Raw genomic sequence first — 130714 nt, 5'->3', positions numbered from 1 at the left:
AGGAAATGGAGCGGAGGGACCCGTGAATGCTGCTGCTGGGGACAAGGAGCTTCCAGGCTGGTCTGGCCATGGGAGGGTGAGACTAAAGCTGCTGAGTGTGCAAAGGGCGGTGGCTCCAGGGGTGACACTGAAACCCTCAGCTGCCTTCCGAAATACCGCACCTGATTCCAGTCATCGCAATCAGGACGACTCTGATTGCTGTAAGTGGCTGCTGAGGCGCGTGTAAGGTCAGTGTGTAACTGTAATGCATAGGTGGGGTTTTCATAGAAAAATCACAGCTGTATTTGGCAGGAAGGGCCATGGAGACACACCTTAATCCGTCCTGCTGTACCAACCCAAGATCAATATGTCTAGACCATCCCTGACGGATGCTTAAGCACCTTTTTCTTGGAAGTCTTAAGCATGTCTCCCCTCTCCAGCCTCCCAAGGTTTTACTGTACTTCTGCTTCAAAAGTTTTCCCCAACAGGCATCTGAATTCTCACATCCTATTATTTTTTGTCTGATTCTCAGCAGATATGGAAAGCAAATCATTGCTTTCTTCTACAGGAACCTTTTTGCAAACGGAAAACTCTTACCCCATCTCCGCTCTGCCTTCCGTTTTCATGAGTTAATGGACCCATTTCCCTCCATGTCTCCTTAGAGGCTGTTTTCTGCATCTCTGGTCACTCCTATTGCTGTCCTCTGGGCCTTTGCCAGCTGGGGCCTCTCCTTGGTGAGCAGTGACCAAACTTGGCTGCAGGACTCCAGCTGAGGCTTTAGTAGTGGGGAAGGGACAGTTTACTTCACATGTTTCACATACAGCTTTTCTGTTTCTGAATTCCAGCACAATAGCTGCAAAACAAAGCAAACAATGTCCTGGTGGCCCTTGAGATTTGGCTGCAGTGGAGATGAGGACCATATAAGTACACAGATGGATGGATGCATGGATGGCATGCAGACTCCCAGCAGCTGGAAGGAGCAGCGGTGGGTGTGCAAGGAGGGGCTCGTTCCCACCCCACCGGGATGCACCTTGTGAACACCTGGCCACATCAGGAGCCATGTGGTTGTCCCCCTGGGGACACACCAGGTGGGTTTTGTCATGCTGGTGGGCTCCATGAGCTGAGAGGGTCTGAGCCTTTTCACCCTGAGTCGGCTTTCAGTGCTTGTGTCCGTAGGCATATATATTTAAGCTGTTCTTCTCATTTGATTTTCACTTTATGGGAACATGAAAAGACGAGCTGCGTTTTTCCCCTGCCCTTCGTCCCAAGCGTTGGGCGGGAGGCTGGTGGGAGCTCAGGGGACGCGGGGAGGCATTTGGAGGAGCCCGCGCTGGTGGCTGGAGTTCCTGTTGCCATAACAACCCGATGCAGGCCTTAAATATAGAACCAGTGTTATCCTATAGCCCCTCTCTGTCCTTCCTCCTGTAACACAAAAGCGATGGGGCTTTGCTTCCTCCTCACTGCAGCCTGTTGGAGTTCAATGGGTCAGAAACGGGTCCAGCTCTACGGCAACGTGAACCCTGGTATGTGCAGTGGTGAGGTCAGGAGACCCACTACTGACAGTTTGCTGCTCCTGCTCCATTCAGAGCTTTGGTGTGTGGGCTCCACATACTTGTGTAGCTCAGTGAAAATCCTTGGACAGGCCGGACTGAAAGAAAAAATCCCCTGTCGAGAGTGGGAAACATTTAACTGCTGCAGCTTGGGCCATGGTGGGTAGGAGCTATCGCAGCTTGGGGCTGGGCAAGGGGCAGCGCTGGGACAGCGGCGGGACAAACCTGGCAGAGCATCACGTCAGGCTCACTGCACAGGGACTGCTGCTTGTTTTCCGAAGGAAAACTTCACTATTTGTGTGATCTACCCTGTTGTTTTTTTCCTTCCAGTGGACCGTCCCCTGCGGGGTGACCCCCGCTGCCCTCCCATTGCAATGAGCATCAGGAGGCAGCAGCGGCTCGGTGGCCATGCGCTGTGTGCCAGGCAGGAACCTGCCGCACCAGGGACAGACCAAATAGCAGTGATGGGGCATTGGTATCACCCAGCAACTTAAATACAGCAGATTCCTCAATGCAGACACCTCCAAGAAAGGTTTCTAGAAGGGAGGAGGACGCCGAGCGCTGCAGGGGAGCGGGACCGTGCTGGGCAGCCGCGCAGGGTGGGTACGGGGCGCAGGGTGGGTACGGGGCGCAGGGTGGGTACGGGGCGCAGGGTGGGTACGGGGCGCAGGGTGGGTACGGGGCGCAGCGGGGCTGCGGTTCTCGCTCCCGCACGCTCCAGTGCTGGGGTGCTACCTGATCCAGAGTCCCTCCCCTTGGGGGAGAGATCATCACGCACACATTCACTGAATGCCTTCGTATCTCCAGTGTATGGTTACACAGCAAAACCATCTGTTAAATATATGGTTATTCCTCAGCAAACTGCATAGATGCTTTCAGAAGTTCATGCTCATCTTTTTAATTAAATATTGGGTTTTATACCATAGATAAGGAAGAGTCCCAAGCTGTGGAAATTATTTACTGGTGCAATATAGTGGGAGAGCTCCCAGGTTCCTGACTCCACTGTGGAGTTGGTTTCGTTCTGTTAGTGTAGTTAGTGTAATTTCACTCTTTGTTATATTGGATACTTGGATTGCGAAATCAAGCAACTAACATTAAGGTTTTCTCATGAAAAATTTCTCTCCCTTGTTAATCTTCAGCGAGGTGCAACCTGCAAATGTCAGATGAAGCCCTTTTTTGTTCCCCAGTAACAAACTCATTGCTGTTATGTTGTGTGCTTTCCCCCTGATCTGGTTATTGAAAACAGCTGATTTTCCTGAAGGGGTCCTTGATTCCTACTAGAGACCAATAAATGATGTGGAAAATTCCAACCTGAGCAGTTTTAATTTTGGCCAAGTTACAAGTGCCGGCATGTGGAATAACTCGGGTGGGTCGAGCAGGTGTGTTGCAAATGCAGCAATAGGAGGCAGCTCTTCTGAACTGACTGCTTCATCATTTGAGATTTACTTTCCTCCTGTTGACCTCTTCTGAATTAGAGTTGAAAGACTCACAAATCCCAGGGTTTAACAAGGGAAGATACTGCCCTGGGATGTCACAGCCAGAAAGGAATGTCAGGGTTCAATATAAACTGAAAATTGAATAAAACAGCAAGGGCTCACCTTCCATCAGCTGGCGATCTTCTCCCACTTCTCTGAATGTTTGCTGAGAATGGTTACTGTGCTGCTTTTTAACCCAGCTAATGTATGGCCCAGACTCTTGGGATGAGGATCTGCTAGGAAGAATTGCATCAGAAACACAATTGCTGTACGTCACCTTTTAGCTGTGAGACTGCGGCTCCGATGCTGAGCGTCCGAGGGCGCCTGGGGGGGCTCCAGCGTGCTCTGATGTCCTTTCGAGTAACTAAACACCAGATACACTTGAAGAGATCTGCATCCTGGAGGCATATTTCAAGGGAAAACATAACTGTCAGAATCTATAGGATGTAACTTGCAATTAAGTTTGCACATTCATCCATTTTCTTGCGAATCCTTGGGTAGATGGGAACTAAATATAGCTAATGGACTCATGAGCTCGAGCACACGCAACGCTGTGCTTCTATTTCTGCAGAACGAACCTCAGGGCCTGGGCAGAGGGTTGATGTTTCTTGACGGCAACATAACGAGTGAGAACCGAAGGGAAGATGCTCTGAGTGACTCAGCATCATGGCTGTGACTATAAAGTGCATTGGTGCAATATTTAGCTACTGGGAAAAAAAAAGTCCTGTTGGAGTTTAGGGTCCCAACCCAAACAGTGGTGGCCCAGTGGGCCTGCACACTGCCCAGCCGGGCGGGAGGCGCTCGGGTGGGCTCTGTCTGAGAGCCAAGCAGGACTTCCCGGTGCCTTTGGTAAGCCTGGTGGTACCTGGCAGGGAGGAACTGAATGCCTAGGGCTTGCTTTGCCTGTAATTGCTGACATGTATATGTGCCCTCCTGCAGGGCACTGGCTGGAAGGTGCATCTCCCCCAGGCAGCAGCTTTGCAGCTGCTCAGTGCAGAGACAACCCCCTGCTCTTTTTTGGGGGGGCTCCTTCGGGGTCTGGAAAGACTGCATGCAAACCTGAACGCTGTGAGCAGGCCAGTGGATTTGCTTGTATCTACAAAGTCATTCCCCCCAAAAATGCGCTTTGGTCCATATTAGGGCTGGAGCATCACATTTCTCCTGATCAAGCAAATGGTGGGGAGATTGGGTCTCAGATTGCACTGCAAAGGCTTGTAAAGCAAACCACTGAAGTTCCTGGGATGGTTCCCCAGACATCGCTGCTTGCTTGTGCTTGTTTCTATCCTAATTAATCCTTTTCCACAGGGAAACCCTTGTTTTAGTCTATTTCTTGCAGAATTGAATTGGTCTTTCTCGGTTTACTAAATTAAAATCTGTAAGGATGGATGTTTTAAGAATAGATGCTTTGAGACCTGCAATTTACATTGTTGATTCTGACTTCACAGCGAGAAGACAGGGGCACGTCCTCTCCACAACGTCGGTACAAGGCAAACGCCGGCTCTTGGGCAGGCAGGAAAGGGACACCGAGGGACAGTGTCTCCGATGTCACACGCTCAGTGGCCTGGAACCCCCAGGGTGAGTTGTACCGTGCAACATGAGCTCAGCGCTTCGCATGGCTGCAGCAGGACACGCTCCGGAACTGAGAGGACGCGCTGAGTTCTTCCAGAGGGACCCGCTGGGGGCCAATGTCATCTCAGCAGACACAGGGAAGAGGTGAAAAGCTGCCAGGACACAGCGCTGGGGAAGCGGAACAGCTGAGCCATCCTCAAGTTATCGTTACAGAAGCTTCAAGCAAGTCTAGTTTTTATTACAGAATTACTTACAATTATTACTTACATTTTTTACTCAGAAGGAACTATGCAAGCTCAAAAATTGTGCTTTTCACAATGCATCCTCATTGAATTCCCCCGTCTGCAGTGTTCCTGGGGGCTATTAGCTGCTTTAACTGGAAAAGCAGCTGCTGGGAGCCTGGGTATTTGCTCTCAGAGGTGTCGTGTTCCCTGCAGCCCCGGGGGTTCCTCAGCCCACAGCGGAACGGCTGCTCCCATCTCCTGCCCTGTGCCCTGTGCCAGCGGGCTCAGCAGAGCTGACACCAGGGCAGGAGGGGATCGTGCGGCCACACGGGGCACCCCAGAAGTCAAATCACGTTTTGCCAGGGCGTTTTCTGATGAGAGGAGAGAAAACACCCGTGCAGGACAAATAGCTTTGGGCTAGGAACAAATTGTAGCTGCTTTATGGAGCTTAAGATCTATTGAAATGATGCTTGTGTAGCCCTTGGTAATCAGGAGAGCTGAATTGCTGCTGGGTGTCCCTGAGCCCCTCTGTGGATCAAAGGGGCTGGTCTGGGCAAGGCAGCAGAGATCACTCGCACACACTGAGCTCGAGGAGGAGGTTTTGATGAGCTGCTGAGCAGAGGTATTTAATTAACCTCCTCTATTGATTTTGATGGAGAATCACCTTCACTTTTTATGTGCAAGAGAAAAAGAGCCTGTCTGAAGAGCAGCCATCTGTAAGACGGCCAAATGAGTGCTGGGATGGGCTCGGTTCACTCACCTCTGGTTTTCCAGTGCAAGGCTGTGGCCGACCCTTGCGAACGTGCCAGAAAATAGACAGGGCGAGGGAGCTGAGTAACACTGGAGAGAGCGTCTCCGTGTGCCGTATGTCCCCCGGCATACAGGGTGGTACGGGGGTGTGGGGCACTCCCCTCTCCTTCCAACACGGGAGCAGCGACGTCCAGGCAGAGGCAGCCCCGGGAGGACCCGCTCTGCACCGGGTAGAAGGGGAGGGAGAAGGTGGACACCCCTGAGCATCGGCGGCCATGGCGGGGGATGCCGGCGCTTCCCGTTGTGGTATATGGGTTATTGGGAACTCGAAAGGCCGTCAAAGACTTTTAGAGAACAATTGTGAAATATTGAAATGGCTGCTTGCTCTTCAAACATGGCAGTGGGTGAGAAATCTGGGAGTTTGCTGGGATTTCCTGATTTACTGGGACATAACCGCTTGAATTGAGGGCATTTTAAATTTTGCATTACGTTGGCTGGGTAGTTAATATTTAATGTATGGAAAAATACAAAGGTAGGTAGCTGACAACACTCTTAAAAGTCTCTATTATAATCCTGAGGAATCTTTGCTGGATTTTCTACTTCAGTTACTGGAAGGGCAGAACACAAATGCTAGGAGCAGGGGGGAAACCTCGTCGTATCAGGGACCGTGTGAAAGGGGGGTCAGCAGCCTGCAATCTGAAAGATAGGGAGGACATGAGGACAGGAGCTGGTCCCCAGTTAGTGAAGCCTGTGACTATGTCAAGTCCTTGTGTCTCATCACTGCACTTAGACCAGCCCTATGTGATGAGACTGGCTGGGCTGAGCACTGGGAGCCCTGGGCTGGGTGGTCCTGCCCATGGGTGTGACATCCCTGCAGGGCACGTGTGACACCCCTGCAGGGCACATGTGACACCCCTGCAGGGCACGTGTGACATCCCTGCAGGGCACGTGTGACATCCCCACCTCTGCACAGGGCAGGAGACCTTCCCCAGCCTGGGCTCCGCTGCTGCTTTTCAACCCGGGTTCTTTTCTCCCCGGTCAGATTCCCTGCCCTTTCCGCAGAAGCAGCCTGATGTGCTTCACAGAAAAGCTGCATTGCAACTGCTTTTGCAGAAAACAAAGCATTCACCAGAACTCTTCATTCTGTGTCCTCATGAAGAGTTTGGACAGCAAGATGCCTCTTAGGGCACTCCAGTGCTAGGAGTTCGGTGATGATAGTAAATCTACATTTCTAAGCCGTTGACCTTTTTAGATGTTTAGTCACTCTGGAGACTGAGTCTCAAGGGGGTAGGGGGGGTTGGGTCAGACATTGAGATACAGGGTTTGCTGCAAGGCTGTTGGGAATTTTGGTGCCTAAACCTAAAGTGATTGGGGACGGGGTGGGTTTGAGCCTCTTTGTGCTGAAGGACTCGAGCAAGGGTTTCTGCCCTCTGGACAAGTGCTTGGTGCTGGGGTATCAAAACAAAACAAAACAAATCTGCTTTTCTTCTGCCTTTTCCAGCTGCACCTTTGACAAAGTGACCAGTGAGCAACGCGCCGGAAGACACAGCACACGGAGTTGTTTTTAGGAGGGTTGTCAGCCTGAAAATTCCCAGGGGAAGGAGAAATGTCCGTGGCATTCTCAGAGAGGGGCCACCCACCATCCAAAAATGGGATCTGAAGATGGCTTCATCCTCAGCTTTTCCTGCTGGTGAGCTCCAGATAACTCTTTGCTCCATTGCTGGCTCTTCCCAGCCCTGCTCTGCTGCCCCGTGTTCCCCAGGGCGCTGTGCGGGAACCTGGCGTTAAACTGGACCTGCGGCACCGCCTGAGCCGGGTTCTGCGGCAATCAGCACCCTCCGCTCCTGCTGGGTGCAGGAAGCAGAGCTGCGCTTTCGGTAGCTTATTGCAGCGTTTTCATTTTGCACTGTTACATCCGATTTGTTCTTTTTGGTATTACACCCCTGCAGAACTCGTATGTACAGCAAAAAGGGCATGTTTAGAAGAGCTTATTAAAATTCATGGGGAGTGGTGCTGTCCCATGTGAAGAAGTTTAATCCGAGGCAGCCTTATTGCAGCCTTCTGCATCATTCACAAACACTTTGGGGAAAAACAGGGAAGGAGAACAGAGTGTTAGAAAAGCTGCTTTAAAATGATCTTCATAATCCTGCAAATTTAAATGTATTTTATTAAAGGCAAGTTACACATGGAAAATAACCCAAGAAAGGCTGGAAGTGACCCTTCTGAGAGGTAAGTGACGCTGTTGCTGCAGCTGTGACTGATGTCACTGGAACCAGAGCTCTCCCCTCCCAAGGAGCCAGCCCCACTGGTGGTGCAAGGGCTCTTCCCGCAGGACCTGCCCCAGGGGAGCCAGACACCTGGATACTAGAAATAACATTAAATAGTTGCTTGACATTACATTTTATTCCTCCTCGTGTCACTTTGCAGCCATTGGCATGGGGCCTTCTGACCCCAAAGCAGTTCCAGCTGTTGTTGAATGGCACAAAGGAGGAGAGAAGGAAGAATGTATTTACTCAAGGCTCAGGGCGACTGAGATCAGGGAATGGCCCAGAAGGGCTGGATTCATGCCAGGTTTTCAAATCCTGCCTATTTTCTGCCTATTCCTCATAAGAGATGAGCAACAAAAAGCTTCAGCTGCTGGGTACCACTGTCAGCCTTGTTGTCACTGAGACATGCAGCTCCTGTAAAGGCTTCTGCCAGGGAAGCGCGTCCGCCACCGACTGCAATAGCGGGGACAGGGCAAACAACCTTGGTTGGAATCACTAAAGGATATCTCTTAAGATTTAAAGTACATTTAGCTGCTCATTCATCCCTCACCACACGCAGCTTTTGGCAGGTTGCTTGAATCCTTCTCAGCCTCCATTTCCTCCATCTGAAAGGGGATGTTGTGGTACTTTCCTCCCAGGAACCACCTGAAATTGCTCTCTGACTGCAGAATCCTTTTAGGACCCACATATGCGAGAACAGAGCAATTCTTACTCTTATTATTCTGAGAAAACTTGCCAAGCTTCAGGCCATTCAAGTGATGGCATTTCTCCAGGATCAGACCTCGAAGTAGATTTTATCTGTTGGCTGAGATGTGTGTTTGCTTTGCCTCTCAGGCTGAGCTCTCAGCCTGTGTTTATTAAAGAGGAGCTGGGCAAGAGAAACCAGGGATGGAAATCGAATGGCTGTGGGGCAGAAGCGAACCCGAGCAGGAGGGCGGTTCAGCTCAGCTGCCTGTTGTCACCTCCCCACATTAGGGAGCCACGTCTCCAGGCTCAAGTGGTAGCTGTTTAGGGAGGGAGCCTGATTTTGTCTCCTGCTCCACGGGTGCTGTGAGGAGCCGCATCCTGGAGTGCCCTGCGGAGACCCAGCTCCTTTGCCAGATCACAAGGAATTACTGGAGAGAGTCCAGTGGAGGGACACAAAGATATGATGGGTCTGCAGCATCTTTCTTATGAGGAATGGCTGAGAGAGCTGGGGCTGTTTAGCCTGGAGAAGAAAAGCTGAGGGGGGATGTTATTTATGCTGGTAAATATCTCAAGGGTGAGTGTCAGGAGGACAGGACCAGACTCTTCATTGGTGCCCAATGACAGGATGATGAGTGGCAACAGGCACAGACTGAAGCACAGGAGGTTCCATCTGAATACGAGGAGAAACTTCCTTGAGGGTGCCAGAGCCTGGACCAGGCTGCCCAGGGAGGTTGTGGAGCCTCCTCTGGAGACATTCAACCCCACCTGGACACCTTCCTGTGCAACCTGCTCTGGTGACCCTGCGTTAGCTGGTGGGTTGGACTGGATGCTCTCCACTCTGACTCAGTGACCCGGCTCTCCCAGCGGTCTGGATGCTCTCCACTCTGACTCAGTGACCCGGCTCTCCCAGCGGTCTGGATGCTCTCCACTCTGACTCAGTGACCCGTCTCTCCCAGCAGTCTGGATGCTCTCCACTCTGACCCAGTGACCCGGCTGTCCCAGCGGTCTGGATGCTCTCCACTCTGACCCAGTGACCCGGCTGTCCCAGCAGTCTGGATGCTCTCCACTCTGACCCAGTGACCCGGCTGTCCCAGCGGTCTGGATGCTCTCCACTCTGACCCAGTGACCCGGCTGTCCCAGCAGTCTGGATGCTCTCCACTCTGACTCAGTGACCCGGCTGTCCCAGCGGTCTGGATGCTCTCCACTCTGACCCAGTGACCCGGCTGTCCCAGCGGTCTGGATGCTCTCCACTCTGACCCAGTGACCCGGCTGTCCCAGCAGTCTGGATGCTCTCCACTCTGACTCAGTGACCCGGCTCTCCCAGCGGTCTGCCCAGCCTGCCCGCGGTCGGCGTGGGGCGGGGGTGCCGCACACCCCGAAGGCTGTGAGCGGCCGTTGCAGTCCCCAGCAGCTGGTGGAGAGCAGCCTGCATGGCTGGGCGCTTGGTCAGCCCTGCAGAGAGAGGGCACAGCTCCAGCGCCGCGGAGACCGGCCCCCGCGGCTCTGCTGCCCGACTGGCTGAGGCCGAGGTGACCAACACCAGCCCCAGCCCTTCCGCGGCTGATGAACCTGCAGCTGCTGGATAACACAGCAAGTCCCATTGCTTTACAGACCTCCGTGCTTAGAGCTGAATGTTAGATAACGTATTATAGGTGGATGTTTTCACAGGTGCCAGCCCTGTGAAGTGGCACAAGCTGAGAGGATGGAATGTCCCCCTGGACCCTTCATAGCGTGCAGGGCTGGTGGGATCCTGCTGCCACCGGTCCCCCCTGGGTGGGACAGGGACCTGGGGCCACAAGGATTTGCCCTATGGTGTTGATAGGTAGGAGAAAATTAGTTTGTCGGGTCATTTTGCAAATTTCCTAGCAGGTGGGTGACAGGGACAAATTGACCCATTGGGGCTTTTTATTCCTCAACCATCAGAAAATTTTGTTTTTCCTTGCTGAAGTAATTGGTCTCAAACTGGATGTGAATAGGACAGATGGCCAGGAGGTGATGTCTGACACACTTGGCCACCTTAGGGAACAGGCTGGAGCTTCTGCAGCTTTCAGTCGGTGCCCCAGACTCACCCGCATCAAGACGAGGGGGAACTGATGGAGCCGGCCGTGGGAGGAGAAGCCGTGGAGCGTGGGCTTGTGGTCAGCGAGTGCAGAGAGGAAACTTAACAGACGCGAGGGAGGAAACGCACATCCCGGGAAAGACAGAAAGCTGGAGCCAAGGGTGATGGCTCCGAGTGCGCTTTGTGGGAACCTGAACCAGAAGCTTCTCTGATAACCAATTTGCACCGGCGTGTTTCCTGCCCTCTTCCCGAAGGTCAAAGGAGCCCAAGGGCTGACTGAGCTCCAGGAGCTTGCAGAGCGGTGCCAGGCCAGTGGGACGCAGCGCTGGTCTGTCCCTCCTCGGGAAGCAGGAGGAAGGGAAACCTCCTGCAACGGGGGCACTTCGGGCACTCCTGGCACTTCAAAATGCATCTTAAAAGTTTAGTTAAGATGAAAAATTCAGCTTTTTACAGCAAAGGTACCCATGTAGCTACTGTCCTCCCAAACACGAGAGAGGGCTGCCCTCACCTGTCTTTTCCATAGCTGAGAGAGTGTTCAGAGACCTTGCTGCTGGCCATGGGGCTCTCTGGTCCCCGCTGAGACCGCTCTGCTCTTCCTCCCTCCACCTCCTGCTTTTGCAGATGTCCAGTTCAGCTCAGCCCTCCCAGATGCTTTGGTGCTTCTCTGAGGCCCCAGGGAGCAGGGCAGGGGTCAGGGGCAGCTTTCTGGACCAAGGAGCTGCTGTGCAGTTATAAATGCACACGAACGGTCTGGGGAAGGCTGGCTTTGCCATGGCGAGAGGAGGAGCTGGTGGAGGGCAGGAGTGAATGGAGGAGCACGCTGGGGGGACAGGCGGGGGCAGGAAATTCGTGGCCACCAAGGCTTCCCCCGCACATGGAACCTGCTCCCGTGGCGCCGCGGGTGGCGGCTGCGGCTGAACTCCTCCTCAAGGGGCTTTCACTGGGGAGAATGTGGCGATGGAGCCCAGCTGCTGCTGGCGCTGCCGTCCAAGATCTGCCTGGGTTTTCAAGGAAAGCCTTGTCTCTTTAAGGTTCATTTTTGGACTGTATTTCACTGTCTGTGTCCAGCATTTTTCCCTGGTGTTCCAGCATTTCCGTGCTCCTGGGCTCTTGGTAGCTGAAACCACTCCACGCTACAGATCTCAGTCCTTTTTGCACTTTTCGACACTTGTTACAGACCTCTGCCAAGAAAGCTGGGGTTTTTTTCCCATTTAAGGGAAAGAATTTTGGAGTATAAAAGAAAATCTCCATTGTACCTAAAGTGTTTCTAGGCTGGAAAGAAAATCCCTGGAAACTGAGGGAATCCTTAAAGGGACATAATACGAAACACTCCGTAACAGAGACAGTTTATTGTGTGTGACCAGATTTCCTACTCACAAGTACAAGGCCCTTGGGCTGCAAGAACAATAGAAGTTATTGTTACATCTATAGCTCATTTTAGAATGTGAAACCCAGCACCCCCTCGGCATCAAGAACCAGCCAAAACTCCCTGGGCCACCAAAGCCGCTGTGTCCATCGCTGCTGGAAACCCATTGTTCCACATACCATTGCTGTGATGGGCTGAGCGCCTGTTTAGGGATGAAGAGCCTTCCTTTTCTCACAGTCCTTCGTTTTTCTGTGACCAATAAAATGATAGAGATGAGCCTCCCTTCTTACTTCGCAGGATGGACAGGAAGATGCCAGACTGTTGTGTCAGTGTGGGTGTTTGTGAAGATGTGATACTTTTCCATATGCAGGCAGAGGAGTCACTGCAGATCAGCAGAGGGATATTTCCACGTTTAGGTTCAGCCTATTTCCCTGTCACGTTGTTGCACAGCAAACATGGTCTTCCAGACCTTTTCTGCCTGGCAGGTGAGATCCAACGTATATACCACTGACTGTAAGCTCAGGAGAACACATATTTGCCCTACTCTGCACATTTCCTTTACAGTACTTGTGGTTTAAGGTGTTTCCTTGTCAACAACTACTGTAACACCTGGAAAAGAACACGGTTTGCCACGGACTGCATTCAAGCACTCGCCTGGTTCCATAGGCTGTGGAAATAACAAACCATATATTAAGTTTGCAGAAGCTCAGGGTACAAAAATATCAATTGAAAGGAATATCCAAACCAAGAATGGGTTAGATAACCTTGGAGAAGAGCAAGCAGGCTGCACATTTCTGCATCCCCAGGGCTGCCCTGCCCCTTGCTGACAAGCTCTCCATGACGGGACAGGCAATGCTGCAGGCAGCAGGCACCCTGGCGCTGGAAACGTCCTCTGCTCTGCGCAGCCCCCGGCAGAGCTGCAGGGTCTGCCCTGGGCAGGGCTCCCTCTCGCAGCTGCGCCCGAGAGTCCAGCACGGTTCCTCAGCATGGGCAGGAGGCGCGTGGCGGGGTGAGCGCACGGCAGCGCAGGAGCCTGAGCTTCCACGCTGCTTCCCCTCCACAGCTGGTTCTCTGGCCTCTCGGCAGAGCACGTGAATTGCATTGGCAGGGTAGGAAGAGTGATGCAGGAAGATACAGATAAACCTGAGCTGCCTTTCTCCCAGTAGCTTAGCTGCACGGAATCTGATGCATCTCCCTGCATTAGGCTGCTTGTCATTCTCCCTCCCAGCATCCTGCTCCCGCGGCAGAGCAACCTGCATTTGTCACAGGGGAGGTAATGTGCCCTGGATGCCAGTGCTAACAAATAACTTGCTCTCCTACAGCACCTGCCAGCTGGAAGTTTCAAAGCACTTTGTGATCATTAACAGATTTAGCTTCCTAGCCCTGGTCAGGGGTTCTCATCTCTGCTGTAAGAGGAGTGAAATGGGATCTGGAGGTGAAATGATAAGAGAGTATGAAGAGAACTGAAATGCTCTGGATGCTGTTTGTATGTTTTCACAAGGTAAGGGGAGCTACTTCGGTGGGGGGGCACTGCACTGGGACTAAGCTGGTCAGCAGGTTTTATTCCTAATCCTTCCCTCCACCTCCCCCTGGGTGATCTTCCTTTTCTGTATCTTAATTTCCTCATCTACAAAAGGAAGGCAGTGACCCACTTCTCCTTCTAAGAAATTTTGAAATATACAAATGATAAATAATTATAGGAGGAACTGGAGAAAAAAATACAACCAACCAACCACTTTTTAGGATTCCAGAATGTTGTTTCTAACGAAGATGTGGACATTCAAACACCAAATATAATAGCATAACATTGACATTGTGCACACTGGGCAATGGGAGCCAGGTGGGGGCTGGAAGAGAAGCATAGGAAATGGGGAAAAGCAAGACTAAGAGTATTTTTCTGTAGTTAATCACATAAAATCAGACACTGGGCTCATATTTTAGAAACCTAGTAGTAGGAGCTGTCACTATAGTCCAAGAGCCATGGCCAATCAATGCACGAGGAGAAAAGGCTAACGAGCACGGCTGTGTGCCTCTGGTACATCAGCCTAAGCAGGTGAACTGCATTAAGTGATGATAATGTAGCCATTAAGTGGTGCTAATGGAGCTCCAGGTTTCTGGTGAGGTCCATTTCCCCTGCTGGGGGTGAAGGAGGAAGGCAGGAAGGAAGGACAGAATGGCAGAAGAATAGTTGGAATGCTGTGCTATTGCCTGGAAAGTCACCCTTTTCTTCATTTTTGCTGTGTTTCCAGGTTAGTAAGTGTTCTCTTAATTGTATTTGTAGTCCTAACTAGCAGTGGAAACCCACTACTACTCTTCCTGTTTCTGTAAATACTCACAACCATCCTGAGAACAGGCTCTTTTATTCAATAAGGGGCTGCTGGAGTGAGGACCAGGGTCCTGTTTGCTCCTTGCAGACAGGGGGACGTGCGGCCTTACCGAGTCAGCGGGTTCTGGCTCAGCAAGCAGGCCCTGGAAAGCAATAGGGCCCTGCTGGGCTTATCAGTGCTCTCTGCTCATTGTTTTTCTTTCGGCACCAATTCTTGCTCCTGTTTTTATGAGTGAAGCTACCGGGAGCTGGAGGACGGTGGAAATGGACCCGTCCTCCTGAGGAGGGGTGCGGCGGCTCCCCGCTCAGTGCCATGGCTGTTCCACGCGTCGCCCCCCCCTGTAAAGCAGCCCTGGGGCGGTGGGACCGGCCAGGAAAGCGTTAACCTTCCCTGCAATGCTGAATCCCAGCTCACGGTGGAGCTGCCTTCCTCTCTTCCACCCCCAACTTCCAATTCACTCCAAACAACTCCGGGACAGAATTGCAGGGAAAAGCTGGAGGTTCAGACTAGACTTGTTGATCTCCGTTCCCAGGCAGCAGAAGGAAGTACCGGAGCTTTCCTTTGTGTCTGCACGGAGACAGAGCTGGGGAGGGGGCGGGGGCAGACGCGGCTCCGGCGTTGACAGTGGGCAGGAGTGAAGAGGCGCAGCCGAGGGAAGGCCTTGGGAAGCTTCCTGCCGAGGGATCCGATTTACCTCGTTTCCCTTCCCCCTCCCCCGAGCTCCGTGGACAGCCGGGAGCGCGGCCGCCATCCCTCCGCCCTGAGGCTGCCCGCGGGGGGATGCGAGCGGGGCCGCCGCTGCTGCCCGCCCCGCCGCAGGATGTAGCTGCCCTCGGCCCCGCACAGCCCCGCACCCCCTCGCTGGGAGCCCGCAGGAGGAGGTAGGTGCGGGTCGGGTTCGGGCCGAGGGAGGGGAGCCGTTCCCCGTCCGTGGCGGCGGCGGCCGGGGAGCAGCCCGGCGGCGGTCTGGAGGCAGCGGTGCATTTCGTTCTGGGGACTGGGAGGACCTGGATCGGCGGGGAGAGGGGCCGAGACCCCGGAGCAGTGCCGGCTGGTCATGGAGGAGCGGTTTCTTTCTGCGGCGGGGTTTCTCTTCGTGCCATCTTGTGTAAGCAACAGTGCTCAGGGCTGTCAGAGCCACTCGGTTTGCAAGGAAGCTCAGGGTTTTACCTTATTCCGATTTTCCCTGATTTCCCTGTGGTGCAGAGGTCGGCGTGGGGTGTGTGGGGAGGCGTCCCTGGGCAGCCTGGAGAGGTGGCGTGCGTCGTTAGAGTGGCTGGAAATACCCCGTTTCCCGGCCCCAGCTCTTTCCTCGGGGAAATTTGCAAGGCTGGAGTTATAAAAAACCTCCGCGTCTCCTTTCCGTCTCTATGGCTGGGCAGGGCGGGGGGCCCCGCCGGGTCCGAGGAGAGGGGTTGCCCTGGGTGAGTCGTGGGGGGTACCCGGGATTTGGAGTCCGCGGTCCGGCAGGGCCCTTGTGCGGGCGGGAGCGGCGGCGGGGCCGGGCGGCAGCAGCGGGGCCCGAGTGCTCGGGAGACGGCGGTGGCGGGGCCGGTCCGCTCCGGGTCGGCCAGTGCGGGATGGGGGACAACGTGCCAGCGCACCCCTGGCTAGCAGCCCGGCGGCTTTGGGGGCGCATCGCTGAGCGGTGCTCGGGGGAGCTCTGGGCCCTCCCCTATCAGTCGGTAGCTCCCAGCGTTTTGCTAGCGGAGGCTCCCGGGGCCGTACTCAGCCTCCACAGCTTCCCCGGACGGGGTGTGCGGGCGACCCTCCCGGGCAGAGGCGGGGGGGGGGGTACAGGCGGCCGCCGCCCGGGGGAGCTCGGCGGCAGCGCCCGGGCCGGCACGTGGGAGCGGGCGGCCTTCAGCACCGCGGACAGCGCCCGCGCGGCGCGGCTCGGCACCGCGGGGCGGACAGCGCCGCCGCCCCCTGAGCGGATTAGCGGCTCAGGCCGCGCCGAGCCGGCGGGCGCGACCCATGGTTGTTGTGTCTTGCAGCTCTGGGGCATGGAGGGGAAGGAGAGGTGAGGAGAGCCGGCCCCCAGCGCCCTGCCCCACGCCGCACCTTGGAGCGTCCAGCCTGAGGGGGACCAGCGATGCCTCTGGGGATGAATAAGCATGGATCTCGCTCTACTACCTCTTTGCCTCCGGACCCCACAGAGATCGTCAGGAGCAAGGCCTGCTCCCGAAGGGTCAAGCTTAACGTGGGGGGGCTGGCCCACGAGGTTCTTTGGCGGACCTTGGACAGGTTGCCACGGACCAGGCTGGGTAAGCTCAGAGACTGCAACACACACGACTCCCTCATGGAGATCTGTGATGACTACAACCTGGAAGAGAACGAGTACTTCTTTGACAGGCATCCCGGGGCATTCACCTCAATCTTGAACTTCTACCGTACTGGCAAACTGCACATGATGGAGGAAATGTGCGCCTTGTCCTTCAGTCAGGAGCTGGACTACTGGGGGGTTGATGAGATCTACCTGGAGTCCTGCTGCCAGGCCCGCTACCACCAGAAGAAGGAGCAGATGAATGAGGAGCTGAAGAGAGAAGCTGAGACACTGAGGGAAAGGGAAGGGGAGGAATTTGATAACACTTGCTGTGCTGAGAAAAGGAAAAAGCTCTGGGATCTCCTGGAGAAGCCCAACTCCTCTGTAGCGGCCAAGGTAAGATCTCCACATTTCTTAAATCCTGTGTGTATTGACTCATGACTATGCTTGCTCTAGCATCTGGGCACTTGTGGATGGGCGGATTCTGTGAGTGAAGGGGAGAAAGGCCTCCCAGATGCAAACAAGATTTGATGTTTCCTTTTTGGGTAGTTTGGAAGGGATCTGGTTCGAGCTTCCCTGGGGCAGTCGTGGCTGCTCAGTGTGGGAGAAGCTCCACTGACCCCTGGGTCAGCATACGCTGATTGTGGTTGAAGGTTAGTAGACTTGTTATACAGTGGCCTGTCTTGGTGCATTTTGTAATAAGTGGTTTTTTGGGCCTCAAACTTATGGGTCTCCTACTGCTTGACTAAACTGGCTTTTAAGAAGTGGAAATCTACTTGAACTCTTAGACCTGGGTCCAGTCAGGATATAATGCCTTCCTTTCTAGGCCTTAATTTAAAATTCTCTGGTGAAATAAATCTTCTAGTTACCTGTATCATGCACTCCCAGACTGACTCTACTAAACCCAGCATTTGAATTTCATCCCGTACCTGCCTCCAACCTATTTTATGTCTCCTGTGCAATATTGCTGCAGCTCTGTCTCTGTCAATAATTGAAGTGCTGCTCACTATGAAGTTGGTGCCAGTGCAACGGTCTATTTGAAGGTGTTTAGAAGATAAGATCCATGCTAGGAGAAACCAATATCAGAGTTGGCTCTGATAACTTAGCTATCTCATGTTAGTCACATTCTTCAGTGAGGAAAATATCTGCGAACACAATGATTCAGTAACCATGGGGACAAAAGTGAAGGGGGAGAGGTTGAAAACTGTGGGATGAATAATTGAAAAGCATGAGAGACTGAGCAGTAGGGACCCAAACCTGAATTTTCTGTGTGTCAGTGTTCTCACAGTATGGCAGAGAAGAGGCCTGAGCTACCTCTTTAATGTCACCTCCCTGTTGTATGTACATTTGTGAGTGAAAACCTTGGCTCCATCCCATGGGAAGTCTGGCTTTGGGCTGCTTATGAAAACAGATGACTTATTTACCTCTTCTCTCTTATCAAAATGTTGCACGTTATGAACCAAGGGCATGTACAAAAGCTTGGGGAAGAGATTTTACTAAGTGTGGAACTAAATGGCTCATCCTGGCCGGGGAATGGAGAGGCACGATCAGTTGCTGAACTGATTATCACTTTTTTAAAAAACAAACAGAGCCCCAGAATGTCTTTCTCTCCAATGGCATAGATGACACTGTGCTGAATGCATTAATCATTTATAAGGTTCTTTTGGCACAGTCCTGGAATCTGAAACACAGGCCCTGGGCTTTGCTGTCCGTGGCACTGACTCAAGATCCATTAGAGACTGTTGATGTTAATGATTTATTGTATATGAGCAGGGGTCATTCTTGCCAAATAAGTGTCTTTTGTGATTTATAAATGAAATACACTCTAGCTTCATTTTCTGAGAAAATTCTCAGAGTAAGTACATTCGGCATTGCAGGCACTGCATTAATTGAGAGTGAATGGTAATGCATTATTATCCTTCCCATTTAAAGCTACTGTTCTTTAACTTCGGTGCTGTAATGAAAATGGTGCTGCATGTTCTCAGAACTCGGATATTCCAGCAGTTCCCAAATGCAGATTTCTACTCCTTTGGAGTGCAGCAAGGAAAACGGGCACGATGAACAATTAGCTTACCAGGCAGGGACAGAAGAGCTGCTAAGCCTCTTCTTTATCCGATTTGCTCCCTGCTGCTGGATAGCTTTTCTCTCATGCCAGAGTATGCCCTTTGCTTTGATCACCTTCATGAGAATTCATCCCACATATTGAATAGGCTGGACCCGGTCTTCAGCTCCTGATGGAAGGATGTGGGGAGAGAGCCTGGGCAGCCTGACCCGTTGTCTGACCCGCCCAGCTGTGCCCAGGCTCTGCTTTGGGCCGCAGTTTGTAAACGGGAGGCTCCGCTAGCCCCTGGCCAGCTCTCCTCAGCTGTCCGTGGGCAAAGCGCTTGTGCCGAGGCCACCGGCCTCCAGGACTTCGGTCACCTTTCCTAGAGCCAGGCTCCAGCTGCTTTGCCAGGTCTGAGAGCTCAAACTCTTCCTGTAGAGAGGGAGCAAAGTAAATGACACTGCGGCTTAATGACCATCACTGAAGGACCTAAAGTCACTGTTGGGAGTATCTGTACTTCTCTTTTTCTTTAGACTTGTGACACTCAATGCAAAGCTTTGTTTCCACTTAAATAGAACAAATACAGGTTCTGCTTGTGTTCTCTAAGTCTAGAAAATGACTACAAATGCAGTACTGGGGCCAGTTAAATACTGAGATGGAGTTGTTTTCTATTTGTGTGTGTTTTGCTTTTTTAAAGAATTGTATGTGATGCATTTCAGGGTGGCAGACACTCAAATAGGAGAAGCATCCCCCCAGACCTTAACTGGTGTTGCTCTTTTATCCACTGGGGGTTCACCCGTATCTTTTGGCTAATCTGTCTGGCTTTTAAGACATTGCTTGCCATGAGGTGGTTAGTTTATTTACATGCAATGCCTCACCCTGTCTGTGGCTGGAAAGAACACTCTTTTAGATATTTAACTCTTTGAGAGCCTCCAGATTTCTGTGCTGAGGCATCAGACAGCTGTTGAAGCCCCAGGCTCGCTGCCTTGTTACCCTCCAGTGCTGGCAGGGGGGGTTTGCTCCTTTCCTATGATGCTGCAGTAACCGAAGCAACTCTGTCCTGTGTAAGGTGTTGTGGGGCAGAACTCCAGCCCTTTCCCATGGTCAGACTGTGCAACAGGCCCTGGAGCATTTCACCCACCAGTCCCTTTACTGGGAGGCACTTGCTGTGCTGAGCTCCCCTGTGCTCACCTTCCCAACGGGAAAACTCCCGTGCACAGAAATTGAGCACTGAGGGACTCTGCTACCTAATAAAATATTGTCAGCAGGCAGTTACTTAATGAAACTCTTCATTTCTATCTAGTCTTACAAGATGGTTTAAATGAGCAGTTTCTCCTACTTCCTGTGGCTCTATTTGCCTCTATATCCCTGCGAAATACTCACTGCAGTCTTTGTGGATGCTTTGTCTTCTTCCTGCAATCACTGTCTTTGCATGTTCCTACTTATTTTTATCATTCTCCTAGTCTCCCATAATAGTTTGGTGCATTTTTGTTGTGTTCTAAATAGCATTCTTCCTGTACTTTGATATACTCATGGCATGTATTTTTAACTATAGAGGACTTTCTGGTGCTTGCTTCTGTCTGGATTTGCCATAGATGAAGATGAGGTGCAGCTATTTTTCTGAAGTAGCTATTACAGCTTGTTGTGGGTAGTTTTCCTTTCCTCAGGAAAGAAAGGCAGCTCTCCGGAAGCCAAACTGAACTGCTGCTTTTCATTGGGACTCAGTGTCCGTGGCAGGGCGGTAGTGGCTACTGGTTCTCCAGCACTCTGCTTTGGGCTTTCAACCATAAGTGCTCTTTCCCAGGCCAAGGCCAAGCCTGGGCAGCTGGTTTCTGTCACCGCAACCCAGGCAGCAGCCCCAGGTTCCCAAAGCAGAAGTCCCTCCTGTAGCCGTTGGGGGTTTCGTACTAACCAAGCTGGTTGGGGTCTGTGGGTCTGTCTGCCTGGTGGGACGTTTGTCCCTCGGCAGAGCCAGCGCTGCTGTAGTTCTGAGCAGGCTTCACGGCATCCTGGAAAATCAGACTGCAGTTGACCTGCGATTTCTGTTATAAGCAAATAGCACATGAGATGAACTCAACATCTTAATTAGCTAACTTATGTGGTCTTGGAAATTCTCATCACCTGGATCTTTGCAACAACTCTACAAGAACGTTGCCCTTTTTGACTCTTAGGAGGAAAAGAAATACTTCCTTTTAGTCCTTACAAATTATTTCCCCAATCAATATTTGAGCAATTAGTGTCGCACAAAGCGGGAGAGGGGGTGCGGGCAAAAGGCTGCTTGTCTTACAGACTCCTCTGCATGTGCTGGCTTCATCTATTTTTCCCTTGCTGTCCTGGAGGCTGAGAAAAACAGGATGACATCATCCGTTTTGCAAGAAGCTGCTCTGCATATCTGCATGTCAAGTAGGATGTGCACTTCCTCTCCTCGCTGCCGTCGCTTCCCACCGCTCCCTGTCCTGTTGGGAGCTCAGCTGTGGCGATGCCGCTGTTCTGGCAGGTTATTTCGTACCCTTGCCTCTGTTCCTGCCATGTCTTTGCCAATGCAGGAATATCACGTTTATCCTTGAAAACATGCAACTCCAATTCTGTAATCTTATTACACGTCCCTCTACATTTGTTGAACAGCTCTTTCTCGAGCTGCCCACTGCTCTCTGCTGCTAATCTCTGGATGTGTTGCTCAGGGATTGGGGAGGTTGCTCTGTAAGCTCTTTTCTTATTATTGTTAATAGTAGTGACAAAATAAGAATGATGAAGCCTCTTGGAGATACATTCGCTACATTTAAGGCATTCTTCCCCCACATGGGCTTTCTATTCCTGGCCCTCCCTTATGGCGTGCAGTTTTCATTCATCTCGAAACCTGCCTGAGTTTGGCATTCAGCAGAGGAACCCCCTCTGTCTAATTGCAGGGTCACATCTTACCCGTGCCCTGTGTCTGAGCCGCCACCACAAGGCAGATGTTGACTTTGTTGAAGCCAGGTCGCCCATATTTCGCTTGTATCTGTGACTTTCATTTTTCTGATACAGCTACTAGCTTGCCTCTTCTGCTAAAAATAGGAGAGTTTCCCTTCATCCAGAGCAAACTCTTCAGAGATTCTCAAAGCAGAGCCTCATTCCAAAGCCTTTCCCCTGGGCTCAGGGATTTGCCCCTTTGATCTACAGCTTATCGCTGGGTTTCTAACACAGCGCTGTCCTGTGGAAACACACAAGTGACTGCTGTTCTGTTCCAATCTCTTTTCATCCTGCAGCTCCTTTCTGGGTCCTCGTCCTTCCACTGAGCTTCTTACATCTTTTGTCTGGGGAGCCCTAATTCTCCCGTTCGGTTCCCCGCACCGTGTCCTCTGCAGTCTCACCGGTGACCTCCCCACGATGTGCCGCTGTGCTGCCGCTTCCCAGAACTCCTCTGCATTCCAGCCTCCTTAACTCGCAGTTTAGGGAAAAGCAAAACACAAACCAAACCAAACCACCAAACCCCACCCCTACAACTAGTATTATTGCCAGCCTGGTGATTATGTTCTGCAATTCTTTCCTGGTTCCAAATAATCCTGCTGGGAGTCCTTGTAACATAGGAGATGCACTGACCGTTGGCTTGTTGGTCTCCCACATCCCTAATGCAACATCCTGTGTTGTTTCCTGCATGGGATGCATCTGCCAACAAGAAGCTTGTTCTAAACTCCCCAAGGGGGATCCTCACCCTTCAAGGTGATCTGTGCTCCAGAACGGTCACTGCAGCCCTCGGCTCCAGGCAGGCAGCTGCCTGGAAATGGTTTGGGTTCCATAGTTTACAATACAAACGTGCAGATCTGCAGACTCTGGAGAATTTTATAAAAGGAAAGCTTAAAATTATTATGCCCAGTAGCTCTTTTGATGTACTTGCCATACAGTCCATGAAGTATAGTGTGCATAAACATATGTAGGCATACTCCTGGAGTTTTAACTGATCTGTAACTTTCTGCTAGGGGAGGCTGGAGCAGGTTTGTGGTCATGGCTGAGCACAAGCATCCACATGTGTGTGAGAGCGCCTGCCCCAGGAGGGAAGCGACAAGCCCACTGCTCAGGCTGAATTCCTTGGGGGACGTGTGCTGAGGAAGTATAGTCGATGCTATTTTTAAAGCACAAGCTCTCACTTGTACCTATGAAAAATCTCTAAGAAATTAAATCCCCTTGCTGCTCATCGTTCTCTCATCCTGCTCAGCCTGTGAGCAGATGTGGTTTAAGATGCCAACATCACCTGTCAAATCTTGCAGGAATGGGAAGCCCCTGTTTTGTCCAGCTGTGACTGCAGACACTTGGTAATAATGGGACTCAGAAGAGAAGTGCTGATCCCCTCAGCACACCAGCGCCCTGTGGAAAAATCCATTCACTTTTTAAAACAATTTATTCACTTAACTCTTATTACAGAGTGGAATAAATATCCTTTCCTTTATGTCCTTCCTTTTACCTGTTCCTCTTGATCCTGGAGATTGGAGTTTCCTTCTGATTTCTCTTGATGTGAGTGTCCCCACGGAGAGGAATAATCCAATGTTGCTTTTACAACATGAGTGTTGCTATTTGTCATTGCTAATGGCAAAATATTTATGTCAAAGAAAGTTCACAGCTGATCACTTAGTTCTTGTAATAAACACAGTCAATATGATTTACTCCATGGAGATCTCTGGCAGCAACAGAAGAGGCACAATGGGGCCCATGAACCTGAGCAAAACACGAATATTAACCTTCTCTGAAGAAGCTATACATAAAGCTATATGTTGTCACTGCTTCTAGTACACTAAGGCAGACGAATCAGACTCTTCCTGTTATGAGAGCTGCCCAGTTTGTTTCCTAGGTCTGGAGGCTCAGCTCCATCATGGGCTAAGACTGGGAGCGCTGGCACTGCGGTGACAGCCAAGCTCAGCTTGGAGGTCACTGTCCTTATGGCACCAAACTGCTCCAAGGGCTGAGTGGGTGAGCGGGTTCTGTGCTGCAGGCCCAGGAGCCGGCGGCAGCTCAGGGCTCCTGCCCCGCACCCGGCTGCTTAGCTCCCCTGCCTGAGCTGCTTTAGCTTGGCGCTCTTTATCCTCAGGACGACCTTGCCCTAAGTTGGGTCCCAGGGATAACAGCCACACGTTCACCTCCTGGCTTTCGCAGTTACTCAGTACAGCAAAAGTAAACCTTGCAGTGAGCTTTGTCCCCTGAGTTCAGCTGGTCTCTAGCTTATCTCCAATGTCCTGCCTTTCCCCTGTCTGTTTTACAGTCTGACACTGGCTGCACGTGTTCACCAGCAGGGTTTAGGGAGGTCTCTTTTTCTGGTTTTTAATGAAAAAACTTTACTATCTATTCTAGAGCAAGTCTGAAAGAGTGCTGAACACCCCTACACAAGCACTGTGTTTGTGTACTTGCTATAGCCCCTCCCCAAATGCTAGCATTTGAATATCCCAAACACATTTATTTTCTAGGTCGCTCAATAACACCAGCAGCTGCAGCCCTGCTTCTGTGGATGGTAAAACTCCCATTGAATGTAATAGGAGCAGATGAGTATTATAATGTCTGTACTCATCAAGCAAAGCTCTCAAAGTGCTTTGAAAAGGTGGATTACTTAAGGCCAGGACAAACCTGTGATATACGTATTATCCCCATCTTAAAGTGGAGAGGTGATCGTTGCCCAAGGTCAGTGAGGAAAGCCAGGGAAGAGCTGGGGGGACCTTGGCGTCCCCTGTCCCACCTCACCCGTCCCTCCCACGGTACAGGCGAGCTTGCGGTGTCCTTCACCCGCTCCCTTTGCTCTTCCTCGTTTTTAAACAAAATGGACCCGTAAATCTCATTTACAGTGCATAAACAACATAACCACCAGGAATGTTCTCATTGGTACTGATGAACAAAACGTTTCTAAAACATGATTATACTTAGCAAATTTCATTTTAGACTTAGGATTCCTTTTTTGATATCTCTTAAAAATACTCATTTTGCTAAAAGAGTAAGTTGAAGATGCGACCAAAGGGGTCTGTCTCAGTTTTCTACTTAAAATCTTTTGTAGAGTCGGGAACTCTAGTACACGCAATTCCACGACATGAAAAATCTCTGTGTGCCAGGTATGATGTTCTTGGCTGCTTCCAATGGCATCTGACGGTGGCGTAAAATGGGAATAGAAACGTGTTGTGGCACAAAGCACCAGGAGCAGCTCCTTGGCTCCCTGAGGAGCCTTTTACGTGGCTGTGTCCAGCCTTGTCCCGCTCTGCGGTGATTCAGCGTCTGCCAGTCCCTGGGTTTCTCCACCCTGGCATCCGAGGGCATTGCAAAGTGTTTGTTCTGCAGTTCTCTTGGGAAGGGGCAGCGCGGTTATCCTGCTGTGTTTGGGGAGGGGGCAGAGGGACTAACTGGCTGCTTGGGGTCTGTGACGGACCAAAGAACGGAATCGTATTCCACCCCTAATCCCTGGACCGCTCTGTTCTCCGGTGCAGCTGGATTGCGGCCATAAGCACTTGAGAGGCAGCCATAATACCAAAGTGTTTAAAACTTCCATGAAACTGCCTCAGAATGAATCGCAGAGTAAAGTTTTTCATATTTCTGGGGATCTCGTTTGTATCTGGCACATCCTCAGATCTGAAAAACTTCATTCACAGGGCTGTGATTTTTCTGCTGGCTTCAAGATGTCCATCTGTTGCTCTGTACACTTAATCTTTTTGCATCACCTGCTTTTAGTAAACTGTAGTGATCACATATTAAACAAACTCTTTACTTCTCGTAAGTGGTGCATTTGACACTTTGACTATTGGGAATCACTGTAACATCCTTCTACTTGTCCATATCTGGCCATTCTCACAAACTATGTGCTCAACAAGTGTCTGGATAGAGGAGTGTAACTCACTTTGAGGCGATGTTTGCTGTACCAGAAGAACCAGCCGGTGTGGTGGAACAGGGACCTTCTGCTCCTTGTTTACCAATTTGTGAATTTTTGGTAAATCGGTACTTCATAGCATAAAAGATAAACCTTTTTAGAAAAGTGAAAGAAGAATGTGTTGTCTGATTTCTTGTCAATGTGCCAGAAGTTTATTAATAATACATAATAATTATGCATTGCATTTCATAGTTCCTTTCATCTGAGGATCTTCAAGTGCTTCACAAACATTAATTAATCCTCGTGACTGCCTGGTGCAGTGACTGTTATCAGTCTACACTTCAATATGACAATGCAGAAGAAATAGTAAATAGAAAAATGTCCCAGATACAGGCAAGAGGAAAAGCTGGTCTGTGCAGGCAGAGCAAACCGGAGCAGACATCAGCCCGTTGTAGCTGCGTTTTGGGTGAGCGAATCCACCGCCCTGCCTGTCAGTGTGTGGGAGCCGCTACAGCTGCAGCTGACTGGTGCAGGACAGAGGCTGAGGCAGCGGTTCGGAGCCTTTTCTGGACGTACACACATTATCCTGGCAGGTCGGGCTGCAGAGCTCGCTCTGGTGCTTCCCCTCGGCCCTTGGACCGAGAGCTGCGTGAGCATCTGTGTCTGGTTACCCTGGCTGCTGTCGCTCAGGAATGGGCCACTCTGGGAAAGAATAGCTTCTGCGGGGATAGAGATGGAAAACGAACAAATACCAGCATTCTGGCAGCAGGTGCCCCCTCACTTCACAGCTGCACTGCACGCCTGTTGCCAGTGAGCTGAAATAAGCTCGGGTTAGTGTTGTGGTTGAGACGGACAAACGACATAGACCAAGTTCTTCCAGGATAAAAGTAGTAGATGCCATTTATTGCCACAAGTGCATTTTTATACAGTTTTACCAATTCATGTGTCTCTTCACTATTGGTTATAAGTTACAGCAGTAACATATCATTGGCTATTTTTGCTATCATCAATGTTACTCTTCTACTCCCTTCTCTCTCACGGGTACATCCTGAACATCTCTGGATACTCCTTTACTCCCATCCTTCTCACGGGTAGGCCTTCATATCTTCAAGGCTAATTTCTGTTCCCATGCCCTCCATCAGGGAATCCATGGACCCACCGTAGTCCCCCACAGGTTAGTCAACACACAATTATTCTTAGCTTCAAATCATCCCCAGGTAAGAGTCTGATCTGAGCAGGTTTTGCAGCGTTTAGCTGGGAAAAGCCATGTCTTTTAAGCGTGATACCTTTTTACTACATGGAAGGCGGGCTCGCACAGCAGCGCCTCTGGCTTTCAGTGCCATGTACCCGCCAGTTTTTGCAGCATATTGAGACTGGGAGGAACTATGCGGGGGTTGTGTGGATCCAGTGTCCCAGGAGAGCTGAAGACCTTCTGGTACTAGAGAGTTCTCAGATACATCAACCCTAGTTTGTCTTCTGGAGGAGATGCCAAATGGCATGACTGGCGTTTACTTCTTTTTTGGCAATGTCGTGGGCTTTGTAGCTGACTCTGGGTATATTGGGTCCTACTTCTTGTTATTTTGATCCTTCAAGGTAAATTTGAAGCAGATGAGATGTAGTGTGTGAGTGCTGATTTGAGAACTACTGGCCCTGCCTTGGCTGCAGCAGATGTTATCAAAGGGAGCTTTTCACGCCACCCCGGGTACCGACAGACCCAACACCGCTGTGTGTGTCCAACCCCCTCCTGTCCGTGGCTCAGCATGATGGGACACGCTGTCCTGTAAGGAGATACTTCCATCAAACATGAGATGTACTTCATTCTAGATCACATCGGGTATCGGGGCTTGTTTTGCTAATTGACGTGTTCGTGTTCTCTGTCTGTGTTTACACATGATGTTATTCTATAGGAGTCACTTTAGACTTGCAGCAATCCCGGGGACGGTCTCATTTATCACCGGCAGCCTTGGCCAAAGCCAGCTGTAGCATGTGCAATCTACCTGCTGAAATACGAGACCTCATGTTAGGTAGATTCACCAGGTTCCACTAGGGTGATGTATGGCCTCTCTCTTTTCTCTACTGAATACCAGTGTGGGTATAATTCCATTATTTTTGCATGTCCATTAAGCTAAAGAACAAATTTGATAAAGTGTCAATGGCCATGAATGAAACCCACTTGACTTAGCAGTTATTTTAAAAGATGCTGTTAAGAGCTTCTTGTAAAGTGGCTGTAAAATACTTCTTAGTTTGCACTGTTTTCTGCAAAACTTGCTTCATGATCCAGGAACCCCAGGCATGGCGATGCCATTTCCAGGAGTAATAGATGTAACTTATTTAATTTATAAACTCTTTGTACGAAATTCTATCTTTTTGTTATGTGCTTATATAGCACTAAGTGCAACATTTTCCTGACTCACAGCTTGTGTACGCCATCCCCAAACAGGTCATAAACGTGTTTTAGAGCAAACAAAAACTGCTGTAGAGAGGTAGGGGGTTTAGTTTCCATAACTGTTAACCCCATAACCAAACTGTCCTCACACAGAGGCAGCGATGTCCAAAACCACATGTGGGGCAGAGGTGGAGAGAAAGTGATTGCGTTGGCTGGGCCTGCTTAATTCACTGAAGCTGGTTTCATCACAGGTTTTGCTGGTATAAACTAATCCTGAAGCAACTGGGAAGCATTGCACCACACACTCCATGCTGACCTTGGCACACGAGTGCGTTACTGATACTTTCCACATGGACGTAATCTGTGGCCTTGATTTGAGCAGACCTAAGCAGGCCTGTGTGCAGAGGAGGGGTGAAGAGCCGGTTGTACACACCGCTGCTGTGATTTGGCATGCAAATCAAGTAGTCGGAATATGCAAGTGTATCTTGCAGTTTATACAAGCAATTATTTAATCTGTGTGTGGAAAAACAGGGTAATTGTGTGCAAAATAAGTTATCATTGCATACGGTGCAGTTGTATGTTTAAACGGTCAGCAAGTGAGATCCTTTCTATCAGTAATTAAGCACTTTATATCCTAAGGGAAACTAACTACCAAGTCTCTTCCTAATTCTTTTTTCCCTTTCTACCAAGTCCTTAACCAGTTCAAATCTCAGCTGTCATTTCATCCCTGTTCCCTCCATTATCACCTACCTGCTGGAGTATTTATTTTACTTAGCATTTTGGGGGGAGAATCAGCCATAGCAGTGGTAACGGGCTCCTGTTTCCAGCCCACAGAATGATCTTTTGTGTCAAAATGGCACTGCAGCTCCCTCTTTCAGTAGGAGTTCTTCACCATTGGCCTTGCTGTGGTCTTTCCCAAAGTGTTTCTGGTGAGTTGAAGTTCAGCTCGATGTTTGTGAGTTCAGCCCCTGGCGTTGTGCTGCTCTGATATGTCCTGATGTGTCCATGGAGGAGGGACGAGACCCCCAACGGAGAGGTCAATGGTCTGTTGGGCAGAGACGTGGCTGGTATTGACAGATCAGGGGTCATGGCTTTACTGTGAGTTTTCTGCACAAACGTCTGCAAAAGACAGAAAGTCTTTCTTTGCTTTCCCCAAGCTTGTTTTGGTAGAATGTAAATCCTTTGGGTACTACTGCTTTGCGCGGTACTCGCACATCTGAGCCCTGATTCAAGGGGAAAAGCACACACAGTCTGCCTTTTCACTGCCCTGCTGGTCAGCATCAGCTCTGCTTGTATCTTCAGGAGCAATACAGATAAAGCTCAGTTTGGCCAGCTGTCACCTTTTTGATTTGGTGTCTTAGGTGGTCAATACCTAATGATTAATCTTAAATGTCACCTCTTTTCCTTTCGGACTGACTCCTTAAACTGCTGGGATGTTTCAATACACTTTGCTTAAAGTAATGACACCCTGTGCCAAAGAACAGAGAGCAGAATACGGCAAAGCTTCAGCCTTTGCACCTGTTCTGGTTTGCTGTTTGTGTGAAGTGCTTTATAATTGTCGTCTTCATTAGCAGCCTGCTGAATTCTGGTGTGTGAGGGATTAAGAACTCTAATGAATATGGATTATTTCATATATTTTCCTCTGGGACCCAGCAGAGTAGAGATTTTTTGGAGCTGTATGTTCATACAATAACAAGGAATGGGAGATGCCTCCCCCTGCCCTTTTCCAAAGTTATCTCTTAAGAGTGAGTATCAAAGCAGCCGGCTGACCCTCCCGCTCTGCCCGGGGTGTAAGTGATGCTCAGATCCAGCTGATCCTCTGCCTGATCTTCCTAGAGGTGCAATGAAAGCCTTGCTAAGAACAGCAAACTTCAGTACATGCGTAACTTTCAGCATGTGAGTAGCCTCCTTGAAGTCAACAAGTCTTGAGCATCTTTAACATGAAGCATATAGGAAATAGGGAGCAAATTATGGTGCAGTTAAAGGGCCCGTTTCACCGAGGAAGCCAGGAGTGTGTGCTGGTTAAGTTTCTATGAAAACAAGCACATTTCTCTTCTTGAATTAAAATTCTACAGTGCATACGGTTAATGTGTCATCTGCAGCATCCAAGAGGCCTGGAGAGATTGTTTCTGCCGAACAGATGTTCAACAATCTGCATTTTTTTTTTGGTCGGTTTGGGTACTTTCTTGCTCCTACTTGAGAAGGCACATTGTCCAGCTGGAGGGGAAGGCTGCGCTCTGCTGGGGCTCCGCAGCGCTGCTCCTGGGGGTCACAGCGCCCTGCGGGGCTCTGCCCGAGCCCATGTGCAGGCAGGCAAACAGGCACACTGGAGCGCTAGAGCTCCCACCTCCCGGCTCAGGCCGGAGCCACAGACGGGTGTTTCCCACACCAGGTCAGGGGTGCAGGCGCTGCCAAACCACCCCGCTGAGCTGGTGCCTTGTGTCCTGTTGCCCAGGGCTCACTGCAAGCACACCGGTTACCCCTGCGGCTGGAACGCTGCGCTGCTCAACCGCAGTGAAGCACCTCCTGGAGCTGAGCCCTTGCATCTGTGAGGCCGCTAAGGCCTCATCTTCTTTTTGTGGCTATAATTGACCCAGGAGATGTGAAGTATGGCTGAAACATGGCAGGGAATCCAACTTTTTCCCTAATTCAGCCACCTGTCTCCCATTGCATGGAAGGGTTAAACATTTCCGTTATTCTGAAGCTTTTTGCTGGGGAAAACCAAGGGATGGCATTTTTATAGACACTTAACTCCTGAGCAGGGGTTCTCCCCAGCCCCAGGACCACGGCAGCAGGACAGGCAGATGCTCTCTGGACTGCGGAGAATACCGAGGTCTTTTTTGCCAGATAATACATCTTGGTCCTTAACTGGCTGCACGGGGATATTGTTCCTCCCCAGGTGAAGGATCACATGGCCATAAAATCCTGTAATATAAACAAGGCAGATGTGGTCAGAATCCTATTTGAACAGATTTATAGCTCAGCCATGGAACAGCAAACTTGCCTGGGCTTTGTGCCACAGGTAATTAATATGCATCCCAGGCTCTGTTTTCCTTCTGGACAGTGTACTCTTGCACGCTCGTGTTTCAGACCGTAAGCATGGAAGTGTGCTGTGTTCTGAGGAGGAGCCGCTCCTGGGGAGGCTGTGCTGGAAGGCTGGCGCCCTGCAGACCGCGTGGAAGTGAAAGACCTGGAGAGCAGCACTTCCACAGCACAATTAAGGCCTCCAGGTAGCTGGCAATGAGTCTTAGTGCAGTGATTATCGTAGGGAGATCTGATGTTCGTTATAGTTTCTGTCTACACTGAGATGAAGAGGTTGCTGGATAGTGATGTTTTCTCTGTTGGTATTGGAAAGTGGCTCCAGCTCCCTGCCCTGTCTGTGGGATATTTACGGGAAACAAGAGTAGCGTCTAGGTGCAAGTGCCTACATCCAATATTGAATGCAATTTCTCTGCCGTTAATTTATTCCAGTTTAATTCAGCACAGCATGTACACGCAGGTTTCTCTTCCACGTGTGCTCTCATAACGCGGTGTGTCCCGCTGGAGCGGACCAAGGCCGGAGTGGCTCAGTGCCATGAGGAGCAGGTGTCCATTCAGGCAGCCTGCGTGCTGTGCTCACACAGAGGGACAAGGATGCCAGGGAGACATTTATCACCAGCAAAGCCTCTTGGCAGCAGGGGCGGCAGCAGGGTCCCTGTTGGCGCCCAAGGAGGCAGAGGACCAGATGAGGATAGAGCGTGTTGCCTCAGTATTTACCTCCTGTCCTCAAATGCGGGATGAAGCCACCTTTTTATTTTCTCCACTTGATGGTTTCCTTGGAGTGACGACAGTGTCCTTTGCCGCCTCTCCCAGGTGTACACACGAGCGGTGGCTGCAGGAGTTATCGCCCCTTCAGGCTCCTCAGACTCGTCCCCTTTCATCATTCACACTTAGGTCACCTCTTGGGCATTCCCTTGCAACTCCGCACTTCAAAAACTATTGGTGATTAATAATGAAGGAATTAAATAAAAAGGCAGAGAGGGGAGAACAACTTATCCCATGTTACTCCAGGGGTCACAAACCCACCACTGGATTTGGGCATAGATTTTAAACTTGGACAGTCCCCCACATACTAAATCCCTGCTCAGCATCATCCAGCTCTGTAGCCAGAAACTGCTCACAATAGCGCAATTTCTCTTGGTCAGGGTACAGTATAAAATACATATCTAATTAATGACCAGTGACTTAGTGCCATTTGAAACTGTCCATCATCAAGTAGGAGGAAAGATGCCAAGCACGTTAAAATCTGTCACCTTTAGGATTTTAATAGGAAACCAGCACTGTTGCTTTGCTGGGTTATTTGTTCTATTGTTAATGGGATTTCTCTGCACTTCCCTGTCTCTGTATGGTCTGGAAAACACATCTTGGTAGGCCAGCGATCCTAGAAACATAGGCCTTGACAACAAAATCGATATGGTTTCATTAGACTTAGTGCTTGATGTGCAATTATGTTATTTTCTCAACAGCAAGTTGCTGTGTGAGCTTGGGCAGGGAGAAGGGCAGAGCTGGGAGCCTGCTGAGCGTGCTGGGCTGCGGGCAGCCAGGCTCGGCTTTGCCATACGCCGGCTCGGCTTTGCCATACGCCGGCTCGGCTTTGCCATACGCCGGCTCGGCACTAACTCCCCAGGGGCAGGTTTTTGTGTATACTACATGCAAGACAGTTTACTCCTGGATTGTGTATTTGAAGCCATGGAGACCGTGGACAGCCAAGGCTACCTTGTGTTTGTGATGGAGTTACACTGCATTGCATTCTGCAACAAATTATTCCATCTCGGGTGCTCTGTGACCCTACCACAAGTTATCCCAAAATAACGCGGTCATGTGGCAGTTTTACAGCATATGTATGGGGAAAAAGACCTTTTTTTTTTTTTTTTCTTAAAAAAAGTAGATTAGGTAAAAAGACCTGTTTTTCTGATTAATGACTTCTGTATTGATCAACTGACAATGTCTGGAAGGCTGGTTGCCGTGGGATTGTCTGATACCGCTAAAATAAAGAGTTTCTTTGGGTTCAGAAGTTGAGGGTATACCAGCGCTAAGGCTCGGGCGTGTGTGATTTGGTCTCATTTATATTTCCCCTGCCATCTACAGAGATCTCTGGTGGTTTATGAGATTTCATATGAGACAGTGAGAGCCGAGTGTGCGTTGGGGTTCTCCGGAGCGCTGGGCTGATGAATCGCGTTTTATGTGCTGGCAAAGGCCTGAGGAAGCTCTGGGCTGATGGCTCTTTCATATCATCATCCCCATGAGCCCCTTCCCAGCGCTGACAGTGTTTCTGGCACATTTGATCAAAGTCTCTTAATCTGAGCTCTGTTAAAGGAGAAGCAACGAGAGCGGCCTCCATCCTTCACCTCCGGCAGGAGGCCCGAGCTGAGCCCACGTGTCCACACCAGGGTCTGCAAGCGGTGGAGATTCATTGTGTGGTACCGCAGAGGCAACCAGACTGTGTGTGTGGTTTTAAGTCCTTGGGAAGGTGCACAAAGTGTGGGCGGAATGGCAGGTTATTTGTTATTTGAGGTGAACAACGGACACTACGTTCAAAATGACCTAACTGGTCTAATTATAGAGCTGACAGCTGTGTTTTAATTGAGATTTCCAAGCGAATGCTTCCCCCACTGCTGGGGGAAAGGTGTGGAAGTGCATAAAGCATCAAATTTGCTCCTTTTAGATTTGTTTAATGATACAAGAAGATTTGTATAGAGTGAGGGGTCTGCACTAAGAAGGGTGAAGGTCACAGGTGACCTGGAGGTGTCACCTACGGGATCCATCTTTAATGTAGACCAGCAAATTTCAAAGTCTCTTCCAGCTGTCCTTGTGTCCATTTCTCATTATTAACGTTCAGGGAAGCTCCAGGGAAAGGAGTGTTCTTAAAATTTCCTGCTCTTATATAGGTGCAAATCATTGCTGGGGCTCAGACCATTAAAGAGATATTTGCAGTCATCAAGATGACGGATGGTAAAGGCTCCAGAGCTTTTCTGAGAAGAGCTGCTCATTGACTGCAGAGTGAGAGGGAGTTCAGAAGGATTAGCACTTGATAAATCCATCACAGCAGTACCAAGATATTATCATTTGGATTCGAAATATCCCAAAATAGCTCAACACCCTGGTCATTTTGCATCATTTATATACTCCCAGCTGGGTAATATGACTTTCTAGAAATGAATTGGATAAACCAAGCTGTTTTTAAGAGAGCCTGTCTCTATTATTCATATATTTCTTAGCTTTCCATTTCAGCATAATAATAATTTTCTCCAGGGGGATCATTCATTCATATGTTCAAAACACAGCCCCAAATGTAAACACCAGTAAAACTCAACGTTTTCTTAATTAACGATCTCAGAAAGCACCACATCAGGCAGGTAGACACTATCACCACTTAGAACAAAGTACATTTAGAGCCAGGTGCAGCTGTTTACCAAAAGCTTCCAGAAACCCAGCTGTAAAAGTGTTTGTTTTTCCAGCATATGTCGCACACTCACTGGTATTTCTCTAGGTGGAGGGAGCAATTTATGAGACGGGAAAAATATACACCTTAGGCCAACAGAGCTTTCCAATGATGCCAAATAAACAGCAACCCAAGGAAATGCCCCTGGTTTGCAGCTGTGTCTCGTGTGAGGCGGTACAGGGCAGGATCTCGCTCGGGGTGCGATGTCGCACAGACACGGGATGCTGCGAGCAGGGGGGACGCTGGTTTGCGGGCTGGGTGGGAAGACACCGAGCTCCTCGTGGGAGCTCTTAGCAGGGCGGGAGCAATGACGTCTGTCCTTTGAGATGAACCCAGCGTTCACAGGCACCAGTGAGGAAATCCAGTCTGTGTTTTCCCTCCTCCGGTGATGTGCAGTGCAGAACAGAGAGCTTGAAATAAAGTGGGAGAGATGTTTGAGCCCAGCAAAAAGCTCTTTACCTCGGGATGGTGCTGGTGGCCAATGCCATCAAAAGGCAGAGGACGCACCGGGCTGAAAGCGAGTGACTGGTGAGGAAATCAGGTGCAATTAGTCGTGTTCAGGGCAGGCTGCAAGGAGGATGGGAGTCACAAACCGCGTTGATTGTGGCCCTAGGGAGCTGGATGGGTGTCAAGGTTTAAGGCAAGGGACAATAAACCGTGGCAGATGCTTCCTGTTATCCCCTTTATCTCCCGCCATCCTTTCCGTTAACCAGGACCATGGGGAAGGTCTCGTGGGTTGTCACCTGCAGAACCGAGGTGCAAGAGTGACGTGGTCTGTCATGATGTACAAAACTGCAACTACAAAGTGGACTTGAGGTGGTATTTGCTGGTTCAGACCCAGGGACAACGGAAAAAAGCCACTTTTCCTAAAATAATGGGCATGTCAAAACTTAGGATTTTATTTATTGACTTTCCCAAAACTCCATGAAAAGCCTTTTCCAGAAGTCCCTGCTGCCCCGTGCGTGGCTGCGGAGGCCGGGAAGGGCGCGGACCCGGCGCAGCCGCTGCGGGTGGCGCTGGAGCCAGACGCGGGGTCGGGGCCTCGAGCGTGAGCTCGTTCGTAATTCCTTGTTGTGCTTTGGAAGCGACGTTTGCTCTGTCTTATGTCAACCGCATGCTTCGGACTGCCGAGCTGCTTGTTCTTTTGCTTAAGCTCCGCCTGTGTCCTGACAAAGTGTTTCTAGTAGTTTACTTTTGATTACTCTCAGCCTGGTAGAAAGTTGTGGGCGCAGATGTTATTCTCCTGGTGATGCTCAATTCCACTGCGGTGGGTTATTTTTTCAGCCCGTCCATCAGGCAGATAAAACCAGCTCCTTTTTTCTCCGCTGGCAGGTTTCTCAAGGGCTCTTTCAAAGCAGGTGCATAAATTATAGCAAAACTGAAGTCGGAGGAAAACTCTTAAGCCTGCACCCTACGGAGAGGGATTATGGGCAGTGGAAAGTATGAGTCACGGCTCGGGCGCCGCTCTGGAACGGGTTAACGTGGCTCCGGGCAGGGCAGGGACAGTCCTCTGGAGGGGCGGCCTGTTCTTGTCTCTGTAAAACACATTTCACCTCCTGCAAATCTGATTAGGGTTTAAAAACAACAACAAAAAAAGGTCAGTGAGAATTGCTTATCCCTTGATCTTTCCCTAAAGTCTAATTTCTCGGCTTGATTTCCAAGAATGTCAGTACCAGGAACGCGGGGGTGTTTAACTCTGTTTTGGCAGTTCAGCCGGTGTGCCCACAAATTTACCCCGGCTGCCCTTTATCTCTGCAGACACACTCGCACCTGGAACCCGAATTAAATGGCAGGGTCAGAACTTCTCCTCTGATTCTTGTGGCTTCTGTGTTCCATCGGGTGCCCAATTGCAGCTGGGGAGCTGGCTGGTGCCCGGCTGGGAGTAAGATCTGCTCCTGTGCACCCCATTCTGCACTTTTGATTAATATTTCTCTCCTTGCACAAGGTATCAAGCTTTATAAGTATTAACTACAGGAGCTGTGAGGCTGGAAGTTGCTCCCATAGAGCTGGGGCTGCGTTTGTCTCCCTTAGCCGAGGGAAGTGCAAGGGAAGCCTGGCACACTGTGCACACACACACTGAACAGTGCAAATCTGAAGCATTCGCTGTGCAATTGGCCTCTTTGTGTTCTGCTCCCCTGCATCCCTGCTCTTCAGCCTGTTGTGAGTCAATGGGCTGTTTTCCCGCCGGGAACCTGTGGGATAGCAGCATGTAAAGCCTTGGATTTCATAGCTCCTTGTCCATGGGAAAGAGACAAAGCTGGAAGGAGTAGCTCAACTCTCCATCCTTCAGCAGGAGTATTAGAGTTGGGGCCAACCTCGCATTATCCTCATTAAGAAGTTCAGGATCTGCAGCCCCAGTGCACCGGTGGCTGCATGGTGAGTGAAGCTCAGATGAGGGGCCCTCGTGGCCCTGCCAGCTTGCGGGCACCCATCCGGACCCTTCATCCCTCCCAAAAGAGCTCTTGTGGTTCTTTGAAGAGGGAGAGAATAAAAAAAACAAATACACAGACAGTCTCTACCTCTGAAAATTTCTAAGGGAGCAAGGTTAACAAGGGCTGTCTTTAGTCTCAACTTTCACAAAGGCAGATTACATGGAAATAAGAAAACAAGGCTTGTAAGGATTGTATTTTTCCCCAGGCAAACACAGGGGATGGTTCTAACTGAGAAATGCCTTGTTCTTCAGCTTAGTCTCAAAATGTAACACATAACCAGAGGGATATAATTTTTCTGTGAAGTTTATGACACTATCTTTGTTAGATTCGTTCCTGGTGATTCACTTGTCACAATAAGAACCTCAGCCGAGAAGCAAAGTGCCGCGGCTCCTCGGCCGCTCCTGGCTCTGCCGGTGCAGGAGTCGGTGCCGGCGGCTGCAGCCTCCAGCGTAACCCGGGCACACGCTGCGGGACACGTGCTGGGCGGTGACCGCGCCACCCGTGACCCCGGACGGGCAATCCGCTGTGGGTCGCGGTGTGAGCACACCGGGGCTCCGGCTCCGCACTGAGGAGCGGGACCGTCCAGCCCGACGCTGCTTTCCGTCCCCTCCAGCGCCCGACGCGCTGGCGGCAGCGAGGGGGGGTGACCTGGAGCAGGAGGGCTCTGTGTGCAGGAACAGCTGCTCTGGCCTGACACAAGTAGAGGACTGAAGTGTCAGTTACCCAGAACCCAGGGGGTTTAAGGCATTAAATGATGCGATAGCGTGCGATGACAGTTACGGTGTTTCTCTTGTGTTTGCACTGACAGCTCCTCTGTCTGTGCGCTCTCGTGTTTATTTTTCCTTTTGTCTCCATCCTCCCACACCTGCATCTCCTCACTTGAGCCTGGCCGAGCCCGGGTGGCTCTCCCGCCCCGCAGGGGGGGTCTGTGCTGAGCAGGGCTGCTCGCTCCCGCTCACACCTTGGACCCTCTCCCTTGACCACGTTAACCCCTGCTTGGTCCCATCTGCTTTCAGCACTGCCCTCATGGGGCTCTTCAAAAGGGTGTCGCTACCATTGTGCTGTGTTTCCCCTATACATACTCCTAGAACCCCATCTTCCTTTCCTATTTATATGTAAATTTTCTGTTATTATATGTCTTTCCTTTCTTTGTTGCTATGTAAAATGTAAGTAATGCAAATGTTCACAGAGGTTCCCTCCCCTTCTCCAGTTGTGAATCCTGGTAAGGGGGAGTCCTGCTGCCTTGTGCTGACCTGCTCAGGGGTTTTGGGGATATTCTTTTCAGGACATAAATATAGCTGGATTGTGTTCAAGGTTGAGGTGAATCAATGTAAGGTGAGAGATGTCTGAACAAAATCCTTTGTCCTGCTTAGGCTGCAAAGCACGAGTTGTTTCTGTTTCTTGCTGTAAGCTGAGCTTTTTGTCCTGGTTTTAGTTTCCCCCCGTAGTTGCTCGTCTCTCCTCAAGGCTGAGATGCCCCATCAGCAGCGGTGCTGACCCCCGACACCGCCCATCCGCGGGGACCCTGGGCTGAAGCAGCCTCCAGGAATAACAACCTGAAGGCCCCTCATGCGTGTGATGTTCACCCAGGCTGTCACCCCCCCGGGGTGCTCCAGCCCCCAGCACACCTCGGGCTGTCACAGCATCTTCTCTCTGCACGGCACCCACGGCCCAGGGACCATCAGCGCAGCCACCCCCGGGCTGCCCCGGGTCGGGAGGACGGGCTCACAGCAGCACAGCGGCTCTCGCTAGGTTTAACTTTCCCTTTCTGTAGGTTCTTGCCTTACAAATATTTTATGGTTTTCAACAGCCTCTCTAATGGGCCTTGCTGACAAATTCACAAAGATTGGCATGGTACACTTGTAATTAATATTTCCATTGCCTTAGGGACAGGCTTTGAGAGAGGGGCTGCAGGCGGGGCTGCAGCAGCTCGTTAGGCAGCTGTAACGTGCTATCCACAACTTCAATCCAAACGATAGGCTAATGCAAAGGAAGATTACTGCTTTATCGTTTATTCTGATTCTGGTCTGTGAGGTGCTAGAGATGTTAACATTTAAACGCACTTTTCGTTATTTACCTGTTGTGCGGCTTCTCAGCCTGTGTAAGTGGTTCCAGCCCTGCTGCGGGCGGTGGGTTCGTGCTGATCGATGCCGGCTCAGGACCTGGCGCTGCTGCCGACACTTAGGTAGCTGGGAAAAAAAGCGTTCTATGGTATTGCTTTCAATGAGAAGGTCAAACAGCTCAAGATTATGATGAAAATAATTTTTCTGCCAACACTTAGATCAGCTGTGCTGAATTCACACATCAGAGCGACTGCGGTGATTTCCTTCATGCTGACTAATGCAATCGTGAAGACTGTGGCTGGTTCCACCTCTTCGGGGCTTTGTTCAGAGGATCAGTTGCCAAATTCATCGTCAGATTTATGAATCATGTTTATTTCCGTCGCAGTAGCGTTCGGGAGGGTGGTCCCTGTGCCCCGGGCACCCTGGCCAAGGGACGCACTCGATTCTAAGAGAAAAGAGACGGGAAGGCAGGGGCCACCCGTGGAGACTGGAGAACACTGTTCATCTCCTTGCCAGGTCTTCATAGGAGATGCTCGGAATGAGAGAAAGATCTTAGTTTCCTAGATGGAGGAGGAAACTGCACCACTCTGCTGCAGAGAGAAACAATATTTTTTAGGCCAGTGCAAAAACCATTTATTACTATAGCATGGGCACAGGGGTTTGTGTTTTATCGGCTTAGAGTGAAGTTTTCATCGCAAAACTTCTTTTTGAAGAAAAGATAAATGCTCCCAGCACTGGCAAATTAATGCATTATCCCTTAGGTTAATTACTGTAAAGCGAAATAAGGTGCTCATTATTTATTCAAAGCTTCCCTAGAAGTCCTTGGTGGATACTGAGCTCAGGGGCCTGGCTTGGTCACTGTCACCCCGCTGCATGGAGGCGGCGTGCGATGCTCACGCTTGCTCCAGGTTGGTGGGAACTGCAGGGAGAGGAGCCTCGCGGGTCATTCTCGCAGGGAATCTCCGTGCTTTCCCCACTGACATGTTTCTTACACACGGCATTTCACTGGCATCTCCACAGAGCTCCCTCTGCTTGCAGGCAGGGCCTTTTTTCCCCTTAGTAGTAGCAAAGATTTACTTTTAAACCCGGTAGCTGGCCGGATCACCAGGGACCCGCAGCTGTGTCGCACCAATACACTCCAGGCTGTCCAGTGGTGCTGCATAACCGAGCTTTTTACACCAAAAACCAGGCAGAGAAGCCCAAACTCATGACATGTGCAAAGCTGCTGCGTTCCGCAGCGCCGCGGCAGGGGCGAGCGTGGCCTCGGCAGCTACTTCTGCAGCTTCTCCCCGGTTTTGTGCAAAAAACCCAGCTGGATAATTGGCAGGTTTGGGTGTCTGCCGCTGCCTTGTTTGTTTTTGCCTTCTGTGCGGGATCGTGGCTTTGAAATGCTAATTGCAAACTTTCTGTGGTCTGTCAAAGGGAGTTTTGAGTTATTTTGATGTATTTTTGATGCGTTCTGGAGCTTCACCATCAAGCTTTGAGGTTTATTTAGGAAGGTAAGAGCCGCTCCCGTCAAAGCTGACAGCCGGCGGCCGAGCGGGAGGGGGCTGGGAGCGTTGGCTCTAGGGGCTGAAAGCTGAAGCGCCTGCACGTGGAGCTTCGGGTCTTGCGGGGGGTTCAGGCGTTGGAGTGTGGAGGCTGGGAGGGGTCACACCAGCGCCCCTCCACTGCGGGTGTTTGCGTGGGGGGAGCTGGAGCTGGGGTCCCCCGGGGGCACCAGGGTTTCATTCCTTCCCCCGCTGCACTGTGGTGTCGCTCCTTTTGCCTCCATCCTCCCTGCTGGTCTGTTTAAACCCGGGGCTGCTGCAGCAGCGCTGGCCCCGCGTGCGGTGGGAGCCCAGAGCCACCCCCGGGCTCCGGGGAGTATTTTGGGCACTGGTGTAAGATAAATGAGAAGTGCCGTTCCTTCAGGGGGCTCCAGAAACTGGGTTGTATTGAAAAGAAATGTTATATAAGGGGCTAAAATTAGCAGGATGGAAAAAGAAGTCTCCTAAATATTCCCGTCTCTCTGTTGACACAAGCAGACTTCCACCAGAAGGGGAGGGCTCCTTAATTATACTTTTCTGACGTATTCCGGAAATTAGGGATTGAGAGTCCGTGAGCTGCGGTTGCCACCCCAGTGGGTCGCTGGCGGGGGCTGATCTGAGCAGCCCTGGCCTGTTGTTCCCTCTCCCATAGGGTCTGACGTCCCATGCCGCAATGTGACGGGGTAGGAATGGATCCTGCCCCTCTGCCATGGGGAGGAAACGCTGACGCTGGTACAGCGGCATTGAACAGACATGGAGCCGGCGTCAGCGGAGGTTGGGCTCACGGAGGGAGCGGGTTGGAGCTATTAACTGCCCTCCCCAGACAGGTCAATAGGGATGAGCATCCCTGCAGCAGGAATGGTGGCCTGTGTCCCCCAGCCAGGCACCTCACCAAACTGATTTATTGGTTTTAGGAACCTCCTGTTGAATTTGAGCCTATTTTGCAGTACGGCTGAGGTTTGTCCTCCCTGCTTTTGGCTCTGCCCGCTCTACCAACAGACTGGCTTATTTGCTTTTCAAGATTTATCCCTTAAGCTGCAACCTTAGGGACCTTTCTTGCTCTGTAAATACCAGTTGTCTTTTGCTCTTTATCCAGAGAAATGGTACAGGGATATGGGCTGGGCCCAGGTGGGTGCTGGTGAGTTATTGCTATTGACAGCCGGGGCCGGGGAGCTGGGGCTGTGTACACAGCTATTGCGATGCCCCTGTCAAACAGCCTTGCAGGGAACAGCGTGAATTCGGGCATTTCACTGAGCTGTGAACACAGCTTTGGCATCTCCGGGGAAGGAGGGATTAGAGCAGCGAGAGGACAGTGGAAATCCCCCCCCCCCAGAGACGCTCCTGTCCGCACCGGCGGCCGCACCGTGGGCTCGTGCCTTGCCGGCGCCGCCACGCCGCGGGGAGCAGGCGCTCACCCGGTACTGTCATCCCCGACTGAAAACAGCCATTTCTCTGGCGCCCACACACTCGGCATCACAGGAAACCGGAGGCTTTATATAGAGGTGGGAACCACACTCCCGAGCCCCCCCGGCGCGGAGGGGTTGCCTCGCATGTGCTCGCTGCACCTCCCGAGGAGGAGGAGGAGGAGGAACGCCGGCTCCTTGCTCTGCTCTGTGTGTGCCCCTTGGCAGGGCTGCTTCCCTGAGCCCAGAGGGAGCGGGACCCGCGCACGGAGCCCTCGCCGTGCCAAAGGGCCCCTTGCCCGCGGGTCCGTCCCGCTGGCCGCGGACCAGCTCACCCTCCCTCCCGCGCTGGCCTTTCCCAGGGCCCTGTTACAGCTGCAGCTGCTGCAGAAAAATTACAGCAAAGCCACTTCCTAACTGAAAACTGTATTTCAGCAAGATGTAGGGTTTTTTTTTGCTGGGGGTGGGTTGGTTTGGGTGTTTATCCCCTATACGCTATTTGGATTTTTTTCATCAAAAAACTGAAATGATTTGGAAATGCTTTTGCAGGGATTCATAGGAGTCACAGTCCAGTGCCTCACATCCCTGTTCTTCCCTCTGCTCTGGGCTCTGAGGACAGAATACGCTTTCCATGATGCACCACATAGGTTTATGAAGGGAGGGAAACATGCAGTAAGTGAAGTTTGTTCTGCGGTCCAGAAATGGAGGTTAAATTAAGAGGTATTTGCGCCCACCTCAGCAGGAGCTGGGGTTAGATGCCGCCGCAGCCCGAGAGAACAACAATCCAAGAGATAAGCTGTGAGTTATTGTAACTTGAACAAAAATCATTGGTGTTTGTTGAGGTGGTCTGTGGCAGAGCCTTGTTTGGTGCACGGGAGGTCCCTGTCAGGGCAGAGCTGGGTGTAATGTCAGGGCTCCTGAGCATTTGCAAGTGTTTCCCAGTAGCCATTGACTTTGATTCCTCTTTCATCCATCGCTTTGCTGGGAGGCTGCTAGGAGCGAAATGGGAGATTCACTGATGAGAATAGGCTGAGCTATTTTTAGGAGAGTCTCATAAATCACCTAATATCTAAAGTTTTTGTTTTGAACTTTAAATTCAGACAATGGAAAATAGGCCTCCCAGATCAAATAAACATTCTCTTTCTATTGATGGAAAAATAAACATGTGCTTCTTAAATGTCTGCAGAGCATAATTTATTAATCACGTGAGGATGGAAAACACAAGCCCAGCGTGATCTCAAGAGAAGTATGAGCCTGGGGAGCGCACCAGGGCTGGGAGAGGTCAGCGCTGCCAGAGCTGGAAAATGGAGCAGTTGTGGTTTCCAGGCTTGGATGCGGCATGTACAAGTTTCTAATGCCTCTAGGCAGCACTGGATAGGACAGGGCGGGGATGCAAACGCATCCGTGCCCTCTGCAAGGTTTCCAAATCCCCATTCATGCAGCAAAGCGGGCGGTTGTAGCTGAGGCTCGGGTTTTGTGTCACGGAGCTGTGCAGGGTGCTGGGCTGGGCTCCTCCGCAGCTGGAGGAGGTGGCGGTGGAGTCCCCTGGCTGTGCCCGGCTCTGGGAGGGAGCGCTGACCTTCCCGCTGTGCCCGGCTCTGGGAGGGAGCGCTGACCTTCCCGCTGTGCCCGGCTCTGGGAGGGAGCGCTGCCCTTCCCGCTGTGCCCGGCTCTGGGAGGGAGCGCTGACCTTCCCGCTGTGCCCGGCTCTGGGAGGGAGCGCTGACCTTCCCGCGCTCTGTGCTCTGTCTTTTGAGCAACTTCAGACGCGCAGTTTTGAGGGGGAAAAAAATGAGTTTGCTCAAGCTGGACATCTCTGTGACCTCGAGTTAGTTTAAATAAACAATGGTCTTTTAAGGTCTTACCAACAGTGAAGACTTATCTTTCTGTCTGCCAAGGCAATTCTTCTTACTGCTGGTTTCACTTCCAAAGGCCGACAAGCAGGAAAACAAGCCCCCTTCTCCCCCCTTGACGTTCTCCTGAATCCCCTGCTGAATCCCCTGCAGCCGCTTCCAGCGTGAGGGGAGCAGAGCCAACATGGAATATTACTGGAAATACTGATTTTAGAGACACCAAGATGCTCAGAGCGAGGAACAATCCGTGTGTGCGCAAAGCAACGCGTGCTGCCCGCCCGGACCGTCCCTGCTCCGGTGTGAAAATGGGTCATTTCTTTACAAAGTCTGTGATTTCCATCTGAAACGAAGCAAAATTTTCTGGAAGGCTTTGTCATGCCCTCGTTTTCAAAACGGGAGAACGCGATTCAAAGGGAAGAAGTGACGCAGCCCAGGCTGCGCTCGTGGAGCTGTGGGGTCAGCAGGAGCCGACCCGTTCCTCCTCTGCCTCCAAAATGTGCTCCTTCTGTCCGGTGCGCGTCTGCTCGCTGTGCCCGGCATGGCCTGGGAACGGCCCTCCATGTGCCGTTTGATGAGCTTTTGTCAATTTGGGCAAAAAGAGAATAAAAACTGGAGAAGCAGAGTGAGGAAGGGGAAGAAATCAAGAGGAGGATCCTAGGGGGGTTATCCCAGAAAAGTTAGGGGGTTTAAATCTTAGCTGAGCTATAAGGATGGAAACCTCAGTGCTGTTTCTTTTCAGGGAACCAGAGCTGTTCATGCTGCATAAATAAGTAGGGTTTCAGCAGCAAAATGCCTAAGTCCTTCGTCACTTTTTCCTGTTAATTGGGTCATCTAATGGGGCCCCAAACTTTGATCCCGATTAGACAGGGTAAGTCTGGCTGTCAGCAGGAGCCAGTTCCAAAAGAACAAGTGTGAGCTGGTATCAGTGCTGAATCTGGTGGAGCAAATAACCCAGCCACGCACAGAACCCTGGATCTTAGGACAAAAGGCTATAAATTAAGGCTTAAAACAAGAGGTGGAGGTCTTGCAAAAGGAATTAGTTGATCTAAAGCAGCTAAAGAGTTTGCAAAAGGAATTGAGTTTGCAAAAGGAATTAAAATGAGATTAGAGCAAATTCTAATAAAGCGCCATAGGCTTCAAAAATGGAGTTAAAGGAGCATGTGGAAGTTTCGCAGAGGGGCTGAAGGATGTTGTGCTGGCGGAGATGGAGGTTGCGCTGGGGGGGGAGCGCAGGTGCGATCCTGCCCCCCTCGCCGGGGAGCGGGGACGTCCCCTGTGCCAGGGAGCCAGGACACCGCTGGCCATTGTGGAGCTTCCTGACCAAGGGGAGACACAGTAAGAAGTGAAGGAGCTGAAAAGCACCTGAAAAAGAGAAAGAAAACAGGCGAACAGAAATGAATCCCTGGCTGAAACTGAGCCCAGAAGAGGTCTGACTCCAGGCCAGGGATTTGTTGCAATTTTCTTTACTGCCAGTCCACAGACGCCTTGAGGAGAGGTCGAACTGTCTCCATTCGAGTGGTGACTTAGGTTAGTTATGATGGCGGAGCGCACGGCTGGCGGGGGGTGAGCACCGAGGCTGCCTCCAGCCGCCAGCCGCGGCGACCTGGTTCTGCTGGGCAAACTGGGCACTCAGCCTTGCTTCTTCTGTACACCAAATATATTAGAACGTATTTTGATAGAGTTATTAGCTATTTATCTTTTTCTGGAGATTAGGTGCCAATCTTATACAAGAAGGTCTTTCTGTATAGTGAAATTTCATGTTGTTGTCTTGCAACGAGGGACCATCTCTGATTGACAGCACAGGAGGTTTGCAGCAACAAAAACTGGTGGGAGTTTGGCAATTGAAGCCCATAAATGGCATCTCCCTTGAATGCTGGGTGATTTGAAGTGATTAAAGACAGATTAGCCAAGAACAACAAGTGAACCAAGCAATGGATGACAAGGGTGTGCCCGGAGCCGCTGCGCTGGTGCTGCAGGACTCCTTCGTGTGGTGGTCAGGGCTGCGCTGGTGTTTGAACACCAGGCTGGAGCCCTCCTGGCGTGGTGAGGGGAAGGTAAATGGAGAAGACTGAGTGTGTGGCCACAGTTCAGTAATAAAATCTAGATTGATCATCTCTCCTCAAGCAAATGAAATCTGTCCCTCCTCTCCCAGCCCTCTCAGCTTTGCCTGCAAAATGCTTTGGCAACACGTGTGGTGTTTGGTCAAAATAATTTCTAGCTGGCTTGTGAAATGCTCCCTCCCCTCATCAAGAAGCAGGCAAGTCAAATGGCCCAAATACCGAGCAGAAGAAACCTAAAGCTACGCCATGCGGTGAACGACTTACACAGTGGTTTTGTAGCCATTATCAAAAGATATGCACTTAATGGTGGTTTTGCTTAGGACCTCAGGTGGGTCAAATACCTGTTAATTTTTCTTAAATAACATCTATGAGCCAGAGGATTTCAAGCTGCATCATTAAGACCTAAAATTTCAGCAAGTCTGGGTAAGCGTGTGGGGTTTCTGTTGCATTCGTGTTTCAGGACGCTCACCAAACTCTGTCAAGCCCACGCTGCCGCAGCACCAAAGCAGCTGCAGGCTCTGTGGGCTCCTGCTGCCGCTGCACCAAAGCAGCTGCAGGCTCTGCGGGCTCCCGCCTCGCGCTGCCGCTGCACCAAAGCAGCTGCAGGCTCTGCGGGCTCCCGCCTCCCGCTGCCGCAGCACCAAAGCAGCTGCAGGCTCTGCGGGATACCGCCTCCCGCTGCCGCAGCACCAAAGCAGCTGCAGGCTCTGCGGGCTCCCGCCTCGCGCTGCCGGTGCAGCTCCACGCGCTCTCGGTGCATCTCATGCCTCTGTGTGCCCGTCGGCCTCGTTTAGCTGAACAACCTGTGGCTTGTTGACAGTGCTCGTGATGCCCTAATGAGAGAGATGTGGGCGGGAGGTGATTTGAATCAGGGTCTACCTGTAGGAGATGGGAGTATTTCTTTCTTCCTTGCAGGTCTGATAGCGCCAGGGAATACCTTTGTGGCAGCAAATGTCATTGAAAGAAACTCGTTAGCCGAGGACAAGACTGAAATATAGTGGCGTATATCTGGATTTCTTCAGATTTCTGGCTTATGATCCTTTTGTGCCCAACCTCATTTGCAGTAAGTTTCCTTCACAGCAGTTTTCCAAACCGTTTATCTCAACGTTGCAGGTGCCCAGAGGCTCCAGCGAGGGACAGCAGGGGTAATTTCGGAGCCGAGTGTCGTGGGGAGGGAATGCTCCTCCGCTGTGCGCTAGGCAGCCGCTGCTAGAAAAGGGCACTTGCAAGGTTTCCATGGCAGCTGATTCCCACTGCTGGAGCTGTGACTGGGGAGACTTTCAAAGCACGAGAGGAAAATCCAGGCACCCTGCTCATTTGGAGCCTGCAGGGCGGCCCCTGGACCCTATTTTACCCATGGCTGTCTGCCAGTTCATCTTCCGGAGCTGCTGGCTGGGGACACAGGTGTGACACCAGCGATGCGGGGCCATCGCTCCCCTTGCACAGAGGGTGGGCTGGACCCCGTGGCTGGGGGACCCCGGTTTGCAGGGAGGTGGAAGGGAGCTGCGCGCATCCCTTCCCTCCAGTGTCACTGAATCACCCGCTGTTTATTGCCCGGGCAGCGCACATCATGTGCGCTTTGCTGGAAGGCGAAGCAGTTTGGTACTGCCCCTGGCACCCAGCGTGAGCAGAGATTGCGGTGAGAAAAGGAAGCGCCGAGCATGAAACAGATTTACTGGGGTTGCTGGAGCCTTTTTATCCCCTCGTTATTCATTGAACCGGGCCCCGCAGCAAATATTTTTCCACCCACAGTGAGTAAACTTCAGATTTGTCCCTGTTTGCAGTGTGCCGGGCCCTCGGCTCAGGGAAGCGGGCAGGGCGAGCGCGGCTGTCCCTGGCGCCCCGCGGTGCGCAGCGCCCGTGCCTGGGCTGGCTCGTATTTACAAGCTGGTGTGAGCAGCAGCAAGGGAATGTATTTAGTAGCATTGCATAAGCATGGTATTTGCAGACGCAGGCGAGTTCTTGCACTGATGTCAAAGAGCAAAGCTCAGCTGGAGTCAATGCAAATCTCCGCCCACTAAGGATCAGCCTGTGATGCCAAAACTCTGGAGTGTTTTGTTTTCAGGGCACCAGGAGAATATTTCAGCTTTTTTTTATGTTGTTTTTTCTTGCAGTCGGAGAGCTGAAGTGAATTCTGGCACAAAGCAGGTCTCTCGGGGCTAAGGAGTCTGCTGGACAAGGTTTTGTCAGCTAATGAAATCCCGGGGTGTTTCAGAGGGCCAGGTTATTTCTCAATATGCGCTACAGCTGCAGACCAGTTTAAAGCCCTTTTCCACATATTCAGATTAAGACCTTTCTGATGCAAGAGCAGGCCTGATGCCACTGCAGGCTCCGGTAGGGCCCCTAGCAGTGGGCACAGCCCCAGGACTGCGGAACCCCGCAGTGGGGAGGGGGTTCCTGCCAAAACCGCCTCCGCCAAGGCTGCCGGGCCCCCCATCCCGCCGCCGGGGCACAGAGTGCCTTCCCCGTTGTGAATACCTCCCTGAACCCTGCTCGTGCATCAGCAGCTTTGCCCAGCCTGCAGTTTTCCTCCCTGTTAATGGATTGCCCCGTGCATGGTTTCACTTTACAGGCATAGAGAGGTACATGTGGGCAATGAATCTACAGGATCTGTCTAATTGGGGAGGTTTCTTCCACCCTTCTCTACCATAGGAGATGTGTATCTGGGCTGGGTGGCTGGGCACAGCCGGGACGTGCAGCTCTTCCCAGTGGATTTGCAGTGGGGTGGGGAGAAAGTGCAGGGGGCTGTCAGACCTGGGGAGGTGATTGTTTGCAAGAGCCGAGAGGAGTGAGTGAGCAGAGAGGGAGGACCTGAACCAACCGAAGTGTGGCCCTTGACTGAGCAAGGACCAGCGCTGGCCCTTTTCCTTATCCGGTGATGACTGCTCCTGTCACCAAGTGGGGCTGTGTCCGCCGATGATGAGAACAGGCATGTCCACCTGAAAGCGCCTCCTGCTTGCTTTTCTAACTGTTCTTGTGATTCCCCTCTTCAGCCTGGATGTGACAGGTCCTGGGTTAAGAATCAGTGCTATGTCAGATGCTGTTGCGTTCTGTCTCTGCGAGCAGCTGCTCTCATATCGAGTCAGTCTAGCTGGCAAGAGCAGAGATGTCATTGTGGATTTTGATACCGGCCACGCATTGGGAATTTTTCAGAGCATGAATTGGTTTGGGGCTCCCACTGTTGGTCCTGTAGGTCGTGGTCAGAGCACAGTCAGCCCCACTGCGAGGCGCTGAAGGCAGGCAGAGCGGACGTATCGCAACAAGCTGTCACCCAACGCTGTTACAAGTGATGAAATGCGGTGCCAGCGCCTCGGTACCATCTTGTGCTGCTGCTGTGTGGTCAGGATGCTCTGGACTGACAGCCCTGGGACATGGGGTCTTCCCCATCTGTTGGCGTTTTCTGATGGGCACTGGGAGGCGTAAGGGGCCCAGGAGGGCCAGACTTAGAGGTTTTGAGGCTGTTCTGGGGAGGCTGTCAGAAACTCTGGAAGGGGACAATACATGTTGCGTAAGCTCAGAGCCTGACAGCGCTTTCGAATGCCGCTCTGAGACTCGTCCCTGTAGTAGCACACATGAGAGATGGCTGTTTCCCTAGTAAGTGGGTCTCTGCCTGTGATCTTCAGCCTCTTGGCAGGCAGCAGCAGCGGAGACGCCAAAGACCAAATGGATGGCAGCATCCAGGTACATAACACATGCTGAGTGGGGCAAGGGGAGCTCGCTCTCTAAGGGCACCTCCCCAGCACAAAACCCGTCTGAGCAGCCGCGGTGAGATGCGGGAGCCTGGGCAGAGCGCAGGGGACGGTGAGCCGGGCCCCGGTCCTGCCCCGGGGATGCTGCGCTGCTCCGGACCCCCCCTCCCTGTCGTCACCTGGGGCTCTGTGAGGAGCTCCTCGCAATAACCGCTATTAGAAACACGCCCTTTCTCAGGGCTGCCACCAGATCGCTGGTCTCGTCTCCTTTGCTTCGCACTAGGAAGGGTGAATAGGTGACAGCTCAGGGAAACCCTGCGCCGGGGGGCGAGGGCGGGGGGTGCTGTGTGCGCCCCAGCCCGGGCTGCCCGTTGTGCCCGCGGCGCCGCTGCCAGCAGCCAGCGCTCTGTCCTCTGGACCCAATTCGAAAAAGGAATTATTTATGTCTCCTGCATATTTCTGGGCTCGACTGCCAAAAATGGCAAGCGGCACTGGGACACACTGATAGTGCGGAGGAGCAGCCCCGACTGGGGACAGACAGACAGACACCCACCAGCCCTTCCCCCATCGGGTCCCCGCTGATGGTGGGAGGTGAGGGGAAGGGGCTGGGGGGTGTTTGAGCAGCTCAGAAACTACCGAAGGATTCAGTGCAGAGTCTTTTATTCCCTGAAGTACTTCTTAAAAAACAAAAAGGCTTTTTTTAGCTTTCTGTAATGGATAAAAATAGCTGATATGTTACAGGAGAGCCAGGCGTGCCTGCGGAGCATCGCTGTCCTGCTTTGTGTCCCGCGTGTTTGGCTGCAGCAGCTCTGCCAGATGTCTGCCGAGGGGAGGAAGGGTTGGGGGGTTCAAAACACTGGAGCCATTAGCAACGACGGTCCCTTGAGAAGAGAGCAGAAAACATTCTGGAGAGAAATTTGATTATGTTTACTTAAAGATGGTGGTTTGCTACGTGTTCTCAAGCAAGCAGGAGGCTGCAGGGCAGCAAACAGGAGCAGGGGCCGCGCTCCCCCCAGCCGGGAGCAGCCCAGAGGCGCCCAAGCCTGGTCCGGGTTTTGTTAGGGGGAGGCTCTGCCCCAGGAAAGTTGGTTTTACTGTTGAAGCCACGTAATGTAGCTAAAAACTCTGGTTTTGCTCAAGAATCTGCTAGCAGAACCACAGTATTTCAGTTATGTTCAAATTAAGATGCTTTGTGGGCATTTTGTCGAAATTCCCCACTGGAACAGCCTAAAGGAACTGATGGTCTTGTCTTGTTTAATTTTGTTATGTTGAATACAGATATTATATTTAACTATAATTTCCTTATTACAGTTCATATTCATATAATGCGTATCAATCCTGTTAAAGAGCAGCATTTCAGTGAGTCAACTTTTTCTTGCATTTCATTCTGTAGGAAATGTCAAGATTCAGGGCTTTTTTTTCCGCTCCAAGGCAGAAGGATTTTATTATCTAAACCTATAATAATCAGGGTTTCCTGCAGCTGGCAATTCTGGCCCACGTGGCTCCACGGGTCCCCAGCTGTGTCCCTGTCGCTGTGCTGGTGCTGTGCTGGTGCTGATCGGGGGCAGGACTAGTCCCGCCGTGCTGGGGAGCGCAGGCTGCGCTGCGCAGGGACACAGACGGACACACGGCCCTGGGAGCGGCAGAGGTTCCGTCGCTTGTGGTTCGGGGGGTTGTGTCTAACCACACCGAGCTGTGTGCCAGCGTGCTGCACAAAGGCTGTTTATTGCCAGATATAGCTACATGCATGGTTCAGTCCATCACCTCTGCACGTCCATCCCCGAATTAGGGACATACTTGTCGATAAAATCTCGTCATCAGATGCCCGTGAAGCTTCGGTTCAAGGAACACGTGAAAAATGCATGGAAGAATGTTTCCCTGCCCAAACCACAGGTTACGTTTCTGATTGTGAACTTTCCCTTTTCCTGTAAATGGGAGCAGAAATGCCACCCCCTGACATGCTGCTGAGCGTCAGGATGCAGCGCAAGGTACAGACCGACCAGCGGAATTACTAATAACCTCCTAATGAGGGAAAATGACATTAGGCAGCCTCTGGCTGGTGCTTCCTTAGATAATATAATCCAAGCGTGCAGGCGCTCAGCCTGCAGCCTGACCCTGCTGCCACGAGCACAGACATTCATCGACTATATTGGCATTTATCTCATAATCAAATTTATCAACATCCAGCGACTGCAAGGGCTCATGCTGCAGGGTGTCCGTGCTGAAACCTCCGCTGCAGAAATGCCCTTATTCCACGTGGGCCCTCCCCTGTGCTTCCTCAGGGATGGTAGAGGAGTCAATTTTAAATGCAGATCAAAAATGCTTCTAGGATAGTTTTCCATCTGACAGAATGGCCTGTTGGATTTGTTTTAGTGAGACATCAGTTAAACATGTTTTTTTTCACTTCTCTTTCTCCTTCTCGTAAGGATGAGCTCCTTTTGCTGTATTTTCAGAGGCGAGCGGTGTGAAGGTGTAGGGTGCTTATCCCCCTGACAGTGACACAAACTAATTTGGCGTTGCTCTGACAAAACCTCTGTGTTTCTGTTCCGCGGTAAACTCCAAAAATGTTGTTTCCTACTTTCAATTTGCATCAGAAGTTCTATTTTTCCCAATTGGCTTTGTTGCTCTAACGGCTGATTACATATCTAATTCTGGGGAGCCCATCAGTGTGGCATCTGGGCCTGAGACAGGGGCTTGTCTTAGATAACAGAGCACAGCTGTGATTATTCTTGGCTGACGTGAATGACCGAATGTACTTGCAGTGCTTTGGCACTACTACACGGTCAAACTCCGGTATCGATAAACCCGTTCCCGTGGGAAGGCGGGCGGGAGATGAGCAGGATGCGGCCGCTCTGCTGGGGCTCAGCCGTCCGAGCGCGAGATCCGAGCGGCCGTCCAGCCTCAGACCGGCCATCTGCCTTCGCTCCGCTTTTGGGATGCGCAACGGGGACACTTGAACCTCCAGACGCAAAGGGAACCTCAGCTGAGCAGCCTCGGGGCAAGGAAAGATCCGTCTGCTGTGGGTGGAGGGAAGCAGAGCGATTCCCACGGCATCCCCGCTGTCCTCCCTGGGAGGCGCTGTCCCGAGCCTGGGGACACGAGTGTCGCCTTCCCTTGGGTGGCGGGCTGGCCCGCGGGCTCCCTGGAGGCTCTTGCTGCAGATCCTCAGCGATACGGTTACTCTGCAGAAAGCAAAAGATCTCTAGTCCATAAAAACACGTATGTAAACCCGTGCTCATGTGGACGTGTCTGCACACAGGCGTTTCTATGCGTGTTGACTGTACGTATACATGCCAACATATACAAACCCCATCTTTCACTTAGCAACTCTTTTGCAAGGCAATTTCTGTGTTTATTTTTGATATCCTATTTTGATGGTAGCAATTGATCTGATCAATTTTAGCTTGCAGTCTGTTACTTTGTGCTGTGGATTTCTGCCACTTTCGTTTATTGGGATTATGTCTTCTGTTAACGTGTTATTGCAAACCATCTTTCACTGCCAGGCTCAATGCTGCAGCTATTACCTTTAGAACAAAACTTTGCAGATTTATCCTTCCTTGCCAGAGTGACTGAAATCAACCAACCCCATCTCCGTAAGTGACAGGGGAGGGACAGAATTTATTTGGAAAGGGGGTTTGTTTGTTTAACTCTGGAGAGCGCATATTTAAACATGACTTGAACTGTTCAATCTGGAACCTCTCCATCTGTGGCTCCTTTTGCTGTTCCCAGCGATGCATGCAGTTACATGGCCAGCATGCAGCAAAGCCTGCTTGAATTCTTTCTTTCTCCTGTAAGCTCTTCAGAACGCTTTTAATTGAAAAATGAGATATGAATACATCAGTATTTGCTGCTCTCTGGTGAGGAGGAAGGTGCAGAATGGCTTTGATGTGGTCCTGCTCCTGCAGCCAGGTCAGGAGCAAGGGCCACGTGCTCAGGACGGGGCCTTTTGCTTTTTGGTGGGGACTTGTGCTCAGAACCAGGGCTGGCACTGCGAGTCACGGCGTGGCCACAGTCCCCGCGTGTCCCCAGCACCCCATCGGTGGCTGGAGCCGCTCACCAGCCTTTGCTGGGACGCCAGGGAGACAGGACGGGCTGAGCTGGGGCTGTGAGGAGAGGGCTGAGGGGTTCCTTGGTGTCAGCAAGTGACTTCCTCGGTCAGTCATTGCTTAGACATGTCTGTCCATGTCTTCTGCCTCTGTGGTGCCCAGGTGTCCACAGACACCCGGGTAAACAAACCGAGGGCTTTAGCATCCTTCTAGGAGGTTCCCAAACTTGGCTGTGTCCTGGAGCACTAACTTTCCTGTGCAGTCCCCTTCTCATTCCCCACCACACCGGTGAAGACCAAGGTGGGGAAATGCTGAGCACCACCATGCCCTTGGTACTGCTCATGGCCGATGGAAGCGGTCGCAGGTCTCTGCTCGGGTGGCTCCACACGTGCCTCGTGGTGCCGTACCCGAGGAGGCTCCATCCAGCAGCTCCTGAGCCCTTCCCGACACGTGCGCTCGGGGTCTCAGCAAACCAGAACCAGGTGTGACCTGGAACAGCAGACAGAATTCCCACCAAGACACACCGGTGACAGACAAGCCAGGAGCAGCAATGAGGCTTTATTTACATGCTAATCAAATCAAGCCAGCTTTGTCAGCCACGTTATCTGGATTGAAGAGGCTATAAATACACAGGAGCAGAAAGAAGCTCCAGAGAAGAACATGTCTAATTCTGGTGCGTTATTGCCATTAATAGAAGGATACACGCTCTACACAACACCTGATGCAGAGGTTTTGCCCCTGTGATGCACAGACGGCTGTGCCTCCAAACCTCGGTCCAGACATCTGTAAAGTGTCTCTTGTTATTTTCTTTCCCCAGCTGCTTGATGTAGCGCTCTGGTGACAACCTGTGTCATCTATGGCAGACACAACAGCTCTCGTTGTGTTGCTGCCGCTTGTTGTGTGAGCTCATCCCTTGCTGTGACCGGGCCCGACGTGGGGCGCAGCCCCGGTGCAGGGAGCACGGGGCTCTGTGGGATGGAAACGCATTTCTCTGCTCTCCCTCCTTCCCCCTTGATGCGTTTGCGTTGTCACTCAGAAAAAAAATGCAAAACTCCACTGCTTTAGTGGGAAAAGGGTTTCCCAGAAGGCTTGTATTATGAAAAAAAAGCAAATAAAATTGGGGGCATGGGAGATAACCAGGTGCAACCATACAACAGAGAGATGTTGGGTTTGTTTTCAATGGGCAATGCTTTGATAAAATTTTAACTTCTTGGAGAATTTCAGTATTTGCAAATGGGTATTTCCCATCAGGGTGTGTTTCTCGGCAGAAATGTTTCCTCTCCTATTTTATCTGCTTCAGTTACACTGGTAGAGTACAAAGGATATAACACCAGACTTTGACTTTAATGGGATTAAGACCGCAACTTGGATTTTGAGGAAAGCCAAGCTAACAGGCAGCACGGGATGCTGATGCGTAACAGGGCAATTTTAAGATATTTGACAGAAGTTAATTTAGATTCTATATCAGTTTGAGTAACAGGAGAAAGGCAGAAGATTACTGCTTGCTTTGAGAACATATACTGTGAATCACTGCGTAGATGTCCTTTAGGGACAGAACAGTATGTAGTTGTTTAAGATCATAAAACTTAGAAACACGCATGGATGTCCCTGGCAGATAACTCCAGAACCTATTTCAGCTCGCCTCTCTCTGCACAATTTCAGCACAAGTAGGTGGGTACTTTGCAGCTAAGGAATAATCTAACTATAGCAAACCAAACACGTTACACGGTAGTGGCTGTGTACAACTGGACTAAGGACTCCGGTGCGAGTTGTCTGGTCTTTGGCTCATGGTCTCTTTACAACCTCCTGCTCCAAAACTGGAGTATGTAGTGCTCTCGGCTTCATTTAAAAGAAAAAAGGGCAGTCTCAGGTCTTCGTGGATGCAGAAAGAAGCCTAAAGATACAAGATCTGAATGTTAAAAAAGCAGGAGACAGATAAAAAGCCTGAAACAACTGTATTTGTGCCAGTCTCATGGCGTGGCTGTTTAATGTTAGTGTGTCCCTCCGGCTGTGATTCACCCGCATCCTGGTGTGTGTGCAGCTCTCTGCGCCACACACCGTCCTCTCACCCACCGACTCCACCAGGTGTTCGGATGATACCGAATGGCTCGTGGTTGTTAAATCAGATCCTCAGGTGCCCACCTTCTTTGTCCTGGCTGGCTCCATCCTGAGACGGGCTGACCGTCCTCCTCCCGCCTCTTCCTCCGCACGCTCGGCTTCCCCAGCCCTAGTGGACGTCCTCCCAACCCCTCCTCCAGCTCATCTGCAGAGGGTTTTTCTGCATGCACTACATAAAAATAGGTCAGTTGTAAGTAATTTATTATGTGATGATTTTGCTATATTTTGCCAGACATAAAAATCATACAGTTGTAACGAATTCTAGTTTTGGACAAGTAATGGTTCTACTCCAGCTGTTACAGCTCTTCGTATAAGATGGTCTTGAGCATTTTTCAGAGATCTCAAATATTGTTCTTCCTGCGATGAATGAGCCAGTCAAGGAAGTATCTCTTTTTCTTTAGAAGAAATGAAAAGATTGAGTATGACAAAAATATAAAGTGGCGGTAGAGATTTGCAACCTAAAACCGTCTTCCAACTGAAAACAAATCAAAACTCAAACTTTCATTTGAGTTAGGTGAACGTTAGGGCTACCTTGAATCTCGTGTTTTAAGAGCAGCAGGTTTGAGATGGATGGATGGATGGATGGATGGATGGATGGATGGATGGATGGATGGATGGATGGATGGATGGAGGACGTGGAGCCTCCTGCCCTCCCCGTGTCTGCACATCACAGCCTCTGCTGGCCAGGACCCAGCGGCCTGAGCCAGACCTAATGTAAAGGGTTGTGCTTACCCAGACTGCAAGAAGTCTGACTAAGCCTGGTTTTTGAGTGTGTGGCAAACCTAAGCAGCGCTCTTCTCCACCTTTATCACCTGGACAGAGCACAAGGGCAAACAAAATGGATTGCTGTCAGGTTTTTTCCTATTTCTCCCTATTAGCCTCTGAATTAAAACAACAACAACAAACCCACAAAAAACCCCAAACAAACAAGCAACAACAACAACAAACACGAAACAAAAAGCAACAACCAACAGTCAGTGCAACTTGGAAAATCCCACAGGCCTCATTAGAAATAAGGATGTGAGGGAAAGTGCTTGTTCTCTTATCCGCTGGCGTGGCACGTGGGGCGCTGCGGAAGCTGGAGCGCTGTGGAAGCTGGAGCGCTGTGTGAAGCTGGAGCGCTGCGGAAGCTGGAGCGCTGCGGAAGCTGGAGCGCTGTGTGAAGCTGGAGCGCTGTGTGAAGCTGGAGCGCTGTGTGAAGCTGGAGCGCTGTGTGAAGCTGGAGCGCTGTGGAAGCTGGAGCGCTGTGTGAAGCTGGAGCGCTGTGTGAAGCTGGAGCGCTGTGTGAAGCTGGAGCGCTGTGTGAAGCTGGAGCGCTGCGGAAGCTGGAGCGCTGTGTGAAGCTGGAGCACTGTGGAAGCTGGAGCGCTGAGGAAGCTGGAGCGCTGAGGAAGCTGGAGCGCTGCGGAAGCTGGAGCGCTGTGTGAAGCTGGAGCGCTGTGTGAAGCTGGAGCGCTGTGTGAAGCTGGAGCGCTGTGTGAAGCTGGAGCGCTGTGGAAGCTGGAGCGCTGTGTGAAGCTGGAGCGCTGCGGAAGCTGGAGCGCTGTGTGAAGCTGGAGCGCTGCGGAAGCTGGAGCGCTGTGTGAAGCTGGAGCGCTGTGTGAAGCTGGAGCGCTGTGTGAAGCTGGAGCGCTGTGTGAAGCTGGAGCGCTGCGGAAGCTGGAGCGCTGCGGAAGCTGGAGCGCTGTGTGAAGCTGGAGCGCTGTGGAAGCTGGAGCGCTGTGTGAAGCTGGAGCGCTGCGGAAGCTGGAGCGCTGTGTGAAGCTGGAGCGCTGTGTGAAGCTGGAGCGCTGTGGAAGCTGGAGCGCTGTGTGAAGCTGGAGCGCTGTGTGAAGCTGGAGCGCTGCGGAAGCTGGAGCGCTGTGTGAAGCTGGAGCGCTGTGTGAAGCTGGAGCGCTGTGGAAGCTGGAGCGCTGCGGAAGCTGGAGCGCTGCGGAAGCTGCCGCTCCCAGGCTCCCTGCTCTGTTCTGAGCACAAGCCGTGCACTCTGTGGACAGGATCAGAGTTTCCTTCCTGGACTGGTTAATGAGCATAAGCAGATGAGAGAGACTCAGATCCAGCCCCGGAAACCAAAACGTGTCCATCTTTTCTCTCCTTGTCTTTGCTTCACTTGTATGAACCTCCTCCGCACCCAGAAGCGTATTTGCAAAATCTATTTTCGGCCTCACAAGGCAATGTGATACATATTCACTCACTTTTGTCAACCGAAAAGATCTGGATTGGTTAAAAATTACAGACCAAACCTTACCAGCAGTAAACCGTGAGAGCTTTATAGCCATTCATTTATACCATCCACAGAGCTGATACTATTTTTACCACTAAATATTGAGATCTTCTTTAATGCACAGACTATGCTAATGTTCATGTGCAATTACCGGGAATGCACAGGCCAAGGCTGTTTTGTTCTGCAACTGCAGTAATTAAATGCACATAAATTAGGTACGTTTTTGTGAAACAGGAGTGTTTGAAATGAAAGGCTTTCACCTCTTTATTAGTGAAAGCTCAGATGCCTTACCAGGGTTGGACAACTGATGTGAGACAAATGCATTTTTACTGGAGGTTCTGGGGGGGAGAAATGGTTTGGTTTGGTTCTGGAAAATTCTGTTATCTGTCAGTGCTGCTGGTCAGCGTTAGAATTCAGATGGCGGGGGTCCCCGAACGGCTGTCTGTCACCATTGCGCACGTGGGACGGGAGGGTGTCCCCGTGCAGGACGCGCAGCGCTCCTTCCCGCGGGGGAGGACGGAGCCGCTGTCCCAGCGCTGCTGTCCCGCCCGGAGCAGCGCGGAGCTGCTGCTTTGCAGAGAACACGTTTCTTTTTATATGGAAAGTGAGTTTTCCCTCCCCTCAGGTGCTATATGTTCAATCAGCAGATTGCTGATTGTTATGTCTCATCGTCGGGCTGGAATCTCCCATTTGCGTTGTTCAGCAAAGGTCACTGGCAAAAGGGGTTACAGTCGGTGTTGGTCCAGCAGTCAATTCTTTATCCTGCCTTCAACATTTTGTTGCCTGCTCCTGTCTCTGGAGGAGCCGGGTGCCTTCTGGATAGCTGTTTGCTGCTGGAAAACAAAATCGCTCTTTTCATACGCAGGCAATAATGCTTTGGGGTGTAAATTATGGTCAATAAAAGCGTGGCCGTGAAATACACATCATGCTCATCCGGAGTCTGAGGAGTACTGGTGTGTACTTTATTGTTATGGACAATATTGCTGAAATTACAGCTGCCTTTTTATCTCATGCTCTTATCTTGTAACATACACTCTTGTAATATCATCTGATTTTAATGTAACGTTTTATGGGCAGTTGTAGACAGTCCCACCAAGTTAAAATCTCTGGAGCACTAAAAATCAGCTTTGTTTTACTTGCTGTTTTGAATGTTATTTATTACTTGTTCTTAACGTAACAAGTGGGGTCCTGGAGACAATATAGCAAATACATCTGCTGTCATTGAACAGGTCCCGCAGTACAAACCAATAGTCCATCTGCTCGCTCACGTAAGACAGGCGGCCCAGCTGTTTGGGGACGCAGGCTGCCCATTGCTAGCGGAGAGATGGACCAGACACCATTTGGGTTTAATGGGAGGGTAATGGAGCAGGAGAAATTAAGGCTGCGGCGTCGAAGAGCCCTTACTTTGGTGTGCTTCATGCCTGTTGGTCGGTGCGTGGTGGTCTGTCCCATCCAGCACTGGCAGATGGAAAGTCGGAGGGTGCTGTGTCCCCCCCAGCCCCCGCTGCTCTTGGCTGCCTGCAGCTCTTGCTTCCCTTGTGCTCTTCTGCCTGTTGGCAGCAATGGGAACGACTCCTGTCTGCCCCTGTTGTTAGATTACCTGTGTGAATATATAGAGGCTTCCTGACGTATTTTGCTTGGTTTAATTGGTTTTTCGCCTCTCTCCAAGTCGGGTAAGCAATACTGGTGGAGATACTGTGCACGCAGCAGAGAAGTCGGGGAAGGAGATGTTGTCAGCCAGGGTATTGATCTAAGAGTCTTGAGATCAAGGCTTGATTCAACAAACCTCTTACGTAATTCAACACAAGAATTTAATTGGCCTGTATGTCAGTTTGCCTTTGTAAAACTCAGCTACTGGCGCTGGTTTTGCCTAACTTGAAAGATTTCCACCCGGTCGGAGATTGGAACGCATCCATAGATGATGCACAGCGAAGGGATGAGCAGAGGACTGGCCTGTTCCTCACGTTTCCCTTTCATTCCCCCAGACCAGACCAAGGTATTTAAAGAAAAACAACCTTAAATGCGCATGTTTTAAAAAGGCAAAATCGAGCAGTGAAGCTGCTCAGACAGAGCCAAGAGTGCTCGGTACACGCTGTATTTTGGGAAGGACAGCCGAGCTGTGCTCGGGGAGGCTGCTGAGCTGCAAGTCAAGTTCAGGAAACTTTCCTGCTATGGAACGCTTTAGCTCTTCCCACGTGAAAACCCGACAGGTGTGAATAGGCTGTTTCTCCCCGTCGTGTAGCACCGAAGAACAGCGGCACGCTTCCCATGGGCCCGTGCGACGGTGCCGCTCTCAGGAGGAGCTGCCGCAGAAACCCCTGGGTTTGCGTCCTGTGACACGGCAAATGACGGGGTGATTGTTTTGGGAAGTCTCTTGGGCAGCAGTTGCTGTTAGAGGACTCTGAAAAAGAGACAGTTCTGGAGGAACGTAAACGTGACGTTCACCTCCAAGAGATTTTGGGCTGCTAGGCAGGTTCTCTCTGCCAGTCTCTGAATCATTAGGATAATAACATAGTAATAATAGTAATAAACTGTGACCATCTGCAAGGGAACATTAACCATTTGTCCACCATCTTTATTAGTTCTACAAATTCATCATCACGGCAAGAAAAATAAAAGAGATCCTCAGGTCATTAATTTAGCGTTGAGATCATGATTCACCACTTTATTGTCTTTAAGGCCAGCAATTTCTGCCCAAAGTAGTCTCGTGTGTGTGTTTTCCCATGATTTTCAAAGCCGTTGATGCCCAGGGGATAAGGCAGTGATGTGGAAACCGGCCAGCCCCCATGTGATTTTACTCCCGTGATGATGCCGTGGGCTTTCTGGTTCGTTAAGGACAAAACAACACTTAAGTCCAGTTTAAAAAAGCTCTGAGGCTTCTAACTCCTCTGCAAATGCCTAGCAACCTGTATCTGTTAGTCCAACTAGGAATTAAATATCTAAACGTTTTGTTGTTTCTTGTCATACACATTTGACGGTGGGTCAGAGCAGAAGATGGTGAGGGGGCACCGGGGTGCCTTAATTCCGGGCAGAGACAGAAGATCACAAGGAACCTTTTCTTTCTGTGGAAAACTCCATAATCCTCAGAAAGACTAAAACACGTCAGGCAGGATCTGACTGTCTGACCGGCTCTTTCAGGGGCTGCCGCTGAGCATTAACCCCTGTATTTCACTGTGCCGACGCTGCTGTGGGAAGCGGGAGCCTGCTGGAGTCAGGACCCGTGCAGAAAGAGGACGGTGCTGCTGAAACAAGGCAGCTCAGCACCCCTGTGTCTCCGTGGCTTCCACCTCCTCTCCCCAGCCTTTTTTCTTCTGCGAGGACGGAATGAGGTCAGCAGGACCCTGGATATTTTCATTTTGTAGCAGGCCGAGGGTTCATTGCCCTTTCCATGCGAAGAAGGTTATGGGAGCTGCTGGCACAGAGTTATTTTGTGAAGCTTTTGACTAGAAATAGAAAACTCGGGTAGACCTGTTCTGACCCTGATCTTAACTTACACACAGAACCGCTCAGGTTGCCTTTTGTGGCCCAGAAGAAGACGATGGGCTTTTTCCTTTCTTTGTGAAAATGCCTCTAAATCAGACTTGAGAAACTCTGCAAAACAAAGTCGCTTTCCAGAGGTCAGGAAATTTGGGTTCGAGTTCAGCTGGGGGATAGATTGAGGAACTGTGTGTGTCTTCCGAGCAGATGCTTCTGAGTGCAAGATGAGGGACGTGTAACTCCTTGGGATTAATGATGTTTTCCCTTTGAGTGTCGTCTCGTAGTCTTATTTCCAGTGTCATTGCTTAAAGGGGATGCGATGGCTCAGAGAAGACATTATAGCCAGGAAGACTTTGGAGAAAAGTTTTAGGGATGAAGTCCCACTCCTGTTGTTCTTAGTGCTTATGGGGCCCAGTGACGTCATGATTACGTCACGCGGGCTGCGGTGCGGCTGCGGGCGGAGGGATGCAGCCTCCCCGGTGCAGCCTGGAGACCTGAATCTTCCAGAACAAATGGGAGGAAAAAAGGCTTTGTTTAACGCAAGACAGAGAGGAAACTCCCAGTCCATAATTGCTGCTCTGCTTGTGTTGTTTGCTTTAGACGTTTAAAGCTTGTTAAAATCCCTGGAGAGGAGTGTGATCGGTGGCTTTGCCATCTTGTAACGTTCTGGCTGTCCCAAGAGCCACAAAAGAACTGAACTGCAAGCTGACGATGAGATCCCACTGAGCGATGCGACGTCCCCTCTGCTGCCACAGCAGAGAGCACAGAGCCTGGGGAGCAGCAAACCGGCGTCTGTGTTCCTGTGCCCAGGCCTGGGGCAGCAGGAGAGCTTCCCTGGCCCAGGGCGCCCAGGGCGCGGAGCCATCTATGGTATAGATCCGCACTAACTGTATGTTTCTGCGGCAGCTTGCGTGTATGGTTCATGGCATCTCAGGAGCAAACGGATGGTAGCTAGTCATGGGTATTGGTAGGGCTGCAAGTCCCCATGGAAATGTCAGTCTCGTTTTTCCTTTAAGAAAAAAGGACCTTATGACCAAGACTTTGGGGTTGTTAACCCCAAGACTCCGATTTTGAGGTCTGGGAACAACCTGATGCTGTAGAAATGCTGTTTGGGAACTTTCTGGTGAAATGTATTTGTAGAAGATGACTATTGGAGCTGTAACTGCCCACAAGAAAGTGTCAGGTTTCAGGGCTCTCTTCTTTGAACCAGGTTTAACACAAGAGTTTAAGACAAGCTTTGAAATTGAATTTCCTGACGTTTAATTCAAAACAGCTTTTATAATGAAACTTCAAGTAATTTATGCTAAACTTAGTATTTAAAAATGAACACATTTTTAAATACAAAAAGTATATTGAAATGGTAGACATAGATAATTCAGATTATTCCGCTTACATGACATTTTTTAAAAGTGTTCTAATTTGGACATAAATGTTCATTTTCCACCAGTCTCCAGTGCAAATTCAGTCTAGGATCTGGGCGGGGGGGATATGGGGGTGGCTCCACTTCCTACCAGCAGTGCTCTGCAATTCACTGGTGCCTTTCGTCTGCTCCAAACGAAAAGGATCTGAGTTTTCTAAAGCCTCGCTGTGCCTCTGGTAGTCCCACATGTGCCCCAGAACTCTGGATGTGCAGACAGTTTGGCCCTGAGATTTGTGTTTTGTGCTGGGAGTTTCAGTGACTGCAGCTCAGGGTGGGGGTGCAGCCACCTCGCGTGTCTGCGTGTCTGATGGGGGCACTTCAGAGACACCAAAAGACTGTCAGGGCCGAAGCAGAACATTTTCTTCTCCTGAACACATCGCAGCAAGTCTGAGGGTGTCCTCAGGGAAATGATTCACTCGTGCTTGCAAACACTTTGTCATCCCAAATGCCAGCCCTGGAAATGCCACCACTGGCCTCCAAGTGCCGAGACCAAGGAGACACAGCGTGACTTCATGTCTCTAAGCGATGTCCTTGTGGCACGCGGTGGGGTAAGCGGGGCAGGGACTTGCTGAACACTCAGGCAGGTTTCCTCCTTTCCATCCTTGTGGGAAAAGGGTGTAAAACCCCATGCCAGCCCCAGGCTGCACCCTCCCGGGTCCACGTCCTGCTGCACGTCCTCTGCTCCTGGGGCTCCCAACAGGACTCATTTCCTCAGCACCTTTGGAGGAGAAAGGGTGTTCATATACCTTGATTAATAATCAACCAAAGCTCTTTGGACCCGTTTCCATGGGGACCGCAGCACGGTTTAGGCTTATCTTCAGTGTAGCGAGTGTAGATAATAACGGCGATGAAGACGCTGCAGAGCAGCCCCCCGGGCTGCGGGGGCGGGGGCGCCTCGGGGGCTGTTTCCCTCCCCGCTGCTGCGGTGAATGCGAAGGGCGAGTCTGGAGCTGGGGAGGATCCCGGCAGCGCGTCCTGAGGCTGCATTTCCACACCACGGCAGGGCCAGCGCGGTCACAAACCGTGGAAGGGTCCTCATCTGAAGGATGTGATGAGTAGGCAGTAATGACAAAAGGTCACCGGGGAGTGAGGTTTTTCAGCTGCTGATGCAGTGCTGTCATAGTTTTCACAGCTAATCTGAGCCAAGAGGCTCCAGGCTCTGTCTTAGCACTCCAGCGGTGGAGGCACTCCGGGGCTTCCCCAGCTTTCCTCCAGACTTGTTTCTGTCTCCAGCTCCAGCCTGTTGTCCCCTGAGCTCAGAGGCTGTTTTCATGCAGCAAAGCTGAAGCTCAGCTCATGGCTTCCAGCTTCTAATCCTGTTATCCAGGACCCTGTTGGTTGGTGAACAGTTGCCATGCATGAAGAGCAGGCAAAGCTTAGCAAATGAAAAAAAAATTGTGGAAAGGAGTTTGCATTGTAGAAGTAGAAGTCATCTTATTTCCACCTCACTTTTGCAAGGTGCACGAAATATTTAGCTGTTGTAGACAATGTATATTGCACTGAAGAACTTTGGATACAACCCAAGTCTTCTAAAGAGGTAAATCTCATTGTCTCACCTTCTGTCTTGAGTGTGAGTTGATCGTGCCAACAGCTAACAAGATAATAAAAAGCATCCTATTTCAGACAGCCTGGCTCTTCTTCATCTTTTCCAAGATCAGCTCATTCCTCAAGGTCTGAGTAGCACCATGCAATGTGTTCGTGCCCCTGGCTACACAGGAGCTCCCACATAGCAGAATAAACCAGATAGAAAACAAACCCCCTGTTCTGAGTAAGGGTGCTGCAAGGATTACGTGCTGTACAGCTCCCAGCACAACGGGAGCACAAACCTGGCGGAGGGGCTGGGGGAGTTATGGGAGCACAGACAGCATGACAGCAATAAATCCTTTGTCATGTCCCCAAGCTTACATCTCCAGAGCTCCACCAGCTCCACAGAGCTGTGCCTGCTTCCACCAACACACGGGAGGCGACACAAAGCTGGAAGAAACAACGTGCTTCCTCTGAAAAGGGTGCTGAACAGCAAGAGCAGCTGGCTTTGGCACTCTAAATAATAATAAGTTTGAGTGGTAGATTATTTACAGCATTTTGGCTCTGAAACGGTGATGAATACAACACGAACACTTAGGCTGGGCTCTGCGAAGCACTGGCAGCGACTGCTGCTCGTTGGGAGAGGGGCATACGTGCAACAAGTGACCGAGGAAAAGCACCGGGCCGCACAGGATAAAACGTTCCCATCCCACCCCGGGGATCCAAGCAGAATAAGTGTCTTTTTTTCCGCTTAGGATTAATGGTGTTATTTGGGCTAATTATTCTGGATATTTCCCTTTTCTTTTTTTAGCTTTCTCAAAGAAAGGAAAAGAATCTTTATCTGTGTAAAGTGTTTTCATTTGAATCTTGGCTTTTTCAGGCATTAATTTTCGACACCCACACCTCCATAGTTCATGTGTCTTTAGATGAGATAATGAAGCCAGCAAGGCTGGTTCCCTAATGATGGTTCAGGGCCTGAGTGACCTCGCCCCCACAGCCCCTTTGCTCTGCCTTGTTCTGTTCACTGTTCTGTTCGGTTGGTCCCGATCTGTCTCCACTTCGGACCTTATTCCAACCTGGGCAATGGATTTGCTGTCAGCTGCCTCGGTGGCTGGGACCGCAGCCCTCACTGGCTCCAGCATGAACAGCTGCTTTAGAACGCTGTCTAATAGACCGCCACATTTTTGGGTGAACGTGCCCAAAACAATCTCTTCAGATGGGGAACGTGATTTTCCCCACAAGGTTTCCAGTGTTCCATGTTTCTCAAAGATGGTTCTGAAAAGCTCTGAGCACAAATGTATTAAGTGTGGTGATTCAGCTCAGATCCAGCAGTTCTCAGGACAAAGAGATTTAGAAAATCATATTTGTCATTGTTGTCCCGCTCCCTCCCCCTTGAACTTTTTCCAAACATCAGCAAGCTTTTGATTTAGTTAGAAAGGACCAATTTATTGCCAAATAACTTGATCCATAGACAAGTAATATGAGGCACTGCCAAAGGCCCTGGGATCCAAGTTGTGAAATTTGGGTTTTTTTCCTCTCTGTCCCTATTACTGTGTAATTCCTGTGCTGTACGAGGATAAAACTTCCTTTCTGTCGAACTGGGATTTTGCCAGTCCTCTTTCTTTCTTCAGTGGCTTGGGATTAGAAATGAAATCTGCTAAATAAGTCATTAGTCGCTGTCTAACTAGGTGCACTGCTGCGGCGTGTGCTTCTGATTCCAACGGGTTCCTTTGAGGAGGAGACCGAGCACCCCAAGCTGCACCAGTCGGTGCCGTTGTTTCTGCACGTGTGGCCGCGGGGAATCCCCTCAGGTGTCAGGGAGGATGGCTGTGGATGCTCTATGGACATACAGTATGGACATGCAGGGAATCCCCTCAGGTGTCAGGGAGGATGGCTATGGATGCTGTATGGACATATCCACGCGCTGTATGGACATGCAGGGAATCCCATCGGGCTCTCAGGGGGGATGGCTATGGATGCTGTATGGACATACAGTATGGACATGCAGGGAATCCCATCGGGCTCTCAGGGAGGATGGCTATGGATGCTGTATGGACATGAAGAAATGAATTCTCCTCTCCTGTGAGTGAACTGGCTTGAAGGGATGTGGCAAATTACTTTTGGTTCGGCTGTTTCTTTAGCAGCCAGGTAGAGAAAGAGCCCTGGGGCAAGAGGGGGATGGTCTTGGCTTGCAAAGGTAGAGAAACAGCTTAATTGAGTCCCAGATGATGCCTCTGGTTTGATATTTCAGTGGTTGGCTGGTGCAGACACTGCCCTGTGAACAGGTGGTAAACACACACTCTTTGAAGTCAAAACACAAAAATCAGGGTTTAAGATTTCTCCTCCATAGGATACAAAAGGGCAGACCTAGAAATATCAAGTGTTTTGGAATAAAATCACATACTAATTGACTTTTACAAGTAATTCCTCTTTTTATACCATCTGTACTGGAAAAGCCATGTGCTGAAAGTCTTCTAGTATCTTCCACTTTGGGCTACGTTATCTTGTTTTCTAATTTTATTAGGACCTTTCTTGGGTAATAAATGAATCAGAATATGAAGTTCTTAAGTCTCATAAAAACTCCTGCAGGATTTTACAAAGGGTAGTGTTCTTTCTTACACCAGAGTATAAGATGATATAGGTGAAGTATAATTCTCCATTGAATCATATAACTCACTGCATAAATTGCTCCATAAACTTCTCATTAACGCCTGCAGGTTCTTCAGGCAACGCCTGCATCAGTGCAACTCTTTGGTCCCTATGAGTTTCTAAGAGACTTTTGTAGAGGGGGAGATGGGGCAGAGCACCAAAGGAGCTGGTTCAGGTGAATGGGACAGCCCTGGGGCTCGTCCAAAGGAGCTGGTTCAGGTGAATGGGACAGCACGGGGGCTCGTCCAAAGGATCTGGTTCAGGTGAATGGGACAGCCCCGGGGCTCGTCCAAAGGAGCTGGTTCAGGTGAATGGGACAGCCCTGGGGCTCGTCCAAAGGAGCTGGTTCAGGTGAATGGGACAGAACAGGGGCTCGTCCAAAGGAGCTGGTTCAGGTGAATGGGACAGCACGGGGGCTCGTCCAAAGGAGCTGGTTCAGGTGAATGGGACGGCCCCGGGGCTCGTCCAAAGGAGCTGGTTCAGGTGAATGGGACAGCACGGGGGCTCGTCCAAAGGAGCTGGTTCAGGTGAATGGGACAGCACGGGGGCTCGTCCAGAGGAGCTGGTTCGGGTGAATGGGACAGCACGGGGGCTCGTCCAAAGGAGCTGGTTCAGGTGAATGGGACAGAACAGGGGCTCGTCCAAAGGAGCTGGTTCAGGTGAATGGGACAGAACAGGGGCTCGTCCAAAGGAGCTGGTTCAGGTGAATGGGACAGCACGGGGGCTCGTCCAAAGGAGCTGGTTCAGGTGAATGGGACAGCACGGGGGCTCGTCCAAAGGAGCTGGTTCGGGTGAATGGGACAGCACGGGGGCTCGTCCAAAGGAGCTGGTTCAGGTGAATGGGACAGCCCCGGGGCTCGTCCAAAGGAGCTGGTTCAGGTGAATGGGACAGCACGGGGGCTCGTCCAAAGGAGCTGGTTCGGGTGAATGGGACAGCACGGGGGCTCGTCCAAAGGAGCTGGTTCAGGTGAATGGGACAGCCCCGGGGCTCGTCCAAAGGAGCTGGTTCAGGTGAATGGGACAGCACGGGGGCTCGTCCAAAGGAGCTGGTTCGGGTGAATGGGACAGCACGGGGGCTCGTCCAAAGGAGCTGGTTCAGGTGAATGGGACAGCACGGGGGCTCGTCCAAAGGAGCTGGTTCGGGTGAATGGGACAGCCCCGGGGCTCGTCCAAAGGAGCTGGTTCGGGTGAATGGGACAGCCCCGGGGCTCGTCCAAAGGAGCTGGTTCAGGTGAATGGGACAGCACGGGGGCTCGTCCAAAGGAGCTGGTTCGGGTGAATGGGACAGCACGGGGGCTCGTCCAAAGGAGCTGGTTCGGGTGAATGGGACAGCCCCGGGGCTCGTCCTCCTGGGCGATGGTTTGCAGTGCAGAGGTGGCCCCTGGCGGGGAGCGGGAGGCTCCCACGCCCTCCTCCAGTCAGAAATGTGGCGCAGAGGGTGTCAGGATCAACCGCGTTCCTTGGGAAACGTCAAAGCATTTTGACTTTCTCGTTTAGTTTCAGTAACATCAAAGGTGTTTCATTTTGCTAAGGTAAAAACGTTTCCCTTTGATCTTATCGTTTCAATGTGTGTCATTTCGGCTTCTGAGTTAGGTGAAAATACAAGCTTTAAAATGTGAACGTGGAAGAGTATAAGGTACATATGCTGTTTAGTCTCTTATTGTGGATTATGACTTTGCAGTTTTAGCACAAAACATCATAACTCACCTAACAATTCAACATTATCAAAGCACCTTATCTCATAAAGAGGACGGCTCTCCAAACCATCACAAGTTTCCACAAAACAGATTTTTCTGACTAGCTTTGCTGGAGTAAAGATAAACACGGTATTGTACCCATTGAGTTTGGAGAGCTGAAATCTCTTTGTTGTGCACAAAACCAAGGAATGCCAGAGTGGGACAGGTACAGGATTTCTCCGCTGCTGTTGGTCTCAGCGTGCCTTTGGGAGGAATATGGTAGGGCTTGTCAGCATGTACCTGCTGGTGGTGTTGTTTTCCCTTTTACTGTGCTTAGAAAACCTGAGTGATCTCGGAAATGTGCTTTAAGTTCTGCCGCGGGCTGGCTCTCGGCTCAGGCTGTACCGCTGTGTGCTGTTATTCCATCCCGCACCCCCCTCGGTTCTCTCCGGTACCTTCCCCGGGTTCGGCTGGGGGCGAAGGGCTGACCCACCGCGGCTGCGCCACCCGCCTTCATACCTGCAGGGAAAAGAGCGCACAGCGAACCCTGCGCTGCTTCAGAGCCGTTCAGCAAACACATTGAGAGGATGAGTGTGCAGTGACCTTGTAACCGTGTTGGCTGTTGGAGACAGAAACAAGATGGAGAGCGCTGCAGCTGGGGAAGAAAAGGGAGCGTTTGTCCCCGTGTCTGTGCTATCTCGCTGGGGTGGCGCAGCACCCGCCGGCCGGGATGACGTTGCTCTCACGGCTTTCTCCACCATGTGCCCTTCTCGCGGGGTCTGTCGCACGTGTCATGGGAGGAAACAGGGTTCTCTCAGCCGCGCTGTGGGAGCTTTCAAAGGGGAATCACCATCAGTAAGAAAACCAGCGGCCAATTTCTGTCTCGCGCTACCGGGGTGGGACTGCGGCTTCGGTGAGTTTTCACCAGTTTGTGCCTCTCCGTGAGAGACCAGAGACTCCAGGGCTTCACCCCGAAAACGGGGGTTCCTGGAGCCTCCCGGCACATCCAAACTCGAAGCTGGACCGGGGGGACACTCAAGGCTGAGTGTAAATTGTGCTGTGGGGCTGCAGATCCTCATCTCTCAAACATGCGGAGCATTGTTAATGAAGGCAGAGTAAATTTACTTGTTCATATGATTACCAATTAATAATTAACTATCCCTCCCAGTTGCAGCTGTAATGTAATCATGATGTGTGTTTACTACTCGGTTTCATCTCAGTGCTAACTGACAATTCTCAGGTTAATTCTCCGATGTGCCAACCTTATCTTCTCTCTGAAGGAAATTATTAATAATTCTTGTCTATCTTGGGGAAGCCATTCTGGAGCTGCATTCTTTTTAGAGTGTGTGCATTCTTTCTTTCTCCTCTCAAGGCCTTTCAGCCTTATCTAAACAAAACATCCCTGTTGTCATATCAACCACATCAATTTGTGTTTGTGTATCTTCCTGATTTTCTACTTACTTTGTAACTCAATTCGTATCGCTTCAGATCATAAATTCCTGCAGAATGGGACAATGTTATCCTACCACCTATCGAAATGCTTCATTTCATAGGTTTGTTGTTGAGGAAACGGATCGTTCTCTAGCTGCCAGGACTCAGGTGGTAGAAGAGTTTAGACAAGTTGTGAGAGGTTTTAGTTTGGGAGACAGGGAGGACCAGGTTGTATTTCTCCAGAGCATCCTCAGGCTCTGGTCGGTCATTCCCACCTGGTCCACAGGAGAAACTGTTTGCAAAGAGTGATTGCAAAAAGCATCTTAAACCCCACGTACTCCTGCATACACAGCCCAGGAAACAAATAAAATCACGGGGATTAAAAAAACCCAACCAACCAAACTAGTGAGTATTTGGGATTTAGCCGTGAGTGTCTTCTGCAGCCATCAGTGCAAAGCACTGAGGCAGCACCGTGCAAGGACGTTGTTGAGCTGTTCTGCTGGATTACGTTACACACGCTCTCGTGGGAGGGCAGGGGAGGACTCTGCTCTTAGCCAGGGTGGAAATACAGATTGCAGGGTGCCCAGGGGGAAGCAGGCCATCGGGGGTAATGGCTTCTTTATTAATAGGGCATTGATAAAGTCATTTATCCTCTGGAAGATGCAGTGTCATCAATAGAACTGGGGCAATGATCAATGTATCCCTGCACTGTATTCCCTTTGATGATGCAAAGTGCAAGTGATGAAAGGCAAGACCTGCACACGGGGTATTAATAGGGTGGCAGCTTCCAGAGGAAAACTCACCTCTTGGAAAGCGTTATCAGAATGGCATATTCAGTGTGCTTATCAGCCTCCCCTCTTCAGGGCTATGTATTTAGAAAAAGTACTTTTAATCTCCCCCCGTGGCCTGCCTGCTTACACGCCGTTCAGTTCACCAGTGGCGTGAATACGAAAAGAACACAGCACTGAAAATAGCATTGCAGGTCCCAGTCCTGCACTGCGATGGGCTTTGCTGCATCTCCTTAAAGTCAGTCAGATCTCATTTTACTATTGATACCAACGGTACCAGCCAATCTCGTGGCAAACTGAGGCCTCAGAAAATATAGATTTGTCTTTGTCTCAAGAAGTTGACTTTGTTCATTCTCCTGTATGTGGTAGAGATCCATTGATCTTATTCCTGTTATGGACGTGTTGCCAGCAGCAGGATGGGACCTCTGCAAAACAGGACTGGGGGGAGGACAGGCAAGTTCTACTGCTCCGTATCAGTTTATGTGTCCAGTCTTGCTTTATCCAGCAAGATTTATTTCTGCTTCAAATAAGTCTGTGAAATGGTTGCTGGCAGATGTGGGTAAAGAAAACGTGTCCTTTTGGACACGACGGGCACTGCGCATTTGCAGGGTGCTAACGACAGGCAGTGCTTTGCAGAGCCTGTTAATTAGAGTGATTTCAGTGTATCTGTTGGTCGTTAGCGCAGCCAAGCCCAGCTGGCAGGCAGAGCGCAGCTTAGGCTGCAATCAATAGACAGTTTGGACCAGGACGGTCTTGTCTGAAGGCAGGATGTTGAGAGTCAGCCTGTCAGGGCCCTGACCACATCACATTGCCACATCACTTGAACCACATCTACACTATGTCATACGTAGCAGGGCTGCACTGCTGAAAAGCCAGAAATCCTGGCTCTGCCATTATCCAAGCTGAGAGCATGGATATAGCACCCGTAGTTCCCTTATGGCCTAAGGGGCTGAGTTTCCATTCTTCTGAAACCAAAATACACCAGTGTTCGTGTATATAAATGGCTTCCAGCCCTCCTCAAACGTGAGCTTTTGCAGCTGCTCGTGTGACACAGTGACATGAACCACGGCGGTCAGCTGGCAGAGCCCGGCCCCAGGTTCTACACATTAACAACCAAGCGGGCGTCACCCGGGTCAGCCCGAGTATTTACATCCTCTCCCTTCTCTAGACAGACGCTGCTAGTCCAGGCGCTGCTGAAAACCCACCAGGAGCCACTGGGGGCACGGGCTGCCATGGGCAGGCAGGCATGGGATGGACGGGTCTGCGCCTCCCGGTAACCTCAGAGTACCGGTTTCTGTCATTTCACATACTTTGGTTACAACCAGCCCCTCCGTGGTACCGTGAGGTAGTCGTCTCCGTACTCGTGGTGCAGCAGGAGAGTTAGTGGCTGCTCATCCAAAGAGTCTCACAATTTGGGGTACTTGTACCCAGTCAGCCTTCCCCACCCAGCAGGTTCTGCCTCAGCACCAGGACTTGTACATAACTTGCATCCTGGTCAGTGCCAAAGCAGGCTGCAAAACAATAAAAACCTATTGATTTACAATTAAGGTTGATCCAGCAGAAAATGAGGTTTCACTCCCATTTGTCCCCCGAGGCTGTGCTGTCTGGCCCTGGCCAAGGACCAGGATGGGCTCGTGAGCGTTGGGGCTGCCTCAAGACACCGTCCCTTTGGCTGGAAGTTAGGAGGAGGATTAATATGATAATGGATACATCCTTACATTTACTTCCCCAAGCTGGGTTTGGTGGTTTGTTTGGGATATATCCCAGCACCTTGGGAAGTCTCCAAGTGGCAGAAGGACTGGTTCTCCTGAGCACTGCTGTAGCCAACTGGCTTGTCCACGGCCTTGGAGAGGAGGTGGCACCCAGGACAGGGCTGGCACGGCAGCATGTGGGACGGTGCCGTTTAGAGAGGCGGAACATGGAGAAATGGATAAACACTTGGTTCTCATTTTTTACAAGACTCAAAAATCTTAGCTCGGCAGAAGTGAAACTGTTTCTCTTCCTACCCCTTCCTTAGTCAATTTTCTCCCTCTCTTTTCTTCTCTTTTCATGCTTTCCCCTTTGTTTTTGCCTTAGTTTTTGTGAAGAAATAGAAGGGATTTGTTCAGTGAAATTAGAAAATGTATTGGGAGCTGCATATGCTTTATGGATGTTATCATAAAGACATCGTTGTTGTGACAGTGCTGGAGAGATGAAAACAAGAGTGTCATTTCAGCATCTTCCATAGCGTGAGTCAGGGAGATTGATAGTTATCCTCTTGCAATTAGAATTGTTATTAGCACTGCTGGTGGCCCTTGGAGTGCTGTTAATGGATGCCATTTGCTTGGAGTGTTGTCTTTCATAATGCTTTAGAGAAAATAAAGATGGGCTGGAGTCACTCACCACATAATACTGAGGGGAAAATCATGTTTTAAGCTGCCTCAGGCTGGGTTTTCAAGCTCCAAACACCAGGAATCAAACCCATTATGTCTCCACATGGAGCAAAGCTCAGCAGAGCTCGCGTGTCCCCGGGGCTCCGGGACCGGCAGCGGCTCGGGAGCGGGGCCGAGCGCTCGGGACGGACGGTCTGGCTCTGCTGCTCCCGCGTTCCTGAGCCTTCCTGAGCTGAATCCAGAGCGGCGCCTCCAGCTCAGCCTGTGATCTGACTGGAAACAGCCATTTTTTTCCCTAAGGGAACCTGTCCTTTAGTTTCTCTCTCCTCGAGGCAGACCCAGACCCCAGACTGACCCGATGAGTGTCAAACTCACGGCACTCCATGGCAGGATGCTCTTTTAGGTAGCTTCATGAAAACCCTGCTATCTTATAGAGCAATTACATTGTTTCCCCTTTCTATAGCATTCATATTACTAAACCAGGGAGAGTCTAACACCTGCGCTAGAGCCGAAGAGCAAACTGGAATATATTTTCCCTTTGAGACTTTCTGCAATGCTTTATGGTCTTCAAAACTCAACTCCTGAGGCTGCTGGTACAACTTCACGTTGCACAGGGAATTTCTGTCTTGCCCTGACGTTTCGGGGCAGCAAGGGCAGCCGGAGCTCACACCAGCCTGGGGACGTGACAGGACGTTCCCCAAGCCTGCCAAAAATACATCCTGGGGATCCAACTGATGCAAGTTCTCTTCCCAAATGCTGCAGGCTCTGGAGCACCCCTGGAAACAGGGCTCTGAGCACATCGCAAGCATTTCGGCTGCTTTAAAATTAATGACAGGCAGAAATTCTGCCCCTGTGGTAGGATCTACATAGCCTTCATTAGTCGCCTTGGGGTGCGTTTAGGATCTGTTTGCCTGCTCGGCTGCCTATAGCCTTGCGATGATCTGCCCGCAGTGCTTACGCCTCTTTTGAGAGTAGGAGGCAGCTGCTAAATCAAGCGCTCAGTTCTGAGCGTCGCACGGTGTTTCACAGCCTGTGCCCCCACAGCCGGGGCGGCTGCGGGTCCCCGGTCCGGCCGCGCTGCTCGGGCTGTGCGTGACAGGACGGGCAGCGCGGAGAACGGAGCCCTGGGGCGCCTGCTCCCGCCCGCGGGGCCGGATGCTGCACGGGATGATGAATTACCTCCCTGGGTAGGGACACCCGCTGAAGGTCTCGCCACAAGCCAACAAAACAAGCCTAAGCTGAGCATACAGACGAGCCACTTGTAATTCAAAACAGGCCTGATTTTTCCTTTAAAAACCCATAATATGCAGGTTTATTTTCTGCAACTCTTCCAGGCCGGTTACCCCAACTGTTGGCAAACTGTGAGGATGGGGTTGCCATGGATACGCTCCACACTGATTCACATGAAATACATCACTGCATTATCCCCAGAGTGGTGAAAGCCTTTCACAGCTGATAATTTTTAAGAGAATGATTCATCGTTAAATATATCATGACAGCTCTGCATTGTTTGCTCTTCCTTGGAAGCAGAATCTGGAAATAGGCAGCTCTTGGGATGCTCCTGGAGCGGAGAGCGAGATCGTGAGCGAGATGTCTGCGGCAGAGCGCGGCGGCGCTTGGGCTCATCCAGCCCGTGCTGAGCGCAGGAGAGGCTCTGGTGCGGCACGGCTGTCCGCTCGCTCGGGGACACGTTTAGAGGAAACAACACCCACCCTGTGCCGTGTCCCACCAACACCCACGGGAATCACCCGGATGCGGGATGGGATGGGATGATCACAGTACCGTCACGTGCCTGCGAGGACCCTGCTCCATAACAACTGTTACGATTTTTCGCATTCACCTCTTGAATGTTCTGTAGAGTTCGGGGAAAAGCAGAATGTGCCGTGGACGGAGGCGTCTGCGAGGGGCCATGTGTCCCCGCTGGGTGCTGTGCTGCAGTCAGCCCCCCTTTCCGCTTTCCACCCGTCAGAACCAGAGCACGATGAGCCTTTTCCAGGCTACTTAGCCCACTGTTTAACAACCACTTATGTGCCCAGGAGCGTTGGAGGATTCACAGTCGGGTTTTCAGGTGTACAGGGGTGCAACACAGCCCAGAATGGGGTTACATGTCCTCTGGAGCCATCGAGACCTGCGAGGCAGCAGCCTTGGAGCTGGGGAAACAGGCGTTACGCTGCCTGCTCCGGTTCTGAAATGGTGCGTTGAGAAAATTTGCCGAGAACACAATAACTTTATTTTGTGTAGGAAATGGGCCCTCGTCAAACAGCTGCCTGCACTTAGAAAGTAACTCAAAACCAGCTCAAATGAACAAAAACTGGGCTGTGTGTTCTTGACTTCAGGCCAAAATAATTCTCTGTTATTCCCAAGACAAAACTGTTTTCTCTGTCCCTAAAAGCCAAAGCCGTACTTTTCATGCATAATTAAAATGAGATTTTAGCATACATCAGAGCCTAGGGTTGTGTGAGGCACAAATGGGGCTTTCCACACAAGGCTTTTGATTACCAGTCATTTTAAGTGCAGGAAATAATGGCACTTCTGAGTTCCCCAAGCCCTCAGAGAGGAATTTCTGCCACAACTGATAGTTCCCAGTATATTAGGGATCCAGCCCATACAGCAGCTTCCCCTGGATGGATGGAAACCCTGGGGGGACCGAAGTTGCCGTTAAGGCCGGGACACGCGGTGCTGCCGCGGCCGCTGGCTCTGCCATTGCCCTGCGCCGACCGCTCTCACCTCGCCCGCGGCAACCCAGCACACACCACGAGTATTTTTGTAGCTCTAATACCCAGTGAGTTTTCAATCCTTTAATCCCCATTTCTATGCTGCTTTGGGAGCATCCACTCATGGGTGAGGAACGAGGATAACGGTTCTGCCCCACTAGCACTGCTTCTAAACCTCCCTTCTTTGGGTCAGACGTGGCGTGGCTCTTCCTGGGAGACTTTGAAAGGCCCAGCTCTGCTCTTAGCAAGATTAAGAATAATTGCGTGTATGTGGTGGTAGGCAGAAAACTGACTCGGTTGTGCTGGGCACAGACCTCATCCCGGTGTCTTCTCCCGACACCCTGGTAGGATGCATCCAGGGCTCAGGGATGTGTTTGGTCTGTGTGGCTGGTACCCAGGGGGGCCTCCCCCAAATGTCCTATGTCCCTGCTCCCATCCATGCAGTTCGTAAAGGAAACCCTTTGCAAGTGGAGGTGTCTTCCAGGACTCCTGTATTTCATGGGCTCTCCAGCAAAGTAGAGTACACCACGGTGGCTTCTGGCTGTGCTTCCTTTGGAGAATAGACAGAGATACTGGAGACAGGACTTTATTTGTGCCTTTTCCCCAAAAGCTGTAGAGAAGCACAAGAACTCAAATATAGGAGGGCCAGCACTGGGGGGAGCTGAGAGTCCTAGTGAGGAGAGAAGGAACGTGTCAGACAAGTGCTTCTACCTCATGTCCTTGTCTTTGGGGTTTGGGTTCATTTGAACCCCCGACCCCATTTGCCCATGGTAATATTTGTCATTATTAGCCAAGTAAATTATCCAACCTTTTCTCCACGGTGAAGAGATAGCGATTAGTGCTGTCTGCCCAGATGGATGCCCGCTGGCAGCAGCAGCGTGTGCGTGGTCCTCTGAACCAGAGGGCAATGGCCCCTGTGTCAGCACTGCTGGGGGCAGCTGAGCCCCCCACTCCATGCCCACCGCCTGCCACCGGCTTTTCGCCGTGTCACAGGTAACCCTCCCATCTAACCGGGCTCATCCCAATCCTGATTAAGGGTTTGTTTCGGATAAGAGCATTGAGAAAACATGATCTCCTTTCCCCTTTCTTGCTTCCTCTCAATGACACCGTCCCCTTCCTGGCCAGAATGGGCTGCCTGTAAATCCAAATCTCTGTCCCCAACCCCAGGTATGGTACTGACCCCTTGCCTCCCCTCCTTCCTCCTGCCTAATCCCCTCTGCCCTCCAGCTGTGGCACAGAGCGCTCACCCAGACCTCCATCGCCCCGGGTGCCGTGAGGTGGGCAGACAGCTCACGGACCAGGCGCAGCGGGGCTCTCCCTGGGGCACTGCTCCATAAATACATCGTTTTTTTCCAGGCCAGATGAAGCCAGATACCCCTGAGTTCACACAGGGCTGGGGCTCAAACGGGTACCCAGGAGCCAGCCTGGGAGAGGAGAGGGGGGCAGCTGGTGGTGCTCGCTCGCTGCTATGGGGCGAAGGCTGGGGGAGCTGCGGCTCCTGTCAGAGCTGCTCATACAGAGGGAGCTTGGCTCCTGTTTCTTAGCTCATGGATGTCCTGCCAAGGAAGAAATGGGTCAGAAGAATTTGAGGCAAATGATGGCGTTGTAAGAGGGAAACATGCAGGCTGGAGATGGACAGTAAGGGAGAGCTGCGGCACCTTCACCTCCCTCAGCGTCTTCTCACTAAGAACCAAAGCCATGTGATGTTAGATGGATCTCCACTTGACATATATCCATATTATTAACGCTCCCACCTCTAATCCCACCTCAACTCAGTGAGGTTGCAAAGGGCCAGCGTGCGTTAGGCCTAATCAGCCATGTGTTAACAGTCGTTTTATGGAAGGCGATGTTGACATACACTGTGTTTAGAATGCAGTCATCCTTGGGGCGGGGTGGAACAAGATAGAACCAAAACAGGGTTTCCTCCTCCTGTGCGGTGCCATTTAGCATCCTGGCTTTCAAAGGCCTTTCAAAAACGCCTTTCAGTCCGTGTTGGCTGTCAACATCTGCTCTCTGCAAAAACCACAGGCTAACGGGAACCAGTTAGAGCATTCAGTAATAAGGGTTTGTGTGAAACAGATTGCAAAGAGATTACATGGAGACCTCCCCTTCGTCCTGCAGAAAATCCCACGGCATTTTCTTGGAGGCAAAAATTCCTGTAGGCCATCACCATTGTGGAGAATCACCTAATCCATGTCCTGGATGCAGAACATGCTGGTGGACCGAGCTAAGGAGGGCTTTTCTCCATAGGGAGCTCAGCGGGCAAAGTCAATAGCAAATCGACATTTTAATGGCCAAATACGACCTGGACTTGACCTAAAGTCCTCTCTTAGGACCATAGTAGATCTTTGGTCATCTGCAGCTCATGTCTCAAGGAGTGTTTTGTCTCCTGTTTGCCAGGAAAATGAAACACCTTTGGAAGGGCAGCCTGTATCAGACTGTGCTTCTGGGAGTCAAGAGAGCCGTCCCTCCCATAACACACAGCAGGACAACGCTGAGCATCCCGCCAGCTTGCCCAGAAACCTTTTCCCTGGCTGGGACTTTCTGTGCCTTGCAAGCTCATCTACCCGGGGGACGGAGTGGATTCCAGAGCCAACAGCTCTGCAGGGTCGCACAAGTTCTCCCCGGGGGCAGGTCAAGCCCTTTGCCAAAGGCAGCAGGTTAGCACGGGCAGGGGGAAAGCTGCTTACAGTAATAGTGCTGAAGTGGCCGCCTCTGACATCGCTTTGTCTCTTAATATGTTCCTGCATCCCTTTTCCTCTCCTCCTGTGCACAGACAGCTTGTTCACTGCCTGCTCAGAGCGTGGCAGCTGAGAAGCACAAACACAGGGCTGTGATTTGCTCCATCATGCTCCACTCTGTAAAGGAGGGATTTCCAGATGGGAGACATGTCAGGTTCCTGAACAGGAGGTGCAGCTTTGCCCACAGGCACCTGTTTATACACAATCTAGGGTGCATTTTTAACTGGTTATATATGGAGAAGGCATCACCTGGCTTGTATATTAGGCTGTTCACTGAGTGGCTGTATTGCTCTTCACACCTGCGCTGGTCTGGATGTGGGTGAGCAGCAGATCTCGGGGGTCAGAGCAGGTGTGTGGTAAACATTCATTATAACCAAAACGGAATCTGTGCTTCTTCTACCTCCGTAAACGGACCTGGGGGAATTCCTCAATTAGGACAATTGCTGATACACTTATAATACCCCATGTTCTCCTTTTGCAATCAGCAACTTGACATTTGCAAGTGTTTACAAAACTAGACCATGGGTTAGTTAACTTTGCTTGAGCCTGAGCTGGTCTATGTATTGATTTCCTCAACGTTGTACTGTTTTTCCTCGGTGAATTCAGTAAACGGCATTTTGACCTGTTTGCTAATGCGTTTTACTGCAGACTGGAGATGTCACTGGGTGGTATGGGCCTGAGCTTTGCAGTGCTCTTAAACTGCAGCGTAACAGCCGCTGGAGGAGCCGAGGTGAAAAGCAGCAGGTAGTGGCTGCACCTGTTTGAGTGAAGGAGTTAAACAACTTCGGAAACCAGAGAGGAGGAGAGTTGCTCCTGGCTGGAGAGCCAACGTCAGCCTCCGCCAGCCCCGCAGCGCTCGTGTTAATAGCAGGGTTTGCTCTGTTCTCCTGATATCCTGAGGTCTGGGGATCATTCTGGGCTGACGGAGCTCACAAGGAAACAGGTCTCAGGTCTGTGCGTGGATGGAGCCGAGCGTGAGTCCACGGGGATGGCTCTGCACCCAGTGTGTCTCCATGCACCACAGCCAGCACAGCAGCTCCGGAGCCCCTCGCGTGAGATTACTGGGGGCAAGGCAGGTTTGGTCACACTGACTCCGACCCACCAGGGAATCCACCCTTCTCTGTCGATATTTAACATCTCAGAGCCGCCCAGGTGGTTTCCAGTGAAGCGCTTTGCCTCCGGAAGCCTGTGCTTTGTTGAAATTCCCAATTTCCATGGCATCGTGGCTCCGCGGTCGCAGAGTGCCGGCTGTGGGCTGGCTCAACAGAGTCTGGCGAGCTCTGCTGGGAAATATCTCACCCGCTGCCTCCACGGTGAGAGGTTCAACCGCCTTTCCTGGAGCGGGGACTCCAGCAGAGACGTGTGCTGTGGGACAGGAACGCAAACACTGCCGTGAGGTTGGGATGGTACAACTTTGATTCAGTTTTGGAATTACTTTTCTTTCCAAGATGGGTTGTATTTTCTGTCAGGTAGGATAACACAGTGTTTCTTAAGATCATGGTTGGAAGAAAATTTTTCAGTATTCTCAAAATGTTTCTCTGAAGCATATTACATTTTCAGAAATGTTGTTGTGCAGTAAATGTCAAAATGTCCTTATTTCCCATGGGAAACCAAAACATCTGCCTCTTACGAAGCTCTAGTCTTAGCGTGGATTTGCTCAGTTAATGGCAAAGCTCTGAAGCCACATACTGGAAACCTTCAGCTCACTTCATTGCACACCAGAAAATTATATATAATTACATAGAACTATTGTATGGAATGACCCTTAGTCATATTGTCTAAGCTGCTTATCGCAACAGAAATAAGATGTATATAGTAATCTTCTTATACTTACTGAGAAACCTAAACAAGGCCAGTGCTGTGGTGGGGTCACTTATCTGTGGCTATAATAAGGTTACTATACAAGGAGATATTAATGTTGGAAAAAGCATGCTGGAGATTTCACCTTTAAGTCAGTGTCATTATTTCTGTCTTAAATAGGTGAACATAGAAGGTTTCCTTAGTAGTATTTCATGAGTGAGCATCCACCCCCCAGAAAGGAAAAGGAAGGAGTAGGACATCCCCACGGGAGATGGAGGTTGGAGCTTCTTGTACAGTTCACTCTGTCTTCCCTAAACAAGTCTTGTAGAACCCACAAAGAAGTGCGTGTGGAGCAGCCTCAGTGGTGCCGAAGTAATAGCAAACGCTGATTTTCAGTAAAATCAAACACAAAGGTACAGGCCGGGAATCACAGACAATACATCTGGATCCTCCTGCCATGCCACAAATGGCCCAAAAGCCCATCAGAGGTCTCCTCTGTCCAGCCCCCTCTGGCCCCTCAGCTGCGGGGAGGCGGGAGGCGCCTGAAACAAGGCTTAAAGGATGGGGGGGAGCCTCTGCTGTGCTTTTGTCCTTGTTTGCTGGCATGTTATGTGTGAGAGATCTTTCCCAGGTTTTGGCTGCTCCCAGACCTGTTGTTGCTGGGGTGGAATAGCAGATCAGCTCTCCTGAAGTAATCACCTGGGACATTAAGCTTATTAGACATGTGTCTGGAGACAGGGGCTGTGCAGAGGAGGCGAGGGAAACCTGACCCCAGAGGGGTTCGGCTGCTGAATCGTCACCTGAGACTGCAGAGGTGGGAACCTCTGCCTGCTGGAAACACCTCATCCTGAATTGTTGCTCATTAGACTCTAAAAACACAGGACCACCGAGGCAAAGCAAGCATCCAGAGCTCAGGTTTCAGCAAGGCTGGGGACCAGGCAGAGCAATATCTCTGAGCCCTCCTGGTCTGGTTTGCTTTCTGAAGGTGTGGGGTTTGATAAAGACACACACGTGCACACAAAACCTCGCCACAGCGTCCACCTTGAAATCCTTGTATCTCTTAAAGGAGAATACGATGAGAAAGACCAGTTCTCCCACCACAAAACGCTGGTGAGCTCCTGTCCTCTGACAGACTCCCCTTCCCTCTTTACGTGGGGTCTTGAAAAGCAAAATGCAGCCAACTGCAAACACAAGGGAGAAATGTAGAGGCCTCATGTGTTCCCATCTTCTCTTGATTGCTCTAAGAGATAATGGTGAATGAGGCCGCTGGGATGATCCATTGCGCAGCCCGTTTCTGTTGGCATGTGCCAAAGCTGATCCTCCCCATGTTCGTGCTCACAGTTTGGCTCTGCCCGCCGTGGGTGAGTCACTGTTCATTCATGAGAGGCAAAAGTGGCACTTGGGAAATGTGCCAGATATTTTAGGAATATTAGCTCCTCGATGACTGACCAGTTTCCCAGCAGACCTGGGGGCAGACGGGCGCACGGCACACGCTGCGGTGAGCTGCGGCCGCGGGAGCCGTGACGGATGGGCTGCTGCCGCATCTGCTCCGTGGCGGGTGCGTTCGTGCTCCGCAGCCGAGCCCGCGCCTCCCACCGTGGGCTCCTTCCAATAGATGAAATATCTATTGTGTTCAGAAACCTCTTTAAGAGTGAGAACACATCTGTCCAGCCCTTGGCTCTGTGGCAGGTGACTTGAGCTCTTCTTCACCTGGTTAACCTGGGGTATTTCTTTTGTGAGCAGGGTATCAGTTCTCATTTACCTAAAAGCTCCCGATAGTCTCAGTGCTTGCAGATACTCCTGCTGTCATGGCAACAAGGTTATTTATACATAATAGATACCTACTTTTCTTTTTTTTTTCCAATGTTGCTAAGTGGAGATAGGGTCAGAGGGGCCATAAATGGAGTGGGAAACTCCCAGCCCCATACACATGTTAATAAGCCCTCCAGACCTTCTCCGGCACCCGCCTGGGCTGGTCCGATCCCTGTGGCTGCCCCCGCGCGGCCCCTCCCCGGCGGTGGCAGCAGGAGGGCAGGGGCAGAGCAGACCGGAAGGTGCCCGCGTCCCGCTGGGCGCAGGCTGGGCCGCGCGGTCCCCGTGCACGGCAGCCCTGGCCTGAATCACGGTGCCGTTTACCGAACTGCCTTCATTCACCTCACCCTTTACTTAACTCCATTGGTAACGTACGCTTTATCAATACTGCTGTTCAATTATTTAATAGCCAGGCCACCAGGGAAACATCGACATCCCTACTGTCAGACCCAGGCTGATGAACAAGGTTCAAGGGCTGCAATTTCAATTTAGTGAAGTTCTCCTTTAAATTCTTTCTGAGTTGCCTCTGTCCGTTTTCCATGGCAACCAGGAAGGACCAGAGGTCGGAGAGGGAAAGAGAGGGAGTAATTTCATTTAAATCAGATGAAGTTTGGTCAGCCACCGGAGCGCTTTGCATGTGAAGGGTTTTCTATGCAAGGGGCCCCTTGCTCGAGGACAGAGGTCGTGTTTGTGCTGGCGAAACTCCGTCTGCAGGGCTTTGTTGTTTTCCTTCGCTGAGAACCTTCTTCTCAGGACATAAATCAATGCTATTTACATATAATATTGAGTCTAAAGAGTGGAAAAACGCTCCACAGAAAGAGGAGAGTAAGTGGCTGTCCAGAATTCATTGCCAGATAATAATACAATCTCCCGACAAATAAAAAGCTTCTCGTCACAGCTCACGCTCCCCGCTTGGCCGCGCGGGTGCCTACAGCCCCAGCCTGCGGTGGAGCCCTCGCTCTGCCGGGGTTCACACAGCCCAGATGCGGCGCTGAGGGTGCTGCTGGGCAGCGGGGACAGCAGCGGCCCCATCGCCATGTGCGAGTCCCCCAGCACCACGCGCGTTTGCTGGGAACCCTGCTGCCGGGCCCGTGTCTGGGGGATCCACGGGTGCTGGGTGCCTTTGCCAGCTCTGGGTGCTGTTTGCAGCCCGTCCGCAGCACCGTGTCCTCGGTGCGTGGCCGAGCGCCGCGACACTTGGCTGCCGCCGCTGCCCAGCGCTGCAGCCACACGCATCCACCAGCGCCATCCGCTTTAAATCAGCACACAGAGCGCTCGGCGCTGCCCAGAGCGCCGTGCGGTGAGGTGCTGGAGCCGGGGAGCACCAGGAATGTCCCTGTCCTGGCATTCTGGCGAGAGGGGGCGGACACGGGGGAGAGCGGTGCTCTGAAACGGGTGAATCCTCCTGCCCCGCCAGCACTGGAGCCCATTCCCTCCCCAGCAGGACAGGTTAAACAGCTGCCTACCCCTGCAGCTGCTGAGCGAGCGGGAGCGAGGAGCCCCGTCCCGGGGAAAAGGAGGGCACGTGAAGCAATAACAATACTCTCCTCTTATGTAACTCTTGCCTAAAATACTTCAAAGTGGGCCCGTAGATAAATAATTGAAGATAATGCAGAATTAGCTGTCATTTTGTATGTCAGAAAGTAAGATTCTCCATTGCTTCGGTGCTGGGTAGGTGTTGAAATCACCCCGTTTGTGGGCTGGGATGAGGCCATGGGGCTGGCCCGGGAGCACAGGGTGTGCCCACAGACGTGGCATCTGCTCAATGCGCAGGGCAAAAGTTCTTCACCGAGGGAAAAATCCCAAGTAATTCTGAATAATGAATAATGGAGAAATGTCTAATTCACCCAGAGGCAGTTCGGAAGGATGGGGGGGAGGAGAGAGGAAGCAACATTTGTCAGAAAAATTAGTTGTGAATTAATCACTCTGATGCTCTCAGAAGTCGATGGGGTACTTGCATAAATAAGACTATTCACAGAGAAGACCAAGTCTTTAATGGTGCTCTGAGAATCGTAAATTCATTAGCTGAAAGCACTGATTATGAATCAAAAGAATAGGGAGGGGAGAAAATCAAGTCATAATTAGTCACTTAAATTGTATCAAGTAGCAAGCAACTGATTTTAAACAAGTCCAAACAAAGGGGAAATGATTCGTTCTGATTAAGTCAGTCTCTCTTGCCCTTTTAAAGATTTATGAAGTAATGTCAATAAATTCTGGCTCTTGGGACTCAACCTATAAAAACTGCATAGAAACGCAATATAATACAACATCAGACAAGTGGGTTAGACACAGTGGAACAAAAATTAAATGCATACTTATTGAGGGGATATATAATGAGTCTTATGTCACCCAAATATTGACCAACTGTCTTTAGCATAAACTCTCCTCTTCACTCTTCATTACTATGGCTGCTCTTCTAATGCTGCAGTCGGGCCCAATTTGATCACTGATAAGCTTAATTAAAATGCTGAAGGACTTCTTGTAAAACTAAGTGATCTGAATTAATGATGGTGCTGGTTAATTATGTAGCGTATACATAAAGACCCATTTGGAGCTTCGCCTCTTTCCCAGGGCCGTGTGGGATCTGGATTTCCTAGAATACGTTTCAGCTGCTGTCGGGAGGAGCTGCAGGGCCAGGGGGCTCTGCAGGCTGGGCTCTCTGGCTCCAGGGCAATGTGTTGGAAGGACAGTGTAGGAAAAGCAAACAGTAGTTGCCACAAAATGGTAAATTGAGGCCTAACGGTTCTGGTGCCAAGGTGGTGGTGGTCTTACTGTTACTATCATTATTATCATTATTGCTATGAAGGAAGCATCAATAATAAACTCAGTGCTCTCTCTAACAGGCACATTCACCCAAGTTATATCATGGTGGGTTCCTAGCTGGGACAGAAATAAGACTCAGTGGTAGACTTGACTGTATTTAAACTAGAAAGTACTGAACCTCTTCTGGGTTTGATCGAGAGGTAACAGAGCTAATAATGCTTCACAATAAGACCAACTTCTATCCAGGATTTCCCAGCATTTTGCATTAAGGAAGAAACGTTCTTATGTGTGTCTGGGTAGCGGGAGCAGCTAAACCCAGTTCAGCAAAGCACTTGAAGAGATGCTTCAGCTGGGGTCCGCACCAGTCCCACTGAAACCTGTGAGACTTCAACACGCGCCTGAGTGGTTGTCAGAGATCGATGGGACCGCTCAACACGCAGCATGTGTGCCGGGGTTTCCTTCAGCTGGCAAACTCGCCGCTGGAAACCCTATGGTAAAACTGGGGTGCGGTGCCAGCAGACCAGGGAGCAGCCCTTGTGCAGACACCTCCTGGACAGCGGGGCGCACGAGCTGGCGGGGGTGCCCGAGGAGCCGTGCTGACGCCTGCCAGCCCGGTTCTCCTCCACCCGCCAGACGCTGTTGGACGGGACCATGGGCTGGACCAGCACCTGCCTTCCAGCTCCGCTCCACCAGACTCTCCCGTCCTGCCCTGCTCTATTTCCAGCTGCGATAAATCTCCCGCAGACAGCCCCTGTGTCACAGCCTGTTCCCCAGCCCCTAACTCCGTAGGCTCTTCTCTGTTCCAAATGTAATTGCTCTTTATCATTATATTTTTTTTTTCTTCTTTTCCTGCTGTCTGGAACCATAGCTCATCATCCTACACTTTTCATTATCTTAATTAAACCAGGGCAAATCAAATAACCTGACATTACCCTGTACAACTTTTTAGCTCAAAAGATGTGAATTAGTGCTGAGATATCTCCTCGGAGGAAATTGGCACTTTGGTTCCTTGGCTTTTAGTTCTGTGGTTGTCTGGGGAAGGCTGAGTAACAGACCGAGCTGAGCGCTCTGCCGTGTCCCATCACACCCAGTAAAACCAAGCTTTTCCATAGCAGCCCAGCTCTTTCCCACTGTCTCTGGTGCTCCTGTATGGCTGCTTTGGGTAACTTGCAAACTGCTAGGTCTGCCTCCTGACCCGCTCGCTGCTCGCTGCGCTGGCTGATGGTTGTTCTGTTGGAGATCAGTGCATTTCTACAGCCCGAGCCGTACCTGCCAAGACTCCGGCAGCCCCGGGAGCTGGGGGAGGAAGCCGAGAGCCGCCCCGCGGGCGGTGGGAGGTGGTGGGAGGTGGTGGATGTGCAGCCTGCTGGGGTGGCTTGTGGTGGCGTTACTCCAGCTTTGGCAAGCCCAGCGCTGGCACAGCTCGTGCTCCAGGCCACGGGCACAGCGAGGTACAGGCTGCAGAGCCCCAGCACAAGGAGGCTTGTGGGTTCTGCCGCGTGTCCCAGACAACGTCTGTTGAACTGATTAATCTTCCTCCTGGCTCCTCTCAGAGCAAAAGCCTGTTCTGTGTGATCTGAGGGCCGTTACAGGGAACAGGACCGGTGTGTTCCTGGCCCAGACAGCCTCATGTTTTCGTGAGACACAGTGCAAATTTGATACTGACCTGATAATGTTATTATCTGGATAAAGGTGGTTTAGCTTTTCTGTACTGGAGCCAGAAGTTTTCTCACACTAGTTCTCTCCAGTCCAGGTTCTGGGACAATCAGAAGGAAAAAAGGGGGAGAGAAGATTTTAAAGCAACATTTTTTTAATGCAGTTTAGGGGCCATGGCCCTCCTGTTCTTTTATACCACTGGGAATAAGAGCATTTGCGTTCACCTCCTTGGGTGTCTCATCTTGTCATGCTGGAAGTCCTTGGGTAAAGTTTCCCGTTTCAGAGTGGGGAAACGGAATGCAGAGGGTGCAGAGGTGATGATGCGGCCAGGAGAGGGTGCTGGGAGCTGGGAGCCGGGTGCTGGGAGCCGGGTGCTGGGAGCCGGGTGCTGGGAGCCGGGTGCCAGCCCCGCACCCCCAGGGATGGGCACCCCTCTGGACACACACAGCCCACGGCAACGGGGGCCGCTCGTTACATCTCAGTGCTGCGTGTGCAAATGTTGATGATGTTAGTGCTATTCAGTTCTTTCGGGAGAATTATCTGCTGTTTAGTTAAGCAATGTTTGTACAGTATCTAGAAAGGCTCTGTTGTAAACACACGGCTTGCAGCTCGGAGTACATCAGCGGGAAGCTGCTGTTCACTTCGTGCAGCAGGAGCTGACCGTGGACTCTGCTTCCCCTGTGCGCATCCTGAGATGAGCTGGGAGGGGGGAGGCAGCACTCTCAGCACATCTGCTTTCCAGAAAACCCTTTGGGTTTACCCAGCCCCACAGGCCACGCCAGGAAAGCAGCTTCTGTCTCCTGCCATCTCAACCCTGGGTCATTTGTTTGCATAATGAACATTGATGTTCTGTGGTGTCAGGATGGGCATTGGGGTAACAGATGACCCGGAGAGATTGCAGCTTTGCTCTCCTCATGTTGGCGGTTTTTAATACTTCAGTTTCAGGTCTATATTGGAGCTACCTGGCTGACCCACCAGCTCTGGCTCTGGGCAGGGCAGGGTCTGTAGATGAAAAGCAAGGTCTCCAAGGGAACTGCAGCCCTGGAGAGGCATTGGGAACTGGACCCAAGGGCTTGGAGAAACATTAACGTGGTATTAGACATGAGTCACCAAACACCTTTCCCTAACGAGCTTCCAAAGTGGAGCACCATCTGGCCTCACCTTCAGCGCCTCGATTAGAGCGAACATCCTCCCACCGCGTGTCCGGGGGCACCGGGGGGGCTGCCGTGTGTAAGAGGCTTAAACCCCCCCTGGGGCGGGGGCTGCGCCGCCTTGGGGCTGCGGCTGCGCCGCCGGGGGCGGGAGCGCCGGTGCCTGCGGGGAAAGCGGCGCCGCAGCGGGAGCCGACACGGAGGCTGCACAGCTGGAGCAGCTGCACCGCGCCGCAGCAGCGCCGGCGGGAGCGGCAGCGAGCGCTGAACAACGGGATCTTCTTGCAATGAAATTACACCTTTAAAATCCCGTGTAAAGGGGATGTTTGTTCCGGGAGAAAACAACTGCCTGCTCTGATTTTATGGGGAAACAAGGGATTCAGATGGCATCAGACATGGTACCTTTTCAAAACGCTGCCAGAAATTGTTCCGTTTTTATTCTGAAGTGAAAAAGATGTTTTTCAAACGTGCCTTCCCCCCTGCTGTCTGGCCACTGCGAGACATTCGGCAATATTAGCAAAGCCGATGGCTGCTAAATGGCCTTCTTTCCAGCAGTAATGAGCTGCATTTAATAATGAATTAAACATCGTTAACCGGGGAAGTTTTTGGTGAATGCTTCTTTAATATCATTGTGCAGCAATTATCACTGGCGTGAATAGCCCAGCTGCACCATTTGTCATTATCTGCAGGAGCAGTGAAGTCTCTCTGGTCCAGGAGGGTTAATAACATTAAGTGACACTGAGTAAAGTTTAACAAGTGTTTCTGTTCGTCATGCGGACCAGAATAAGTAGGATGCTCAACCCCGCTCCACCTTCCCTCTGCGTCTGGCAGACCCACAAGCCCGGCTGTTCTGCAGCCACTGGAAGCCCCTCTCAGTGTGATCCACTTCCACGTGAATTTTCTTTATTAAAAATTGATGCACACAATTAAACCATGATAAAAGACTATAATAGGAGTAATGAAGCTATTTGGTGTTTGCAGTCTTCATGACACAGTGCCATTCTGTAGTAATGAGACCTTCCAGACTTATTTATCATGTCTAGTTACAGGGTCACATTCACGAAAACATGCTTGGTACTTTTCCAAAAATTCTTCCCTTTGAAGTAATGGACTCAGATAAAAAAAAACCAAAATAACCGTTTACCAGTATTTCTCTGATATTTCTTTACTGCCATAGCTGAGTGATATATATCTTTAGCAAATCGTGTAGTTGACAACTATTCGTTTTGGGAGCAGAGGGGATGGCGCAGCTCGCAGCGTGGGGAGCCGTTCGGTCTGCAGCAGTGAGGAGTGAGCCAGGGTGGCTGAACCTTTGCCTTGGGCTGTTGTGAAGGGAACTGGTTTGTTCTAATGTTGTCTCAGTGAAATGCTTCCTCTCTCTTTTTTCGTCCATTGCTCAGCAGAGCTGCTTGTTGTATCCGCACCTCCCTGCCAGCACCAGGGCTGCTCTGCTCTCCCTTTGAGTTTGCCCGTGGGACAGCACTCCGTACGGGCGGCAGAGACACGGCCCTTGACCTTAAAAAGTATAAATTACTGGGGTTTTTTGAAATAAATAAATGATGGAATGGTGGAAAGCTGGGACTGGAACGCGCAGCACTCCCGGGCTGGGTAAGCACCTGTGAGTTATGATCCCCTGCGGCAGGAGAGCTTCCCAGCCCTATTTACCCAGCTGCTCAGGAAAAGAGAAGCGTATTTGCAATGGGGAGGCTTCCCTGGCCACCTTTGCGGTTTTGAAGGGTGAAACACAAGAGGAATCCTCATGTGGAGGTGCCTCGCAAGGGCCTTTCTTCCCATGAGCTCAGCTGTGCCCTTGCTGTGGGATAAGTGCGGTCACAGAGTGAAAACATACTTGTTAACAAGAGCAGCTTCTTGGGTTTGTACCTGTAGTGTATCATTTATCAGTGATCACACTGCAACAAGCAGCTCCAATTGTAAAGTAGCTATAGCAACAATATTGCATAGTAAATAGATGTAGGCACCAACACATGGATGGACAGCAGTGAGTGCATGTGGTTCAACTGACATTGAGCCGTCCCAGGCAGCTGCAGCTGCGGGCTGGCCCGGCCATGGGCAGACCAGGCGTGCTGGGCTGGCTCCCTCAGCCCCAAGATGCTTCTCCCAAGGCTGCAGTTGCGGAGCCCCCGGGGCTCTCGGAACCACCTGTAGCCCCCGCTGGCAGCGGGTGTGAGCACAGGCTGATCGGCTCCTTCTCCTGTTTGGGATCAAAATATTTACAGCTCAGTGAGTGGGGCTGGCAACAGCCCCAAAACTTCGCTCTTCATACTAAGTGTCACATGTAATATTGATGATGTGGGCTACCCAAGTCACACTTGGATGAGTTGTTAACCATGGGGAATGGTGTCTATAATACAAAACTCCTAAAATGTGAGTTCCCTTACGAATGCACATAGCTTCTTCTGTATAAAATATATAGAAATCTAAGCAACCCACTAAAAATATATGGGTGCTGTTCATTGTTATATGTCCAGGAGAACCCATCTGCTGTCTAGGCTGGTTTATTATTCACCTGTGCATGGAACTACAGCCCGCCAAGGCACAGAGCAGTTACTTTATCACCCTTCGCAAAAAGAATGCGGAATATCCCTGTGCCCTGTCACTGGAGACGTGAGAGCCCAGCTCCGCTCCCCTGCCGCGGTCCCCTTTCTCCCTTTAGAGAGATAAAGGATGCCCGAGGCTGCCGCCTCTTTGCCACAACAGGGTTACGGCACTTGGATTTTCTTCTGATTGTGCACTGAAATGAAAATAACGACTTTGCAGGAATTCAGGGCAGTACTGATACACCATGAATGAGTTGGGCTCTGCATTTTCACAGCACTAAGAAATAGAAGGGTAAGGAGTACAGTGAATTTGTTGTTAGTGCTCTGCTGGGACTTACCATGAAAGAGAATCTCTACATTACCAATATTATGGGAGGCAAGAAGTGAATATTGAGTTACACAGAACGCCAACACTTACAGTTTGTCGTTAGAGGGTTTCTTTTTATTGGGAGATAAATTCTCTTCGAAAGTGTGTTGGTGCAAATGTGAGTGTTCATAGAAATTCAGTAACTTGGTTAAACCACACTATCAACTCCATCAGCTGTGTTACATTGATCAAGTCACTGAATTTTATATGACTATTCCGCATCCCACAGCGTGATGCTCATGTAACCGGGAAGAGCAGTTACTGCGGGCTGGAGTGCAGTAACGGTGGTTGTTCATGGGTCCTGCGAATCCATTCTAGGTACCGGTTTTCCAAGGCTCCGAACACCAGACAGGAAGGCTCTGCAAGGACCTGTGTCACCTGGACTGGGGTTGCACGTTGGGAATGGCAATTTCTGTAGAAAAGGGATTGAAAATGTGGACAGAGCGCAGCTGCTGTGTTTGATGGGTTTTTGCGTTGCCACCAGCCAGCTTGCAAGTTTCCAAGGCAAATACATCTACTGTGCTTTATAGCTGGGTTGGAAAAAACCCTAAAGGAAGTACAATATTGTGCTATTCTTCATTCCCAGCTTCCAAAATAGCAGTATGGGCGTTCAAGCAGTCAGAACTTGCTTTGCCCTGCTTTGCATTGTTCCTCTGGTAAATGAAAATGCAAACCCCACAGCAGAGGTGGCCAAGTCTGGTCCAGAATGACTCGGGTCCTGGAGGCCCCGGGCAGCTCGTCCTGCTCCTGCTGTGAACGGGTCCTCTGGGCAGCTTTGCACCGTTGGTACAGCTGTGGTCAACACCTCCTCAGGTAAAAGAAACAGTAATTATCTGCATTTTTCACCTCGGTAGTGTCCCTGAGCACGTCACAGACTATCTGTGTGCCAAAATGTGCCCTGACTCACACCTTCAGCCAAGCCAAGAAAACCCAACCTCTTTGAGCAGCAGCCATTAACCTTCTTTTACAGATGGAGAATCTGTGCACAGAGAGAAAACATTATTTACCCAAGGTCACAGAAGAAACCCAAGATGTCGTAATTAGGAAAAGGGCCCAGATCGCCTAATTCACCTTCCTGTGCTTTGGCAGCAACCGTTGTTGTTCCTCCTTTGTTCCTGACTCTCCTCGGGCTCCATCGCCCACACCTGCCCGCCCCATGCTCTCCTCATCTGGTACCCATCCTGCTCCCTCCTCTGACTCAGCAGTGCCGTGGTGCACACCCGACCGGTCGCTCTCAATGTAGCATCGTGTCTGGCTAAGGAAGATTTGCTTTTGACTCTTTAGCAGTCTAAATGCAAATTACACGGTTGTGTTGAGGCGCTGATTTAGACTAATCTGGGCTCTGTTTTGCTTTGCTAAGAGCTACCTGGGAGACTACAGCTTTTTTTAACCTTTAGTAATGACCAGGTTTTAAAAGCTTGTTCTGTAGAGTAGTGGAACTGATTGTTTCATCAACCTGAATTGTGGCTGAGATCAGTTCAGTCTATGGACATGCCAAATGCTTTTAATCTCAGGCACTTCCAGTCTCCTGGTCAATGTGGGGTGACTCTGATTATCCTGGTGCTCTTGCAAAGGGCCCTTTTGCCCGTGATCAGGTTTGGAAGTGTCAGGAGCAGGTACTGCGTCAACACCATCATGTATGTGAGCTCAAAATGAACTCCTTGGTTGACTGGGGGGGGCTTGTCACAGGACAAAGCGTACGGCACCTCGCCAGAGGCGGTGGGTAAATGTATCCCCGTCCCGCAAAGCATTATCAACCAAGAAAGAGAACACGTTAACAAACCACAAAAAACTCTCTAGCTTTTTCCTTTTTCAGAAGTGAATTTAATGTGCAAGAATTACAGTTTAATTAATGTGCGAATTACAACCTGGATATCTTGAAGGTCTTGTGAGAACCATAAAGGTCCATTCCCCATCAGATAAAAGGAGCAGCCACCAGGCTTGGCGGTTAATTTCCTGCAGAGGAAAACAAATGTGGATAAAAATATCAGAACGAGTAACTGTAAGGGGCAATCACCGTGAACCAGAGATGCGCTGAGATCTGGAAAATCCCAGTCCAGGTTCATCCTGAGGGCAAGGGGCTGTATTTCCAGCTTTCAGAAACTTTCAGGGAGAAGCTTTAAAATGACCTTTTTTCTTCTTCCTTTTTTTTTTTTTTATTTTAAGATGAGCGTTATTTCTCCTCCTTCGCAGTTCCCACCCAGCGACAGGAGCTCTTGAGCGCAGCCCTCTCATGCTCCGAGGCACAGAAATGGGGCATGTAGGGTGCAGGACGGCCCCACTGCTTTTCCTTGGGCTTCCGAGAGATGTGTTGAGAATGACAATGACACCCCGAGAGCTGCCAGGAAATCCCAAGGAACAGCTGGTAAAAGATGCTCAAACCTCCCAGTGCCCTTAATATACCGTAAACAAATCTGCTCCGTTTAAACCACACACAAGGTGTTTAGGAGACTCCATCCTAGATTCATGGACTTCAATCATTGTTATTGCCATTCCCAAACATAAGAAATGTAAAGCACTTCAGGGACAAAAACTGCTATGAAGGAAATACTTTAAGCCTTCTCAGGTTGTTGCTAATGTTTTAAAAAGACTAGAGCTTTTCTGGGACCTTGTAAAGAAAAATATGTCATGAAATGGCCTTGTTTTTCTGTTTCTGGGCAGTCAGAGCAGCAAGAGGGAGTGCATCGGAGCATTGCCATACACCGCAGCTGCTGCTCTAGTACAGCAATGAAATATTCACACCTTTTGGTTTTTATGAAGGTTTCGGGTGCCTACCTTCTGCGATCCACTCCGTTTAAGTAACGACGGCCAAAGCCCAGCTCATTTCTCAAAGATTAACATCTTGCTGGGAATATTTACTTGTCTGGAAACAAACCCGGAGGACCCTGCAGCGAGTCCCTTGCTCCCAGGGAAGCACCTGAGGTCAGGATCAGTGCCACCATGTACAGGATTAAAACCCCGCTGTGCCCAGTGGAGAGGTGGCTGGATTCCAGCGGTTCGGAGCCAAGGACACATGGAGGGAAGGCGGTTCGGAGCCAAGGACACACGGCCTTGACGGCAGGACGGAAACCGTCTGCCTCAAAGTTGCTGTGAAATCATCATGAGTTATTATTATGAGATCCTGACACCTCGTAGCGAAACAGCGCCGTATTATTTCGCGCTGCTGTTCTCTGTAAGCTCAGAAGTCGCTATCGCACAGGCGCCGGGGCCGCGGGGGTCTCGGGGGGGTCTAGCCCTTGGCCGGTGTCTTTGCTTGGGCATTGCAGCTCAGTGCGTGCGTGTGAATGTGTTAGCAAGTGCTTTGTTACAGACAGCGTAACATTTGCTTCTTTATATGTAAAAGACCCTTGCACCTGTCCTGCTGCTCATTATCTTCATGCAAATTAAATGCTGTGTTCAGGGCGTTCCGGTTAGCAGTGGAAACCTCTTGTATCTACATCCTTGTCCCTCTCACCCTCACATTTCCATTCTCTAGTGCCTTAAGTGGGCACTTAGGAAGCCCCAGCTACAGAAGCCTTTTCTGAAGAGCCCCCTGCTCCTCGCAGCTCCCGTGCCCGCGACTGACACCCAGCAGCGCCGTCAGACTGTTTCCCTCGCTGCAGGGCTCGCTCCAGCCCGGCAGAGCAGGGACTAGAGCTTGGGCTGGCTCCCCAGTCCCAGATGCGACTGCAGCCCCGGGGGAGTCCTCTTGCTCCCTTGTTTGCTGTTGGAAAGGGCTGCACTGGGGTAGGTATCCATCTCCTGAAAGTTCCCGTCTGCCTTTTATGGTGATGTTTAGCTCTGCCCAGCCCAGGATTTCTTTTGCTTCTTTAGGCTGATCTCTGGTCGGGTCTGTGATCCCATTTCTCAGGCATTTAACTCTTTGCCTATATAACGCAGGACGTGTACAGCCAGTGCTGGGGTTTCTGAGCGAGCAGGCAGGTGCGGCGCTGCTGAGCGCAGGGCCCCGGGGATCGATGCCGGTTTAGGAGCCGGTGGCTCCGGCGGGCGGCGGGTGCCCAGGCAGGCGCCGGCCCGGCTACCGTGGCGGAGCTGCCCTCGGCCGCCTCGCTGCACCTCTGCGATTCGAGCGGTGACTCACAACCTGGCACTATTAGGTAGATGGCATATGCAGTTAGCGAGCGGTATTTTTCAGCGCTCATTTTACTTATTATATTGTACTTTGATTTATAATTATATATACAGTGCATTCCTCTCCTGGGCTCCAGGCATCCTTGCCAAAATTAAAAAGTGCAGTTAGCAGAAGTAAAGCCAGCAGATGCTCAGAGCTCCTGGGCAAAAATAACCAACCAAAGCAACTCTTTTTCCACCAGTTCTTCATGTATTTTCTGTTTTCCCTGCACTTTCCTTCCCACGGATCTCAGGACAAGGAGATCAGCCCCTGCACCAACCTCTTGGTCCCACAACAGCAGCGCAGAGAACAGCGAAATAGTTCCGGCTCATTCCTCAAATCAGGAGCAGCATTTGCTGATATTCCCAAGTCTTTCAAATTAATTTGCTTTGTACTCCTGGGAGTTTTTAATGCCGGGGGAAGTGTCTGTGTGTAATCATTAGGTGGTATTTGCAAGTGCTCGTGAGAGGCGATGCAGAGAAACATCGCTCAGACCCTGGGAGCCTTTCCCGTTCAGTTAAATTCATCTTGCTGTGAAGTCAATTGGGGGGCATAGGGTGGGATTTCTGGAAGGATGACAAGAAGCAAGTCGTATACAAGGTGTCTTACACTGACATATTTGTATAAAGAACACAAGTCACATTAACTCCAGAATCGCTGGGGCTGGTACCACTGTAAGAGATGAGTGTGGTAACTCACAAGCTGTCTTTGGAGTTCCCTGGTAACGAGTCGACTCAAAGAGCTTTGCTGGCAAGGGCTGTGCAGCCAGCACCAGCAAATCAGCCCCCAAAAGTCCTCTGGGGGGTTTTAGACAAGGTGAGTTTATATTTACAGATTAGCCTCTGCAGAGTCCGAATGGCAGCTGGCAGGACGGTGTTCAAAGAGCTGCTCCGAGTGCTGTTAAACCTGACAGAAGGAAAAAAAGCACAATTTCATAATTATTTTAGGCTTCCCATGGAGATCAAAGAGCAAAGCTGATACAGGCCCGGTGGGGAACTGTCTAGATTTAGTGCAAGCAAGAAGAGGCTAAGGCTGCGATTGCTGCTGGAAGGGGCTGATGGGGACGCACCGTGGAGCCAGGAGCTGCGGAAGGGAGAAGCAGCCCTGCCTGTCCCTGTTGGCGCGGCGGGAAGGAGACGCGGGCTGGCCATCTCATTTAATTCCAGTAATTTCAGACCAAGTTATTTCAAAAACATACTGAATTTGTTTAAAATTAACCCAACTAGGGAAAGAAGGCCTTTTGAGTTCTAAAGAGAGCTTTTCATTAAATATTTTTGGAAGGGAAGGTTCTGAACACACAAAAATACGCGTATATTTTTTAAACAGATAACAGGAAGCCAACTCTTGTTTCCTAAACGTTTCTGGTTTGATAAACGTGACAAATGTTACTGTAATATTTCTGACCTGGTCAAGTTCAGAACAATCACACTGGTGGCTCAGCAACAGGAGCTGAGTTTTGTACGGCGGGGAGGGCCAGTAAGAATCGGAGGCTTGAAAAATGAGACTGGAGCTAAAGGCTGAACTGCAAATGCACGATTGTGTAACTCTGGGTGGAAAATCACACAGGTTTGAGGGCACGGTGTATTCTCAAGGTTAATCACGTTTGATTGTAATCTAGTAGCTGTTCCCCTGTACCATGTGTCATGCTCAGAGCCCATAGGGACAAGGTCCCGTGGCTGCGTGCGCACGGCTCTGCTGGGCCAGCTGGGGCGCGTCTGAGCGCGCTCGAGGGGGGCGGCACCGCCGGCTGGGGCTGGGGGATCCCGAACCAAACGGGGAGCGCGCCGGGCAGATACCGCTCCTGAAAACAAAACCACATGCTGGACCACGTGGAAGGGAAGATCTGACTGCTTCTGTCTCTTCTCTGCTTATCCTCAGCATAAGTAGACCCGTATAGTCCCAAGGACTGGTGGCACCTTGCCGTGCTAGACACACTCAGAGAAAGCCGCTGTCTTCTGCTGGTTTTTGTAGTCTGGGGATATTTATACCGAAGCTGGCTGCTTGAGAACAGTGTCAGTGCACGGGCAGCCAGCAGGGCAGAGGGCAGGAGGGCTTGTCCCTCTTATTCTAAAGTGGGCGCTTCAGCAGCAGTTTCCCTTCTCCCCAGTCTACCTCGTTACTGGGAGGTCAGACTTGCCGTGGGTCCAGGGTAGCGTTCCTGTGCTTGGTCCAAGGAAGAGTCTTGCTTTCTCTGAGACAGATTTAGACTCTTGTTTAATAAGCACAATTATAGCTGTGGTTTTGATGTGTCGATGGAGCTTCCAGATGGCTGCTTGTGTTTCCTGAAGGCGAGGAGAAGCTCAGCAGCCAGCAGCATCGGAATCCAACAGAGACCAATGCCTCTGGTTTCAGGACCACCTGGTTCCCGGAGGCATACTTTTACTAGCTCACTTTAAAAAGTAGATGTTGCCTCTATTATGATATAGTGGTTAAAGAATTTACCCATACAATGAGACAGGAGTATAAGAGGATTATAATAGCGTTCTCTCTGGCCCACGTGGGAGGATGCCATTCTGGTTTTGTTAGGTCACTGATGACTGGCGGGCAGTTATCCCGACTGCGGCAGGCGAGCAGTCGCAGTCCTGGTGCCAGCTGCTGGAAGGGGCTGGGATCTGCCTGATCCACCAGGTGAAATGGTGAACCTTCCCTGCTTAAGGGGATCCAGGGACATATTTGTTGCAATGTTGCCCTGCCCTGGCCGCACGACTTCATATGTCTGAAGCTTTCATAATTACTGAGCTGGAAAGTTAATTAATTCCTTAATTACATTGAAACAGTGATCAGAGTTTTTAAAGACGAACCTCTTCTAGCTGGTGGCTCACATCCAGCCCCAGACCTGGCGTGGTGCTGCTGAGGGCCAGGGAGGCCCTGAGCTCCAGAGCAGACGTGGGCGGTGCTGGTCGCCTTGGGGCTGCAGGGCAGCCGTCCCATCCCACTGCAGGCGCAGCAGGAGCTGTGAGCAGCGGGGCCGGCGCTGCCGAGCCGTGGCAGGACAGCAGCAGCACTGCGTGGGAGGTTCGCAGCAACCGGAGCCATGGAAGGGCCATCACGGGAAGTTCCAGCTCGAACCTTGGTGAAGACCTGCCAGGTCCACATCTGGAAGCAATACAGATCTCTGCCACCCAGAATACATGAAGTTAGCTCAGGAAGCATGAGAGTCTCCTTTTTAACAATCAGTCTCGACCTCTGTCCCTGTAGCGTAGCCACGAGGACACGTGCATTTCATGTGTTCTCATCCAGCAGCAGCCAGAACGGTGCCGAGGGGCTCACCTGGAGCAGGGAGCTGTGGAAAATCAGGTTGCTTCCAGCCTCTGTTGTTTCAACAACACTTACTCTGGGTCTGAGCAACACAGAGGACCAGTGGGCACCCTTAGGCTGGGTTGCCAGCCAAGTCTTTCGCTGGCCCGTGTGAACTGGGACGAGCTGCCGCCCTCGCCCGTTCCCTGGGCACTTGCCCCTTGCCCTGTGCCCGCCTGGGCCCTCGCCGGCCCCTCGGTCCCGAGGAATGAACTTTCCTCCAGCCAGTTCTTTTTTTGCTGCTAGTGTCAAAGTGAATAAACCACATTCCTTTTAAGATACCTACAACTTTTGACAGCTACAGTGATGTAAATAAAGCAGCTAACGCAGATGCTAATATTAATTCGCATGACCCAGTTGTGCTTCAGTAATAGTATCTGGGTTACCAGCCAGGCAAGACAAGAACACAAAATATTTAGCCTGTCTCAGTCTGTTACACCAAAAAGCCACCATCTGAAGAGATTAATTTCCAGAGCTAAGCCTCAGAGGGGCCCTCCATTAGCAAAAGGTGTGAAGAAGGTCTGCAGAGATCACAGGAATCCATGTGTAGTGACGGTTAGCAGCTCAGGCACACCGGCCATGCATGGGGCGGCACCAGCACGTCGTGCTGTGCTGGGAACGTGCTGCGGCACCCTCGGGTCAGGCCTCGTCCTGCCCGGACTGAGCACACGTGGCACAGCCCGAGAGCTGCTGTTTGCACCATCGAGCCTTGTGAGGTATGCTGTGGTTTTTAAACGAACGTTTAAGATGTTAGTTATCAATGCTGAGGCTCTTCTAATGTCTCAGGATACTCACCCTGTAGCCCTTCCTGGCTGCAGGTTGGGCTCTCCTGCACGTCCATTCGGTTTCTGCTCAGGGGCTCCACTGCCATTCAGCTTTTTCTGGCACAATACAACGACTGCCAAGTGTGAATAGTGTGAAAAAGTATGAGGGGAGAAACACAAACGTTGTCTGTATGCAGCTGAAACAAAACGTCTAGAGCACCCAAGTGTGCCCTGCCAGCCCTGGTGCAGCTGACACCGTTCGCCCTCTGGTCCGTGTGGGTGCTCTGAGGGGTCACGCTGATTTTCAGCAAAAGCGGTTCATGGAGGCGCTGGAGCGGCTGTCACCCCGCTGGCTTTCAGTGACATTGCTGCTCTAAAGGCTCGCAGAGCCCCCGAAGGGCCAGGCTCAGGGCTTGGCTGATCAGCACCATTTCTATTTACTCTCATAGCTCTGCAACGAAAACACAGAAGTGCACTGAGCAAATAGTCGCCAGCCTCAGCACAGCTATTTGCAAGAGCCACACGTACACATGTGCATGGAATTGGGCTCTCAGTTGTAAAGAATTGGTAAGACAACTCTTGCTACAAAGAGCTTGCCGTGAATTTCCTGAGAGCGAACCGAATGAAGACAGGGAGGCAGGTACAGGTGTGTGGTTTGTGTTGTCTGTGATAACATGAGTGTGCGGCTGCAGAGAGGCTGAATTGTGCTGCTCGCAGCAGGCTCGGGGGCTTAATTAAGCTTCTAGTGTTCTGTAAAGTTCGTTTCACTGTTCGGTGGAGGACAGTTTAGGATAAGCATAATAGGATTACTGCTGCTATATAGAGCTGCGTAAGCCAGGAAGTCCTCATAATGGGCCTTTACTCAGTAGGAAAATCTTTTCAGAGGATGCTTTTTATAAACTGCATGGTTGGGCACGCTATGAGCGTTTGGGGAAGGTGTCCTTCCCACGCAGGTGTGCCCGGGCCAGCCCAGGTAGCCACTGTGAAACAGCACGTTTCGCTGTGCGGGCACACCCAGGTTTGCCACTGATGGTGAGTCATGTTCTTACCATCCCGTGGAATGGTCTTTCCTTGTAAGCACTTCCCCTAAGACTAATCCTGGGGCTGAAGTCCAGGTGCCCTCAGGCAGGTAACCCTTGCGAACCTCGGCTGCGGCCTCACGTGGGTGTCTGCCTTCCTGCAGGAACCGCGAGATCCAGCAAGGCACAGGGCAACAGCGGGGCCGTGCTCGTGTGCCAACGGCCAGCTCAGCAGCGTGGCTTGTTAGAGCAGAGACAAGGCTCCGGGGCCACTGCCTGCAAGAGCCAGAGCCCCGCTGGCCCTTGGGAGCCGAGCCAGCCTGAGTTTGACGCTTTGTCACTAATCAGGAACAGCTACAAACGCTGCTAGTTATCCATGGCACATGGAGGAGCAAGCTGCGCCGAAAACAAGACGGACTTTTAAAAGCAACAAGGCGTGACCTCTCAGTCTGGCTGTCCCCATTGCTCTTAAAAGAACCTCCACCGGGGAAACCCACGTTCTCGGCCACGCGGGCTCGCTGAGCCCAGCCGAGCACACACACCGGGGGGCTCTGCTCACCAAGAGCCTCCCGCAGCCCCCAGCCCCACATCACGGTCCAGCCGCCCGTCCTGCTCAGGAGCTGCCGTGTCCGTGGAGCTGATGCACACAGACTGGGCTCCTTCCCTGTGCTGAAACACCCGGCAGCACCCAACCAAGGAGATGTGCCAGCAGCATCCTCAGGTCCTGCTGCGAGCAAGAGGCCTCTTCCCACCCGCTCTAGTCACTATTGCATTTTAACACTCTACTTTTTTAATGCATTTTTTTTTAACGTAGAGGTGGTGAGCCCTTCGATGAGTTTATAGAAGAGGAGGTAGTTGGTAGCAATGCCGGGACGCCTCAGTTGCGTGGGCTGGGTGACAGGCGGGGGGTGCCAGGTCTGCGGACGGCACAGGGGGCGGACTGGCCGGGAACAGCGCCGGGCGCGTGGGTGAGCGCTGAGCTGGGCACGGCGCGGGGCGCGTGGGTGAGCGCTGAGCTGGGCACGGCGCGGGGCACGGCGCCGGGCGCGTGGGTGAGCGCTGAGCTGGGCACGGCGCGGGGCACGGCGCGGGGCACGTGGGTGAGCGCTGAGCTGGGCACGGCGCGGGGCACGGCGCGGGGCGCGTGGGTGAGCGCTGAGCTGGGCACGGCGCGGGGCACGGCGCGGGGCGCGTGGGTGAGCGCTGAGCTGGGCACGGCGCGGGGCACGGCGCGGGGCGCGTGGGTGAGCGCTGAGCTGGGCACGGCGCGGGGCACGGCGCGGGGCGCGTGGGTGAGCGCTGAGCTGGGCACGGCGCGGGGCGCGTGGGTGAGCGCTGAGCTGGGCACGGCGCGGGGCATGGCGCCAGGCGCGTGGGTGAGCGCTGAGCTGGGCACGGCGCGGGGCATGGCGCCGGGCGCGTGGGTGAGCGCTGAGCTGGGCACAGCGCAGGGCACGGCGCGGGGCGCGTGGGTGAGCGCTGAGCTGGGCACGGCGCGGGGCGCGTGGGTGAGCGCTGAGCTGGGCACAGCGCAGGGCACGGCGCGGGGCGCGTGGGTGAGCGCTGAGCTGGGCACGGCGCGGGGCGCGTGGGTGAGCGCTGAGCTGGGCACGGCGCGGGGCACGGCGCGGGGTGCGTGGGTGAGCGCTGAGCTGGGCACGGCGCGGGGCACGCGGGAAACGCCGGCGGGGCAGCGGCAGCGGGGACCTCTCGGGCTCCCCGGCTCTGCGGGGCAGCACCGCGCTCCGGTACCCCACCTCACCCCCGCAAGCAGAGGCAGCGCTCAGCCGCGAGCAAACAATCCGGCTAATGCTGTTCCCAACAGGGCCCATTCAGGACGGTTTCCTTATCTTTGCCTTTTCTGCACAGCAGCAGGTAATTCATAGATAAAACAATCAGTGCTTATACACACACAGACGCTTAGGAGCTATTCTTAATCTTTCCAAATCCCTTAATATACCTTATGTATACAGTTTGGAACTTGTAGATTTAGCATGATAGATTTATTTCCTGCATTATCTGAATGGAAAATGACATTAATAACTAAATTCTTCATTTTTTTTTAGCCCTGGCTAAGCTACCGCAGAGCACTGAGCTGTGGTAAATCTGTCCAGGGCAGAGCAGCAATGCAGTCAGACCAAGTTCTCTGACTGTGTCTGCTGTTATTGCCTGGATTATATAAAGCCCAAGTTGTGCTACAGCCATATCAGAATCTGGCCAAATAACTGCAGTTTGAGCATATGTTATAACCAATCAGCTGGAATGATTGTAGTTATTTTTCACAACTCCCCCAAAATGGAGAAAATGGATGAGAATTGAGTGGGTCATGCGGATTGACAGGGGAAGCTGTTATGACAGTTTGAAATGGATGACTCAGTCTTTTTGCTTCGTGGTTTTCTGCATGTATCCCCCAGGAATTTCCAAGAGGTTTTTCCAGTAAGAGCAGTCAGGCAAAACTACCGAGTTTCCTCATTAGCCATCCCAGAGCGAACCAGGCGCGTGTGCCGTGTCCCGCTGTCCTCTCCTCCCAGCTCACACCTGCAGCAGCTGGTGCGTTAGGCGGCACGTCCACGAACACGCCGCGTGTTGGGCAGCCCCAGGCCCCGTGTCGCTCTGGCCGAGCAGCGCCCGGCCTGGCTCGGGAAGCGGACGTCTCAGCCCAGCGCAGCCTGGGGACTGGGTGGCACCGTGCCCGGGCCATCCCCCGGTCCTGCTGCTCCGGGCCACCCGGGCTGCACCAGCGCGAACCGGGAGCCGTCGGCACAGCGATGTCCCCCTGCGGCTGCCAGAGGTGTCAGTTAGGGACACTCTTGCTTTGCATGGACTTTCCATTTGTAGAGTAGATGAGTTTTCTTTCAGAGCTTCCTTGCAAGCAGAATCATAGAATAGCATCAAAGAATCATTTTGGTTGGAAGAGACTCTCAAGATCAAGTCCAACCATAGCCTAACTCTGACACTAAACCGTGGCCCTAAGAGCCTCGTCTGCAGATCTTTTAAACCCTGCAGGGATGGTGACTCCACCGCTTCAATGTTCCAGTGTTTCACAACCCTTTCCATGAAGAAATTTTTCCTGCTACCCAATCTAAACCTTCCATGGTGCAACTTGAGGCCATTTCCTCTCATCCTGTCACTTGCTACTTGGGAGAAGAGCCCAGCACCCTCCATGCTCCAAGCTCCCTTCAGGCAGTTGTAGGCACTGGTCAGGTCTCCCCTCAGCTCCTGTTCTCCTGCCCTTTTCCTCCAAGTCGTGCCAGCGGGAGCAATGCAGCCCAGCTCTTGTGCACCAACCCTGCAGCGTGGTGACAGCAGCCCCAGTCTCCCGCACCGGGATGTCTAACGAACCGCCGGGGTCCCCTTCGGCGCGGGGACAGCGCTACCAAGCACAGAGCCTTCTACGCTTCTCATCTTTGCCTTCAGAGGGAAGAATGTTTCCACTGCGTAAATCAAGCTATGGCCAGCCCAGGCTATTGTTTTGTCTATGTTTTTATGTCCCTTTCAATATACATGTCAGCTCTGCCACGTCCCGTCTGTTAGAAAATGCCTGGGTTTATACGTTACCTCATTAGTCTTACTGTCTATCCAGCATTTTTTCCGTCCTACAGGCTCCTCGCTCCTTTTACATCACTGTGATTAAATCATTTGCTTAGGCCATTAGCAACAAGGCTTAGTGTTTTTCTACTGTGGCTCCGTAGGAGATGATGTGGGAGGGGGCCGAGGAGGGGGAATGTGTTGACTTTTAAGTCGCAAGCTGGGGATGTCAGAATAGAACAGCACAAGGAACGTGTATTTCACGGAGCCGCTGTGGCAGAGCAGCTCGGCAGAGCGGTGGCTCCGTGTCAGGAAACACTGTGCAGAGCCGCTTCTGTGTTTATTTTTTGGAGCAGCCTGAGCTGACAGCAGAAAAAGCCCAGAGAGCTCCCAGCCTGCGGACACGCTTGGCCGCTCCGGGGCCGTGTCCCTTGGAAAGGCGGCTCAGGGCTCGCGAGCCGCAGCAGCAGCGCAGCTCCGGAGCAGGACGTGCGCACGGCACGCAGGGTTAACCGCTGCCCTTAAAGAACAGCTTTTCCGAGGCCTGATTGTACCGCTGCCATATCGCCCACTGGGGCTGCCGTAATTAAGGCTCTGTCAACTTCCAGCAGCCGCCTTTACACGCTGTGATTTTCATGGGGGTATAATTGAACCCAAAGCTCTTGCTTGGCAGCACGTTATTTTACAGGCTCACTTAAAAATATGTTTAAACCATTTAAAATTACAGATTGGCCCCCCCAAAAATGCTCAGACTAAGGTGACCCTTTTAAATATAGGCATCAAAACTTGACTGGTGAATTATCTGGGTACCTGTTGGGTGTGGGGCTTTCAGGGGGCAATTAAGGAGCACTCAGAGGCAAGAGCCTGTAACACCATCAGTCTTTACTGTAACAGCAGGCAACTAATAAACTCTTAAAAGAAAGCGATCGGGAGGGAGGGGACCTGCCCGGCTCCCTGTCGGGCTATTGCCAGGTGATCTTAAGAGCAGCTCGCTGAAGCCACGTTGGTTCACCGCCTGTGCTCGCACAGTCACACCTGCGGCTGGGACCTCCTTGTGCCAGCACGTCTGTGCGCAGGGAGCAGCCCCACGGCGGCAGGGGAAGGGCTCAGGGACACTGTGAACACCACGGAGCGGTGCTGACGGAGGGTTTTAACTCTGCCAGTATAACAAGGGGTTGTATTTTTGTGAAGTCCAGGTCTTTGGCCGCAGACCCTGATGAAGGCAGGGGTGGGGTAGACCTGGCCCAGCTGGGATGTGCACACAGGTGCTCGCTCATGTGCACCCTTTCCCAGCATCACATCCATTCTGTGCAATCCATTTGTCAGGATTTGGCCATGGGACGGGAGCTCAGCTCAGGTGCTCAGTGCAGGGATACACCCCGAGAGGCCATAACCCCCCTGTGCTGTGGGAGGGAAATCCCTGTGACATTGCGCCCAACTGCAGCAGGAAGGGACTCGTGCACTGAGCCACTGTGCCACCTGGAGTCCGGCTGCTCGGCGCTCGCGCAGCCGCTCATCTGCCAGAAAAAGAACACTAATAGACTTATTTTCTTCAGAATAATAAAACAGAGAAACAGCAACAAAGCCAAGAACATTGAGATGGTGACAGCAAGAGTCTGGCTCAAATCCCCCAAAATAACATCAGTTAGAGCCCGATTTCAAAGCAGCAGACACCGCGCTGCGCACACAGAGAGCTGGGGATTGTTATTTTTTTCTTCAACAGATTTTTTTCAGACAATAACACTTGACAGTTTTCTTTGAGTAACTGTAGAGTTGCCTCCACATTTCCCATTTTTCTACGTTTTCCACCATCTTCACACGGGGAGATTGGCTGAGACTGTTTTCTGCAAACAGCAGCTTGCCAGGGGGGATACAAGGTCCAACCTGGGTGCCCCTGAGCATCCAAACCTGCAGGGACAAGCCTTGGAAGAGCGGGATGATCCCCCAAAAGGCACTGCAGAGCCCCCCTTTCCGGCTGTCTGTCATAGGGACTGTGCATGCTCCCACGCTAGTTTGCAGGTAATTTCTTTGGGAATTATTTTATGGTGCAGAGAGAGGAGATTTGCAGAAGACTGAACTAAGAGGTTCCATTACATTACAACCTTTGAAAATCTTCTGTTTAAGCGAGTTTTGCTCAGGCTGCAATAGTGTAGCAGCAGAGCGGGTGTATGAGCGGGGGCGCGGGGGGTCCTGTGCGCGGCACCGGGGTGCGCAGGGCGAGCCGTCCTGGGGGGTCCTGTGCGCTGCACCGGGGTGCGCAGGGCGAGCCGTCCTGGGGGGTCCTGTGCGCTGCACCGGGGTGCGCAGGGCGAGCCGTCCTGGGGGGTCCTGTGCGCGGCACCCGGGGTGCGCAGGGCGAGCCGTCCTGGCGCGGCGCCAGCGGGGACACGCGGCCTCTGCTGTCACTTCGACAAACCGGCCCTGCCGCTGCCTTGCTCTTTGTGTGGGTAATGTTTTAGCAATTTTCAAGGGTTGTTTTATTTGAGAGGTTTGAAAGGTAAACTGTCAGCGCTTCAGTGCTCCCCCATGGAGCAGTGAAACAATCCAGGAGCGCGGGTTTGCCAGATCGTTTTCTTGCTTTGTATCTTCATTATCTGTGCTGTTGGTAACTGAGGTCTTTGTCAGCTTGATGGTTTAAATGGACTTTGGAGCAAAATCTAGAGGTGCAGAAGGGGCTGGATTTGGCTAAGACACCTTTAAATAGGGGATGGTCCTTCCCCTCCCAAACAGTCCGGGGTAAAAACAGGTGGCGGCTGCTGACAAAGTACTCACGACCTTTTATTTGGTTTCCAGTAGCGTCACCTCTTCCATGCAGGTTTAACACAGCGTTCGCACTTCCAAGAGCAGCGTTTCAGCCAGAACGCCCCATTTTTGTCTGGTTTGGCATCCAGTTGCCCAAAGCCAGAGTTGACATGGGGGTTTTCCAAGCCTCCCTCCCCAGGGCGGGTGGCACGGCTGGGCGGGCAGCAGCTCCCCCCTGGGGTGGCCAGAGCAGCACCCTGTGCTTGCACGCCTTTGTGAGAAAAGGACTTCATTCCTTCAGCCCGTATGGTATTGTGTGGAAGGAAAGCCCCACTGAAGTCACCGGCCTCAAACAGGTCAGGAGTAGGATCCTGTAACTGCATCTCTCCAGACATGTGTCTGTGCATGGAGATGAATAGAGGATGAGTGGGGACTCACCACATCAACACTGCAAAACACACAGAAGCTGTCTGCATTATAGAAGGGTGTGAAGTCCAGCTACTTTTTCAATATTTTCATGCTTTCGTTGTATTTTAAATTTTAATATTTTTTATCAAGAATTTTTGTTTTGACCTCTTTAACCTGAGCTGTTATTATTTTTTGCCTTAAACTGGATGTTTAGTAAGTGAAGAGTTTCGAAAGCCTCACAGAAAAGCTCATAAATGAGAATAGTTCTGAAGGAGTCAGCCCTTCCTCAAAACACCGTCCCACACGCCCCGTCCCTGGCCTCTCTCCTTGCTTGAGTTCCTGCTCGGTGTTCTTCCTGGGCTGGCACCTGTAACCCCTGGTGCTAGACCGGGCAGGCTGATGTTCAGCCCAGCTGCCCACAGCTGTGCCCATCTCACCTGCATCTTCCATGGCCAGAGATGGGTTGGCCCGGCCGGGCTTGTCTGGGCTCCTGTCCCAGCGCCTGGCTGGGAGCCCGCGCTGGCACGTCCGCAGGATGAGACCATCCAGAACAGAGCGTTATTCATTGCAGGAGCAATAGATAAGGTGTTAAATTAAGAAAACAATTGTTTTCTGTAAGGAATATTTACCACTGCACCTTCTTTTCCACGGTTACCCAGCTGGGCAAGGCGAAGTTGAACAGCGCGGTACAGAAGCTCAGGATACACCTCAATTTTCCCCTTGTGCTCTCAGCGGCTGCTCACTGAGAGCTGCAATTTGGGAACTTCCAATTGAGGTGGAAACCCTTGGGGAACAGGCTGTAGTTTTCATGTGAATTACGCACTGCACCATGCAGCCCCTGTATTCACTTGCAACAGAAGCTGGGCCGAGGGCGCAGTTGTTGCAGAAGCGCAGCCCGTGCCCGGCGCGTGCGGGGCTGCGGGGCTGCCGCGCAGCGCCAGCTCTGCCGCGGGCAGGATCGCCCCCAGCACCGCGACTCTTCACACCTGCCTGGGAATGGTTTGCTTCCAGCTTATTTCTACCCACCACCGAAATAATCACATCACCTCTTGCCACTGGATTTTGTTTGTCAGGTGTGTGTCTGAGATGATCAAAGGGGCTGTTCGTGTGGTGGGGTGAGCAAAGGAAGCTCTCAAGGTCAAGCCCAAACAGTCTAACGACTCTGGGACTAGGATCTGGCCTCCAGCAATGAGCCAGGAGAGGATGAGGAGTTCAGGAACCAGAAAATTAAGCTTTTGAAGCCAATAATACCCTCTGGCAGGGAGCAATCAATTGACAGAGAAATGAGAGAGAAGGGAAAAAAGGAGACAGGCCATTCAGGCGGGCTGCGGGAAGGGCAGCGCCACCGAGCAGAACTGTCTCATAAATAGAGCAGCACCTTTCTTCCCTCCTCCCCTTCCCGGGGGACAGTGGCCATGGGAACAGACATGCTTTGTGCCCTCTGAAGGGGATGCAGGAGAGAGCAGATTAAACCTCCCTGCAGCAGGTTAATTGGGACACACAGCTCCAGCACTGCTACCCTTACAATGCTATTATATTTCCTCTCTAAGAAATAGAGGAAAACAATAAGCCAATATTAGCTTATCTGATGAGCCTGGCCGGCCGGGCCGGCCTTGGGAATTGCCAGCTCATTCCACACAATGCGCGGAGCCCTCGGCTACCGGGGGCTCTCGTTCCCATCCGTCTGTGCCAAATTTCAGCCTCTGAAAGGTTATTCCTAGACCCCTTGGTAATTCCTATAAACTGATTTCCCCAGCATGCTGAGGGTTTTGTTGTTTGTTGTTGGTTTGGTTTTGTTTGTTTTGTGGGCGTTTTTTCAGCTTTTGGTTTGTTTGTGGTTTGGTTTTGTGGTGTTTGTTTGGTTTTTTCCTATGATTCTGCCCTCTTTAAACGCTCCCGGGTCACACTGGGCTTGTTCTCCCTGCTCAGCAGCGGGTTTCTCCCTGCGCCGGGGCTTCCTCTGTGTCTCATTTCCAAACCTGCTCACCAGACGAGGTCCCAGCAACTGTCACAAGTGTTGTCAATGAGAGATGCCGGATATTGCATGTGTTAAAAAGCCAGTCACTTTATTTTTAATACCTAGAGAGGAGCTGGGGTCTTTTGCAAATCTTGCCCTATTAGGGATTTTCGGCTCACAATGAGGCCAGATGGCAGCACAGAAATAGATGCAGATATCTGCAGACATGCAGAGCGCCAGGAGACCCCAGCACGGCCTGTGCCCGCAGGGGGGCAGCGGGTCAGCCCCCAGTTCAGCAATCAGCGTTGTGCAGCAGTGTGAGCAATTTGGGTGCCTCCTTCGGCACCCAGTCAACATCTGGGCTCCCCCGTGGGTGAGCGCGCGGACGTGGAAAGGGTTAAGCGCCGCCCTCGGGAAGGTGGGTCTTACCAGTTTGTCTTGATGGAAGAGCAGAGAGCTGAAGCGTCTGCCAGAGTTCATTAGGGATAATGCAACCTGATGGGAGACAGAGCTTTATCCAGCGGCTCACGGACCCGCGGGGTGGCTTTCGTCTGACCTTGCGCTGGATTGCGCGTCCCTCCCTGCGGCTCGGCCCCGCTCCCCCCGGCTGAAGGAAGTTACTGCGGAGGGCAGGGGCGGCCGCTGTGCCGCAGGGACCGCGGCAGCGGGGTCGCCTGTCACCGCCCGTGCGGGCAGAGGGACAGCCCGTGTTCCGCTGGCCCGGCAGGACACACAGCCCGCGCAGGGACCGCGGCAGCGGGGTCGCCTGTCACCGCCCGTGCAGTCAGAGGGACAGCCCGTGTTCTGCCGGCCCGGCAGGACACACAGCCCGCGCAGGAGCCGCGTCCCCGCGGTGCCGCGGGAGCCGCCGCAGCCGAGCCGGGCGCAGCCGGGCCCGGGCCAGGGCTGCTCGGCTCGTCTGCAGTGACACTTCGGAACAGCAACACAAACCATCAGTGCCCGGCCCCCTGCACACGCGGTACGTGTTCCGCAAGCCCCAAAGCTGTCACGCTCGCAGGCTGCTCGACGTGCCAGAGAACGGGACCACGTGCCTGACAGACAGTCCCGAGTTGCCCAGGACATCAAACCGCGCGTTTCCCTGGAATGACAAGTTCTATCTTTGGCAAACAAAACTCAGGCTCTTTAATACGCTTCTCCCCCAACGTGCCATGTTAGCGTGTGTTTGTTTAGCAAACAGTTACTAGGAGGCCTCCTTAGGATTCTAAAAAATGGTGATACTGGGTGTTGTTATTCATGGATGGAGGTGGGGAGGAGAAAGAAAAACAGCGCTAATGTAGCCAGCAAGTTCAAGTAAGGTTCAACTTTGCTGTTCCAAAATCTGCAGCATGATAACGAGACAGTCAAATCAGCTCAAATTAAGAGCTCAGGAAGGCTCAGCCTTTCAAAGATGTACGTTTGTGACAAGATTAATTTCTGCCAGCCAGTATATGGTGCAGTATCATCCTATATTAACATAGAAACCCCAAACCAAAAATAAAGGCAACTGAAAAATGCACTAAAGCCCAGAGAAGTGTATCATTTCCCTTAATCTCCAACACTGGTCTTTGCTGTTCTGCACATGGATTAAAGTCTGATGTGCCACCTGGCACGGCTCAGCTGCCATTTACAGGCAGCCTTGCCTCCTCCCGCCCTCTCGGCAATAGCATTTACTAAATTGCAGCACTCCTGCATTTTTTCAAATGGTTTCAGGTGACTTTTATTAGAGTAAAGAGCAAAAAACAAATCAGTAAAACAGCCACTAGAAAAGCCAAACAACCAAGAAACAGTATAAGAACCTGCTCTGCTCCCTATCCAAACAGAGCGACCTTTTTGATTTCTTTTGGCGTTGTTCTGGGGGTTTATTGTTTTGTCTGGGTTAGTGCGTGCATGTATTTATTTTTTCTTCATTTTGTTGGGTTTGGGTTTTGTTGTTGTTTTGGGGGGTTGTGTGTTTATGGTTTTGTTCGGTTTGGGGTTTTGGTTTGGTTTTGCCTGTGTGTTTCCCTCTGTCCAGCTCTGGATCCCACAGTCCCCCAGCGCTGCAAACGGCACAGCAAAGGAGTGCTGGCTGTCACCGCGCTGCCCGGGCAGCGCAGCAGCACAACCGAGCCCCCGCTGCCCGTGAGCGCCCTGCGCAGAGCGCGATGAGCGGGGGCCTGGGACGGCTGTGTGGGAGCAGCAAGGGCTGCGCTCTGGGATGGGATGTGCGCTCTGGGATGGGATGTGCGCTCTGGGATGGGATGTGCGCTGTGGGATGGGATGTGCGCTGTGGGATGGGATGTGGGATGCGCTGTGGGATGGGATGTGCGCTCTGGGATGGGATGTGCGCTGTGGGCTGCGCTGTGGGATGTGCTGTGGGATGGGATGTGCGCTGTGGGCTGCGCTGTGGGATGGGATGTGGGATGCGCTGTGGGATGGGATGTGCGCTGTGGGCTGCGCTGTGGGATGGGATGTGGGATGTGCTGTGGGATGGGATGTGCGCTGTGGGCTGCGCTGTGGGCTGCGATGTGCGCTGTGGGCTGCGCTGTGGGATGCACTGTGGGATGCACTGTGGGATGTGGGATGGGATGTGGGCTGCACCATGGGCTGCGCCGTGGGATGTGATGTGGGATGTGATGTGGGATGTGCCATGGGCTGCACCGTGGGATGTGCTGTGTGTCTGGTTGCTGGCTGCCCATGCGCTGTCTCTTGGGAGCGCGCTGGGGTGCACTAACACAGGAGAGGCTAACAGAAGAGATTTCAACCCTGCCGCAAAGCCGCGGGCTATCTGGAGTAGGTGTTTATTTCTCGTGCTGTTGTGTCAGTGTCTAGAAGCCAGTGAGCATGGGAGATGAGTTTTCCCAGATCACCAGCCGACACTTCAAAGAGTCTGAGCTTTTTCTGAGCTCAGGAGAGACTTAAAAAACAAAACAAACAAAAAACTCCCAATACAAAAAAAAACCCCAAATATACATCTCCACACTTCAGTTTCATTCTCCATATTTACAGCTAAAATGTATCAAAATGGTCTTACTCAGCTGAGACCAAACTCTCCTGTTGAAATGCTGATGTATAGCTGCCTAACAGATTCTGTATCTACCGTCTCTACTCACCACTTGAAAAGGCCTCATACTAACATGAATGATTAATTGCCAAGGATTAGCTTTTAGCTGCTTCTGCACACAGTTTGTATGCAGTTGTTGCTATTTATTAAATATGTGATATCTAATCCAGTGTTTAGTGCTTTCAAAGGGAAGAACCATCTGTGCTTGAGATTAAAACACTTCATTCACTTTGTGCCCAAGCCCTCACCAAGGGCTCCACGCTCTGCTGTGTCAGCAAAAGCCCTTGGGAACCCAGCCCTGAGCCGTGTCCTGCACCAAAGCCCCTCTGTCCGACACAGGTCTGAGTGCCGAACACGGGGATCAGTGCAGACTTGGGCCGTGTCCTGCACCAAAGCCCCTCTGTCCGACACAGGTCTGAGTGTCGAACACGGGGATCAGTGCAGACTTGGGCCGTGTCCTGCACCAAAGCCCCTCTGTCCGACACAGGTCTGAGTGCCGAACACAGGGATCAGTGCGGGCATGCAGGAGAGCAGAGAAGCTGACCAGGAAAACAAGACATTTTATCAGAATAAATAGCTAAGAAGTAGGCAGGTGCTGAGAGCTTGGAGGGACCTGCAGAGATGTTTTCCACCACCTCTGGGTTTCATGTGTCTCTTTTGCAAAAAGAGGGGTGCTGATGTTCCATTTCTGCGCAGGCTACTTGCAAGGAGTAAACAATGAACAGCTGTAATTTCTTCTGCCCTTGATCCAAGCATGAATGAAACAAAACCAAAACCAAAACTCCAGAAGGAGCCCAGGCGCCTCAGCACCGATAAGCTGAATTCAGCCCCCAGGAGCAGCCGCCTGAGCTGCTCGGGCACTCGGGCACCAGGGCCACGCTGGCACCAAACACATTGAACAGGTAGAGGATGTCGCTGTGGCCTTTCTGTCTATAGGGATTTACTGCTCCTACAGGCTTCCCTGTCTATTCATAATATCATTAGTGCGGCTGATGCTGGTAACCGGATTTGCCACTTCTAACACATCTCTGGAAAAAGCTGTTAAACAGGTCACCGTTTTTGCAGACACAACAGCACTGGAGCTCTGCTCTGATTTCCTCGCTGTGTGGCGGCCAGGATGGTATCGATGGCTATGGAGATGTCCCTGCAGCAACACTAATTATGCTTTTTGGTGAGAAAGTGGCAGTGGAACTGGTTTAGACTTCCAAAAAATTCCACACTATAATGTGCAGGACTAATGAAACTCAGATTTGTAAAGAATTTATATCAATTATTCTCATGCATATTCATGAGAGGAAGACTGGTTTAGCAATCAAGCTAATAGTTTTTGCTTAATTACATTTAGTTGATTTTATGCTATCTTGGCACATTCCTGACTGAATTTCACCATTAAAAAACCCCTCCCACGGCTCCAGCAAACAGCAGCACCTGAAGCTCCGTGTCCCCTGTCAAAGGTGTCTGAGGCTCAGCAGGCTGCTCGGGACGGTGGAAGTTGGTCACCAGCACTACGATGCCCCAGCACCCCTGGCGCAGGGTAGAATCACAGAAGCGTTTGGAAGAGCAGTTCCCAGGCTGCTGAGGGCTAAAGCGTTGATGGTTTTACATTTCCTGAATGCAAACCGTTGTCTGTTTTAATGCGAGACTGACAGCAGGAAGGGGAGATGTGTCTGGGGGGATGGTTTTGTCTGGGCGGGTGGTCTTGCTGTGCAACACCCCACGCACATCGCCCACTTCCCCGCTCCAAGAGCAGCGTTTTGCGTGGCGCAGCGGTGGGAGCACACGAGCGAGGTGCAGGTGCAGCGGGTCGGTCCGGAGGGCTGGCAAGGGCGATGGCTGGATGGTGGTTTTCCTTGTTGATTTGCCCATGGCGGCAGCAGCAGACGCAGGAGAGACGCTCCCCTCTCATGCTCTCTTGGGCGCTATCACCTTTGAAGTTTGTCTTTTCAGTAGTTCCATTTGGTTATTAATTTCTTCTCCAGCACGCCATGTGCACCTGTGCTTTGCTCAGAAGGAAGACTGACACCGTTTATCATTTAATGGGGCTCAATAGCTCTCTGACAACTAAACGCGTTCTTAACAGCAGTAAGGAATTCACAGGCAGCCTGAAGGCTGCTGGCCTGCCCACTTCAGCTCAGTCAGCAGCACAAGTATTGTGTCCCCTTTTAAACTAAATACTTACTCTCTCAACAGATTAAATTATTACAATATAACCGAAATGAAATAATTAACCATTATTCAATCCGGGCTCTTCCAGGCAATGTCAATATTAAGATCTCAGCTATTTCCAAAGCAAAATATAAATAGTTCTATCTTGGCTTTGTTTTCATGGGTTTTACGCTGCTCAGTCATGGTTACAGAAGAGCACAGGAGTTTGTGCTCTGGCAGCCTGCGGACACGGTCACTGGGGACATCGGGACAGCCGGGGCCCTGTCCCTCCAGGGCAGGTGTCCCGCTGCAAAGGGGTCTCGAGCACCCCATGGAAAGGGTGCAGAAGTGGCGTGGAAAGGGCCAGAGCAAGGAAAACGTGACTTTCCCACAGAAATCAGTGGGACTTAAGGGTTTTGGAGATTTGGGGTCTCACATTACATCTTAACATCTTTCCACAGGAAAAAGTAGATTCAAGGTTATCTCTGTTTCCCTTGTGACCCTGTCCCTAAGTTTGGCATCAACTCCTTGTCCTGATCCAAGAAGAAAGTGTTACCTTTATTTACGGCCTCAGTGTGTTCTAGAAAAAAGCTTCCTGCAAGCCCAGTGGTCAGAATCACAACATCAGAAGTGACCACGTTCTGCAAACTCTTTCAGTTAATGAATAAACAGGCATTTTCTAGTGAAGAGATGTTTCCTAAAACAAGTCCCTGTCGAGAAATACCACAGACATGAGCAGGAGACGTTATTCCCATGCAGAATGAAGCGAGGAGGAGATGAAGGAACTCTCCATCTGTTTCTGCGCTCTGCAGCACGTGGGATAATGCTCAAAATACCCCGTGCTCTGTGCTCCGGGGTGCGGGAGATGGGGCTGGCGCAGCGCGGCGGGGCGGCCGCACCCCCCAAAGGGCATCGCGTGCTTGGGAACGGGGGGGCTGCAGGAAAAACCCCTTAGTAAACGGAGCATATGAATGAAACCTGGTCCTGATGCCAAGTTTGTTCCGCGGGCCTTGATGGAGCTAAAAAAGCGCATTAGACAAAACCATTATTGAACTTCTTGATTACATAACTATTTCCTCATCGTATTTCCAAGAATATTGAATCTATATTCAAACACCCTCCTACTCTCTCCCACACACCACCCCTTCTCCTTGCTATATCAGCTTCATCACCGAGCATGAAGACAGAAAAAGTATAGGGCATGTTGCCATGAGCAGATAGATCTCCGATGCTTACACTGGGATTTTAGAGCCCTCTATGGGATTTGGACAGCCAACTCTCTTTCATTTTAATGGCCCTGAAAGCCTGTGATCTTATGCCTTGCCCTTAGTGTCTTTAGCAGTGGAAAGAACAGATAATCAAGCAATAAATATCCCCAAACCTGACCGCTGCGTTAGTCCCTGCTGCCCAAAGCCCCGCTCTGTGCTGTCTGGGGGCGGCACGCAGGGCTTCGCTGCGCACAAACTGCTGCTGCCACAAGCACCTTCTGAACAGAGCGGCTGCTTTGTGGGAGCCCTTTCCCAGGGATGAGCACAGACCTTGCCAACGCAAAGGGTGATTCCCTGTGTCTCCCAGAGGTGCGTGGCAGGGGCTGCCTGCCTGGCTGGGGCGCTGGAGCCGTGGGGTTAATGGTGCGTGGCAGGGGCTGCCTGCCTGGCTGGGGTGCTGGAGCCGTGGGGTTAATGGTGCGTGGCAGGGGCTGCCTGCCTGGCTGGGGCGCTGGAGCCGTGGGGTTAATGGTGCGTGGCAGGGGCTGCCTGCCTGGCTGGGGCGCTGGAGCCGTGGGGTTAATGGTTGCCAGCACGGCACATCCACCTGCCTCAGGAAGCAATAGCTGCACATGAGCTGGCTGCACAAACACAATCAGCCTGCTTGTCTCATTTGCATGTGGAATAGCCAGCCTGTACGTACAATCGTGTTAATCACCCAGAGGCAACTGCTTTAAACTAATTCCAAACCTTGCCCTGCAGTCCTTGGGTTGTTCAGCTTCCGCAAAGGAATAACAGCAGCAATCCAGAGATGCACTCAATAGAAATCTTTGCAGAACAGTCCATTTAGCAGAGGAGAAGTCTTCTCTGGAATCCTGCCCATACCTACCGAGACTTGCAGTACAAGCCCGTGTTGTCATTGGGAGCCCATCCAATGCCCTCTGCAAGACAACCAGAAAAGTACCTGGTGGGGTATTTCACAATTGATGGTGTGTTGCTACAGGTGAAATGCAAGAGTAAACACAGAAACGGAGAAGGGAACCTGTATCTTAGGAGCGCAGGTAACATCTTGCTGCAACTTGTAGGAGAAGCGATGAATGCTTCTCTCTGTTTATTTCTTAGCTCCATGGCTAAATTTGCTAAACCAAAACCAAATTTTACCCTCAGATCTCCTAGTTTTCAAATTTATGTTTATCTGGTATTGCCTTGATCTTCAAAGCAGGAAAGGTATATCAAAGGAAACAGAAGGTTTGACACCAATTACTGCTGCTGGATGCCATCCACTGAAGAAAGATGGATTGTTAATATTTACACTGAAAGGGAGGGAGATAAAACACACCAGGTACATCTAAGTCGACACATAAGCCCTTCTGTGTATAGTGGCCAGAGATAAAACCAAGAAAAAATGTGAAATTACCACTGAAAACATCGCAAACACCTTCAGAAATGTCGGGTTGTACACAAAGAAATGACAGCAAAAACACTCGGAGAACCTTCTAGGAAAGCCAGTCTGGCTCCCTGCTTCTTGGGGTACCCCCTGGTGTCCAGGAGATGGGCTGCTGAAGGAACCAACCGTGCAGAAGTAGCTGACATCTAAATTTCTCCCACTTCGCCCTGAGACACTCCACTCACGTTTGATTCTCTTGAGTTTAAATCCATTACTTCAAGCACTTTTCCCTGCATCCCTCCCTGCTTCTCTTCATCCCGTGGTTCTTCCCACTTTTGTGCACCCCCAAGTCTCTCCTGCAGCTTCTTTGGCTCACCGACCTGAGAAATCTCTTGACAAGGCAAACCCCCTATTGAACAAGTTTTTTGGGGGTTGTTTGTATTTGAGCAGCGAGTTAGTGGAAGTGGAAGGTGGTGGAAAGAGGCGCGAGGAGGCTGCACAGCGCAGCCGACAACAAACACTCGTACAGGCAACTTGTTTAAAAAGGAGAAGGAATCTTCCCAGCATTTTCCTGGTAACAATTCAGTAACTGAAAGCGAAGCTATTCTGAAATTCCCGGTGCTAGAGCATTGCATAGGGGGCCATTCACTCCATTCCCTTCTGCCATTTAATCCAATTCAGACAATAAAACCAGAGTGTTTAATGGAGCTAGTTTTTGTTTCTAGTCAAACCTCATTCTTCAGATTGAATTACTAGGTCTGCAGTGTCATGTACAAGTCAAAGGTATATAGTACCTTTAAGTTAAAAGGTAAATGATGTTATTACATTGATTTGGAAGGGATTTGCTTAGTGGATTTTAAAACACTTGTTGAAAGCAAAACTTCTTGCCTTAGATTTGTATTTTTTTTAAGGTATATGGGCTTTTCTCTAAAAGCCCATAAGGCTTAAGCTTGCTGTATGAGTTTAATTCACGTGAAGCTCCCACCCTTTGTAGAGCATTTGTGCCGTTGGGCTCTGGAGAAGGGGTGAGGCTGTTCTTGAGGACACCGCGGTGCTCCTGAGCCACATTGGATCTGCAGACCCTCCTGCAGCAATGGGGCTGGTTCCTCTCTAGTGACTGTCAGCTCAGGGGTAAACGCTCGGAAATCTGAGTATACGGTGTCTTGCTGGGCTTGGCTGAGGAGAAATCCTGCAAGAACTTCTTTGTGCAGTGCCCCGGGTGGTAACCGTGGCTCTTCTGGTATTGGGAGGCTGGCTGAGAAAGGTCGTTGTGAGGAAACCTGAAGTCCAGTGATATCGGCAAGAGAGGAGTGGGTCAGATTTGCAATTCATGATGCAAAGCTATTGTCATGCGTTCTATAATTCATGGCTTAATGTTGTGTATCTAGTCATCGTGCACATACGTTGCGATTGATTTCATGCTGCTTTTCTGTCAAGCAGGAGAAAAGCAAGCATAAGGAACCAGCTTACACCGAAACGAATACATCAAATATTAGTCACGTATACGTGTGTTTGGAAATCATTGCTGTATTTTGGCAGTAACCTTAGAAACTAGATATGTTCCTACCCAATTAACAAATTAGAGAAAGAATTCACTAGTAAAAAAAAAACAACAAACCACTCCTCAAATTGTCTGTCAGCTCTAAAACCTCCCTAAAATGACTTCGGAAGAGAATGTCATTAGGGAAACTGAAAAGTATAGTATGAATGCCTCTATAAAACAGGCGTGGAGCCAGGATGGCCAGGCGGTCCTGTGCAGAGAAGTTCAGAGCTCAAAGAGTTTTAGAAAGCTTGGTAAAGTTTTAGTGTATTTCACAACCGTCAAGTTTCAAATTAGAGATGAGTCATTAAAAGACAGCGTATTACTTGTATGCTTATATGTAGTAGAATTGTACACACGTCTCCGTAATTAGCCACAGGCACCCAAAATTACAGTTGCAATCGTGCATTAAATGGAGGACAGCGCTCCGATCGAATCTTGCATTCACAATTGCTTTCCTTCTCGCTTAGATTTCAGAGCCTGCTGTCCAGATGGGCTTTGTTGGGCACCTAATTAGTAGTTAATCAAAAGCTCCTGCTGTGCAGTGCTTCACAGCCCTCCTGGCGCCCTGGCTGCTGGGGACGTGCTCCTTGACTGCACAGACATGAAGGACGGGAGCTGAAGTAGACGCTTTATCTGCTTGATACACCTGACATAGCTAAAGCAGCTTCCAAAATAAAACCGCCCCATGATGCATTGGTTATCTGACTCCTGTGTGCTAAGGGCAAAATTAGTCTGGAAATGCGTAAGTGGAAACACAGCCACGCGTTAATGGCAACGATAGAGTAATATGTTCTGAGATGAACTCACTGTTTTCTCTTTCCTTTCCAGATTTTGGCAATCATTTCCATCATGTTTATTGTACTATCTACAATTGCCTTGTCCCTTAACACACTTCCTGAACTACAAGGCATGGATGAATTTGGGCAGACCACAGATAACCCCCAGCTTGCCCACGTGGAAGCAGTGTGCATTGCATGGTTTACAATGGAATACCTCTTGCGGTTCCTATCCTCGCCTAAGAAATGGAAGTTTTTCAAAGGCCCGCTGAATGCTATTGATTTGCTAGCTATCTTACCGTACTATGTCACTATCTTCCTCACAGAATCCAATAAAAGTGTACTTCAGTTCCAAAATGTACGACGAGTGGTCCAAATATTTCGGATTATGAGGATACTCCGGATTCTCAAGCTCGCCCGACACTCAACGGGTTTACAGTCCTTGGGGTTTACACTGAGGAGGAGTTACAATGAGCTTGGATTACTCATCTTGTTTTTGGCCATGGGCATTATGATCTTTTCCAGTTTAGTGTTTTTTGCAGAAAAAGATGAGGATGATACGAAATTCAAGAGCATCCCAGCTTCTTTCTGGTGGGCAACAATCACCATGACGACAGTAGGCTATGGAGACATCTACCCCAAGACACTTCTAGGTAAAATAGTAGGAGGACTGTGCTGCATTGCTGGAGTGCTGGTGATCGCTCTTCCCATCCCAATTATCGTCAATAACTTCTCTGAGTTCTACAAAGAGCAGAAGAGGCAGGAGAAAGCCATTAAGCGCAGGGAAGCTCTTGAAAGAGCGAAACGAAATGGCAGTATTGTTTCCATGAACATGAAGGATGCATTTGCCCGTAGTATAGAACTCATGGACATTGTGGTTGAAAAGAACGGAGAAAGCATAGCTAAGAAGGATAAAGTTCAGGACAATCACCTATCTCCCAGCAAATGGAAATGGACCAAGAGAACGCTCTCTGAAACTAGCTCTAGCAAATCTTTTGAAACTAAGGAACAAGGCTCTCCAGAAAAAGCCAGGTCATCTTCAAGTCCCCAGCACCTGAACGTCCAGCAGCTGGAGGACATGTATAACAAAATGGCAAAGACTCAGTCCCAGCCAAACCTGAATACTAAAGAGTCAAGTCAGCCTGGAAAGGAAAAGGAAGAGCTGGAAATGGAAACCCTCCCTGGCCCTATGGTGCCCTTGCTGACGACTCGTGCTGACGGGATCATTGACATGAGGAGCATGTCCAGCATCGACAGCTTCATCAGCTGTGCAGCCGAGTTCCCCGACTCGGGGCGGTTTTCCCACAGCCCGCTCGCTACCCTTCCCTGCAAAGGAGGCATCAACGCCATCCCGGAGCAGAGCCGGGCAGAGGGGAGCGCCAGGCTCGGGGAGGTGAACCCCAGCTCCGAAGGCAGCCACCGCTCTGCTTTTTTCATAGAAAGTCCTAAAAGCTCCATCAAGGCCAGTAACCCTTTAAAACTAAGATCTCTGAAAGTCAACTTCATGGAAGAGGACACCAGCACGTTAGTACCAGCATCAAACGTACTGAGAATATATCCAGACCCTCTCAAGGGCAGGGGTGCTGCTGCTGCTGGCACAGATACTTCCTTACTCTCTGACAGATCTCTCGTGAGCCCAGAAACCTCCATCTATACAACTGCGAGTGCGAGAACACCCCCAAAGTCACCGGAGACGCAGACAGCCATAGCTTTCAACTTCCATGATGCCGGTATACACAAATACATAGATGCTGACACTGACGATGAAGGTCAGCTGCTCTATGATTCGAGCCCGCCTGGAAACGTGAGTCCCAAGTACAATGTCACAAACAGCGGCTATCTAAAGCAAAAGGACAATGTTTATAGAACAGACAAGAACCATCTAGAAGCTGCTGCTTTACCCACCTCCCCTAAGCTAATAGGGCAAAACTGCATTTACTCTGTGGAAGGTATCACTGGGAGAACCCAGGGCAATCAGGAGACTGTCAGACTAGAAAATCACATTTCCCCAGAAGTCCATGTGTTACCGGGCAGCGGAGGACATGCTAACACACACGATCAAAGCATCTGAGGTGGGCTCCAAAAGAACTTCCTGAAAGTTTAAAGCAATGTCTTTACAGTCAACACAAAACAAAGAGCTTCTGCATGGCATGAACTTGGCTGAAACAAGCCACCTGTTTCTAAAAGTCTGGGGGAGGTCCAGTGTGGGTTTGTGAAAATGTCCTTCTCTGAAACAACTCTAAAGACATTGCCCACATCAGTCAAAAGTAAGGATTGCAAATCATGATCACACATTGATCTCCTTTCATGTTGTCCAGTGAAGCCAATGTGACCAAATATCCATCCATTCCCCTTGAACGCTAGAGCTCCTTTTGGAAATATTAATATCTGAGTCGCATTAGTTCCATAAAGGATGCCAAGGCAGCCAGATTTGAACTCTGGAATAAATTGCTGGGGTTGGTATAAAGCTATCAAAAACACAATGCTCACTGCTTCAGGGCAGCTGTTCCCCATCTACAGCTTCCTCTGATGGATAATATGTCTAAAGGTAGCAGGGAACACGTGCATTATTAGAAAATCCAAGTGGAAAAAAACATTTAAAACAAATAACGGTCTAGAGAAACCAATTATTAAAATGCTCTGTGTGTGTTTAATAATACGATATCCTGTAGGACCTGATGCTTTCTTTTGAAATATCAGCAGGGTGAGTTGCACCACTTGTATCTTAATTCCAAACATCCCCTAGGCCATAGTGAGACTTGCACTTACCCTCTGCTAACAAGCGACAGCTGCCCCCGGGCCGTGCGCCCGCGGGGGGGCGCGGAGGAGCCATGCAGAAGCAGCCATCGCCGGAGGCAGCGCAGCCAGCCCCGTCCCGTCCGCAGCGCAGGGCGGCCGGGGAGCGCGGCTCCCGCCCTGCCCGCCGCCGAACGGGCGCCGGCTGCGCTGCCGCGGGGATGCGCCGGCGGCACCGGGCCGGCTCCCCGGGCCGCCCCGAGGCGGCAGCCGAAGGGTCGCCCTTGGCGTAGGAGAGGAACCCGGTCGGTCTGAAGCTTTTTGCGCCCGAGCGGTGCAGTGAAAGATATGCAAGCGTTACATAAATATGCAAAAAGAGGGATCCGTTAGCGGCCCGGCCCGGCCCGGCCCGGCTGCGCTCTCTGTCGCGGGGGGTCGGGCAGGAGCGGCTCCTGCAGCGCTGCGGCGGAGCGGCTGCGAGAGGCAGGAGAACCAGGCCTGATGTTTTCACAACATCCAGTCGTTTTTAAAAGAAAAAAAAAAAAAGAAAAAAAGAAAAAAAAAATAAAAGGATCTGACCATTTTAAATGACCAGAACTAGCCGCCACCAGCCTAGGTTTTTAAAATATTATTGTTTCAATAAAGTTATGTCAAATTGTGTAGGAAATAATTTGTCTTTGGTTTTTAATCTCGGGGGGGAAAAGCACTTTACGTTGACTTTTTGTTGTCGTTGTTGTTGCGATGCTGGAGTAGGATAGCAGAGTGTAACAATCAAGCACTTTAACCAAGCACTATTTTGATTTGTGCCTCCTGTCGTGGCCGTGATTTGTTACACGCCTGTAGCAAGTCACAACCTGTCCTGTGGTACCTGTGATGGTAATCTTTTATGTTGTTCTCTGTTTCTACTGTAAACCACAATTGTAAATAACTCTGTCACTGAGCGTTTCCTGACCCATTTCTCAGTACCTGCCGGGGCGGGGGAGGATCTGCAGGGAGCGGGTCCGGGGCGCGCGGGGTGCGGGGCGGGGGCGCCCGGGCGGGACGAGGACCCCGAGCCGCCGCGGCCGCTGCCACCTGTTCCTTCCTGTTGTTAAAAACAAACAAGCCGTTGGTTAGTCCTGAATGTAAACGTCTGTCCGTCCAAGCTGTACAGTACTTCTGTCTGTAATCCGTAATAGTGAGTGCAGCATGTACGGACAAAAGCAATAAGCACATATATGTTTTAGGAACTATTATGGGTTACGGTGATAGCTTTGTTAGCACAAAACTGTACGTGCGTTGGAGTTAACTCAGCTCCGCTCAGCCGGTCCCAGCCCGGGGGGTGGGACGCAGCCCAGGTACCCGCTCGGATGTCGCCCAGCAAGGAGAGACCCTGGGGAGGGCACGAGGGAGACCTGAGCCACCACCTCACGAACCAGCCCTCGCGCCGTGCGCAGCGACGCGGGAGATGCTCGATGAGACCAAGGCACCCACGCGTGCACAGGATGCTCTGCGGAGTATGTAGGCAGGGCCAGTTCCTGAGGTTCGTGTGCTCTCGCTCTGCCCTCGCTCAGCCAAACCACCGCTCCTGCGAGCGGGCTCTGCCTGGTGAAGGACTTTAGGATTTGGCCATAGTAAATACAAGTGTACTTAGAGGAACCGATGTATTGCTGAGATACTAGTTAAGATTGAGCCGTCACGAAAAGGTAAAGTGACTTTCCAGCAGATAAGCTTTAACTACTGATTTATTCTGTGGCTTTCCGAGGCCGTAGAGTGGCAACGAGAAATCTTCAAGAGAACAGTCTTAACACAATCTCTATGTTTCAGTGATCATTCATGTCTGCCATCAGCACAAATGTAAAAAGAAGAAAAATCAGGGAAAATTTTTTGATAAAGTAAGTAATAGTGATTTCCAAGTTAAATATTTTTAGAGCTGATGCTTTCATGTGGAAAAGAAGTCATATTTTACATATCACGAAAGTGAACGTATTTAAATATAGCCATATAGTGTAGTATTTACCACACTGTCATCCAAATTGATGTATTTGGTTTATAGATGGCACTGACAAAAATGTATAGATCAACAATTCTATCATTTTTAACTGAAAATCAACTGGTGCAACTCTCCTTGTAACCAAAGGCCCTCTGTCTGCCTTGTGTGGTCGCTCACGACACACACCTTACGTCATCTATTTAGTCCTACCTTGAAAGTAGCATTTTATTGAGTCACTTTTGAAAGCCAAATTCAAAAGTATCATTAGAAATCTACCTTTTGAGTCTGAATAGCCAAAGTCCGATAGATTTCTTATAGAAAGCAAATAACTTAAAATGAAGCATATAATATGCTTGAAGAGCATTTCTTTCTTATTTGTGTATGAAGATGTAGCTCTCATTTTGTGCCCAGTTAAAAAGAAAGTATGTTTAATTTATTTTAATGAAATAAAGTCTGAATATGGAGTATGTATCTATATATGTGTGTGTGTGCATAATACACATATATATAATGTAAGCACTGGGAAATCTACTCTAACATAAAGCTACGGTAGACTAACTCTGTACTCATTACAAAAGGGAAGGCAGCGCTTTGAAAACATAACGCTCACCAAATCCTGTAGACATAGAAAGACAATTTCCTTTTATAGTTTGGTTGATACATGTTTCCCAAAGGTCATTAAAGGCGGGGAATATATGCAATATCTCATGCATCGAGCTAACGCATGCAGGTTAATCTCTGGTATTGGGCATTCAGGTCTGCGAATTTCCTGCGCATCACGTATCGAGCAAGCTGACAGCATTCCAGCCACTGCTGGGGAGACATCCCATCGAAGGACTGTGTGCGCGTGGTGCCTGCGCTTGCTTGTATCTTACGCCATCAACATCCTTTTTAATACATATATATTAAATATATATATATAATATATATATGCGGAAGGAATGGGTGCAGCTTTCTTAGCCAGGAGGCAAATATCCTTTGAGTTTTAGCCTTCAAAAGCGGGAAACAGCAGTCACATCGCAGTAGATTTCTCAGTGCCTTTTCTTAGAAACTTCACCTAAGCACACTTACGGAAAGAAAAAACACGGAACAAAGTCTCCTGTGAAACCCACATTCTTGCGAAAGGTTGGAGAGTCAATAAAGGCAGAAGAAGGGGACGCGCGTTCCCCCCCCGAACACGCCGTGTGTCCAGCGCCGGGAGCGTCCGCACGTCTGTCTGCGCAAGTCACGCAGAGACGCCCGAGGAGGGGGGTTCTTTGGCAACTATGGCTGTGATAAACTGTAGCCTTTTCTTCCCTTGCAGCTAATAAGATACACATTTCTAAGGAAAACAGTACTCTCTTCTGTAAAATTGTAATGTATTGTTAATATTTGTACCTATTGTATATTTATGTCTTGACAGAATTATGACTGGTACAGTTTATAGTAAATAACAAGGGTATTTAAAACTCATCGCAAAGACAAGGTTTCTAAAGCCAGGTTCTCTCTCTGTCGGTAAGCTCCATGTATCACGATCTCCAGTAGTTTTTAATGCCTCATTTTAAAGCGAATAATCGAATTAGTGAACAAAGCATGAGGCGGTGGAGCCGTGCGGCACCGCTGCCCTCCCGCGGCTCGGGGGCGGGACGGGGAGGTGGCTCCCCCCCACCCCAAATGAGCTCCCGCTCCTCGGTCGGTCCCTCACTTCGGCTCACGGTGACCAGGCTGAGCAAGCGTTACCTTAGGTTGCTTTAGGACCACTCACCTGGGGAGAATATGGCTTTAAATAGGTCTTGAATAAAGTACAGATGTTCTAGTTACCTCTGTACCTTCTGTTTGCCATTGTGTTGGCTTTATAAGTATCTGATGTATGGAAAAGTCATGTGACTTTCATGCATTCCAGAGTAGTCTATTTTTCTGTTCAGATTTAAAAAAAAATTATATATATATAAAAATATAAATATATATCTGTATTTTTAGCAAATTTATAATAGGGCAATCAAGTCAGATTTCTTCTTTTTGTATTACAGAATAATATATTAGATGCTTTCTCGGTGTCCATTTACATAGCTGACCCCCTGGTTTGTTGGCGTTACCTTCTTCCGTTCTGCAAACCGAACCAAACGACCTGCGCCGTCCCTGCTGGACGTGCGGCCGCCAAAGGTCACGGCTTTGTCTGATGTTGTCATGTTTTCGTATTTTCCTGTTTGTGGTACCTTTAACCGTAACAAGGGACTGGTTAGGGAAGCAAAGAAATTCCTCCTGAGAAACACAGGGGGCCGGGCCCTGCACTGGTCACGGCAGCGGGAGCGGCCACGAGCGCCGCGGCTCCAGCCGAGCTCGGCCAGACCCTCACTGAGGAACCTGAGAGTGTGAAGAAGAGACAGGATTTGAGCCTGACGGCCCTGATAATTATGATGGAGTTGGGATGAGCATCACAATTCAGGCTCTTGTTTTAAGGCAGTGACCTGACAATGCTCAGGCAAAGCTCGTGTTTTCGAGGGAGTTTTTCCTGGGTTAAAAGAGAAGGGTCAAGAGTTTCATTTCCCACGGGGGTTTGGAATTGCAGATAAAATCAGGACATGAGAAAAAATTATGGGGGAATTAAGAAAAAAAAGAAATCTTCCTCCCTCCTTTATAGCTGTACTGTCACGTAAATTGGGTGAAAAGCCCATGAGATAAACTGACGCTGTCTCACGGCCCATTGACGCTTAGCACGACAAAGAGCCGTGGCCTGGTTCTGGAGCTCTGCACAAACACCCTCCGGACCCGCCCGCAGGCTGCCCAGTGACCGTGGTTGTTCCAAAGATGGAATTTGGGTCCCATTTCCTTTTGTCTGCTTGCACGATTTTCTTATATGCCCACCACACTAAGCAACAAACCGGAAACAGAGTTCATTTTGGAGAGTATGTGTTTCAGAAAGTCCAGATACCACCCAAATGAACAGAATAAGCAGCAGACTCTGTTTTGTGTGTGATTATGTATCAGCAAGACCATTTACACATGAGGTTAGCAAAACTGGGTGGGATTTTCCTTTCTTATGGAAGCGATTAATGCAATAGCCCACCATATCTAACATCAAAGGTTACATAAATCGCTTCAATAGGCACTTTCCATACCAGTAAGTTTGTTTGAGTTTGGTCAACAAGCCCCAGAAAGCTTCCAATGGGATTAGCGTGTAATCCAGCCCCGTAGGTATCCCCCTCCCACACCACGACGGAGACGCCCCGAATACCAACCAGCCCTTCAAAGAAGAGGTGGTTGTCTTCCCGCGTGTGTTTCGCACCCTGTGCCGATCAGATTTAGGCTCTTGCACTGAAACTTTGTCTTGGCTGGACAAAGGACCCCTTAGGAAAGCGGAAAGTCTGCGTTCAGGGTGTGTATCCCCCTCGTTGCTGGTGTTACCTAAGCCACAACTAAGTGTCCTTTGACACCAATGGTAGGTGCCACAAGTGTTCCTATCTGTAAATACTGCTCAGAATTTTGCTTTGCTTGATTCTGGCTTCATCGCACAAGAAGTCTTCAGTCTAGAGGCTTAGAAGAGAAAGCTTCGTTTTTTTCTTTTTAATTAGAAATAAAACTGACATTCTGTAGGACTGAACAAGGATCAACCTTTGATACTTTTTAAAGGGGGCTTTTTAAGACCTTTAAAAAACAATGATCAGGCTGGGCTCAGTGCAAAGACCCCCCCAAACCAGAGCTTTGTGGAAGCCAAATTTGCATGAAATGTCCAATTCTTTGCTGCTGTGAGTAGAAGCCCATTGATGTCAACGGAGCTGTGCCCCATTTAGTCCAGTAAAGAATTTGGAACCACATCTCTGAAAGATGAAGGAAAACTGAAGGCTCTGTACGACCTCAGGGATGGAGGTGTCTGTCCACCGCACCTACGAAGAAACCAGCGGGGCGCGGGAAGGGGAAGCGGAGACAGGTTAGGGAATGCAGGGCAAGGAGGGAATCCTGCCGGCCGGAGGGTGATAACCACGTCACTCCAGTCCTGGCCGAGCACCCCCCGTGCCAGCTCACCCCCCGCGGGCCTGACGCCACCGCCGGCCTCCCACAGCGCAGAGCACTGTCCCCACAGCGGGACCACAAGCTCAGCCACGCAGTTCAACACCGTCAGTGCAGGGACTCCCGCTGCTGGGGGCTGTGCCGGCAGACGGTCACCTCCGATTGCGTCGCAGCCTCTGCTCTAATCGCCTGTCTACATTTATAACCAGTCTAGGATTCACCGATTCTTTTCTACTCTCTGTATTTCATTCAGGAGCTCTGCCCATTATGTCATTTCTTCCTTTTATATTTCCCTGCCCCTAAGTACCATTAGCCACACATTAGCTCATGTGACCACAGGGATTTAATTTGTTTATATCAGTTTTCTTGGCTTGTGGCAAAGATGGAAAACATTTTTATTTCCCCCATTCTTTCTGGGTTTTTGGTGGCGGGTGCACAGAATTGCTTTTGCATTGAAACATTGTCCACTGGTGTGTTTGGGAGGGCAGAGGGGCAGCATCTCCATGTACTTGGAACTCTGAAGCCATGATACCGCAACCAGAAAGGCCAGCCACAGCTACCCACCAAACTCACTTTCCAACCAGATTAACATTAAAAAAACCAAATACCCCAACTTACTGCAGCAGATTCTGCTTTGTAATCAGGCCAGGGGAGCAGTTCCCGAGTGGGGAGAAAACTCTTACTGAGGCAGCACCGCGTGCTGCTCAGTGAGTCCGTGCCCGTGGAAGGACACGGGCGGGCGCTCGGCGTTTCACGGGGCGGGGAACAGCCTCATGTCTTCCTTCTCCAAAAGCACAGATGGCTGCTGGACCTCCAGAGCGGGCTGTGAGCCCCCGGCAAGGCATCTCCAAAGGGCATCGCGGGGTGTCCATAGTCAGCGAAGGGTAAGCAAGCTGTGGGGCTCCCTTTAAAACAAAAACGTTATAGTTAAATAAAACCTGGAAAAGTGGCTTCCTGTGGCTCTGCCAGCACACGTGGGTCAAACTTCTTTTGTAGCTGGAAACAGAAGGCAGCTGTGCCCGGCTCGGGCAGGGCAGAGCGTGCCGGTCTCTCCGTTGCCTGGCACGGCACCCGGTTTCAAGCGGTGCGGTGGGGAGCGATGGAGAACCCAGCCCGGCGCGTCTGTAACGACGGGCAGCGCCTCGGCCTCTGCCCGACAGCCCCGCAGATCCCGCACAAGCTCCTCTTTGGGGTCTTTGGACCGACCCAAGGTGCAACGCGTCAGCAGGAGTTTTCTCCCCAGTTAAGCAATGTTCCAATCCCTGGCACTCGGGGTGATTACAGCAACATTAGCCATAAACTAGTGTACTTAGAGTCTTGCATTTTTTGTAACTTTGATTTAGCCATTCTCTGTTGAAGTTTATTGACCTCTCCAGTTGTTTCCGTAAACAAATGATTAAAAAAAAATCAGTGTCTTTATATGCATGTAGTACTATGAAACTGTGATCAATGTGTGACATTCAGAACCTGTACTGTCTTGTAAAATATGTCCAAATGTCTAAGGATTTTAAAGCAATGGTCCCTTACTACAGACTACAGAAATAAATAAAAAGGTATGGATAAAACCAAAGCCTTTCTTTGCTCTGTTTCATGGTCATATATACTGGCCAAAAGCACTGCGTATGCTTTAGCTCGTCCCCGCTGACAGCAGGTTCGGACATACGTTATTTGCTCGCAGACGGGCCGTGATCCAGGAGAGCAGCGCCGAGCTGGCACCGCCCGGGTCACGGCTGCGGAACCCTTGGGGCTTCAGTGCTCACCCCCACGGAGAAAACCCACCCGCCCCTCCCAGAGCCGCCACCGGCTCGGGGACCAGGGACGTCCCTGTCACACGCCTGCAAACGCACATCTCGGTCACGGGTTGTGCGGATACAGAACCAGGTGCCCATGGGACAGCAGCTGAGGTTTGGAGACAAAGAGCAGACAAACAGGCTGGGCTTGCTGCTCCTTGGGGCAAAAACCTGGACTTTCTGCTGGAGCCACTGTGGTTTTCTTCCCCATTAGATTTAGCAGTGGGTCAGTTAAATTATGCAAGTTATCAGAGCAAAGGTAATTTGAACTACTCAGGAATATTTTCTCTGAGTTGATTACATAATTTTTGTTTTCTATACTGACATGCAGTTTCTGTAAGAGTCTTCACAGCTTTAATCTGAACCCCCCCGATTCATGGAGATGTTAATTTATGGCCATTTAAAAGTGTAAAAAGGACCAATAAGTACACGTTTCTACACAGAGCAACTGTTCACGGGCTTCCGCACCTCACACACCCTCACAGGCTCCTGCACATACGAATCAAACGGAAAAGACTAAGTGCACACTTCTACGTTTGATTTTGTACAGCCGCAACCTTTGCAAAGGGACCCTAGGGAGTTAGTGCACGAGCAGACGGATCTCACAGCAGACCTGCAGAGCGTTTGCGTGGCATGTTTCTGCATTCACTTGTGCTCATTTCCATTTCAGCAAGATCTTTTTAAGAAAGATCTAAATGATCAGCTGAGTGTTTCATAACAAGCAGTGACAATGACATCTAATAAGATTAAAGCACTGAACTTGAAGGGAAGTTTACAAACGAACTGGAAAGCGGATGAGTTCCTATAACATACGTCTTCCTCTTCCACTTTCTGCTAATGATTGTTCAGCCTGCACGCAGGCTCCTGAGCTATAATAACCCAGCATCTGTAATGATACTGTCCAAGGAGCTTTTCTCTATGAATTGATTTCCTTTATCAAGTCAATGAAAACAATGCCTGTCTCCTGAGGCACTGTGCTTCGTTATTGTGTGCTGAACATACAGACATTAAATATTTTTTCTCCTAGTTAAAATATACTACAGAAACACATCCTCAGCAACAAGCTCCCTGTCTGCCTTCCCACCTGGATGGATTTTCCTCTGATTTGTCTTATTCAGGCTAAAGTAGGCACCTTTTTTCTTTCTTTGTTACACACCATCCTCTAACCCCCTTACAAAACCACCGAACACCCAGAGCAAGCCGTTGTGCATCCCGCCCCACACCAGGCACAGCCACTAACCCCAAAGGTTAATCAAACAAAGTGAGGGAGCGCGCACCCCGAGTCAAGGCACCAGGGCCCCAGTGGCCCCCAGCACTGGTGGGGCTCGGCGAGCTCATCCCCATCACCCCATGGGGCAGAGGGACCCACGAAGGGCGGGCCGGCTCGGACACAGCGCGGAGCAGGGACAGCCCTGGCTGGTGAACCAGTGCACCCGCTGCCCCCACAGCACTTCACACCACACAATTAAACACAAACGTTAAACACGCACTCGGAAATGATCTGTACTGTGCTCCGTTTGCCCACAGGCACCTCATTGTACTATGTTAACCTCTCTCTTTAAAAAGTCTCTGGCCACCAACAACAGAGCCCAGGGAACGGCAGGAGATGAGCCGGGGGGTCAGTGGGACATGAGGAAAAGGTTCTTCCCCAGAGGTGCTGGACACTGAACAGGCTCCCCAGGGAGGGGTCACGGCCCCAACCTGACAGTGTTCAAGAAGAGACTGGACAGCGTCCCCAGACACA

General features: G+C 51.0%; 1 protein-coding gene across 1 annotated transcript; it reads left to right on the top strand.

Annotated features, from left to right (window-relative positions):
- Positions 1-16348: 16348 nt before the first annotated feature.
- KCNB1 (potassium voltage-gated channel subfamily B member 1) lies at positions 16349-120556 on the top strand (the record flags this gene model as incomplete). Its single annotated transcript, XM_082065273.1, has 2 exons — positions 16349-16915; positions 118538-120556. 2 exons carry the CDS (start codon positions 16349-16351, stop codon positions 120554-120556), a joined length of 2586 nt encoding a protein of 861 aa, XP_081921399.1.
- Positions 120557-130714: the final 10158 nt, after the last annotated feature.

This window comes from Streptopelia decaocto (genome assembly GCF_964273445.1).
Source record: "Streptopelia decaocto genome assembly, chromosome: 14".
NCBI lineage: Eukaryota > Metazoa > Chordata > Aves > Columbiformes > Columbidae > Streptopelia > Streptopelia decaocto.
The sequence above is the reverse complement of the archived record's forward strand: the minus strand, read 5'-3'. Positions and strand labels throughout refer to the sequence as shown.